At 40.5% G+C, this 110582-nt stretch overlaps 6 protein-coding genes and 3 long non-coding RNA genes across 21 annotated transcripts; 3 read left to right on the top strand and 6 right to left on the bottom strand.

The window, feature by feature from the left end:
• Positions 1-18653: 18653 nt before the first annotated feature.
• slc2a8 (solute carrier family 2 member 8) lies at positions 18654-37995 on the bottom strand. Its single transcript, XM_079687439.1, has 10 exons — positions 37633-37995; positions 35278-35440; positions 30888-31094; positions 28573-28672; positions 26080-26291; positions 25807-25956; positions 24722-24830; positions 23220-23393; positions 21235-21380; positions 18654-19842 (listed from the first exon to the last, which is right to left on the bottom strand). The coding sequence occupies exons 1-10, from the start codon at positions 37725-37727 to the stop codon at positions 19696-19698; spliced, it is 1503 nt and encodes a 500-aa protein (XP_079543565.1). The 5' UTR covers positions 37728-37995; the 3' UTR covers positions 18654-19695.
• Positions 37996-38558: 563 nt separating this feature from the next.
• LOC307042547 (tetratricopeptide repeat protein 16-like) lies at positions 38559-67950 on the top strand. Of its 5 annotated transcripts, none has more exons than XR_013809150.1 (16): positions 38559-38732; positions 39172-39356; positions 39514-39604; positions 40048-40185; positions 41159-41259; positions 42100-42229; positions 43205-43419; positions 43815-44104; positions 51476-51620; positions 51707-51872; positions 53502-53635; positions 55457-55598; positions 63088-63162; positions 63692-64106; positions 66340-66505; positions 67814-67950. XR_013809150.1 is itself a non-coding variant. In XM_079686500.1 (14 exons), the coding sequence occupies exons 1-14, from the start codon at positions 38700-38702 to the stop codon at positions 63722-63724; spliced, it is 1878 nt and encodes a 625-aa protein (XP_079542626.1). In that variant the 5' UTR covers positions 38559-38699; the 3' UTR covers positions 63725-65521. The 5 variants fall into 5 exon arrangements, 2 of the variants coding, with proteins under 2 accessions (XP_079542626.1, XP_079542625.1); XR_013809151.1 differs by having other exon boundaries at positions 63692-65193; XR_013809152.1 differs by lacking the exon at positions 67814-67950 and having other exon boundaries at positions 66340-66785.
• On the bottom strand, positions 38881-65516 carry LOC307042550. The gene is made up of 3 exons (XR_013809154.1): positions 65459-65516; positions 40081-40189; positions 38881-39005 (listed from the first exon to the last, which is right to left on the bottom strand). It is a non-coding gene; the product is annotated as an uncharacterized lncRNA (long non-coding RNA).
• On the top strand, positions 44118-49569 carry LOC307042546 (zinc finger protein 862-like). Of its 5 annotated transcripts, XM_079686495.1 has the most exons (5): positions 44118-44975; positions 46060-46159; positions 46517-47551; positions 47769-48024; positions 48139-49569. In XM_079686495.1, exons 3-5 carry the CDS (start codon positions 46869-46871, stop codon positions 49318-49320), a joined length of 2121 nt encoding a protein of 706 aa, XP_079542621.1. In that variant the 5' UTR covers positions 44118-44975; positions 46060-46159; positions 46517-46868; the 3' UTR covers positions 49321-49569. The 5 variants fall into 5 exon arrangements, with proteins under 5 accessions (XP_079542621.1, XP_079542623.1, XP_079542624.1 ...); XM_079686497.1 differs by lacking the exon at positions 46517-47551; XM_079686498.1 differs by having other exon boundaries at positions 46060-46901.
• Positions 65710-69976, top strand: LOC307044574 (uncharacterized protein; the record flags this gene model as incomplete). Its single annotated transcript, XM_079689884.1, has 6 exons — positions 65710-65733; positions 66340-66505; positions 67924-68103; positions 69235-69302; positions 69434-69477; positions 69885-69976. The coding sequence occupies 6 exons, from the start codon at positions 65710-65712 to the stop codon at positions 69931-69933; spliced, it is 531 nt and encodes a 176-aa protein (XP_079546010.1). The 3' UTR covers positions 69934-69976.
• Positions 69977-73975: 3999 nt separating this feature from the next.
• LOC307042549 lies at positions 73976-77611 on the bottom strand. Its single transcript, XR_013809153.1, has 2 exons — positions 76367-77611; positions 73976-74894 (listed from the first exon to the last, which is right to left on the bottom strand). It is a non-coding gene; the product is annotated as an uncharacterized lncRNA (long non-coding RNA).
• A 2612-nt stretch (positions 77612-80223) lies between these two features.
• LOC307044153 (uncharacterized protein) lies at positions 80224-87702 on the bottom strand. Of its 4 annotated transcripts, none has more exons than XR_013809543.1 (11): positions 85514-86830; positions 85174-85254; positions 84312-84943; positions 83761-83859; positions 83348-83580; positions 82365-83254; positions 82106-82223; positions 81938-82029; positions 81709-81821; positions 81423-81487; positions 80224-81253 (listed from the first exon to the last, which is right to left on the bottom strand). XR_013809543.1 is itself a non-coding variant. In XM_079689227.1 (11 exons), exons 7-10 carry the CDS (start codon positions 82185-82187, stop codon positions 81423-81425), a joined length of 357 nt encoding a protein of 118 aa, XP_079545353.1. In that variant the 5' UTR covers positions 82188-82223; positions 82365-83254; positions 83348-83580; positions 83761-83859; positions 84312-84943; positions 85174-85254; positions 85514-86811; the 3' UTR covers positions 80224-81253. The 4 variants fall into 4 exon arrangements, 2 of the variants coding, with proteins under 2 accessions (XP_079545353.1, XP_079545352.1); XM_079689227.1 differs by having other exon boundaries at positions 81709-81826; positions 85514-86811; XR_013809544.1 differs by lacking the exon at positions 85174-85254 and having other exon boundaries at positions 81709-81826; positions 85971-86828.
• Positions 87703-93819: 6117 nt separating this feature from the next.
• LOC307045445 lies at positions 93820-96374 on the bottom strand. 2 transcript variants are annotated; one of them, XR_013809919.1, is made up of 3 exons: positions 95607-96374; positions 94448-95478; positions 93820-94198 (listed from the first exon to the last, which is right to left on the bottom strand). It is a non-coding gene; the product is annotated as an uncharacterized lncRNA (long non-coding RNA). The 2 variants fall into 2 exon arrangements; XR_013809920.1 differs by having other exon boundaries at positions 94448-94642; positions 95607-96308.
• A 6077-nt stretch (positions 96375-102451) lies between these two features.
• On the bottom strand, positions 102452-108077 carry mymk (myomaker, myoblast fusion factor). The gene is made up of 6 exons (XM_079690685.1): positions 107725-108077; positions 106755-106869; positions 105436-105584; positions 104968-105084; positions 103849-103989; positions 102452-103660 (listed from the first exon to the last, which is right to left on the bottom strand). The coding sequence occupies exons 1-6, from the start codon at positions 107857-107859 to the stop codon at positions 103436-103438; spliced, it is 882 nt and encodes a 293-aa protein (XP_079546811.1). The 5' UTR covers positions 107860-108077; the 3' UTR covers positions 102452-103435.
• Between the last annotated feature and the right edge of the window lie 2505 nt (positions 108078-110582).

Raw genomic sequence — 110582 nt, 5'->3', positions numbered from 1 at the left:
GTCACGCCAACTTAAGATCGTTTCAACTGACTTGCACTGAAACTGCACTTTGAACACTTTAAATTAAATATATTAACATTTTAAACTGTATACCCCGGTTATCTAGGCCCTTTTTGTTTTGTTTAATGTATACCAAGTTTATCTAGGCCCTTTTTGTTTTTGTTTTATGTATACATGTCACACTGTGGGAAACAATATTTCGATATTTCTGGATGTATATATAATACATGTAGAATTTTTGACAATAAAGCTGAATTTGACTTTCGCGTGCTTGCATATTTTAACAAAGCTTTTCATTTTAGCCACACTGAATTTAACTAGAAGTCATGGCTGTGTCAATTACCAGTCTGATATCGTTTTACAAAGATGACAAGAAGAGTGTAGATAGAGGAGAGAACCACTACAAGTCAGGACACGTTACAGTGCAGCCTAGATGAAGGTGTGCTTACCGGTGTTGTCAGGGCTAGCATGAGGGACAAGGTTTATAGTGTCGGTGAGTAGTGATAGCAAGAGTACCGTTAACCTAGAGTTAATTTATTCCCATCAACAAATCAATTGTATGTGTCACATGAAATCTTTATTAGGCAAGGCAAGGCAAGTTTATTTATATAGCACTTTTCAACACAAGGCAATTCAAAGTGCTTTACAAAAAATGAAAGACATTAAGAAAATGGCATTTAAAATCATTCATTAAAAAGAAAAGCTAATAAAATAAACATTAAAAGAAAAAATACATGGATAAAAGTTACAGTGCAGTCTAAGATATGAATAGTTCAATTAAAAGCAGCGACAAAAAGAAAAGGATTCAGCCTGGATTGAAAAGTAGTAAGAGTTGCAGCGGACCTGCAGGTTTCTGGGAGTTTGTTCCAGATATTTGGAGCATAATAACTGAATGCTGATTTACCATGTTTAGTTCTGACTCTGGGGACAGAAAGCTGACCAGTCCCTGAAGACCTGAGAGATCTGGATGGTTCATAATTTAGCAGGAGGTCAGAAATGCATTTTGGTCCTAAACCATTCAGTGCTTTATAAACAGCAGCAGTATTTTGAAATCTATTATTTGACACACAGGAAGCCAGTGTAAAGACTTTAGAACTGGAGCGATGTGATCCACTTTCTTAGTGTTAGTGAGGACTCGAGCAGCGGTGTTCTGAATCAGTTGCAGCTTTCTAATAGATTTTTTAGTGAGACCTGTGAAGACACCATTGCAGTAGTCCAGTCAACTGAAGATAAAAGCATGGACATGTTTTTCCAAATCCTGCTGTGACATTAGTCTTTTAATCCTAGATATGTTCTTTAGGTGATAGTAAGCTGATTTAGTAACTGTTTTAATGTGACTGTTGAAACCAATAACTAATTTAACCCGCTGACAAGACAGCCCACCTCCGAAGATCGTGACCGGCTGAGGGACAGACTCGGGGGCAGGTTTTCAGGAATTTCTTGGCTTCTCTCCCCCGAGCCAGAAGAGGAACACTACAGCTTGGAAACACTTACTGTTCCTGAAATTATCAAATCTGTTGGGCATCAGGGACCTGAGGCAATTGTGGCAAGCATGGCATTGTCTGAAGAGCAACAGAGGGCAATTCAGGTGGCTACCACTGGTCAGCGAACCAACCCAAACTGGCATTTGTTCAGGAAAGGAAGGTTGACTGCCAGCAACTTTGGAGCTGTCCTGAGGTCAAAGCGTGTGACTGCTTCCCTTATTGCCAGGGTGCTAGGGCAACAACAGGCCCTTGATGGTGTTTTGTCTGTACAGTGGGGGACTATGAATGAATGTGAGGGCGTCAGGGCATTCACCAGTGCAACCCAGATGCAGGTCCATGAGTCAGATTTGTGGCTCTCCCTATCAGGAATGTTGGGGGCATCTCCGGATGGTCTGGTAGGGTCTTCCGCTGTGCTGGAGGTAAAGTGTCCCTACAGAGCCAGGGAAATGACAATTAGTGAAGCATTGCAAATCAAGGGCTTCTGTGTCAGTAAGGAAGGAGAAACATTCAGCCTGCGTGAGGAACATCCTTACTGGCACCAAGTGCAAGGTCAGCTCCACCTCACTGCAAGAAAGAAGAAGAAATAAAAAAATGGTGAATTGTTTTTAATTTACATTTACTCGCCTTTGCAATGTTGTGGTTGTTAGAGTGTTAGGTTTCCTGTCAGCTCGTCTGTTGGGAAGATATAAAATATTAGTTTCATGGAAGTCACACCGTCACATATACTGTAAGAGTATTAAGACATACAGTACATAGGCTAAAACAAAACATATAAAGATATAACCTTGCACTTCGATAAGTCTCGTGAACATTTTCACTATTTTGACATTTTTATAGATGAAAATTGAACTAAAGAAATAAATGGTAGATTAATCCATATTGAAAATAGGTGTCAGCTGCTACACTAATTATAATAGTTATATTTCTTAATTAATTAAGATAAGATATTACTGTATTGATCCCAATTTGGGAAATGTTTGTGTTGCAGCAGCATAACAAGAAAAACAGAATATAAGTTATTATATATACAAAAGTATGTGAGGGATGGAATATTAAATTGAATATAAAGGTAAAATGTACATGTGATTTTACGTCCAAGAGAAGCTATGGAGCAGAGAGTTCTCTGCCAGCCAGAGGTGATTTGTTATTAGTTCAATATGTCAAACTGATTTCCCTGACTACAATCTTTAGTTACATGGTGAAACGTTATGCTGCTTGTACTAATTAGACTTATCATATAAGCCACACAGGTTTTAATAGGATGTATTCATTATCTTTACTTATGTTGCGCTCTTTTCAGCAGCGCCATCTCTAAAACGGCGATACAGTCACTACCTTTACATTTCACCGTGACATGGACAAAAATGTAACGTCAGCTTACCTCATGACACGAATCCAGACTCTCCTTTGGAAAACATTGGCCGGGAAACGATAGAACAAGCACATTTCATGCGAAGACCTGTGGCTGCGACCCGGAGCAAAGCAACAAACCATTGCGTAGCTAACTAGTAGCGCTAGCTTTAGCTAACGTTAGCTAATGAAACGAACTGCCGAGTAAAATTGGAAAACACTGGTAATTAATTATTCTATAATTTGTAAAACTACTGTGTTAAAAACGACAATTTCAAAAATACAGATTCTCATGGTCAGATATAGATATACAGATACTAAAGATAGGCAGGTACTTGCTTTCAAGCAGAACACAGAGGAAAACCAACTTAGCGGGAGTGTTTACGTGTTCTGCGTAATGACGTACAACGGCCTCGACAATTTCTGGAGTCCTATTCAGCCATTCGGTAACAACCATCGTTTTTCAGACACGTAAACTCTTCAAAAATCCCCAGTGGGGTCACCGCTGATGTATTTAATGTCGTAGAACAAAACGTGACTTATCTCTTAAATTTGTGTCAACCACAGACCTTATTTCGAGCTATTTTCCAAAACCCTATGGAAAAAATGCATTGCTTTTTGAGGAAGGAACCGGAAGTGCTAAAAATGCTTACACACTTCCTGGTTTTACGACGCGTCACTGCGGTTCTCTATTGAGCGTGTGGAGAGTGGCCAGTTCAGTCATTCCAGCTATCTTGGAAATCTGATCTAAAATGAACTGATTGCTTCAATCAGTGGGAAAATGGTAGACACGATGGTGACTGTCGGTAAACAGTCCAAATATTATTCAATCATTTTGGATTGTACCCCTGACGTAAGCCACCAAGAGCAGATGTCAGTCATCATAAGGAATGTCATAATGGACGAAGCGCCCACAATCAAGGAACACTTTCTAGGATTTATTGTGGCTTACGAAACAACAGGTCTTGGTTTGTCATCTTTGATTTTGAACATGCTTAAGGAGATTAATATTCCATTTGATGATTGCAGAGGTCAATCATACGATAATGGTGCCAACATGGAGGGGGAGGAACAGAGGGGTTCAAGCAAGGCTGCTCCAGAAAGATCCATGTGCACTTTGTGCTCCATGTGGGTCACATTCATTGAACTTGGTGGTGGCCGACAGATGCCATCAGCTACTTTGGTAATGTACAGAAACTGTACACCCTTTTCTCAGCAGCCCCACAAAGATGGGCAATCCTAAAGGAACATCTGACTATTGCACTTAAGTCTTGGAGTGACACACGGTGGGAGAGCCGTGTCAACAGCATAGAGGCAGTGGGGTACCAGGCCCCTAACATAAGGGAGGCATTGTTGGATGTCAGGGACAAAGTGACAGATCCTTTGACCAAGGTTGAAGCACAGGGTTTGGCAGAAGAGGTTGGGTCATGAAGGATTATTTGAATTATTTGAAGGATTAAAGTAACGTGTTATGGCAGGAAAGTTCAATCTGGTATATTCATTTTAATGTCACCTTATATAGACTATGTGTTAAACTTGTGATTTCTGCATTGAGTGACTTCTGCCTAGCAGATACCAAGAAGAGGCCCCTAGGGTCTCTCTGTTAATTATCAATAGTCCTTGCAATTAACAGGGGAAGTCCCAGATACATTTTCAGATAATGTAGTTAAAGTCTTGTAGAATTAATGTTTATCGCCTACACATCCTGCAGGCCTGGAGACTTGGGTCACCCAGCAGTAACCAAGATAAACGTCCTTTTGAGCTTATCAATAAAATGTATTCATTCCTAGTAAGCTGACTTTGGGGTGAAGGGAAGTTCAGGGAAGCCATTAAGCCACAAGAACAATTAAACTTCTGTTAATCAACCAAAACTCATGACTTTCAGGGGACAGGACATTCGGACCTATAACAAGGGTCACTTCCTAGAGAATATGTGTGTGTGCTGGCTGCAAGATGTGAAATAAGATAAGGAAACTTGTTGTTTAGAGCAGGTTCGTACCAGACACCAAAAGGTGTCTGGTCTTCGTCAAACTGAATGAGACTTTTTGTTTCCGGGTTTCTTCTTCTGTGTCGCACTGATTGGGTGCGACAGGCCATGTGTTGGTCTCTGCCAATAAGATGACCTCTGGGGGAAAGCACGTACACACCTCCTCCTGTGTTTTAGTATGAAAGCCTGTGTTTTCCTTTGGTTCGCGCTCTTGTTTTTCACCGGCCGTTCCTGAGACCTGTCTCACACGGGGGGTAGAACCTGAGCCCGGAGTACTCTGCAGAGTGCTTCGTGATTTCTTTGTATTTGTATTTTGTATCGTTACTGTATATCATTAAAAGCAGGATTATTGTTTAACTTGTATTCTGGTGTTTCTTAATCCCTTCCTTTTTTACGAATTCACCCAGCTTAGCAAACGACACGCGGAGACGAGGTTGGTTTTCAACATCCTCCAAATCTCCAACAAATGGTGACCCCGACGTTTCTGAGTGGGGTGTTTTCGGGGAAGAGACCACCAGCGGCAAGCGGACGGAATAGTCCAGGGCTAAACATCTCGGCCTCTTCTGACAACTACAAACAGAGCTCTGTACAATAGGCTACCAGGTGAGCAGACACGATTTAATTCGAAACCTGTGATTTGACCATATTCCAAATTTTAGGGTTGTCAGACGAAGTTTACAGTGTTTTTTATAGTAACAATGCAAATGCGTGTTTTAGTTGTTAAAACCGGATATCGAGTTTCGGCAGGCCAGAAGGGTATTAAAGTCCCTGGCTTGGAAGTGGAGGTATAAGAGTCCCCACAGTTAAAATCGGATATCAAGTTCCGACAGGCCAGAAGGGTATTGAAGTCCCGGGCTTGGAAGTGGCGGTGTTGAGTCCCCACAGTTAACCTGTCTAGAGTAGTCAGTAGGTTGTATTAAGTCTCCATATAAGACTGACTCAAAATAACGAATCCACAGCTCGACGGGGCTGGAGATGAGTTATTTTTTATAAGTGATCCAAAGGAGAGTAACGCAAACTTCAGAAAGTCATTCTGAAGTGACCGGGCCTCACTATATCCTTTGGTGTGTTGTGAATATTTACTGGTAACAAGGACAGTAAGTCAGATCAATAGATATGAAGTCTGTGAATATTTACTGGTAACAGAAACAGCCTAAGTCAGATGAATAGATAAGAAGTCATAATGAAAGGAGAATTTCAACGGGAGGAGCGTGAGTTAAGAGCTTACGAGGACAGTGGGTTCAAGCAGAAAAATTGAATAAAAGGATAGCAGAAGTGTTAATTGTTGAAAGAAGCCCCCCTTTTCCAAAGGAGAGGCTGAGAGCTACAGCAGGGGAGAGAGAAGGGGGTGTCAGTATTTGTCTGTGAGAGTTCCCCCCACCCTTTTTCCTCTCGAGAGCAGCAGCAGCAGCCCGGAGTGTGTCTGCTTGCTTTTTTCTCTAGTGATCTGAAGTTGGAGTGAAATACATAGAAAATTAACAGATCAAGGTGTGATTTGAAGTGGAAGATATATTGAAATAAATAAGAAACAATGATTTGCTGCTATTTAAATATAGTCTTTGAGAACTGATTGATACCGTTGCATTGCGTTGTGAATTTCATGGTATTTGTCATTAACTAAGGATTGTACTTAATTATATTCCAAGGGGAAAATTATATTAAATACAGGAACAAAAGAGTAGAAAGTAAAGAGAAGATTTTTGTAAGTTCGTCAGAGGGAATCTGTTAATGTTTAAGCATGACAGAGGTCCTGCACGAGGTTTTGCTCCAGCCATCTCACACGGTTACACAAAGGGGTGATTTATGAGAAACTTGTGGTCAGGAAAAAATGAGATGTTTTGGAGAGTAGACAGAGAGAGAGAGAAAAGTAAGGTTGTTGCTAAAATATAGAGAGTAAAAGTTATATAAAGTTAACTACTATTCGGGAGAATGTCATATTGTTGAATGAGTAACCTAAAATAAGTGAAGATGGTGAAATAGTTTGATTAAGGATACAACCGGTAACAACTGATTAAATACACAGTGATGGTGTACATGAACATTGAGAGTAGATTAAGTTGTTTTGTTCTTCATGCTTTTCACCAGAAGTCATTTGAATTGTTATTATTTTTAAGTAGTGTTGTTTTGTGTTATATTTCTAGACTATAATGTACCCACATGCATGTGGTTTCTTTGTCCCAGTTCATTTTAAAGTCAGCCGCCTCATGGCTAAATCTATTTGACCCCATGAGGTCAAGAGTCATTCTGTTAGACCACCATCTTGTGAAAGACAAATCATTGTTCTTTTGTCACATTTTGAATTAGAAAAGAGTTCATTTTGCTAGATCAATTTATCTATAAATGTTGTAGTGGGAGTTTTGTGTTTGCTAACATTTTTAGGAACGACAACACTAGGAGATGAGTAAACTCAAGAATCCGTGGAGTGTAAATACATTAAGAAAAACACATTTTTATACTCTAACTTTTTGCACATCATAGACAAGGTATTTAGACAATATAAATAAATATTCACCAAAAGTAATAAGTAAAATGGAAAGTAGACATGGGCCTACACTTGAGTCAAAGTATATTACTGTGATCTGATCAGTGTGCTCTGCAGGTCTACTATTGTTCTAAGTAACAGTGGGATTTAAAATATTGGAGAAGGTATGGAGATGTTCTTTCGTAGTGTGTGAAATATGTAATGCTTGAAACAGGTATTTCAATTTATGGAAGAAAATGGTTTCCTGAAAGACTCAGGTTGGGTAGATATGTAACAATGGATGAAACAATTTATAGAGGGAGTTTTTGTAATATCATTAGTAGACATTAATGGTGTTGTTTAGATGGCATTTAGCAACTAAGACATATAGTATGATTAGAAAGAGACAGAGTGGAAAGGGTTGGATTGATTCAATCTCAGTGTGCTAGATTTCTTATGGATAATGCGTCCCGGGACCTGGACTCCCCCTCTGAGTTAGACAGGCTACGACCCCGTCCCTCCAAGCAGACAAAAGACCCAACCCAAAAGGAGGCTCCTCCTTCTCCATCAAACAGACAGAGAACCGGAGCTGAACCGTCTCCACCTGAGGCATCCAGAACCAAACCGCTTGCTGACATACAGAAATACTCTCATCAGTCCCTCAGACAGGGCATGAAGCTGAGCCACGAGATTTGGCACAGGAGCAGAGTGGGGGACATGAGAGCAGAATCCACCCTCCATGAAGCAGCAGAGAGACTGTAAAGGAGGAGATGAAATGCAAAGCAGTGCAAAGAACAGTGGCATGATGTGGGCTGCAGATGTGACTGGGCCAAAGGCTGCCTAAAACAGTTACAGCGGATGGATTCAAGAGCTGATGGACTGAAGAGAAGCCAGAATCAGAGGAGTTGGCATAGTCGATTTGAAGTGAGGAGGTTGGGGTCACGGCTTGAGACAACCAGGGGAGGAGAAAAGGAAAACGGGAATGAGTGAGTTTACCCATAAACACACTTATTCACAAAACGCGCATAGAAGACACCACATTTAAAGAACTTGAATTGACTTGATAAATAAGTAAAGATAAAAAGAGGTATTAACCATGAATTAATCGATTGGTAAATTCAAAATAGCAGTACAGAGGAAACTATTAATGTAAAATGAGAAAATCATCCTAAAAACAAACTGAGGGTTAAAGGGGGAGACATGAGGGAAATATGCACTACACTTTAAGCAGGGGGTGTTTTGGAGTAGCACAGTGTAGAACCATATTCTTCAATCTTTCCATCATATTAATGAATTATTCTTCAAGAGATTTTTATTCATGTGTGAATAAAGCAGTGATTTCATTTGTTACAATATTGATTTCACCATTGTGGCATAGTTATTACCATAGGAGGGCTTTAGGATGGAAACTGTTTTTAATCCTTGGTAAAGTAAAGGGTGATGGTTGCATGTTCGGACACCCAAGGTTCCACACACTGCTAAAGAGTTTAACATTGTTTTTAAGTAGACCAGAATTGAAGATAAATGAGTATAATGAGCTATGAAATGCAGAGCTACACAGATCCTAGTAATGTTTTGACTTAAGATAATAGTTATGTACACAAGTTTCTGAATTAGATTTCTTAGACATTTTAATACTACTTAGTTGTAAATAAATTGCAGTAGTAGTAGTACTATTATGAAGTGAGTTTGGTACCAAGTTGCAGGAAATGTGGGAAGCAGCCGTCCCGATGACAAGTTAGAGATATCTGACTTAAGGTGGTAATCGTGAATTGATAAATGATAGCGCTCCATATATGACTGATTTTTGTAGACAAAGGATACTGGCCTATGCTGAAATATCAAAGTCTCTGCAGAGCACGACACATGGCCAATGAAACTGAGACCAAATGACCTTTGACCCTGACTGACAGTGTGACTTGAGAACAACACTATCAATGACTGACTCTGGGGCTGACCAAACTTGACTTTACAACCTGACAGTGTGAGTGTGAATGAATTTCTGCATGTGATCAGTGTAACTGCATGATTCTAAAACAATAACTAACCAAGCATGTTTTTGGACTAATACATTATTTTGGAGCTCCATGGGAAACACAGGTTTCCTACAATTCCACGCATTTGGAAAAATGCACATGTGACCCGTTTCTAATTGCCACAGGAGTTGGCGGTTTGCAAATGTAAAACTCAAACTAAAATCTAAAGATTCTGTTTCTTTTAGGACTGCCAGCTGGAAATGAACACATATTTTCCCTGGAGTGTTTACTGTGAAAGATGATGGATATACTTTTGTGAATGATGTTTGGTATTTTCTTATAACCACTGGTTACCTGAAGGTTTTCTTCCCATACAGGATTTTATTACACATGTTTACATGTGTAAAAAGGGGGAGTGTGGGATATTTTCATTTAGGGACTGGAAGAAACCTGCCGCCCCAACTCAGATGTTCAATCTGACCATTGATTGACAGTTTTAGATTTAACCTGCTCCCTATCTGGGGATAAGATAATGTTTGATTAATGTTGACATGTTTCTAATATTGATTGAGTTATAACAGGTAACACAGATGCAGAATCAGTGGCCAAGGGGCTACTGAGAGAGGTAATTCCAGAATGAGAATGAGAAGGTGAACTGTGATAATGAAAACAATTTGGTAATATTTCAACAGGTATTAAAGTAACTGAGGTTTGAAATGTAGAAAGAACATATTACAGCTAAGTTAAAACATAGTAATGTAATGAGATAGAATTTAATTTAGACAACATCTTGTAACTAGCCTGGTAAAGAAGTAAAAGCCATAGACTGTTTAGATCATTATGGGGATGTACATTTAATTTAAAGTCATAATAGAAAGACATTTGATGACAGTATGTTGGATTTCTGTATTCATTTTTCAGCTTGATAATATCCAAGCAGTGACAGGTAGAAGCAGTCTCGCCTGGAAATTATTCACTTTGTCAGTATCATGATTTTAGTTGTTTTTAATCCATAACATTAGTGTGTTCCATTACCAGAGACATTAGCAGTTCATATTATATTTAGATTTTAAATGGGATCTCAAGGATTTCATTTAAAATAACACAGATGCTTGTCAGGAATTCAGAGCTATTGAGATATGTTATTTAGTTCAACTGAAGATGTTGGGATTTATTTTGTTGACACAGGCCAAGTATTAGAATTCTGAAGCGGCCTACCAGTGGTGGGTCAAACCCCTGAGGGCCCAGAAGCCCTGAGCGTAGACTTGAGGGGTGGGTATCAGATTTCTCCACACAGGTTGCTGACGCCAAAAGGGGGACCCGAGGAGCAGGAGGCCGACACAGCGGAGTTCGTCAGGCCTACGTGACTCAACCCCAGGCTCTCCGGCCTCTACAGAGTGACCCAGAGGACATCTCATGCCGTCCGCCGAGGAGCAAAGGGGGACATCTGGTACTACTGGAGCCAGTGTGCGGCGAGGAACACTCCGGCTAGGACCTTGGAGGACATCAGGATGGACCTGGCTATCGTCAACGCTGACATCCCTACAGCAGACGACTTGGAAGCAGGCATCAGCGGACTGGAGGAGAAGGACCTCGCGGACATCCCTACAGCAGACGACTTGGAAGCAGGCATCAGCGGACTGGAGGAGAAGGACCTCGCGGACATCCCTACAGCAGACGACTTGGAAGGAGGCGTCAGCGGGCTGGGGGACTTCTCGAGGCAGCAGAGGAGTCTACTTCTCTCTGATCAGATTAATCATTTCCACCTTTGAAGGAAAGGCCGCATCTCCCCCTCCCTATCAGCTGCCCTTGTTGGCGTATTCCGCTGAGGGGGGGCCCTGATGATTCAACAACACGCAAGGATGCTGCTTTCTGGCACTCAGGCTCTCACTCTGATAGTTTCTTCACTGTCATTGGAGGTTGTTTTCTGTTCTCAAAGATTTAATGAAGGGGGACAGACACAGTATCAAAGAAGGACAGTAGTTTGTTTCAAATGTCGTATGTGTGTTGGTCTCGTGAGGCGAGACCAAAAAGGGGGAATTGAAGGATTATTTGAATTATTTGAAGGATTAAAGTAACGTGTTATGGCAGGAAAGTTCAATCTGGTATATTCATTTTAATGTCACCTTATATAGACTATGTGTTAAACTTGTGATTTCTGCATTGAGTGACTTCTGCCTAGCAGATACCAAGAAGAGGCCCCTAGGGTCTCTCTGTTAATTATCAATAGTCCTTGCAATTAACAGGGGAAGTCCCAGATACATTTTCAGATAATGTAGTTAAAGTCTTGTAGAATTAATGTTTATCGCCTACACATCCTGCAGGCCTGGAGACTTGGGTCACCCAGCAGTAACCAAGATAAACGTCCTTTTGAGCTTATCAATAAAATGTATTCATTCCTAGTAAGCTGACTTTGGGGTGAAGGGAAGTTCAGGGAAGCCATTAAGCCACAAGAACAATTAAACTTCTGTTAATCAACCAAAACTCATGACTTTCAGGGGACAGGACATTCGGACCTATAACAAGGGTCACTTCCTAGAGAATATGTGTGTGTGCTGGCTGCAAGATGTGAAATAAGATAAGGAAACTTGTTGTTTAGAGCAGGTTCGTACCAGACACCAAAAGGTGTCTGGTCTTCGTCAAACTGAATGAGACTTTTTGTTTCCGGGTTTCTTCTTCTGTGTCGCACTGATTGGGTGCGACAGGCCATGTGTTGGTCTCTGCCAATAAGATGACCTCTGGGGGAAAGCACGTACACACCTCCTCCTGTGTTTTAGTATGAAAGCCTGTGTTTTCCTTTGGTTCGCGCTCTTGTTTTTCACCGGCCGTTCCTGAGACCTGTCTCACACGGGGGGTAGAACCTGAGCCCGGAGTACTCTGCAGAGTGCTTCGTGATTTCTTTGTATTTGTATTTTGTATCGTTACTGTATATCATTAAAAGCAGGATTATTGTTTAACTTGTATTCTGGTGTTTCTTAATCCCTTCCTTTTTTACGAATTCACCCAGCTTAGCAAACGACACGCGGAGACGAGGTTGGTTTTCAACATCCTCCAAATCTCCAACAGTCATACCGCTTCATCATTTGCACAGTGGTATGGTATGACATTCTTCACCATGTGAACCATGTTAGCAAGCTCCTGCAGTCGGCCACAAGGCAGCTTGATGTGGCAGTTGCCCTCCTGACAAAGGCAAAAATGTCTCTGACTAGTTATAGAGACACTGGCTTTGCTGCAGCTCAGGCCACTGCTAAAGACATGTGTGAGGAAATGAATGTGAGGCTGTGCTGAAAGAGAAGAGACTGAGAAGCACAACAAAACACTTTGCCTATATATGAAGCCCCAGACGAGCCTATTACAGATGCCATGAAGAGGCTAGAAGCGACATTCTTCAATGTAGTTGAAGCAACTATTGAATCCTTAAAGCAGGGGTCGGCAACCCCTGGCACGCGTGCCAGCATTGGCACTGTAACCAGTAGGCTATAATATATTAATTACTGCTGTAGACTACAACCACTACTTGTTTAGCTAGCATAGACTCAACAAAGCTAGCGTTAGCTGGCTAACTGACGTTATTTTGCCGCTAAACTGCACGATATAAAACGGTGGTCTTCAAAGCGGATTTAATCCTCAATCACAATAATAATATTCAAAGTAATACTGGGCAAGTAATAGGCAAAATTTACCGTTGATTGACGCGCCATGTCAGCGGACTGGTAGCGACACAACCGTTGGCCCCGCAGTCAAGCCTCGTCGTTCTGATAGCTCCGTCCCTTCGCTCCAACCCCCCTCCCTCCCCCCACATCTACAGCTGATCTACAGGTGAAAATTACTTTGCGACACATTTATCGCAAGAAGTGTAGCAAAAGTCAAGACCGCAGATTCGTCGATTTATACTGCCACAGAGCAGATTCGTCAAGTTGTAATGACTGATTTGAGAGGTTGTAATAACCAAGTTGCAGTTGTAATGGAAAATATATTTTTAAAATATGTATTTTTCTGCAAGTGAACATTTCATCACTAAGTTCATTTTTTTTCTACAAGCTACAAAACTTTTTTTTTTCTTCTGTGACTTCAAATTTGGTTCACAGTTACGTGGATATTTTATACAAGTGTAAATGTATGCTGAGATTTGTCTGCTACTTGAGCTCTGTGATCATTTATGGACTCTAATCTGAGGTGCTTTAATTTGCGGTTTCTGAGGCTGGTAACTCTGATGTATTGATCCTCTGCAGCAGAGATATCTCTTGCTCAACCTCTCCTGGGGGAGGGGGGTCCTCATGAGAGCCATATTCATCATAGTGTTCGATGGTTTTTGCAACTGCACTTGAGAATTCAAAGTACTTGAAATGTGCCGGATCGAATGACTTTCGTTTCTTAAAGTAATGATGGACGGTCGTTTCTCTTCACTGAGTTGAGTCGTTCTTGCCATAATATGGATTAGAGAGCCATATTCATCATAGTGTTCGATGGTTTTGCAACTGCACTTGAGAATTCAAAGTACTTAAAATGTGTCGGATCGAATGACCTTTGTTTCTTAAAGTAATGATGGACGGTCGTTTCTCTTCACTGAGTTGAGTCGTTCTTGCGATAATATGGATTACAACAGTAGTCAAATAGGGCTTTCCACTGTGCAACAACCCTACCTCTGCATAACACAACTGATGGTCTCAAACACATTCAAAAGGCAAGTAATTCCGCATATTGACTCTTGACAAGGCACAAGTGTTAATAGAAAACCATTCCAGGTGACGACCTCATGAAGCTGACTGAGAGAAGCCAGGAGTGTGCAAAGCTGTCATCAAGGCAAAAGGGGGCTACTCTGAAGAATCTAAAATAAAAATCATACTCTGGATTTTTCAACACTGTTTTGTTAAAGTTCACATGTCATGGCCATTTCCACTGATCATAATTCCATTGTTGAGGCATACTTAAATAGAAAAATACTGTGCAATTTTCCAAACTCACATTGGTTTCGCATACAGCATCTCTGTAAAGTATGTTTATTCAGCAGTATTCACTTTCTCCACTAAACGGCTCGCTGCTGCAGCTCGCCCCGCCCCCTCCCCCCCTCCGTGATTTCCTTGTTAAGCGATACACAGCCAAACACAGACAAACTCAACCTGAACACACACAGAGTCACAGCCGAAATAAAAACAGTAAGTGTGGCTTGATATTGAGTAAGAAAAAGGTTTATAGGTTGATAAACGCCGTGAGAATAGGTCTGCAGAGAGAATTTCGCGCAATCCCAACTGTCTGTTATCAGCCTGCAGCAGGGAGCAGAAATCAGTAGGGCTGCCTGCACTGAGTGTGTGTGTGGATTGGTCAATTTGGACCAATCAGCGGGGGCTTAAGGTAACGGCTCCGCGGACGTAACGTAACGGCTCCACGGATTGGCCCATTTAGTTCCGGGTACGTGCTTTCGTAAGCAAGTACCCGGAAGAATCAAATGGATGATGACGTCATGATGACGTTTCACCAACGAGGCGTTTTGTGGAGGTATTTTCTGTTTTAGAGTTTTACTCGCTACAGGGTGTACTTTGAGGGTTTTGACTCTGCACACCGTTTACATGCAGAAAAACCTTCATAACACACAAGGGGACGGGTAATAACCGGAAAAGCACGACATGTGACCTTTAACTAAATAATTCCATATGTGTTCTTTCGTAGTTGTGATGTCTTCAGTATTAATCTACAAAGTAGAAAACATTTAAATAAATAAAAAACTTTAAATTTGAAGGTGTGTCCAAGCTTTTGACAGGTAGTGTATGCATTTTATTTGTTGTTTTTCAAAGCAAAATACGTCCCTTTCGATAATGATTGTTACCAATACAGAATGATGAGAAAAGGCTCAAAGTTTTCAGGCAATCTTTAGGTATTTATTCAACTAAATCATGAACCATAAAAAAAAATCATCTTGACATGTTTGCAGAAACACATACTGTACACTTTACTGTTTCACCTTTGTCCCTTACACAAATCAATCGCTGGAACAAAGTCTCTCAATCAATCAATCAATCAATCAATCAATCAATCATCAAAGTTAATTTATATAGCCCAAAATCACAAATTTTTGAGAAATTTGTCTCGGCCCCCCTTCCAATTCTAAAGTGTCCTTGGGTTATCCTAGGCGCTATATGAATCAAAGTTATTATTATTACTGTTTTGAGGAGTGGGTTGAAGTTCAGATCTACTCAGTCTGACAGTTGTTGTTTTTTTATGCAATATAGTGATGCGGGACAAAACCCGGAGCAAACCCGGAGAAAACCCGTACGCAAGTTACAACTTACAGGAAAATAGTTGGAAGGTCATTTTCATCCTCATGTGACTGGTGGGCTTGTAAATTGTCTTCAAGACTCACATTGATCCTTTCCCCTCGGGGGAAGTGTCCCAATGTTCCCTCTGAAACCATTGCGTCCTCTGAAACAGTTCTGGTTTTTCTCAGGTACTTTTCATCTAACCATGAGTCCACCCTCTTTGGTGTTGTGTCTGTTGCCTTTTCAAGATTTTTTTCCGTGAGTCTGAGTTTTGCTTTTAGCGCCAAGACCTCGTGTGTTGTCTCGTTGATGATGTTGATTTTTTCTACACACAAGTCAATCTTTCTTTGATTAAAACAGTTAACTTCGTCCCTGGTGCGTTCCACTAGCTTGGCATCGGCTGTGTGAACCCTTGCCAAACCTTTAACCTGATTCATCAAGCCGTCAACCATATGACGATACCCTGTCCTCGTGTTTTCTTCCATTGGCACTCTGTCATCGCCATCTACGTGCTGTGCTTTGAGATGAGCAACACCGATAATAAGCTTCTTGGGGTCAGTGATATCAGCCACTGCTTGTATGTCTTCCTTACAGCGCATGATGTAGGTCTCCATGTCTTGGGCTTTTACGTGCCCTTTGATCATGAGTGGCTGACAGCCCCTGAGTTTAGATTGTAGATCTGCGACCCTTCCTTTCAGGACCTTGTTTTCATTCAAGTTCTGGCTCAGCCTTGCCTTTTTCTTCATGTGTTCAGTCTCGGAGATTCTGAACTTTTGGTCCAAACTCTTGGATTTCTCCTTCTCTTTTTCTAATTTAAGATTTGTAATAAGGTTGCGGTCCTTTTCTTTTGCCAAATCGTCTACCAATGCTTTTTCATCCTTCTTTAAATTGAGTATTTCCGTATTTTTTCTTTTAATAATCATCTTGTGATCCTCGCATTGTTTATGTGACTTAGCCAAATCATTAGTTAAATCCGGCAGCCCACGTAGTCTCAACACTTCGTTCCTCAGTCTTTCAACTAGGTCCTCTTGGCGTTTCTTGACCAAAAGATTTTCCACATTTGCATCTAATCTTTTATGAAAAATACCGGTCTTGATTTCAGCTGCCATTCTATCTTTTAAGTTCACCAGCTCTTTTTCCTTCTGAATTACTTTAGTTTTCTCCTTTAACACATCGGCTTTACATTCTTGCAGCTTCTCTTGCAATATTTTATCTTGTTTTTCATTCTTCTCTCCCAAAATACTGCTTATTTGCCTTTCATGCGCTGCCAGCAAACTCCTCTCATTTTCTTCAAACTCTGCTGAGCTTCTCCGTATGAGAGACTCATACTTTGCAATGAGTTCTTTTTTATGTTCCTCAAATTGGGTGTCTTTGGTGACAATTGATTGCTGCAGCTTTTTGATTGTTGTCTCTGCCTCTGCGTCTCCATCTTTTTTGTTCCAAGATTTTTTCTCGTCAAGAAGTTCCTCAATATAACCTAGTTTCTCTTTTAATACATCCTTCTCTTTTTCAATAGTTGCCTTTAGAATCTTGTTTTCAGACTGCAGAGACTCTATTTTGAGGCTTTGTGAGAACAGTTCTTCAGCAAACAGCTTCTGCTTATATTTTACTGCATCTTCTTTCGCCTGGAGCTGGAATTTGCTATCATACTCAATTGTCTCCATTTTGAGAAATGTGTCTAAATTAAACAATTGAGTTTCAGCAGCAAAGGGTTCACCTTGAAATATAAAGCTGCCTTTAGTTGTTTTGTGTGTGCAATCTCCAGTCGCTGTTGTTCCTGGAGTTGGAATTTGTTCAACTTTTAGCCCAATGTTTAAATTAAATGTAAAATGTTAAAGTTTGTTTACTTTTCTTACTTGCTGTTTTTTCAAAAGCTAGTCTCTCTGAACAAACTAAGTCTTACCAAGCCACCTGGGGAGTACTTCGAAATCAGATGTGTGGGCCTCTTGCAGGGAAGATGAAATGCTCATTACGTCATAAAACTTTAAGGCATAAATCGATGACGTCTTGCCCTTCCAATGAAGTCAGGGATGACGTAATGACGTTAGGTGTTATACTTCGGTGGCCGAACATTAACAACGTTCTAAGAAACACTGATACGTTGGTTAAAGGTTGTTTAATTATAACGATGCAAGAAGCTCAGGACCAGCGCCATATAGACTGATAGTTGTGAATTGGATTTCTGATTCTATCTATATGGCGCTGCTCAGGACATAAGGAAAACAAAAAAGGGGACACTAAACAGTGTTAAAACAAGTGTTACTAAACACGGCTGGGACCAGGAGCGCTTGTTGACGGCGAGTTTTGAAGTCGGTCATCGGTCGGTGTTGCTGGAAAGTTACGTTAAATGTACGTTTTGTTGACTTATTTTACCATTGTAAAGGAGAAAGCGTCAACTAAATGTAATGTAATAGTGATGCATGATTCATAGCTCGTTTTAGCCAGTCAACACAACTAATTACTCACAATTCTGAAATTAGAAAAGTCCATTGCAGTACTTAGGCTACACAAATATTACCATGTTTAGCTATAACAGTATGCAAGTGTACGCAGGCCTCTTTGTCCAGCTGTGGCTAATTTAATCAGAAATAATCAGAAATCCAAAACAATGCCTGACAAGAATGTAAAAGTAAAAAAAAAAGCGAAAATCAGAGGTTCAAAAGAGTGATTTATGAAGTGTCCTGCTCACGACAACAGATAGGCTATAGCTCAACTGTAGCCCATTCTTCTTCACATCCAACTATGAAGCTTTGTGTGAACCTTTTTTATACAAAGGTTTAAAAAGCTGTACCCTTTTCTCTCAACTGACTTTTATGTTTCAGCCTCTTCAACACAACACCTGAAATTAATGTTGAATATTCGGTTATAAATTAATTGCAATTTCACGGATAGATCTTCCTGCCATCATTTTTAAAAGGGTATTCTTTCTGCCTTCTGCATCCCAGGCTGTCTTTTAATAATAATAATCGAGTTGAAATTATTTAATAGCAATGGTATAAGAAAAACAATTAGTCAGACTCCAGTCACATAAATAATTCGCCTCCCAAAACATCAGTACGATAAAGATTCTGCAAAATTCTTTGTTTCATTGGACCTTTTATGCTAACTGTCAGGTCCATATATGTATTTTGTGCTGCGACATTTAATGTTCAAAAAGCTCTTTATTTATCTCATACTGCCTGTGCTGCAGCACCTCTTTTCACCCTCTGTCTGAAACCAGAGCCCAGTCTGCTCTGATTGGTTAGCTGGCCGGCTCTGTTGTGATTGGTCAACGCTTAAGAGATGAGTTTAGTGTAATCCCACCTCACTCATATACAAAATATTAGAAACAGACTTCATTAAAAATCAATACAGTTCAACCATAAACCACACCCTGTAAACATGATCTGAATTATTTCAATAAAACCAACACATTATCTAAAAACACCAAATGATGTAAAACAATTGACACAATGTAATACATTAAGACACTGCATCTGTTGAATTTTGTAAAAAAACACTTTTAGAAAGCAATATGTAAAACATTCTACAGTGGACGATCCGCGCAAACACGCTGCAGCGGTCCAAATCAGAGGAAGGAGAAAAGCGCTGCACTGAAAATCGATGTAAATATAAACACTCTAAAGTGCCAAAACACATCCAAAGGAAGAAACATCTTCGCCAACTTGACGTAACATACGCAGAGTTTCTTAAAATCGCTTCACAAACGAATCACTGCAAGAAGCTCAAAACAAAATGGAAACAGCTTTTTTTCTTTATTTGCAGTGTTTTGCATCTGCTTTTAGTAAACCCTTTGCATGTTTCCTCAAGTTGGTGAAGGTTTTCAAAATGCTGGGCATGTGCTGTCAAGTTGAAGATGGTTCTTATTTTGCATGTGTTTTGTCACATTTGTGGGGTTTTTTGCATTCTTTTTTAAAATTGCAACACGTTACTCCTAATGGAAGTGTTTTGGGCCGTTGTAACGCGTTCGCCCACATTGTGACATTCATTACATATTACAGTTGTTATAACAACTTTCCAATAAATCCTTGAAAAAAAATATTTTATGAATTTAACTTTAAATCATACTGACTGAAAATAATTAGTTTAAATTCCCGCGCAGAGTCCTGAGCATTAGCCAGCCCAGATATAGAAGGTCTGGGACTTTTCAGTTTATGTCATGTGTGTTTCTTCAGGAGGGCCTTCATGGACCTGACGTCCCTCTGAAGATGGCTTCGATCTGCTCCAGTGTCTTGCCCTTTGTCTCTGGGACAAAGGCGATGGTGAAGATGACGTTGGCGGTGCACATGGAGGCGAAGAGCCAGAAGGTTCCTGCGCTGCTCAGAAGACTCTGGAAAAGGTCACAGTTAGATGCAGATGTTGGAAAAGTTGAAAGAGGAAACTTGCATTGTTTCACAGTTGATACCAAAACAAGGGCTGCCCAATGATTCACAACTGTATCGAAATCGCAATATGGACTAGTGCAATATCCAAATCATAGCAAACATAATATTTTGGTAAATAAGTAAATAAGTGAAAATATATTTCTGGATGGAATATTTCATAAAGTATGAAAAGGCATTCTACAGACTTAATAAAAAAAATCCTTGTTTGGTACAGATCCTGTCTAAAGAAAAGATTATTTCATATTATTTTTCAACAATATTGTGAATAATGTTTCAAAAATGACTATTTCCTCAGATATTGCGAATCGCAACGGCAATATCAGTCCAAATAATTGCAATGATTTATATTTGTCTTTATCGTGAAGCTCTAACCAAAACACATACAAATTCCTTTTTTTATTAACATTATAAAATGTCAGTTAACTTTAAAACTCATTTTATTTTTTGCATTTTCCAGACTGACATCTTTTTTTATTTTGTAGGACCAATGTTCAAAACCAAACGAAGATAATTTTACGTTGATATGAAACTGAGAAGCAACAAATTCCTTACGTTGGTTAAAGTGAAACGAATAAATTACTTGAATAATCATGTCATAGATTAAGAGATTAAATGTTTATAATGTTTTTCTGTCAAGATGAAATAATCAGGATCATAGAGGTTTCGTTGACTATATCCAATAAGTTATGCGTCCTGTAAAAAATAGCACATTTTCCAGAAGTATATATTACCATAACAATGGGCCAATACCAGCGAAGAGATTATTTGGAACAATAATTATGATATGCACATAAGAGTGGGGCAGTGATGATGTATTTTTGGCATGGCTGCACATCACCACCGCTAAGCTAAAGGCAGACTTGGGTCGGCGTGATGACGTTTAGTAGTCCCATTTATTCACCCGTTAGCAACCTCCTTTTTATGATACACGGAGAAGCTTCGGACGTTCGCAAGTGGAGTATTTACTGACGTATTTTATGTCGTAGAACAAAACGTGGAAAATCTCTTCAGCTTGTGTTACCAACAGACCTTATTTCAGGTTTCGCACCACGAACACTTCCGTTTTGTCTTTTGTTATTTATTTAATTTCATTTGAACTTTTTTTTGTTTCAGCTGGGACTGTCATCTCATCATACTGTCCTGTCATTTATGTGTATCTATTGCCTGTATAGCATACACAAAATGACCTCCGGAAAACATACTCATTATCACTAAACAACTTGACAAATATACAATATACATATATATATATCTTTACCCATTCTATTTGGCTTCCCATTAAAAACATAAAATGTCCCAAAAATCTATTTTGAAATAGAGTGCTGTTGATCACTCACCATCATGTCTTGGAAGGTTTTGGTGATGATAAAAGCCATGCTCCAGTTGGTGAGGACGCACACTGCGCTGGCCACCCCCCTAATTTTGTACGGGAAGATCTCCGACATAATCAGCCACGGGATGGGACCCCAACCGAGAGCGAAACCTGAACACAACAGCGATTATTAATATCGTGCAACCTGTGGAGGCACACAGTCCATATGTTCTAAACTAAAATATTCCCAGTGGTGCAAGGAAACAATTAAAGATTCAACCAAGGGCTTAAAGGTCCCATGTCATGCTTTTCCGGTTATTACCCGTCCCCTTGTGTGTTATGAAGGTTTTTAACGATCTGCAGAGTCAAAAACCCTCAAAGTACACCCTGTAGCGAGTAAAACTCTAACACAGAAAATACCTCCCCAAAACGCCTTGTTGGAGATTTCTCATTTACTTCCTGGGTATCGCTAGTACGTGGGGATACCCAGTAGCCATGCCCAGAGCTATGGCCGCACCCTCTGCCAGCCTTTCACGAAACAAAGCTTCCCAAACCTTTCAGCGATTCATTCCGGATAAGTACAGCGTAGGGCACTGAAGAACAATGCTGTTCCTACTTTGTTTGGACCAGCGGGAGATTCGAGTACACAACCTGTAAGTATTCATTGTTGTTTGTGTATTTATGATGTTTAAAACAAATAAGGTATCTACCACGACTGTTTCAATGGGTAAACGTTTTTCGGGCTACTACATTGGGATCGCGGCGAAATGCTCTCCGCAGACCCATTCTCACAGCGTTATAAACCTTTTTCTTACTCAATATCAAGCCACACTTATTGTTTTTACTTCGCCTGTGAGTGTTTGTGTGAGCTCAGGATGAGTTTCGCTTGTTCTCGCTGTATCGCCGAGCCTGTCTGCTCCCGCAGCAGTGTGTGTGTGTGTGTGTGTGTGTGCGAGCAGCAACGAGCCTGTCAGCTTCTCGACCAATCAGAGCACGCTGGGCTCACAGGGAGGGGGGGGCAGGAGCTCCAACAAGCCGTTTAGGACAGAGAGTGAATACACATACTATACAGAGATGCTGTATGAGAAACCAATGTGATTTTGGAAAATTGCACAGTGTAAATCTATTTTAATATACCTCAACAATGGAATTATGATCAGTAGAAATGGCCATGACATGGGACCTTTAAAAACAAACTGGACATACTAGTCCATTTCAAATTGTATGCAACTTGTGATTATATGAAGTTAGATTTTGAATATCTGTGATAATTTGAAGGACAAAGCGTTCCTTTATTAAAATTATCCTTTTTTTCAAGCTCATTCAAAAGCTTCTTGGATTAGCTAGGAAAAGCATGGCCATAATTTAGATAAAGAAGGCTTTTCTGAGAAGAAATGTATAGTTCTCACAGGAACGCTATAAACATATGATGATCTAGTGGAATATGATGCATTGCTGTGGATTAAAAATTCTGCAAATGTTCAGGTGGACATTTTTATTTTGTGCCTCTACTGTGACATGTTTACATGCTTTAATGTTCATAAAGGGACAGGGATTTTAGCCCCGTTTGCATGCACAAAAACCTATATAACAGACTACAGGAAAGGGAAAAAAACCCAAAAGCACAATAGTATCCCTTTAATTGTATGTCTGATATGTGTAATATGTAATATAAAGCGCTTTGAGCACTCTAATAAGTGTAATGAATTATTATTATTATCATTATCATAATTTAAATACTTTAGTTTCAGTAAAGTCTAAATGCATGGCTTTAAATTGTAGAGGAGTATTTTAACAGAAGGGTATTAGTACTTTTACCAAAGTAAAGGATCTGATTACTTCTTACAACCCTGGAAATCACAATCATCAGCATATTGTAATGCAATATCTATCAATATCCAGACAATTTAATCAGGCACAACATGTCTAAACTTGCTCTTTGGCGCTTGTTCTGTGTGTCGGGGCCTTTAATGACAGGGTTAGAGTTGTGTCAGGGAGTCAGGGTCTCACCTGTGATGAAGACAGCCATGCTGGCCAGGGCCAGCCAGGCCAGGTCAGCATGGGGTTCCTCGCCCGCTGCGCTCTGGATGTCCAGCACCAAGAGTCCCAGTGTGGGGGGGTGATTTTTAGACACCAGGTAGAAGTAAACCCCGAACGCTGTGGTGCTGATCGCCATGGCAACACCTTGATTATGAATGGGAAACAAGCAAAGTCTGTTATGATAATTTGGTAAAAATAGCTGTGCAGGTAATATTTCAAACCCTACTCCTCTACTACGCTGGTAGCAGGAAGGGGCAAAATAAAAAAAGATTCCTTCCCTGATCATAAAGGGGAGGGGCTAAACAATCCACACCTGAGAGCTGGAGGAAGCTATTTTGACAAATAAGCCACACCTGTGAGCTGAAGAGGAAAGGAGATGACTGCTGAAAGTTGCACAAAGGAGATGACAGGGCTGTGAAAAAATGCTGAAAGAGGAAAGAAGTGGGAGTCTGATCCAGTTTATTAACCTTGCTGCATTTTTGGGGACTTTTTTGGTCAACCAGGCTGTACTTTTGAAAACACATTACCCCGGGAGCTGGTGGGATGAATACAATTAATCATCTTTTGACCTGCATGTGATGCTCTGGGATCTTCCCTGGCCTGCCTGGACCTCCAGGTAAATTTTTCTCTGCCACTTCCAGGTTTTCTCCTCCAATCCCCCCAAAACCTTACACTCTAACCTGCACCCAAACGCCACACTCTGAACTCTGTATTCATAAACACCCATATCCACCTTATATTGAACTGGACTATTTTCAGAGTGTTGAAGGACCCACACTCACTACAAATGTTTAAGCAATGAGCCCTCATTTTATTTAAATCATTGATGGATGTTTTGTTATTTGAACTTCTGATGATTTTGCATCTCTTGAGTTTCTTAGGATTGTGGTACATTGACTGTATTTTGATCTTTTTGCTTTGTGATTTAAGTTTTTGATCATTTATCCATTCACACCAAGCTGTGGATACACGGTTTGTATTTGATTATTACAGGATTAACCGTGTACATAGAATATATCTGAATGTCCACATCCTCAAAAACTGATATTCATTAATATAATTGCATGAACAACAGTGGTCCCAAAATGGAGCCTTGTAGCACTGATCATGGTTTGATTGCCTACACTTTATTACTTATACAAACACTTTGAGAAGGACCAGATAGATATGATCTTAGTGTGCTAAACAATGCTTTATGCAGGTCAAGAATCCATGTTGCTTATAATTATTCATATGGCATTATTACATCTTCATAAAACATTTGTTTAACCCCAGCATTTTGTAATCAGCCCTGCAATATTGTTTTACAGAATGCGGGGGAAAAATGCATGAATTATTGCCTCCTAGTTGTTATTTTCAAAATTACATAATGTTACTAAAACTAAAGGCAAATGTTATTTCCTCCAAGCAGGGAGGGTGTATTAGAGTGCTGTCACATATGTGTTTAAAGTATGAAGTTGGATTGAAAATACCTGAGATGATGAGAAGGATTTTTCTTCCAGCTCTGTCCATGATCAGCGCGGCCACTCCCGTAAAGACCACCTGAATCAGACCCACGATCACCGAGGCCAGGTCACTCTCCTGAGAAACAACAACACATTCACATTGACGCTTTAAAAAAACATATACATCATACATGGTAAGAATTACAATTTCATGTACCAACAAATCAAAGGGATTTATGATTGAAATGTAGTCAAATCATTACTTTTTGTTTGCGTTTAGATTTAGTTGTTGTATATTGTTTTTATTTATAATCAGAAACAATATTTTTCAGTATATCCTTAAGGGGGGCAATATTACACAAATGTTCACGTTTCATAATTATATTTTTTGACATGTCACTATGTCACAGAAGTAAAACAAAGGAGTCCAATGGAGGTGATTCAGGCAGGGGGGGGGGGGGGGGGGGGGGGGGGGGGGGGGGAGTGTGTGGGAGAGAAACCCCCTCTGAAACCCCCTCTAGCCTTTGAAGAATGCAGAAAAACCTATATACAGTAACACACTACAGGAAAAGGGAGAACCCCCAAAGCATAATCGGGCCTCTTTAGACATATCATCAGGTTCTGACCAGGGAATAACAGGCTCTCTCAATGTGGAACTATTCCTGGAAAAAAGTCCAACAATGATTTCAATTATTTTGCTTTGCGTAGCACATAGCTATCAATCATTACATTAAAACGTTTTCTCAAGGCGACAGGGGACAGAACAGGAGCACAAATACAGTTTTTATTTAATATAAAGTAATAAACATGCTAATTTTCACATTATTACTTCTCAGGTTGATATAACTGTTTGTATTTTTAATTGTAAAGTATCTTTTAGTTTACATTTTACTTTCATTTGTAATGTTTAGAATGATGATGATAGATTAGTTTGTCACTTTTTAATTAATACTTTATCTTCTTATGTTCATATAAATATTTTATCCTATCTTTTATTTACTTCTTTGCAAATCGACTAACTGTCACAAAACCACATTTCCACAGGAACAAACATTTTATTTATAATCTGTGATTTATCCGATGGAATAAATCACAGATAAAAGCCTTCTCACCTTAAAATGTGCCTGTTCAAATATGTTCTCTGCGTAGAACATGATGGCGTTGATTCCCGTCATCTGCTGAAATATCATCAACATGACCCCGATCATCACAGGCTTGTAGACTCCAGGGTCTTTCAGGTCGGACATTTGGAATCTAGAGCCCTGAGAGGAAACACATATGTTCTCACTGACCAAACGCTTTAAAAAACCATCAGTGAGACATTTCATTCATAAATGTTCTTCATGGATAGACCAAAAATCATTGTAAAAACTCTCCAGACTCACCTCCTCATTACAGGCATCCTCGATGCGGGCGCACTCCCATTCGATGGGGGCGTCCGGACCTCGCAGGAAACGCAGCGCCTCCTCGGCCTCCCGCCTCTTGCCCTGTGACAGAAGGAAGCGCGGCGTCTCTGGCATGAAGCACATGCAGACCATCAGCAGCGTAGGCGGGATGGAGCAGCAGATTGCCAGCCAGCGCCAGTCTAGGTAGAGCCCTGCAGGACGAGGTCACACAGCTCAGAAGATAGTGGTGCAGGAATGAGTTTTATAACCCAGAAATGAGTTAGCATTCTAACACTTCCAGTTAGCTAATCTGAACATTTTTCGAAGGTGTTTTTGAGTGAAGGCATGACATATGGTTTGTTGTCAACACAAGCTGAAGGTATTTTTAAATGATGTTCAAAGACATAAAATACATCAGTAAATACCCCACTTGTGAATGTCTGAACTCTGAAGCTTCTATGTCTCCTAAAAAGAGTGGTTGCTAGAAGCAGTGGCTAAATTAAACTACTAAAAGTAATCATGCAAACAATATTAGCCGCCTTAAGCTTAGCGGTGGAGATGCGAAGCCGTTGCGACGTGATGTTGTTTGTTTATAACGTAGATTTAACTTCTGGTGATTAATATGTACTATTAATCTGTGAGATTATTCTGGTGAACAAATAACACTACTAAACGTAATCACTCCGAACATTAGCCGCCTTTAGCTTAGATGTTCAACCGTGCGACATTGATGCAGTTCATGTATAGCCTAGCGTTAGCGTTGTACTTTTGATAATTGGCTTTAGGCTTAAAAAAGTGTTTTTGTCAAAGAGCTTATTTGTGAGATATTCCAAAATGTAATTGAAAAAACCTTTTAACTTTTATTGAGGGAGCCCTTGCGATGCAAATCTTTTAGTGTTTTTGTTTTTTTTCGCAGCCAATGTTGGCAATGGACAAGGTATTATCTCCACAAAAGGGACTTAATTTGCCTGAATTTCCTTCTTTCCTTCTTGTCTGTATTTTCAAATCGTTGGACCAAGTATCGAGTTTTTCCCCCCAGTTGTGTGCGTGTCAGACTGAAGGCTGCAGGACAAAGAGGAGCCTTGTCCAGTCACGGCCGTCTTCATCTGCTGCATCCAAAAATACATTTGCCAGCAGATCTGATTGTTCCACTGGCTTTTCAACAACCACAGTGTTCACCTTTGTGCTGAACAGCAGCTGGCATGTGACAAAATTAGATTCCAATTCGTGTTCCTAGTTTGAAAACTACCAAACCGTTACTACTGTGAAAATTGGATTCCTTTATATCACATTGAATAATACCAAATGTGTGACACATTAAAGGGCAAACGACATAATATATACATGTCCTCTCACAGGAGACAACCCATGTCATGGGACACACATCTTCTATTGGGTCAAAGTGAATGGCATGCGGCTAACAAGATTAGCGAGCGGCAGGTCAGTGAGGCTGTAGAAGAGGCAGCACGGGACTCCGATCATATTTGAGGACGTCAAATGATGCACCACAACCTTTGAACCAGACGTTTGAAACAGTATAGCAACCTCAGGACATTTTTAACCAAGCAGGTTTACTTGGTTTACAGGTTTAAGTATTTAGAGAAGATAATGAATACAGATAATAACCAGAACGACCGATTACACACTTTGAGATAAGATTTGTAGCTATGTATTTTGCAGCTACTGTCATACGCTGGAAGTTAATGATATACAGCTTGTAAAATGTGACCTCGGGCGACTTCTGTTTCTTAAACATTCAGCAAGTTTCAATATCCTGTAGTCAGACTTTATTAAATGAGATTGAAGGACTCCATAAAGCAGTGGCGAACCGTCAGGGCCTTCAAGGTATTCAGAGAATACCCTGGAACACTCAGATAAAACAAACAAAAAATCGATTTAATTATATAAATAAAATGTATATAAAATGAATAAATGAGAATCGTATCTGTGTTGTTGATCTGTAATATTACAGTGTTACGTTGATTTGTTTGTCCTTCTCAGACCATGCACTAAGCATTTCAGTGGTTTTGTGTTAGAGAAGAAAGCAACCAATCAGATCTTGTTCTGGGTCTCTGGGTAGAATATCCTTCAACCAAGGTATTCTATATCCTTGATAGAATGCCCTGGCCGTAGCACTGAATGAGAGCGTACGTTTGGACTGACAGTTTGATCAACCAATCATATATTGATGTGTAGCCAATGGGCGTATTCTTTCAGAGTTTCCCTCCAGGGTACTCTAGAAGGCCCGCTAGTTAACTGGTTCGAGACAGACGAATGCGACGAAGCAATTCATGCCGTGTTATTGTTTTTAACGTTGAAATGACAAGTGCAACAGGTGAAGATGAAGTTGTTTCGGAATTGTTGTGAGTACCCTTTTCAAGACGACAATTCAGTGAAAAGACTGACATTATAATGCCGCGGGGGGGGGGAACCGAACCGTGTGATAGACACGGTTTGCCACTGCCATAAAGACATAAAGCTGAGGAGACATACCTGCGAGATACACTCCCATGATGCCTATCACCACCATGAGCTGCACACAGGAGCCTAAGGTCCCGCGTACCCGCTCATGGGCCATCTCAGAGATATACAGCTGTATGAAGAGAGACAAAGAGAAAATGACACCAGAGAACGCTCAGTGATCCCAAAGACACACAATCAAACTATTTTCATTATCGAACTGAGTAAAAGAGAAACAAACAAGTTGCAGCTATAGCCAAAAATCATAGGTATATTACTATTAATATTCTTTTGTTGCGTTAATATTGATTCAGATGCTGTTTACTTACTTATTAATTAATTATTGGTCCAAAGTTACCAGCACATCAAAATGCTTGTTTTGTTATTTGATAGAACAATAATGTAAAATAGAAAACCTAGCAAAGGCTCTATATTTATAAAAGCAGAGAGTGTTTGGCAATGTTGCTTTATAAAATACTTGAGTGATTAATCAATATTTATCAAATACATGAACAGTTGACATTTCATTTTCTGTAAATACATTAATTGTCTTACCAAATGTTTAAGCTCTAAAGTAATTTGTCGGGGAAAATATGTATAAGAGACACATTAAAAAAGTTATCTGGAATGTAGTTATTGATGTTTTATAAATATGCAGCATACAGTAACAACGCAAACAGATGTGCTAATATTCCACAGACATACCTGTAATGCAATCACATTTTAATTTAAAAAAATGGCTATTTGCATACTTTTGTTATTTATTTAGTACCCTATGTTTATATACGCTGTTTAAGTTGTAAGTCTATGTCTATAAGTGGATTTTTACTGTTTATTTTCTATTTATAGACTTACATTTTTCTACTTTCTAAATCTAGGTGTAGTCATGGACTCTGACCTGAGTTTCAACAGTCACATTAAAACAGTTACTAAATCGGCCTACTATCACCTAAAGAACATATCTAGGATTAAAAGACTAATGTCACAGCAGGATTTGGAAAAACGTGTCCATGCTTTTATCTTCAGTAGACTGGACTACTGCAATGGTGTCTTCACAGGTCTCACTAAAAAATCTATTAGGAAGCTGCAGCTGATTCAGAACGCCGCTGCTCGAGTCCTCACTAACACTAAGAAAGTGGATCACATCACTCCTGTTCTGAAGTCTTTATACTTCCTTCCTGTGTGTCAAATAATAGATTTCAAAAATACTGCTGCTGGTTTATAAAGCTTTGAATGGTTTAGGCCCAAAATACATTTCTGACCTCCTGCTAAATTATGAACCATCCAGATCTCTCAGGTCTTCAGGGACTGGTCAGCTTTCTGTCCCCAGAGTCAGAACTAAACATGGTAAAGCAGCGTTTAGTTATTATGCTCCAAATATCTGGAACAAACTCCCAGAAACCTGCAGGTCCGCTGCAACTCTTACTACTTTTAAATCTAGGCTGAAGACTTTTCTTTTTGTTGCTGCTTTTAATTGAACTATTCACATCTTAAACTGCACTGTAACTTTTATCCATGTATTTTTTTTTCTTTTAATGTTTATTTTATTAACTTTTCTTTTTAATGACTGATTTTAAAAAGGCCATTTTCTTAATGTCTTTCATTTTTTGTAAAGCACTTTGAATTGCCTTGTGTTGAAAAGTGCTATATAAATAAACTTGCATTGTCTTGCCTTGCCTTACTGTTAATCTGCATATATTTACATAGACTTTTAAATTGGGGCTTTATATTGTTTTTACGTCACGTATGTGAGTTTTCAGTCTGTGGCTATGTTTTTTATTGTCCTGTGTTCTACATTTGTTTTTATGTCCTATCTGTTATTTCTTTATATATTTATATTTATTGATGTACAACACTTTGGTCAACTGTTTTTAAATGTGCTATAGAAATAAAGTTGGATTGGAGTCGAATTGGATATATTTATATATTTTGCTGCTGCAACAAAACAATTTTCCCAATTTGGAATCAATGACAGTTCCGCTGCTTATATATGAATGTTTTCACATCACAACGTCTGAAGTAAAAAGGCGATACCGGGGAGTGTTCATTTCATTGACTCATTCACCAATATAAAATGATAGAAAAGTATTTGGAGTATTTCGGTTGAAAATCATTCATACTGTTTCAGGCAGCTGCACTTTGTTGCTGACTAGCCATTAGCTTTCTTTCCCTCTGTAGGGCATGGAGAGAAACAACAGTGAAACTACTTTTCTGCTAGAACAATTATTCAATTTAATTGATTAACATTATTTGACTCCAGCTTCTCCAAACATGTGCTCTTTTTCTGTTCTCAATACAAATGATAATCAATTCCTTTAGGTGTTGGAAAGCGTGCCGGTGCTACTTACCGGGACCACAAGTGAGGTGACCCCGCTGGCGAGGCCGGTGAGCACTCTGCCGACGTACAGCATCCACACGTTCTGAGCTGCGATGATCATGGTGAAACCGAAGACGAACGGCAGTGAGCAGAACATCAGACTGAGCTTCCGGCCGAACTTCTCCACCATCCATCCGCCCAGCAGGCCGCCGGCCGCCGCCCCCACCGTCACTATGGACTGAGAAATAAACAACACTGAGCCTTGGGGAAATATAGTGTCATATTAACAGTTCACTAAGTATTCGCCCAATATGAAAACTCCAAGCACACATTAGAAGTAGATTGTTGTCAGAAATCTGCTCTTCTCTACTGCCTAGCTTTTCTGTCCAAACATTTCACTCATGATTATTCATGATACTTATTTCGATTTATAAAAGGTTTATATGCTGGCCAACGGGTGCAAACCATTTACAACGGCCAAGAACATTTACAATAGGAGAAACACGCTGCAGCTTCAGAAAGGATGCAAATATAAAAACATAAAATGTGCCAAAACACGTGTCACAATAATTATAGCGACAGCAGGAAACAAACAAAGTCGCTGAGAGGCTGAGGCCGGGCCTGTTAGATATTGTGTGACACGCTACAAAAAAGTACTAGCTGAGACCAAAAACTCTGTAGAAAAACAATGTGGTTTAATGAAAACTGGGATGATCAACTTATTTTCCTTGGACATGTACATTGTTATATTAATCAAAGAAATCATTAAAACGTGCGGTCAACAAAAAGTACGGCCCAGTGTCGTTTCATGGCTCCTACACACCAGCCTCTAATTATTAGGTTAGTATACATAATAATTACTAACATTATTACAATGGGAGACATGTGACAATTATAGCTTGGTAATCAAGTCCATACAGTTGCAGTTCATGCATGTGTAGTTTTCCTTCTTCTTTCTTTATACGAGTCACAAGTCAGTTAGGCAAAAAGGTACCACCACCTAGGCTCAGTCAAAAAGAATCCTTAGTGTTCTTTAAGTCTGTCAGTCGAAAAGAGTCAATATTGTGGTAAAGATGTCACTGATGTCGGATGTTCTTCCGTCTCTTCGTGCCATTTCTGCATCTTCTCCACGATATTCTTGCTTCGATCGCCCCACTCCTTCTTTAACGAGGAGCGCAGCATGTCCTCGTCGTCTTTGATTTCGAGTCCTTCAGCCTTGTAGAGCACGTTGGTCCACTTCATCTTGTTCTCCACAGTCTCCACCTTGTTGAACACGGTGGCTGTTACATTTCTTTTGCTTGCAGCGGGCGCCTTTCTGAGCAGCCGTTGAAGGAGAGGGCTGTTGTTGGGATTTGGGATGAGGCTTTTTCTCATCTTTAATACTTTTCTTTTTACACTTCTTCGACTCTTGCTCTTGCTGAGAAAACACTTTCTTCGCAAACTTCATAAACTTGAGATCCTCTCTTGACATTCCAGCTTGTTCCTCCAATCTGCATTCAGGGAAGTCTGTGCTGAACTGCTGTTGCCAAGGGTCATCTAAATTCACAACTGAGATTCTGTTCACAGATACTTCTGGTTTGTCAAAGTCCATTGCATTCCCACTCACTCCTTTAAGTGGTCCATTCACTGTCCAGCCTAGGATTGCCCTGCTCGCATTGGGTCCATCCTCCACACTGCATATGACTTCCAATGGTTCCAAGACCTTAGGAACATCGGTTCCTATCAACAGTCCAATCCCTGCATTTATTTCAGGCAAATTAACGTTTTTTAGATGAGGCCATCTCTGTAGGCCCGCTTGTCTAGGAATGTTCCCACTGCTGGCAGGCATGCACTCTTGGGTGTAGCTTTGTGGCAGTTCACAGAAATTGTCATTTTTTAAGCCAGCTACTCATAGTCCGAACACAATATGGCTATTTACGACCCTCTCTTGGCCCATGGTTCGTAAAAGAATCTGCGTCTTCTTTCCAGTTAGGCAGAGCTTGTGCATCACATCCTCTGTACAAAACACTGTTGTACTTCCTGGGTCCAAGAAAGCATAGGTGGTGACAATCTTGCTGCCTTTCGTTGACTTGACTTGCACTGGAACTATGGGAAGTTTACAGTTGTCATCACCAGACCCGGTAAGGCCACTTGAAACCAGTGTGCTGTCCACTGATAACTGATGTATTCTTGGCTTGAGCAGGATTGTGTCTTGCTTCATTGGAAGGGATGTGAAGTATGGTTGGATGTTTGAAGCCACATTTTGAACAGGAAATTAGTTTATTGCAATTTCTGCTAATGGGCCCCCCACACAAACAGCCGAAACAGACACCTTTTTCCATCAGGAAGCCCATCTTCTCATTGTGTGTTCCTTTTTCAAGCTGATGGCACGAGTCCAAGGTGTGACCTCCTCCGCAGCACAGACATGTCCTCAATTTTGTCGGAATGTGTTCCTTCCATTCAGTATCTGTCTGGGTTTCATTTTCTACAAGAGCTACAGTGGTGGCAAAGCCAGTTCCTACAAAATGTGAGTGAGGCTGTGATCTGTTTAAACCAGTATTTTGTGTTATGAAGGGAGCATCTTGAATGTTTCCAAATACTGGGTCGGTTAAGATTTTAACTTGTCTCTCAATGAAATGTGTGATGTCAAAGAATGTTGCTCTGCGGCTGTTCCTCTCCTGCAGCTCACAGGCTAAAGTTCTCCACTTGTCTCTGAAATAGTAAGGTAACTTTCTTATTATGATCATCATATTCAGAGCCATGTCAAGCTCATGCAAATACGGCACCTCTTCCATTGCGTTTGCACATACTCTAAGGAAGAAACTGTAGTCTTGCAGAGCCTTAACATCCTCGGTTCTTATAGGACCCTCAGTGTACTGCTCCAAAAAATAGAGTCGGTCACTGTAGCCGTTTGTGTTTTTTTCAACACCATTCTCAAAAGCCTTCATAAATGTATGATATTTTAACGGGTCGCCATAAAAAACTGGAATCTCTCTCTTTGGCAAGGATGAAAGACATTGCTGTTTTATTAATAGTGCGGTTATTTCACTTTGTTTTCTCATAATGCCCAGTATGTTGTTTTGATCTTCACTTGAGTTCAAAGTATCTCCATGATTCATTTGTGTTTCCAAATTGGATTTTTTAAGGGATACTAGCTCTGAGGAAAGGAACCAAGGTGACATTTTCTCATTAGGCCGTGTTGTTGGCTCCAATAAGTCATTGCTAGTCTCTCTTTGGTTTAGCAACATTTGTGGAGCATTTATATTGTCCTTGGCAGTGTAGAGGGCTTGTGGTTTAAGGTTTCTTTGTTCAATATAAGAGTTCATTCCATCCGAATGCTTTGTTTTTGATCCAGCACAGCAGCAGTTATTGTGGCAAAATCCTCTTGTGGCTCCTTTAACCACTGTGTAATGTCCTTCTGAAAGCTTTCACTGTATTCCAAGATACTGGCAAACCATTCCTTTTGTTTCTTTAGTTCACCCTCTGGGAGCAAAGGAATCAACATTTCATGTGAAATAATGGCTTTTTCACCCAGTTGAATTAAATTATCTAAATGAGTTTGAGGCATTTCCCCTTTCTCTCGTGTGCTTTTATTTCTGGTATGAGTGTTTTTATTTTATTCACACTGGTTTTACGTTCCCGTTGAAGTTTTTCTGTGTTATTTACCAATGCCTTCACAGTGAATTTGCGTTCTCTTTTCTCATAGTCAATTTCAACATTTTCCACGTCAACATTTATTTGACTAATTTTCTCCGTTTGATTATTGGAACTTCTTCAGTGCATTCGTTTGATTGTAACACACTCACAGATCGGAAGAAAATTCCTTGAAAAGCATCACATTTCCACGTCAACAGAGCAGCGCAACTTCCATGCAACTTCCATGCAACAGAGTGGAGATATACAGATACACGGCGGTGAATATGTGCACATTCAGTGGTAAGGCTTACCTGGCCGTGATCTGCGTTGAATGCGGCTTCCAAAACTGCAGTCTTTATTAACAGCCAGTGCTTACCTCCGTCAATGTTTCCAATGATTTCTTATCTCCATTCTCCTCCAATAGATCCTTAATCCATGCGCTGTTTGATGATGATCGCCTTACGCCTTGTGTGCTTGTTGTGTTGTTTTTTGTTGACAAAATATAGCGACAGCAGGAAACAAACAAAGTCGCTGAGAGGCTGAGGCCGGGCCTGTTAGACAGGCTACAAAAAAGCACTAGCTGAGATCAAAAACTGTTGAAAAATAATGTGGTTTAATAAAAACTGGGATGATCAATTTACTTAGTTTTTTTTGTATTTCTTTATACTTTTACCATGTTTTGAACCCATGTGAATCCAATGAGATGTGTGTGGGCAACATGTGGTGACATAAAACTGCTGATATGTTAAAAACACATCTTCTAAAAGCAGTTCTGCTTTGAGCCAAGTAATATGGTAACATCCTACCCCAAACCAGGAGGCCTGGTTAGCGTCCAGCCGCAGCCGAGGGTCACTGATACTGGTAAGTTCTGGGATGGCAGGGGAGCTGTACCCCAACACGAACCCGAAGCTCATGGGACCAAGAACAGACACAAACGTTGCCAAGTACAGATTCCTGTTGTTCACTTTACTGTGGAGAGAAAGACGGAAAGAAGTTGAAGGACAAAGGTCAGTGTGTTCATTTTTTTTCAAAAAATAATGTGATTTTGATTCTGTCTGTTTTCAATTGTTTTTAATGTTAAACAAGAATAATAATTGTATTGTGTTAGTACATAAGACAATGATAGAAAAGTATTTGGAGTATGTAAATTGAAAATCATTTATACTGTTTAAGGCAGCTTCACTTTCTTGCTGACTAGCCATTAGCTTTCTTCCCCTCTGTAGGGCATGGAAAGAAACAACAGTTACACAACTGTTCTGCTAAAACCATTATTCAATAATTGATTAAAGAGCATCTTGCAGGTTTTTATTTTTTTCTACATTTATGCTTAAACTTGCTTGAAAATTACAATTAAAAAAGTGAATGCAGGATTTGATATGTTTTACGAGACATAAGTGCAGGAATTCAGAGGGAAAGGAGCAATTTTGAGCTCTGCTCTTAAAAACGGCTTTTTTTTAAGGTCATACGTCAAACGCGTCATATTACATCACACAGGGGACACATCTCCGCTCTCTGACCGCGGGTATAGTAAGGTTGCGTTGAGTAGAGCGGTTGTGTTTTAAGGAGCTGGTATTTTTCGGTAGTTTTACATTGTATTTCACCATTTGTAATCATGGTGCAGTATTGTGTTTGTGCAGGTTGCACAAATACCAGCCTGTCAGGACATCGAGTCCCCAGTAAAAAGGACCGGAGCTAGCGTTCGTTCCTGGGTGCGTTGTGCATCCGCCTCCCTGCAGCACATACTCTCCACAGCTTTATTAGGAAACCGTATTACTTCTCTCTCCCCCCCCCATTCGCTTCTCTCTCTCTCCCCTCCGGTACACGGCACCGTAAGACATAGTGTGGAGTTCTATTAGGTAACGCTGTGGTGGCTGTACTGGTCCAGCCGTCTCCTTTGTGTTTTTTTTTTTCCCCCTGTCTCTGTTGTTTGTGTGGGCGTGGTGGCTGTCACTCCTGGCTCCCGGCTCAACCTCCACTCACCTGCTGCAATCAGCTGTGCACCCTCCCCGACTACACACCTGTCTGACCCCAGCTTCTCTGAAGATTTGTGCTTTTTTATGTTCTCAACAACATTTTTAACCAATTCCTTTAAGTGCAGGATTGATTATGGACAAACAAAAAAAAAAAACTTGTTTTCTGACATGTTGCAGGCTAAAAGGATTTGGGTGGCAGTAGCACAGTCCACAGGCAGTGCATTCTGGCATCTCTTCACATTAATACGTGTGTTTGTTAATCAAGAAAATTATTACAGAATGAAAAATACATTGCTCACCTCTTTCTGACTACCAGAGCCCCAACACCAGAAATATGTTTTTGACTAAGAACCATCACAGATCATAATCTCCCCAGTTAAGCAAGTACAAAAGACTCAGGAGCCCAATAAAAACATACAGGACATAATGTGTAGACCTTTCAAACTGCTTAATCCAGCAAATCACCTAGATCTGATGATTACGGACTTGTTTCAAAAAGCCCTCTGCTTCATTGACTACCGCCCAGTCGTACCACAATCTTAAAGTGAACCAGAACTCACCACGCAAACAACATCTCAAAGAGAACAAGAGGCTCTTCTTCCTCCAAAAGGCTAAGGAGGTTAAACATAGACTCCAGGATACTTCTACGGGCGCATCATTGAGAGTATCCTAACCAGCTGGATATAACTTGCACTATTATTTAAAGCCGTTTTTGCTTTTACTTGTCAGATTTTCTGTTTTACATACAGTATATTAAATGAGTATTGTTGCCCTAAGGCCCAAGAGTGTAACTGCCAACGACTGCTTTGCTGTAATTGTGGAGCACATGATAGGAATGAGAACTTGACAAATTACATCACTGGTCCATGGTGAAGCCTCTTCAATAATAACGTCCAAATGGTAGTGGAACAACTAATAGGCACATTATTGTCAAGAGACTAGTCAACATTTTATATTTGTAGGTATTAAATAAAAAATAAATGGATCCTTTGAATTATGAAGTGCATTCAATTGTTTGTAATACACCAGCATGAATTGCCATACAGTTAAAAGGGTGTGAACTATGCCCCTTGAAGTTAACATACAGATACATGTAAGACTTCTGTAATGGTACTTTAAAAATCCATATTTGTGTTGATAAAACAGACTACACTCAGCTCGGTACTGTGTTTGGTTGTATTAACTGACCTCAGATAAGCATCTTGCTCAGACATGAGTCCAGTAAGGTCCTCATCTCCATCCTCCGCATCCAGCAGCCTTCTACTCTCGTTCTGGATGTCCATACTGACGGCAGTAATGTTACTATTGGGGTCTTCTTGTTCACGTTTTTCATGGATCACAGGTTAGGCGAAAACTATTTCCAGAGTATCGTCTACTTGTGTGTACAAATTGTTGTGCAGCCACACAAGCGAAGAGACATCTAATACAATATCTCAGGTCATCGTGAAGTATGCATAGGATATTTCAGTAAAGTTTGTCGCCAAAATGATCAGCAATGTTTTTTGCTTCCTCCACCGGTGGTAGCCAACTTGCTTTGTCAACAGTTCAGTCAGCTGATCATCATTTGTGCCGGCTGTTTCCCGCTTTCAAAATAAAAGTCTCTGTGTATAACCATACAGTCTATTATGTGTACTATGTGTAGAACCAAAAGAGCGTCTTGTAACAGTGTGTGTAAAAAAGTGTGAGGAACTATAGAGCCTCGAAAAACCACACTGTCTAACTAAAGGTGAAACTTTCAAAGCCATTTTGGATTCATTATTTTCAATGAGGCAGCTAAAGCTAGTAACAGGTTAACGTTTAGTTGCTAAGTAAAGCCATAACGTTATACGCTAATATTGTCTTCTCTACGTAAAGTTATATCGTTGCTACATCTGTGTTAACAAGTATAAACATGAAGTATACATCTTTTTGACGCTACACTAATAATAATACAGTCATTGGCCATAATACGTGCATTAGCTGTCTTGAAACTTTACCGGAAGTGTCCGGAAAAGGGAAGCTCGCTCTCTTCTTGGTACCCTTTGTTTAGAAAATAAAAGCCTTTCCCAGACCGCGGAGTGGTATGGAGGTTTCCATAGTGACAACCAGATTCAACATATCCGCAGCAACTCTTTATCGACAGGTGGAAATAAACAGAGCAAAAGAAACGGAACTAATGTAAAACAGCCTATATCAGCTATTTGAAACACTCAATAAACAGAGCAAAAGAAACGGAACTAATGTAAACAGCCTATATCAGCTATTTGAAACACACAATGGACACTTTAGCGGAGATAAAGGACAAGACGGTAAACAAATGTTTGTTGAAAAGCAATTAGCCAGAAGGTACAACTAGCGTAATCTTCGTGTTTGGTCAAATAGTTTGATCAAAGACTTTATTGACTTTAGCAAAGTATTTGTGTTTTATTGAAAATGTTGAACACAAATAACGATCAAGTGGGAGTTTACGACATTTAATAGTACCAGAATTAAGCAAGTTTTAACTCTATTAGTACACATTTTTACACGTTTGCTGACAATAGGGAATGGGAATGTTACGTCATCAACGGCAAGTCGTCCATCTTTGGAGGAAGAAACATAAATATTACTCAGTCAGTAGTGGTCAGAACTGTTTATACAAGAAATATTTATATTTACTTTTTGATTCAGTTAGTCTATTCTTCATTGTTTTGTAGGTTGTCATCCCTACAAATTATTATTATCATTTTTTGTATTTATTGTCCCCAGCATGCAGAGGAGCCAGGTTTATTTCCCACTGCTTTGTCAGCTGAGAAGGTGGAAGAAGCCAAGAGAAAAAGCTCCTTGAAGAAGGGTTTTGGCTCCAGTGCAATCTTTCTAGAACCAGGAGAGAAACGGCCTCAAAGACTAGACCTACAGGCGAGCCTCATCATCCAGAGCAAGGCCGCAGAGCAGTGAGAAATACTCATTAAATACATATTTTTCAGAAGTAAATACAATAATTTTACTTTAGCATCACTGACAGCTATGTGTTTCAATGTATCCTGAAACATAACATCCAGCGTGTGCCTTTTCAGGGTTCAATTATGCTTATAAGGTTTTTCTTTGCAGTTACATAAATGGAAAAGAGGCAATGGGAAAGTCCCAGTTTGAGAAGGCTGTGAACTGCTTTTCTAAAGCCATCACACTGCAGCCAGAACAGGTGATGAACATAGGACACAAAGCTCTATGTTAAAATGTACTGTATGTTGTGACACTTTGTAAAGATTAAGTTACCATTTTTAGGTAGTTTTAGCCCTGTTTATAATAATAGTAGCCTACTACTAGTAATATTTATTAAAGGGGCCCTATTATGCACATTTTCAGGTTTCATATTTGTATTGTGTGCCTCTACTCTGTGACATGTTGAAATGCTTTAATGTAACAAAAAAGCGCTTTATTTTTCTCATACTGCCTGTGCAGCAGCACATATTTTCACCCTCTGTGTTCTGATTGGTTACCTAAATACTTTTCAGATGTCCTACCCCTTAGCCTATCATGTACAATGTGTTGGAGCCCTAGCAAATAGAAGCGTGATTTAGTTTCATGTTTCAGATAAACCGTTAGATTTTTTCCCACCTAATAACCTTGTGTTGTGTGTTTTAGACTCGGCTACATGAGAGCCAGGCGGAGGCTTACCTGCAGCTGTGTGACTTCCAGTCAGCAGCAGCCTGTTATAAACAGGCCTCTCTGCTGGAGCCCGGTGCATTCAGGGACCGCCTGGCCTTCATTTTCTATCTCCAGGTAACTACAACACAATTAATGTACAATCTGTTTATGGACACAACGTAGACTAAAATACGGTGCAAAGAAAAAATGCCTTTTCAATTATTACCCATTAATGTAACATTAGAACAGGTCATTATATTGACTATTATATATCAGGAGCAGACAATTGAACAAAAGAAGAGAGTGTTTCACAGAAGAGTTTATGCAAAAATAAATGAAACCAACAGACATAAAAACATATTTATGTGATGCTAAAACAATAACAATGATATCCAATGGTGACATTGAATAACCTGTTGCCTACAAGCTGTCAGATGTGATGATTATGTGCTTTTAACATGATAAATTACATTATTTGGTCGAAATACATGTATTATATTTACCAGTTCATTTTATTGAACAATACTGAGCGGAGTAGTTAACAAAAGAAAATACATTTTCTCAGATGAGTTTGTGCTGAATTAAAAAGGAAATCACAAATCATGCAAAGCTTGAAATAGGTGAGTTTGGACTCAGAAATTGTTATTTTTTATATAGTCAAGTAAAACAAATTAAGTTACATGTTTTAATGTTCAAAAAGCTCTTTATTATTCTCATACAGCCTGTGCTGCAGCACTTCTCTTCACCGTCTATCCGAAACCAGAGCCCAGTTTGTTCTGATTGGTTAGCTGGCCGGCTCTGTTGTGATTGGTCAACTGTTCAGAGATGTCCCTCCCCTTAGCAAATCATGTACAATGTGTTGGAGCGCTAGCCTATAGAAACGCGTGTTACATAGTAATGTCACTATGTTCAGGTATTAAACAAGTGAGTCCAATGGAGGCATTTCAGGCAGGGGGGAGTGTGTGGGAGAGAAACTTTGGGATTTTAGCCTTTGCAGAACATTTACATCCACACAAACCTATATAACACACTTCAGGAAAGGGAAAACCCCAAAAAGCGTAATAGGTCCTCTTTAAATGGTGGTCTTCCTGTTTCTCTTTGTCCTCAGGGCCAGTGCTTGTTTGACCGAGGCCTTTTCCTGGAGGCTCTGGAGGCTTTTAGCAAAGCTGCTGAGCTGAAACCCGGCTGCAGGGCCTACCAGGTCAGAAGGTCAGCAACCTGCGTACTAAGACCTGGAATAAAGTTGTGCATGTGTGCTTAGGTTTTTCAAAATGTTTGTATCATGTTTTTATTTGGGATATTACATGAGGTATATTTAGAAGAGCATAGTGAAGTATATAATATGTAAAAAACAGGGTTGGGAGGGTTAATTCAAAAATGTATTCTGTTACAATTACAAAGCATGTGTAATACAATTGAACCTAATCACCATAAAAAAGTAATGTAACTTGATTACTTTTCATTTGCTTTTGGATAACCCCAATATCCAATGCACTGCAAATGACTACAAGATAAAATAATGATTAATAAGACAGCTTTTATTTAAGTGTGTTATGTAAGTATGGAATTGTGAAGCCAAGCCTTTAGCTGCTTTTACGCACATTCAGCTAATTTTAATATTTGAGTAAGTAATGAGAGCGCATGTGCTTCCATCTTCATTTTATTATGTATTGTATTCTTCTTAGTAATCCCCATTTTTAAAATGTATTCATAATTTGATTACCTATTGATTTATGTAACTGTGGAATACAGTTAAGTTTTTTGTTTCCTAATCACGTAACCCAGTAACATGTCATCCGTTACTCCTCAAGCCTGGTCAGAATATATTTTTGTATACACATATAAATCTAAATTACAGCAGCTGGGGCTTAAGATTTTCATTTCCAAAACTGCGCTATAGCTTTTGTGCATATCACAATATAGCCTTTGAACCTTAAATTGAATATCTGACATTACTATGAGAAAAGAGTGACCAAACATCTCAATAATGAATAGTAAGCAAGACTTCAGATGTTAAATGTACATGTTTTTTCTGTTCTTAAATCTCAGCCTGGCCTGCCTGTCAGCTGTAGGTCAGCACAGCGACTGTCTGAAGCTGGTGAGCGGCTGGATGTTGTCAGAGGGTCCCACCACGGACCTCTACATCCTCAGAGCCCGACTGCACAAACGACTCAAGCAGGTTCGTAAATAACAGTAGGTACGTTTCACTTCTCAGGCAGATGGGCAGCAGGATTAAGAAAAAAATACAAATTGACTGGTAGTCAAAACTGATTCTGAGGTAATCACCTAAAACATTTATTATTGCTGATGTTGCTCAGCTGCTCAATCCAGGAAAGTGCTAACCGATATTATTGCAGATCCACCATAAGCTAGCTAGCTTACGTAGCTAACCTAGTCATTTCAAATATACTGACAAAATACTTACAATTGTGAAACAGACTGATTCTGCCAACAGTTTAATTTAGCTGTATTGATATTCCCATGTTTAATTTATTCAACCTTTAGTTAATAAATGCCACTTGTAGGAGCCAATTAGCGCTTAGGATAAAAAAGGAAGAATGTTTGCTTACTCGTTTTCAACCCACACATACACACAACGATAAGGTAAAGCTTGGCTACTGACGTTATTGTGTTAAAGTGTCATTCTTTATGGTGATGGAAACTGATACAAGTTTAACTGGTAACAAAACTGGATAATGAATGGAAAAAGTGTTCAACTGGACACAATCTGACATTTATTCACCTGACGAGCTAAAGCGTGCATCATTTACATACCTTAAGCGGCACATCAGTGGCTTAAAGCATTGGTTTAGCCTCTACACACACTTGTTTTTACATAACCCCTGCTTACATCCCTTTTTAAAATGTTCTAGTGCCAAACCACTTAATCTGCCTTTTATATGGGGCAGCAGAACTGCAACAGAAGAAAAGTCCAAAGCCTTTCTAAAGAAGTTAGAGCGGTAAATAAAGAAATCTTACTGATATCATAATAGCAAATTAGTGTTTATAAATATTCAGGTAGAGGGAATTACTTTGTAAAGAGTAATGGGGTTAAAGAAACGTATATTGGGTACATTTAGTATAGCATCTTAGATATACAGCTACTACTTTAAACACAAAATCAAATTTCTCTGGGATTTCCTTTTCTGTCCAGACAACACAATGTTATAGAGATGTGAAGTCAGTGCTAGCGTTGGATCCTCAGAGTCCAGCGGCTGGCGCCATGCTGCTGCAGCTGCAGGAGGCCAGTGAACAGGCCAGACGAGAAGCAGTAGACAGATCTTTGTCTGGCCATCTGCCTGAAGCCTGCTGCATGATCAATATCGCTTTGGAGAACTGCCCAGAGGATGCACACCTCTACCTTTTCAGGTGAGTCTGAACAACATGAGACAGTGACAAGCTTCAATAAAGAAATAAGAGTGGGGAAATCTGTACACACGCTGCTGTGTCATCACACACGCAACTCTGAACTCAATGCATCACCGAAGAACATAGCTATAGCCAATATATACCCCCACTCATTACCACCAAAGATAATTTTGTAACTACCTCAATAATTAATAGCTAAATAACCATATGATTTAAATACATATTGTTACATTTATTAATCAACATTTGTTGAGGTTACATTCAATTAAATCAGTTATTTTATTCTAACTTTTAAAACATGTAATCCCTTAGACTTTTATATTTAATACTGTTTTAGTTGATTAAATTCATTTCAATTAAATGTACTTAAATGTGTGTGTTTATTTTTCCATCAGAGGGATTGTGTACCGCCGCCTGAAGGATTTCACAGCATCCCTCGAGGATCTGGTCCAGGCTGTGGAGCTGTGCAAGGAGGAGGAGGAGGTCGGGGGTGAGGCAGAGGCTGCAGAGAGAAAGGATGAACGTGGCTCTGTGGAGGAGGAGGTGCAGTTTCAGCTGGTTCTGACCTACAATGACTTTGCTGTTGAGTGCTTCAGCAGAGGCCTCTTCGCCGAGGCCACGCTGCTTCTCAACAAGGCCATTGAGGAGGAGAAGGGCCAGGCGGGCCTCTACCTGAACCGAGGAGGTGAGGCTCTGGGCACTTGTTCTTTGAGTGTGTGTTTGTGTGTGTGTGTATATCTGTCCCTATTTCTTATGTTGGAACTTCTGTGAGGGTCAGGGTAAACTGTGAGGTTTAAAAGCCACAAATAATTCAAATAATTGGTGAACCATTGTAATTTCAGTGAATCCGATCACTTCTAATAATTAACACAATTGTCCCTTTCAAGCTAAACTTGAACATTTTGGCCATAAAAACTAGTGTGACACTTCTTCAGTTAAGAAAAGAAAATGGTGACAAACCATATAAAGTGTACAGGAAATGTTTCAGAGGTATAGCATAAAGAGCTTCTTTTAATCATAATAAATACAAAATGTCACAAAACTACTCCAAGCATTTAGATATAAAACACACATGCATTCACTTAAAATAATTTGACCCTCTGATTGTGACTCATAGGGTAAATATGCGTTTATCAGTCGCCAGTTTTTACAAATAGGCCGGTTTTCCTGACAAAATGCTTTATGTATGTACTATAATGTATATTTCAGATATATGCAGGGCAGGAATTTCACGAGGGCCCACTTTGGCCTTGTGCCCTTAAAAATGATATCTGCCATAAGGCCACAGAGGCCTTGATGCCCTCTCTGACTAAGTTTTGTGGTTTAGCAGTCTGCCTCTTTTCTGACACGGCTTCAACACCAGCATATTTTGAAGGAGGAAAAAAAAATCAGCGGTGCGCTTGATTTGAGCCTGGAATGCACCGCTCGAACGGTCTATGATGACAGTTGACATCAGTCTAGGACCTATCTCCGCCCACCCCCTCACGCGTCCGTGTGCGTAGGACGGTCTAGGACCTAGCTAGCTGATTCTCCGCTCAAGAAAAGGCTGAGATGAGGTAAGGTTTTTTGATGATCCTGTTTGCCGTTAAGTTTTTCATTTGTCCAGCTTTAAGTGTAATTTTATGGATAACATTACTATTTCTTGCTCGTATGGTAATGCATAATTATAATATTTTGAAGTGTTTTTGTTACTACTTGGATAAGTTAGGTTGCAGTTTTGTTCTTTTTTTATTATTATCTAGTGCTAGGCAGTTAGCGCTGTGTTGTTAGCTGTCAAAGACCTCTGTGCAGACTTATTTGACCACCGGCGATCGCAGACGGAAGTTCAAAGTTTGCTGCTCGTTTATATCGCCCAATTTTCAAAACGCGATGAAAATACCCATTCACATGTCTTGTGGCATGCCTGAACTGTCCACAAAAAAATTACGTTACCCCCACTGACCAGAACTAGATTAGTTAGCTTAGCATAGCAACTGCCATTCAATTACATTGTAATTGACGTCCTTTCAAAACATATTGTGTTAAAGTTATTATGTAAGCTTAAATAAAGTAATGAACTCATTATTTACCTTTCGGGCGTCTGGAAAATGGCCTTGGTTTTGTGGAAATGTCCAGGGAAATCGTTTATATGCTTAATCCATTTACAAGGAAAACAGTCAGTATTTTTTCATGTAATTCCACCATGATGTCGGCCAACTCTTTCTGGTCAGCCGAAACAAATGTATGCATAATGCCATACATCGACAAACTTGTGAAGAAGTCCCCTATCAAACCAAAAGGTCTTCATTTGTTGTCAACCAACTGTTTCTCAAAGACGGCGCTATATTTCATGTGTGCACCGAACCGAGTTTCCATTGCAGAAAAGCGTGACTTCCGTATCTGACCTCGTACTCAAAAGGTGGAATAAAAGTCAATACACTTTGATACGGGGTCAGTCAAACAGACCCGAGATTCCTGGTGTTATGCCACCTATTGTTTGTAAGGGGTATTGCATGCCTTTCCGTCTCCAAATTAAGCCATCATCCCATTTGCGCAAAGAGGTTAACGTGAACGACTGCCAATCAATAAGAGATTTTGTCTCATTGTTTTTTGTGTTGTTACTTGCAGCAACATTAGTTTGTTTTCTTTTATCATCCCCAGATAAAACTATGCCGAGCAAACAGCGAAGGGAGAAGTGTATTAAAAGAAACTTTGAAGATGCAGCTAAAAACTGCAAAACAATGGACTCATTTTTCAGGAGGTAAGTGGTAAATAATGATTCAAGAGGGAACAAGATATTGTAGTTTGTTAGTATAAGTAACAGCAGCACACCTAAAATTAAGGTGACAGATTATGACACTCTGCCCCCGATTAAAACTGTCCCCAATTTGAACGGGAGAGAAATAAGCTAAGTATATAAGTTAGGGTAACCAGTTAAAATAACGTACAGAGGTTGTATCGCATATTGAACACTCATTATTAGTGTTTATTAGTTAATTAGTTCTATAAGATAAGTCGCATTACCCTTTCAATTATACATCACATTACGTTTATTAATTTATGTTAAAAGTATGTGATCAAATGGACATATTAAATTAAAATACTAATTGTTTTTTAGTTGCAGTAAGGCAGATCAGTCAGTGGACAGAGAGCCAGAAAAAAAACAATAGAGAGTTGGACATGAAGAAGAGCAGACAAGAGTGGAGAGACAAAGTCCAGTGAACATTGATGAGAGAGGAGGAGATGATGAAGGCCTTGATAATGATAGGGAAACAGAAGTAACAGGAGGAGATTCTGAAGTACCAAGACAACGAGATGGTAGAGGAGGAGAAAGAAATGAGACAGATTTAGAGAAGGCTGGAGGAGACAATGGGCTAGAAACCAGGGAAGAGAGAGGACAAGAAAAGGCAGGAGAAGATGAGACCGATTACAGGAACAAGGGAGAGGAAAGGAGAGAAAAAGGAGAAGACATGGAGGGACCGGGACAAGGCCATGACCAAGAGGTAGATGGAAACAGCAAGAAGAGAAAAACTACTGCCACCACTGTAGAGTCTTGGGGGTATGACTGGCTGCACTTTGAGAAGGACAAGGAAGGCTATGTTACTAAGTTGTGGTGCTGCATCTGCAGGGAGCACTATAAAAACTGCACTGCACAACACACATATATCCATAACACAGACACATACATAACTGGCAGCACAAATGTTAAAAAATGTACAGCCAAAACACATTTTGAGTCAAAAGCTCACATCACAGCATGGCAGCAATCAAATCAGGCTCCAACTACTTCGAAAACAGTTACACAGCTCCAGAAGCTCTACAACAAAACCGAAACAAAGATGTGCAAGTTATTTGACATTGCATACACTGTAGCATATACTGAGCAGCCGTTTAGTCTGTACAAGACTCTTGTGTCAGTGGAGCGCAAGCATGGGGTGGAGCTCTGGTTCACCTACCATAATTCAAAGTCCTGCCGCATATTCATTGAGCACATTGCTGGCAGCATCAGAGACCAACTTCAAGCTCTGAAAAAATGTGAGCCTTTCTACTGCTCCTTACTGTTTGATGGCAGCACAGACAAAGGAACATCAGTTAAGGAAGTCATAAGCATAAACCTTATTGAACACGGCTCCCCGACAATCAAATTACTTGGGTAAGAATAAGAGAGACAAATAGTCTACTATATAGATGTAAAAATATGTTTGTTTGTTTTTTTGCTTTACAATTAATTTGAAAAGGGCAGGACAATTGAGAGAAAGAATGTAATGATTTTACATATAGGTTCAGGTGATTGTAATTACATTTTCACTTATTTAATAGTAAGAAGACCTAATTCTTAATTTCTTTTTTGTGTTCCATATTTTTTAAAGTATTGCAGAGCCAACAGCATGTAATGCAGATGGAATATTTGAGGCCATTATGGAAAAGTGTGCAGACAACAACATTGATCTGAGTGGCTGCTTGACAGCAACAGCAGCTGATGGTGCAGCAGTCAATTTTGGGAAGACAAATGGTGTCCTCACCAAACTACAGGGACATGTGCCGTGGATGCTTAAAGTACATTGCATTGCCCACAGACTAGAGCTATGTCTGAAGGATGCCTTCAAGGACACATACTTTGAACAGGTAGGAGGAGTAATTCTTCTATAAAATATGAAAATAGAATTTGTAATACAATGTCTGATTAATGCCTTAATAATGCCTATTTAATTCTGTATTTTCTGTTTTTCTTTGAACAAGATTGATGACCTGCTCATGAAGATTTACTCTCTCTACCGTCGTTCTCCCAAAAAATGGAGGGAGTTGAAGGCCATTGGAGAGGAACTGGAGGAGCACGTCATTAAACCAGCTCGCTCCGTGGGGACCAGGTGGATAGATCACAGGAGGAGGGCTATTTCCTGTCTTGCGACAAAAAACTACAGAAGCATTGTTACCCACCTCCAGGAAAGACAGGATGAGGCATCACCAGACAAAGAAAAGATCAGGGCAGTGTTAAGGCAGTTGATCTCACCAAAGTTTATTCTTCACATGGCACTGTATCAGGATCTTCTATCTGACCTGGCTGAACTCTCACTGAATTTCCAAGGCGATCAACTGCCCTTGTCGTGTGTGCGTAGCAGGATCCTGGCTGCACAGGCTGCGCTACGCAAACAAACAGAGAAGCCAGGCCCCTATCTCCGTCCAGTGCTTGAGTCCTTCACAACCACCAGTGAGGAATTTGCATACAATGATATTAACATCAGAAAGTCCAATGTTTCTGCCAAAGCCTTCCTTCTGTCAAGGAAAAACATAGTTGACAACATCATTGCGGCCATTGGTGAGAGATTCTCTACTTTCTCCACCGACCCTGTACTCCTGGCTGCCGAAATATTCGATCCCATCAATTTCCCAACAGAACCAAATTTCTTAGAGGAGTTTGGGGAGGAGGAAATCCATCATTTGTGTAAACACTTCGAGCCCCTCCTGACCAAAAATGGCTGCAATGTGCCTGAGGTAGACAAAGAATGGTTCAGAGCCAAACACGACATTGTGCGTCACCATAGTAGGGAAACTTTCCTCCCATTATGGTCCAGATTCTTGTTTGAGAAGGGAAGAATGTACCCCAATCTGCTGCACTTAATACAAATAGTCCTAGTTTTTCCTGTCTCTACCTCTCAAGTTGAACGGCAGTTCTCAGTAATGAAGAGAATGCAGGGCGATTGGCGTTTAAGCCTGCACACTTCAACAATTGAAGATCTACTCCTCATCAAATCCCAGGGTTGTGCTCCTGCTGAATATCAAAGTGATGAAGCTGTGGCAAGATGGTGGGCAGCTGGCATCAACAAAAGGAGACCCAATATTCATCCCTCTGGTCAAAGGAACCCCAAAAGTCCAAATCTCCCTGACTCGTCATCATCTCCATCTTCAAGTGACTCAGAATAAGGAGGCACCTTGACGTAGGCCCACTACCACAGTCTCACAGTGAGCCAAACATGTCTGTGCTATAAGAATCCTTTGTAGTTTTAATAAAGAATTTGTTTAATTGCAATTTGGTGTCCATTGAATGCTTAATAAATATATATAAAAGTATTGTAAATGCATATACAATCGTAGTCACTTCATATCGTATGTTAAATCATTGTTTTAATTTATGGCCTTGGTGCCCTGGCTTTTGGCCTTTGTGCCCTTAAAAAATTGACAACTCAAAAGGCCAAGTGGCCTTGCCCCTAAAATGACGAAATTCCAGGCCTGGATATATGTAAAGGTGCCCTATTCTGCTCATTTTCAGGTTTATATTGTATTTTGTGCCTCTACTGTGACATGTTTCCATGCTTGAATGTTCAAAAAAGCATGTAAACATGTCACATTTCTCTCATACTGCCTGTTCTGCAGCACCTCTTTTCACCCTCTGTCTGAAACCAGAGCCCAGTCTGCTCTGATTGGATAGCAGGCTGACTCTGTAGTGATTGGCCAACTAATACAAAGAAAACACACTACAGGAATGGGAAAATGCACAATAGGACCTCTTGAATCTTTACCTGCTTGCTGAATGGACCTTCAGCAGTGTTAATTAGGGATGTAACGATACCAAAAACTCACGGTACGATAATATCGCGATAACATGTCCATGGTACGGTATTTATCGCGATATTGAATAATAAAGGGAAGAAAAAAAAATCATACGGTTTTTTTTTTCAATAAAACATTTTTTTACTCGGAAAATGTTTCTTTATTACATAATAAATCTGATTTTTACAGCCTTTTTGTAGGATAGCAGTATTTTAAAGTGTCAAAAACAAAGTGACAGTAACAGACTGGAACAAGAAAACCAGTGTTTTTGTACCTACTGGTAGGCTACTACCAAACAAAGTAAGCATTTTCTTTATGCCACTGCATCTCACAAATAAACAAGGACATTTAATAATCAGACCCTGCAATAAAATAAATCAAGTTTCACTTTAGTTTTTCAAGTAACTCAACTCAAACTCACTAGTCACTCACTCAGCATCATCAGACAGGTTTTTAGGAATATGAGAATGTCCACATTTCCAGGTATTTATAAGCTGGGGTGTTTGGGCATTTACAATATCCCCTGCTCTGGAAACAACTCTCTCGCTTGGTACTGATGTTGCTGGGACACCAGTGGTCGCGTTAACCGAATATTTTATTTAACAATGACGGAAAAATCTGAAAGCAGTCTGTCATTTTGACAGATTAGAACAAACTCGGAACAGCGCCAACGTTTCCCCGCAGCGAGGCTCTGGTGTTATGCCGTGTTATGCATGCCCTCCAAAAGGAAATGATATAGTTCCCAAACCGTACTTTGCCGTACAGATCAATACATGTCTGGGAGGTTTTGCTTCACGCTGTGCGCGTCCCGCGAGGTGCATGCACACACGGCATAACACCGCCCCCCCGTTGACAGTTCACGAGCATGCTCTATCGTGAAATGTTCAGACCCGACGGGTAATAAGGGATTATGACGGATATTTTACGATCCTGTCTGTCAAAATGACGGACAGCGAAAAAGTCTAACGCCAGGCTTATTGACATGGCGAGATATACATATATGGTTGGTACTTGTCAATGTCTCTAGGTGTGTAAATGTAGCCCTGTAAATACGATGTCCTTTTGTGTTATCTGTTGTTTTATTTTCATGTTGTAACCTACTTGCTGCCATGTTGGACAGGTCTCTCTTGAAAAAGAGATCGATGATCTCAATGGGACCACCTGGTTAAATAAAGGTTTAAAAAAAAAAAAGTGTTTTAAAAAATTTTTTTTTTTTAAAAAAATTATTATTTTTTAAAAATCGCGGTAGATTTTGTCAGTCTCACGACGGTATTGGGAAGTTTATTTACCGCGATATTCGGTATATCGTTACATCCCTAGTGTTAATGTAATATATTCTTCATACTCTAGTGCAGATTAGATAGAGATCATCAGAAGCAGCTGTTCTGAAAACAAGAATCAATTGATTCAAATCAGACGGTTTTTGGCACACCTGACCTATTCAATTGCAGAATAGTGTTAACCTAATATTTATATCGCTTGTAAGTTCCCTTTCATTTTTGAATATGAATGTGCATGTGTGTGTCAGATTGTTTCTTTAAGCAGGGTGACTGGTGTTTTGCTCTGGCTGACTACCAGCAGGCTGAGGATATGATGGGGCCCAATGACCCTGCTGTCCGGCTGCGCCTTGCTGTCCTCCACAACACCCTGGGCTCTTTCTGCTTCCAGAACGGGTCAGGAGAACAAATATTTACCACACATGATGAAAATTAATCAAATCTCGTTTCGATGTTTTATTTGTGAGTGTCTGCATTTTCAGGTGTTACCAAGAGGCAGTTGAGATGTTTTCTCTGGCCATCCAGGACAACCCCACTGCAGGTCATTACTATGAAAGCAGATCCAAAGCTTCCCGCAAGCTTATTAACTTGAAGGGAGCCAGAGAGGACTTTGTCTGCATGCTGATCCTGGATCCCAGCAACGAGGAGGTCAGAACTTCCTCCAGCAGATTCCCTCACATAAGTTATATTTTTCTTCGCTGGTCTACTAAAGCAGTCCAAAACCCGGGGTATGGGGACCCCTATGGGTACTTGAGGGTTTTTTCCCACACAAAAAACATTTTAAATCAATTTTTATCAGCCTGGTTTCCTGCCCCTGAACTATCAAAACGTATCAAAGACAAGCAAGCTCAAGTGTCTCATTAAAAGCTCTAGTCTTAAAAAAAGATGTTGAAACTGCTAGAAGTGAGTCTTAATAAAACATTTTTTATTGACAAAAAGTGTAACTACCAAGTTTAAATGCATTTGTATTAAGGGTTAGTTATACAAGCAATTTTCATCTAAAGAGCAGTTGGGTTGAATCTGATTACAACAGGATTAACGCAAGAAAAATGGCGAATCTGGGCTCTGGTTTCAGACAGAGGGTGAAAGAGGTGCTGCAGCACAAGCATGAGAAAAATAAACCTAACAAATTTACTTTTTTGAACATTAAAGCATTGAAACATGTCACAGTAGAGGCACTAAATACAAATATGAACCTGTAAATGAGCATAAAAAGTCCCCTTTACATATGTTTGAAATACACATTATAGTTCATACATCAAACCTTTTTTTGTCAGGAAAACCGGCCTATTTACAAAAAATGTTTATATTTATTTATCCACTGAGTCACAATCAGAGGGTCAGTGGTTTGATACCCCGCCCCTGCAGTCAACAATCAAAGTGTCCTAGGGCAACAGAAAAACCCCATTTGTTCCTGTAGGCATCCGTAGGGTGTTGAACTGTAGGTGAGTCGCTTTGGATAAAACTGTCAGCTAAATAACATGTAAGAGTGATGATAATAGCATAAAAATACATTCATATTTAAACAGCTTAGTATTGTATCCACCATAAAATAAATATAGTCATATTTACCACTTTAGTATGGTGGCCCACAACACTTCGATTTGGAGAAACACGCTGCAGTTTCAAAAATGATGCAAATGAATCTTTTTTTTTTACCAAATTGTCAAAACATGTGCAGCATTTAGAAAACACACAATGGAAAAAGTAATTGGACTATTGCAGAAAATGAGATCTGTGGATGGACATAAAAATCAATGATACTTAAACGTTTCATTCAGCAGGATATCCTCCACATATTAACACCACTTTTAGGGTTTTTGAAGCTTAAATACAATCACCAGATGTAGAAAAGCTAACCGAAGGCTATGAAGTTAAAACATCACAGTCACCTGACTCACATCACGTCACCACTGTTAAGCTAAAGGCGGCTAATGTTCAGCGTGATGGCGCCAAGTCGTTTAATTTACTCACTTTTTAGCAACTGCTCTTTATAAGAAACATAGACGCTTCAGACATTTATAAGTAGGGTATTTGCTGTTATGCTCTAAAACAAAACGTGAAGATCAATTTGTATCTAAAACCATATCTACAGTATCTATATCTACCAGACACACACAAAAAAACTGTTGACTTTGAACAAGGGAACTGGATGTGGTAAAATGCCTACTCTTTTCCGGGTTAAAGGATTAATCCCTGCAGCACTCCATTAATATGTATTCATAAAACGTGGGACTAAAAGCAGTAAATTGTGTGTCTGTCTGTGGGTTTTTGCAGGTGCCTCCTATGCTTATGAACCTGTTCCCTGGCTACAGTGAGTCGGATGTTTTGTCCAGTCCAGCAGGACAAAGGATCAGGGGTCAGCTGATGGACACCACCCAGGCCTGCAGCTCACCCTCTGATCAACAACAGTGAGAACCACAAACATTCACAAGATGTCTGGTTAGGACACACCTTGTGTACTGCAGCTTGACATGTAACAAATAACTTATATATCTTTCCTACATCCAAGATTCCTAGAGCAACCCATTTTCTCCCGGTGCCATATGATCAGCTGAACCCTTACTAATTCACTTCGCAGGATAATCTCCACATATTAACACCCCTTTTTTATTCTTAAAGCATAAATCCCAGAAGTAAAAAGCTAATGCTAAGCTAAAAACAAACTACATCAATGTCAAACGGCTGTTTTTATGACACATAGAAACTTCGGACAATCACAAGTGGGGTATTAACGTAAATCTGTATTTTATATCGTAGAATAAAATGTGTAAATCCCTCATGCTTGTGTTAATCACAGATCCTTTTTCACACATCTTGTAACAACCAGAAATGTAAACTCCGGGGCCCTTTCTCATTTCTCTAACTCCCCTCCTCGACTCCTATCCTCGAGACTTAGTCCCGCCCACAGGAGATGCGATTGCGAGCGGAGGAACCGAGGAGGGGAAGCAGCAGGCGGTTAGAGAAATGAGAACTCCTCTCCTCTGAGCAGTCATTTTAAAGAGACGTCCATTAACGATGACAGGAGGCACAGCAGATGGACAGATGTGTGACGACTTATATATTTACTTTTAATTAATTCACAGTGCGGTTTAATGAGACAATAACAGGCTACAGATGCGGACACACACACACACACACACACACACACACACACACACACACACACACACACACACACACACACACACACACACACACACACACACACACACACACACACACACACACACACACACACACACACACACACACACACACACACACACACACACACACACACACACATATATATATGTATATATTTATATAAATATATACAATTTCAGAATCAAACAGAGCACTCTCATAATAACGTAACACTATCAGAGACTGGATATGTCCCCCCCCCCTCCCCTCTCTGGTCGCTACAATGAGGAAAATAAATTACGGGCCAAAAGTTTTATTTACAAGTATTAAAAGTAAGCAGAGGACACCAAACCAACCTGTCTGTCCGCTGCATACGCACACACTGTACCACACACACCTACACCACACACACGCACACACACACACACACACCTACAGCTCCTAAAACAGGCTACAGCCTTGTGTATTTTATTATGTGAAGCGCTAAATGGTTTTAATGGGTTTTTTTTTCTCTCTATATGGCGCTGGAGCCGGTCATCTCCCAACCACCTTGAAAACCAGGACTGGATTTCCCAAACCGACTGGATTGACTAAAATGACTGACATTCTCCCATTGACTGTTTTATTTATTTTGAAGAAAACCAGAAGTGGAACATTTTGTATTTAAAAGTGAACTGTGGGAAGAACGATTGTTTAATTCTTTGTGGGGTATTCGAAATACACTTGCTGTTTGTGATTAGAATTGTGAGTTGTGTCTTTAAGTATTTTTCTAATGTCATTCAATGTTGGGTGTTTGCAGTGAGATGTATACACCTTTGTGCAGTACAGACTTACTAAAACCGACTGAGACTATCCACATCTTATATGTCAGGAGAGAGACCTGACTGGCCCCCTAAAAAAGTAAATAAAGACACATAAAAAAGTAAGTCAAACTGTCACAATCTAATCACAAACACGTCCAAAATATCATTGACTTGGAGACGAGGAAACAAAGTCCTAAAATGCTATCCCATTGCAGGGTTTTAGGACTCAATCATGCACCACTCTATTGGGCATTTTACCATCAGTATATCTGACAAGTGTTTCTTGCTTTGTTCTCTTAGGCTGAGTGAGCAGCTCCTAAAGATGACTCTGACCAATGAGAACACAGCGAGTTCGTCAAAAGACCCGCCTGAAGCAGGAAAGGAGCTGAAGCTGAGTGTTAACCAGCAGGAGACACAGATGACCGTGAAGAACCTCCTGCAGGTAATGAAGTTAAAAGCATAATTAATCGCAGTGTATTTAGATAAAAATCAAGACGACTTTAGAAAAACTGACCAAGAGACTTCATAACCTGTATAAATGATGAATGGACCACTCTTTCAAAGGAAAATCCCCTGAACACAAGATACAGATATTTCAAAATCAACTGTGTTAAAAACTAAGTAACCACTCCAACTATATACTTTACCCAGAAAGATTGATGCTTAAAACAGTACAAAGATTCAGCGAACAGGGCTGCCTTTTGCTGAACTACAGCATTTCTTCTGTGTCTGCTGTGGCAGGTTCAAGAAGTGGTTCAGTCATGTCTCCACGACCGTCCAGCTCTGCAGCACAGTCTGCACACAGACACAGGATGTCGTAAGAAAACAAGCGATTTGGGGTGTTCTGAGTCCACTTCTCAGAAGTAAAACTTCTCTGGTTGGTGATAATACGAATAAATGTTTTTTTATCAATCGTTTGAGTGCTATATTTCTTTGGAGCAAATCTTAACTCAAAACTCAAACCTATGGTTTCCAAACTTAAATAGTCAATTGAACTCATTATACACATTAAATACACAAACATATATATCCAGTGGAGGAAATAAGTATTTGATCCCCTGCAGATTTTGTAAGTTTACCCACTTACAAAGAAATTACCGGTCTGTAATTTTAGGTTTATATAAAAAGTGAGAGAATATCAAAAAGAAAATCCAGAAATTAACATTATATAAAAGATACAAATGTATTTGCATTTAACTGTGTGAAATAACTATTTGATCCCCTTGCAAAACGTTTCTTATACTTGGTGGAGAAACCCTTGGTGGACAGCACAGAGGTCAGACGCTTCTTGTAGTTGGTCTCTAGGTTTTGAGCACATCTCAGGAGGGATTGTGGTCCACTCCTCTCTGAAGATCCTCTCCAAATCCTGAAGGTGTTGATGCTGATGCTTGGCCTCTCGTAGCTTCAGCTCCCTCCAGATTTGATTTGGGATTAAGGTCCGGAGAATGGCTAGGCCCCTCCCTCACCTAAATGTGCTTCTTCTTTAGCAGCTCCTGTGTTGCCTTGGCCGTATGTTCAGGTTCATTGTCCTGCTGGAAGACCCATCCATGACCCTTTTCAGTGTCCTGGCTGAGGGAAGGATGCTATCGGCCAAGATTTTCACAACTACATGGGCCCCGTCCATCCTCTCCTCGATGGAGGGAAGTCGTCATGTCCCCTTAGCAGAGAAACACCCCAAAGCATAATGTTTCCAGCTCCATGCTTGACGGTGGGGATGGTGTTCTGGGGTTATAGTCAGCATCTCTCTTCCTCCAAAAACAGCGAGTCGAGTTGTTGCCAAATATTGTGATTTTGGTCTCATCAGACCACATCATCTTCTCCCAAGCCTTCTCTGACTCATTCAGATCTTCATTGTCAAATTTCAGACGGTTCGTACATGTTCCTTCTTGAGCAGGGCCAGGGGGCCTTGCGGTCTGTGCAGTATTTTATGCATTATGGTGTAGTGTGTTACCCATAGTTTTCTTGGTGACTGTGGTCCCAGCTGCCCTGAGATCATTAATAAGTTCCTCCTGTGTAGTTCTTGGTTGATACCTCACCTTTCTCATGATCATCAATACTCCAAGGGGTGAGGCAAGTGTTTTGTGTTTCTTCCATTTAGAAACACACACATTATAATTCAGAATAATCGCACCAACAGTTGTCTCCTTCTCACCTAGCTGCTTTCTGATGGCCTTGTAGTCAGTCCCAGCCTTGTGCAGGTCTACAATCTTGTCCCTGAGGACCTTAGACAGCTCTTTAGTGTTACCCATGGTGGAGAGGTTGGAATCTGATTGATTGATTCTGTGGACAGGTGTCTTTTATACAGGTAAAGATGATATTAGGAGTACTTTCTTAAAGGAAGATGACTTATGTAACCGGTCTGTGGGAGACAGAATTATTGTTTGCAAGGGAATTGTAAGAGCCATTTAGGAACATTATTTTATGGTCATGAATTATGGTTTTATGAGCCAATTGAATATTCTTTAATTGAACTTAAATCAGCTGAATAACTATGAATTATTATTATACAGTTTTTGTAACGTGATATCTTGCTTATGGACAGCTCTAGTTTATGTTTTGTTATTACTTATAGAAAGCGATCGTAGGGGCATGCTCAGGTATAAAGGACGCTGCCAGCATGACACAGCAGGATGTCTAGAGAGGAAGTTGGAAAAGGTTTTTGACCGCACACATCCGTATGATCGAGGGATCTTGTTTGTTTATTTGTTTAAATAACGTGCAAATGTTGCACGTCGGCAGTGGGCCACCAGCTGATCTATTGAACCTCTCAATAAAGCACCTGAATGGAAAGAGCAAGGTATCTGATTTCTTGAATATGAATCAAGACTCGAACTCGCCTCCTAGACTAAGTGGCCTTTGAAAATTAATTTTCTTTTGGACAATTGGCCATTACAGGGATCAAATACTTATTTCCCACAGTTAAATGCAAATACATTTTTATCTTTTATATAATGTCAATTTCTGGTTTTTCTTTTTGATATTCTTACTCTCACTGTTTATATAAACCTACCATTACAAGTATAGACTGTTAATTTATTTGTAAGTGGGCAAACTTACAAAATCTGCAGGGGATCAAATACTTATTTCCTCCACTGTATATATATATATATATATATATATATATATATTATATGTGTAATGAGTTTAATGACTTCAATTATATATATATACATATAAAATAGACTACTTTACGACACTGAAACCGTTGAGTCTAAATAAACACTGGCAACACTTTTCTGAAATGCTGAGGTATTATCCTTTAATTGACATGTTATTACACACTGCAGTCCGATAGAGGGCGGCAGAGGCACAATTTTAGCATAGTGGCATTTCTTGTGGCTGATTCAAGTACTGTGTTTGACTGGTAACATCTTGACTCTTGACACACCATCTAAATGTTTTGGTACTGGTTCTTTAACTGTATCTAAAAGTGATCTCACTTAGATTAATTATTAGGAACAAAAAGTAATTATTAATATTCATTAATATTTGTATATATTTATTGTTGTGTTTTTTTGTGTGTATGTATATATTGCATATATATGTATATATACATATATATATATATATATATTAATATATTTTTTCTTTGGGACATTGAGAAATATTTATTTCTTAACTTTGATAAGAAAGTTGACTTTATCTGTCAAGACCAGAATAAGAAGAAGATGAAGCTTTCTGAATTCCCCTAGGGAAACCATACTCAATGAGTGATAATGCTTTGTTCTCTTTGCATATCAGACCACTGTCACAGGTTCGCCTGCGCACTGTTGAGACGCTCCAGTCTGCTAAACCACAGAACCACCCTGAATAACATGAACCAAGTCAAATTCCAAAACGTACTCTGTTTCACTAATTCTCTTTTCTTGCATTCCTCTTTTTTGAGCGTTTTTTCTCTCTTAATATTTGTTTCTTCTTTCTTCTATCATTGAATTTGTGTTTTGTGACTATTGTGTATTTGTTAAGTTGTATGTAATTTATAGGCCTAACTAGAGACGGGCATTGCAAATTAGCTTAGGTTATAAATGTTGTGGTGTGTGGCATTGGTTTATGCTACATACTTGTCCCTAAACAAATAAACATTCAATACCTTTTCCCACGAGGACTGCCTAGTAAAAGAGCAATTAGTTGGCTGTGCATTATGGGAAAGTGAGTCCTGCTTTGTTGGAATCCACTTGCATATCTGAATCCTGTGTGTTGCTAGCTAAAGGCTCTGTGCTGCGTTTAAACCGCGGTTCCTGCTAATGACTGTGTCCCCACTGATGGTGTTGTCAAAGATGCTGAACTCCCACCCTCTGGTTCCCCTTTAGGTTACAACGCCAGCTTTGTTGACACTTTTTTCCAGGGTTTGCACTGTTTTTTTGCTGTTAGCACTGCTAGCTCTTAGCCACCTAGGGATGTTGTTAAAGCTCAGAAAATGCTAAGCAGAGAGAGGGTAGGGTCATATAAGGTAGGGCTAGGGTAGGTACATGTAACTGCATAGTTTTTGCAGGCAGCCATTTTGGAGAATTTAAGCATTACAAGATCTCTAACAATAGATTGACTGGTTGTTGGATGCAACTTTTGCTAAGGAGACTGCCCTGATAATAAATGGTCAAATATAACCCGGTGTAAACTGCTAGACATAAACCAAGACAAGCTTTTCTTCTTTATTCATCCAAAAATGTACAAAATGCTGCTCCAAAAACAAGTAAATAATGAAAACAAGGTGTTTTCGCTTGTTGTAAGTAAAACAAAAAAATCTGCCAATAGAACAAGTGAACATTGGTTTGATAACATTTCTTGAAATACGATGGTACATTTAGATGAATCAGATCTTGTAATTAACTGGGAAAACTTATTTGAACTATATTTTACCAGAATCAGGAAATGTGTTACAAAATAAGCCAGAAAATGCTCAAAGTTTTCTGTTTTCTAATGTTATTTGGCGATTTTTAAATAACGTTTCATCTGAGATACAACTGAAAATAAGAGTTTTCAAGAGTCTTTGACTTAACAAGATACTTAAGATGCATTGTCTAAAAACAAGACCCATATCTCACTGCATTCTTACTTCTTCATTTATTCTATCAAGTGTAAAGACTTATTCTGTCTAGATATAAGACAAATACACGTTTTTTTGCAGTGTATGAGTGTTATCATTTCTTTACAGTGGCCATAAGGCTGTGTGTGCTTGTGTCATTGGTAGTCAGAATCGGCAGTGAAGATGTGTTGTGGCTGCATCTCTGTGGTGTTCCCTAAGAGTCAGCTGACCCCACTGCATAAACAACAGCTGTGGCAACAGCTGACACACAGAAGGCTCATCTCAATAGAGTGGTGAAGTCACGCCCATCTACTTCCGGTCCATGGGACCTTATTTCGGAAAAATTATGTATTGAAGTCAATGCAGAGAGAAAATGTATCTTTCGATCCCGTTTTAATTGTGCCATGAATTACACATGATGTTTGTCAATCTTAAAAAATCATTTCCAAGTCAAAAAAAGTCACAGTTTGTCGTAAAACTGTTGAAATATAAGATTATGAAAAATATGCAACTAGAAAGACTAGAAATCCCAGAGTCGCGTAAGTGATGTCATAACTGATGTCACAATTGTTTTCCTCCACTAAATAAGAAATAGCTAAGATAAGATAACTTTAACAATATTGCCTGTGTGCTTAGTACCAGGTTGTTATCATACCAGCAATGGGCCTTGTTCGTTCTTTCGCTTCCCGTCTGATGAAAGGACCATGAGTGGCTGGATCAAGTTAGCTACCTAGCTAGTAGCAAGCACGTTAGTTAGCATTACAGCCTTAGCCTTGTCATTTTTATTAGTCTTAACATGAAGTAACATTAAGTAACCCAAAATGTTAAACAGTAAGAGTAGTAGTCATATTTTGTGAACCCTTTGAAGAGTAATGTCAAATCGGTGTAATCATTCTATAATCAACCCAGTCTCATGGCATTTCATGTTCACCAACACAAATTTTAATCTATTGATTCGTCTTCACCAACACGATTTCCCCCTTTTTTTCGTGTTGCAAAGCACGATTTTAAAAGCAATGTATTTCTATTGGTAGCTCACGGCATTACGTGTTATAGGAAGACCAGAAGCTGTGTGGTTCATAAAAACATGTTCTTACTCAATATCAAGCCACGATTTTTGCTTTTATTTAAAATCGTATCATTTCGGACTTTTGTTGCTGTCTGTGAGGAAAATAAATGGGGCTCAGAGCCTCAGGATACTGAAATCTGTATTTTAAAAATCTTTTTTTCCTTCTAATTTGCTATTCTTTTCAAAATAACACACTGTTATTTAGTCAACAATAACACACAATTATCCTTTTTTTTATTTATTTGTTTAATTCTATAATCTCTGGCTTTTTTGCCGTCCTTCAGGAACTGAATTTCAAAATAAAAATAACCGGAAACAGACGTAGGCCTATAAGGGCCTACGTCTCGAGCATCATCGAGTTTAGGATGGCCGCAGATACTACACTACCCATAATCCCCAACTACCGTTTAGGACTACAATCCCCGTGATTAAACTTCAAGTCGGGATTGGATGTTGGAGTGGCAGTGCGCCAAGGTTACGGAATCGAAACTGCTGCCCTGTCTCAGGTCGACTATTTTCATTTCCTCGCTCCTCGGTCCTCGGTCTCACCGGAAGTTGATTTGTCTGCGCCATCTTGAGTACCGTCCCATGGCTCTTATTTCTGCCGGAGGACCGAGGATTGAGGAGCGAGGAGCGATAATGGAGGAGCGATAATCGAGGAACCACCAGTTCATCCTCCGATGAAATCCTCAGATACTCGCCCCGCCCCCTTACTGTGTATCGCTCACTGATTGGACGATGCAGTGCATGCACTGATCTCATGCTTCTTGTTCTTGACATGAGAGCAGTACCCCAGCGGAGTGAAGAAAATAAATGAAACTCACGAGAGTCACTCGTCAGTTTAAACTGTGTTTTGTTTCAATTCATGTATCATTTAGTTACAAATATGTGATATATCTGAACAACAAAGTGGTCAAAAATCATTGTATTCATTTATTGGAAACATTTTCATGATCGCTTTTTTCGTTTTATATTTTAATTTACTGTCATTTCCATTCAGTCAGTCATTAAGTGCTATTCAAATGTTAATGTGCTACATATCCACACAAACAAACAAAGTGTGCAATCCAATGAGTGTTAATCTAACTGGGTTTTGATAGATAATATATATATTTTTCTTCTCTCAATTATTTTATTTCTATTGTGCACTCTAATCAATATTAATCAAACTATTGTTCATTTGTACATTTTAAGAATGGCGGTTATCTTTTTTGAGAATGAGTTCTTATTTGATTTTATTTATTGGGGTCTACAACAGATGATACAAAAGTTTGTGTCAGTAAATGTGTGGCAGGGGTGTTTGTGAAAACAACGGGGACAGAGCTGCTGTCAGACGAACAACTGTGCGGCGTCATCACAAACGGACGTCGCTTCACGTGACACTCCGGAGGAAAGGATGTCCCATTGCTCTTAAAACTAATTTCCCTGCTGAACCGATTAAACATCTCTCTGACACAGTTTAAACGCATTTCAAGTGGAAGAATTGTTCGTGTCTCCTCTTCGTGTCTCGGGAAGCCGGAAGCTGTATTATTTTCAAAAAATAAAAAAATAAAAAAAGTTTTTTTAACCATAACTGTTACTTTTCACAACATTGAGTCAAACTTATCCTTGTTTTATTTATGTTAAATTGTTGTTGTCGGTTAATTTTCCATTTTATTTATTTTGGTTTAAGATATTATTTTTTATTTATTATTATCATGTTAGATGTTTAAACTTTTCTGCATTTTATAAGGCAATATATACTTTTTTGTTTTTGTCCGTAGGCTACTTAGGTTATTAAAGAGTTATCGTGTCAAAATATAGGAAATGTATTAATATTTTATTGTATAATCGGTACAGGAAATTACATCATTCAGAGCACCACCTATTGGCCAAAGACGTTGCCACCGGCATTGCGATCCATCCTCTGACAAAGTAAGTTGGGTCACTAAAGTCTGATACATGTTTTGCTTAGATTTAATAATTGGGGCTTTTTTTTAAGCCTTTACTCGCATGGTTCATCATACATACAAAGTATGTATGATGTATACTGTATATACAGTATACTGTTCTAAGTCTGAGAAATGCTTTCGCCATAATCAGCAAAGCAACATTAATGTGAAATTATTCAAGCTTAAACTATTTTAGCTACATTTATATCAGCTCATAAGTGATGTGTGAAAAATATTTGTCTTAATTACGGCTACATACGTCGGTGTTAAAGTGTGAGTTATACGTTATCTTAATCGCTTTTGTTTCACACATGACAGTACTAACGCTGGCCAACATTGGGGGGGACGGGGAGGGGCATAGTCCATGTGCACGTCCATGTGCTTGTTACGCGTATGAAACAGGAAACACATAAATGAACTCCAGTCTGTCTAAAGTAGTTAAACCTTCACAATGACCATTTAAAAAAAGCTAGTTTCACTACATAATTAACTTTTTCTGTTCTCTCCTGCAGCTCCCGTACCCACACCACAAACCCATACACTGATCTACACCATCATAAAACCAACGGCACTTTTAAGAGCCAAACTCAACTATCTAGCTCTCTTATATCTATAATCTATTTCTTTATTCACCCTTCTATCTATGCTGTGTACTTCTCTACTTTCCTGTGTTTGTCAGTCCGTCTGTCTGTTTGTTTGTAATCCCGTGTTAATCATGCCAGGTGGGTCTACAAAAAAGACATGTCCCTTCTGTCAGAACATTTTATTTTGTGCACAGAAGATCTGTGCACATTGCCTTAAGGAGCAGCCAAAAAGCCGCGCCTTGAGAAGAAGCTCAAGAGGTTTGATGAGAAGCGAGGGGGTTGGGTGTCAGGGCGGAAGAAGAACCACAACGTTGCTTCCATCAAGGATGAAGCCCTTGTCTTGGTATGTACACTTTTTACTGTATGTTAAGGCCCGGACACACCAAGCTGACACCAAAGAACTGACACAGTCGGACCCCGACTGTTTGCCAATATATTGGGCCAGGATAAAGTTGAATGTTGTTTTTATCTACATTTATTTCTTATCTTATTAACCAATATACACTTTCATATCAACTTCAAATACAGATATTATTGCAAAGGTATTATTTTATATTCTCTTTTCTTTCAATTTTAAAACTACTCTTATCTTAACTTTCACAGCCAAGGGACACTATTTTAATTTAACTTTCACATTTAAATAAACAGAGCACTTCCTTCACTTCCATGTTGTGTTCCATTCTTGCTTATGTACACACTTTTAGACCTTAAAGGTAGGGTATGTAAGTTTGAGAAACCGGCTTGAGATCACCAGAATTTGAAAATACACAACTGGAGAAAATCTGCCACTTCCTTACAGAGCCCCTCCTCCAACACACACGAACGCGCACATGACCAATGAGGGCACAAGATAAGTTTTGTGCACATATGGAAGGCTGACAGGCAGGTAGGCCATCCAGTTACTTTAGCCGGGCCGGCTCAGATGATTGGTCGTGCTTTTTACAGTACTATGGCTTCCACAGATGACTTTTTTTTAATGGATTTTTTGTCAAAGCATTTAAGATATTCATTGCTATCGGGATGTTAAGAGCATTCCATGGAATATAACAAAAAGTGTATCTCGAGCCGGTTTCTCAAACTTACCTACCCTACCTTTAATAAGACTACATAATTGTATGTTACTACTAGGCTTGGGCGGTATCATTTTTTTCATACCGTCATACCTTGCTGACATCATACCGTGGTATACGGTATATGACGGTATGACTTGGGTCGACTTGAGTGAGGTGGCGTTCGGCGGCAAATAGATGTTTCGAACGGTATATTATATGTTCGGTATAAAATGCAGCCCGAGCCGGTAGACGCTCGCAAAGTGCCGCGACATGCGCGCAAGTGCAAAACAAGGGCTGCATACATGACACATTGTGCAAATGGCACATTTTGAGATCGGATACAGGACTCGTTTGTAGATGTCCGACGTTGTTTCCATTGTGAGCTAAGTTAACAATATATCATCATACATAAACATTTTCCGGGAGTAAATACTTGACTTATTGAATAAAGTTTACTATATTCACTAACTAGTTTGGCAATATTATTCCGTGCATGTGTTAAAAACCTTATTTCCATTTGATTCATTGGATTACTCGCGTGAATGTTTAGCAAGTAAATGCTTTCGTTTTTAAAACCGTCCGACCTCCACTACAAAACCATCAACCAGTTGCATAGGATTAAAAAATGTCAACACTCACTCACCCCGTCTTAAACATTCCCAAAGAAGTGCCTCTGTCTCTCGTTGTGCTGGATGAAGTCACTGGCGACGAGTAAAGCCCAAATAGTCCCAAAAAGGCGCAGAGGCATTTTTCTTTTTTACTAGTTGTCCGAGTTCGGGGCCGGCAAATGCTGCCGCCATCTTGCTCAGCTCAGGTCTGTGCTGAGCTCTGAGAGCGGGAAATACGGACTGCCCTCCCCTGCCCTCTGCTGGCGAAGGCTGCGCATTACAACCAATGTCGTCCCTATCAAAACTCTGTGTAAGTGTAATAGAATGAAACGCATCTGTGATTTGGCGCACAGTCTGTGACGTCACGGTATTGAAAATCATACCGACGGTATTTCGAAATACCCTGGTATACCGTAATACCGTCATACCGCCCAAGCCTAGTTACTACTCTATATTACTCTTACTACTGCAGCCACAACATACGGGAACGTTTTACATCTCAGCACGCAATTTCAATTTCAACAGTGTCAAGCTATGCTTGGATTGTGTTACATTTTTAATTATGCAATACTCATTGTAAATTAATTATTTACATTGTTAATTGTTGAGTGGTCACACATTTGTATCTTATTGTACTTTAACTTTAAGATTATCAGGGTTTGAACTGGGACTCAGGATACTGATTTATTTGTAGTTTGTGTTTGTCTATAAAATATTTTCTGCTTCTACTGTTTAACCCTTCCTGGTAAATACATGATTCTGCAAAAGCTTAACTCAGCATCTAGGTTTATGAATGGCATACAACTAGATGCTGTCATCAGTAATGTTATAGTTGTAGTTATATAGTTGTTGTTGTTGTTGTTGATGTTTTCTTTCCATTTCTTTAAACAGTAAATATATTATTTTGTCATTACAGCTTGAGAAACTCCATGCCATTGGCTTCAAACCAGTGCTGCTTCTTGGCAAGGAGACCAGGAAGAAGGACGTCAAATGTGAAATCCTAACCCCTCGCTGCACACTGACCGCCTATGCCCAGGATTACCTTGACAAGATAGGCACTTTTTATGAGTACCTTTGTGAAGGTGAGATGCTTGCACTATATCTTCACAGTTCACAGTATTGTGTACACAAAATGTTTGTATCAATGGAGAGCTTAACATTTCCTTATAACCAACACAGTTATATGGAATGAGTTTGGATCAACTCATTTAATAAAGTCAGTTAAGTTAACAACAACTTACAGCGACTGTTTTCAATCCATCCAAATCTTGAGACAACAACTTGATCCAGTATTTATCCTTTGATACAGCCAGAAAGCAGTCATTCGAGCCATTTATTTGGGTTTGGCAAACCATATTTTTGTGAGACAACTAACACACATCCTTTCTACCTGTTAACTGTCACTATTTTTAGCTGCAAACTATTACAAAAGTTGAAAGTAATTTCAAAATATTTAGGGATATGGACAACGTTTGACTGTTTATTATTTTAGCAAATTACATACAATAAATACATTTTTAAACACTGAGTATGTAGCCTAATGAGACATGGCTTACTCTGCAGAGGGGACTTGTGGACATTTAACTGTTATTTATCAGGAAATAGTTAGGCAAGTTTAATTGAATTTGAAAAACTATTTTGGGGTGTTGTGCTACCACTTGCGCATTCATTGTATACAAATTGAAAGTTGTAAAGTTGTTAATGTCAAGGTAGTTAGGTTTGTTGACTGAAATGTATGTTTAGGCTTGAGCCATCCCTTAAGGGATTTCCTTTTAGCAATCCGTTCCTAAACGGTTTCCTTTATCAACGCCCAAAAGGGAGAAATGTTTTGAGGTTAATGGTAAGAGCACAATACATGAAGACGATCCCAGTTGACCACATATTCAGTTTGGCAGTTCTGTATTAAGGTCATGTTTCTCGGGTTGTAAACAAAAGCAGTTATCCAGTGCATCCAGAGGTCCCTTTACATTACATTTATGTTTTTATCCAAAGCGACTTGCTACTTATTTGATTGCACTTATGCAAAACACGTTTGCGTCAGTCTCATAAATTCTGAACAAAATGTGTGGATGTAAATAATGTAAGGGAACATACATGCACACGTTTATATGTTGTCTACCAACAAATTGACATGTCACATCACATGTAGAATGTAGACACAAATCGGAAGAATAATATCGCAAAAACAAAACCATAAATGGTTGACTGGATAAATACCACTATTTCTCTGCTATTAACTTTGACTGCACACAGTCCTATGACATGACGAGTATATTTTTGACCCTGTCTGGAAACATACCTTAAGCACGTTGTATTTCTTATTTCTAGATATATGAGTTAGCCTCTTTGTCTTAAGCAAGTCAAGACCAACATTTGTTTAACTTGCACAGGTTGGACACAGGACTCCACTGGCCAGAGGGTTAAGGAAGATCCTGATGAAGAGACAGTCACGCTGAACCTCACATCCTGTGACCCATCTGAACCAGAAAACAACTGGCAGGAGGCAGGGACCACAGAGAGCCAGGTGCCAGAGTGCCAGAGACAAGCCCCGTGCAGGTGGAGGTGCTAAAGACCCCCCCCCCCCCCCCCCCCGTGAAGCAGAGCACCACCACAGAGGTGGGGCAGGAGGAGCAGCCCCAGCGGGATGATGTGAGACAGGCTAACACCACGGAGGGGCCAGGTAATAAAATAGATAGATAGAATCGGAGGGATGAAACCCTCTTTAATGGTCACACATGGAGAGCACACAGCACACACAGTGACATTTGTTCTCTGAGATTTGCAGCTTTTATATTTATAAAAGTCAAGAGTGTTTTCCGATATTTTCCTAAAAAATTATTGTAGGTAACTTGTTGACAAGTCATGCTTCTACAATATCTCAAAACACCTAATTGCATTTTTGGGAATAATGATTGTTCCAATAGGTAAATAATAATAATAACAACAATAGCTTAATCTAAATCACAATTTCACATAAAACTTCATAAATATGAAAGGAAAATGGGATACTTGGTTATGTGTATATCCTTAGGTACTCGGATATAAATGAATATTAAACGTTTAGAAAAAATACAGTCTTTCATTCCTGAACAGACATGTCTTACTATATGGTTATACCTTTTTCACATAAAAATGCAAAGCAACAGCAGGCTTACTTTACATTTGATAAATCACAAAATAAAACTCCTATGTGATTTGGTTTACACACAGAAAGGGTCTCACATTGTAGCGTTGGGCTGTAGGTCGATTACATCAAAATGATTTGGCTCATGTCCATATATTGTACGAGAGGTTGATATCATTAATATTGTGGTCTACCTAAAGCAATCCCTGACCATAGGGGTAAACTTCGAAGCAACTCATGCAACAACGTCATGCAGCATATTTAAACTTTATACTCAAGAACTGCATTTAGATACGACACTGTCCCATAATGAACATACGGGGAATAAAATTTGGTTTTTGAATCAAAGTTAAATTCATTTAACGTTACAGCACAACATATTAATATTTATCAAACTATTCCTTACACATAAAGTATGGAGTCAATTATATAGGCAAGACAACAAAACACCTAGACTTCATAGATCAACCTCAATTCAATCGCAATAACAAAAATATATCTGTACCTAACACCTATTGCATCATGTGATGCTGCATTTGTGGGATGTATTTTGAAACTTGAGTTTAAGCTTAACTTGGTATACTGTATGTATATAGTAATATTTACAACTTAAGTGTTCATAGTTGTATTTATTTTTATTTCTAATATGACTAATACTGTATGTGGAACCTGCTTTCATGTTCACAGATTGCTCCTACCACACTCACCTAGAAACTTTCCCCATCAGGAGTGTAATAAGAGAAAGAATGAGAAAGGTTTGACAGGAATACAAGTAATGCATAGGGTGTGCTTTATGATTTACAAACTTCCACCACAATTGTTTGCTAAATAGCTAATATGCGTTTGGTCTTTCCGAAATTAGAGATTTGTTTTCTTCTCTTGATAGGGAGAAGCAGAAATGTTGGTGGAGTGGGAGCCCTGTCCTGTATGGTATATATCTTCCAGTTACTTGGCTTCATGTCATCTGATGTAGTCCCATGTTGGAGAACAAACACATGATATTTAACAAATGCAAAACATCCAGATCTATCACCAGTCCTCTTATATATTTCACTGCTGTTATTCTGAAGCAGCTGAAGTAGTGTAGGAACAAATGATTGTTTAACTTCATTGTTGTTAATGTATGTGTTTTTGTTTGTTTTTATTGTTTGTTTTAAAATTTGTTTTCATTTCTATGTTCACTTTTTCTAAATGGTGGTGGTCGTTAATAAATGGAAAATGAAACATTTACTTTTATAAATTGAGTTATAAGATGATGTGGGCTTCACACATGGTTTCTGCTTTTCGGAAAGACGAAACCAGTAACTGTAACCAACATTATTCCATTCTGTTTTCAGTGGCAAGGAGTGGGCTTATTCCTGGCAGCCGAAGAATTCTCCGGGATAATGCATAAAAATAAATTCTGTTATTTGAACTCCCGTTTTGTTTTTGCACGTTTGTTCTTTATATGCTCCATTTGACTGATATTTAATATGTTTCTATTAGAAATAAGATGAAAACCTCCACCAAAATGCATTTGACTTTTTAGGAAATTACAGTTGAAATATTACATGATTTCATTGTCAGTGATAGGAACACCATAACCTATTTTAAGCATATTCATGTGTGAAATCTGGTACTTTGCCATCCACTGCCTTATCTAATTTATTTAACTTCCGAAGTATAACGCTTTGGAGGTAGGCTTGCATATAAAGCGTCTTTGGGTTTCAGAAAAGCGCTATAAAAATAAAATGTATTATTATTATATCATTTAATTATACGCCTAATTAAAATGATCCTGATTTGGATCACTGGTTTTGCTACTACATTTGAAAGCTTTTGGGGACATATTTAAATATTTAAATGCTTGAGATATTAAAATGATAGTGATTACTTTGAATTTTCTTTTTCACTTATTGAAAACCACAACTCGAGTATCGGGATGGTCTTTATTTGGAAAGTTATCCACATCTCATCACCACGTTGTCACGGCGACCCTTTGTCACGTCACAGATACGGTACCCGAACTCAGATCGCCACCCGGAAGTACTAGCCAAACGATACTGCCGTTGCTAAGGAGGCAAAAGTGCAAATTTGTATTTTATATTTTTTTAAACACAGGGTTTGGTTTCGGATCGCGCCCGATTGACGGATTTCTGAAAGGGAATGGAGCCTATACGGCCGTCAACGCAAGACAAGTCCAACGAGTCCACGCACATACGCCGGAAGAACTACAAATAAGTCATCTCTGTGTACTTCGTAACGATTGTTGGGCGCGTATCTAATTGGAATTGTAGTTTGTAGCACTGCTCTCATATCATTTCAATGGGTTAACTTTCTATTCTTCTGTGTTTTTGTATGTTTTGAGCTGAGGTGCCAACTCAACACACAATGTTGATGAAATTAATGAAATTTGGTGATGATTAATGGTTTTTGTGTTAATGTAATAGCAGTTAAAACAGGACCGGTCAAATTTGACAGCGAACACCAAAGTAAGGGGGGGAAACGAATACAATAGGAGGGTTTTAATGTAACCATTGCTTATGACATTGATGATATTTTAAATCAAAAAACATATTCTCTAAAATGTGGAAGCTCTGGATGCCATACAAATGAATAGTTGATCTTTTTTAGGGCCACAACTTTGGCACTAGAGCACCTAGTGTTATCAAACGCATTTCAATGGTGAAACTATCCAAAAATATTGCATATGACAACATTTTCCACTACGATGAAAGGCTTGTAAGCCAACAAACCTTATTCTGGTTCCATCATGGGTAACCCCACCCATCCTCTCCACCTGCAGCTGGACCAGCTGGACAGACAGATAACCCCACCCCCTCCACCTGGACAGACAGGAGCTCAGGCCCAGTTCCAGAACAAAATGACTCAGGGTGCATCTGAGATTAGAGAGGGTGCAGTGGTAAAGTGCTATATTTATAAGTGGGGAGTGGAAACCAACACCCTCTAAGGGGGTCCTCACCTCCTCTAGGGGGGTCCGGGGGCATGCTCTCCCGGGAGCATTTTTTAAAATATTGAATTTAAAAGCATCAATCTGGTGCACTTTGGGAGCAAAATGAAGAGATCTATGGATACATGTCTCAACACCCATATGAAACAGTACTGTAAGCAGATGTACTTTTTCTTTATGGATATTTTACAAATCACTCCCCTTTCAAAACCGAAATGTCATTGTCTACATGCATAGCAGAAGATGGCATCTTTTTTACAGGAATATTCCAGCCAATCTCTGTTTTGAAACCATGAGCTGCAAAATGAGCGCCTTACCCCACTGTACAGGCGAGTTGGGTACTTTCTTAAATATACCTGGGCAGGCTCGGTTTTGCCGAGGTCCTCTGGCACTTGCGGGTCGCCGAGGGGTGGCGATGTTAGGGGCAACGAAGACGGCTGCTCCGCCTCCGTGGGCGAGGCAGGCAAAGCTGGTGAGTCGGGCGTTAGTGTCCATGACAGTGGACGCGGGTAACGCAATGTCCCCATGATCTGAACTGTTATTACCTGCAGTAGATGCAGTGTTGCTGCTGGCGATAAGGGCTGGTTGTTTTAACCATTTTCTGATGTCCATCACTGACTGCTGTGCTGTGTAAGCACCTTGCAGATGATAAACTCGCAGCGGCACAGGTCACGCGCACCTGACATAATAACGTTACTTACTGTATCGTTTAAATTGACCAAATAAATGCAGCAAACAATGTTATTTAACCACAATTTATTTTATTTCAACTATATTCTTCTTCTTATTATTATTATTGTTATTATATATGTAATATATTTCACTTTTAATTTTTTCACTTTTAATTTTTCAAATGAGGGTGCATAACGACTCAACTGAGGGTGCAATGCACCCCCGTAGAACCGGGCCTGCAGGAGCTGCTTCTCCAATAGACTGCTGCAGCTCCGCTGTCACAGGAACCGATACAGGAAAACATTCCTGCCCACTGCAATAACTCTGTACACAACACGTTCTCACTCCCAACCGGTCACATGTTGACGGATGGTCAACTCCGTGCAGTATCAATACTAATTCGGCTGACTTTTATATTTGATCCAATCGGTATATTGGTATATTTACACCATAAGGGTGCAAAGCTGATAGAAAGGGACACCTGGTGGTTAAAGCACGTTATTGAAATTTATTATTTTTATTATTAGATATTAATAGGAGACACAGACAGACAAACTAATAAGGCTTTATTTAAACATTAAAGAATACTTTAGGTTAAGGTCTTATTTTGAATAAGAAAAAAGCTTTGGGGTTATAAATATTAAGCCTGAAAAAGTACTAATATATTGCTTTCCTGCAATGTTAACTACTGTATGTTTAAGCAATTATTTTTAACTGATGTTATACATATGTATTACACTCTTATAAGATGTATGTAGATAGTATAAGAAATGTGCAGAATATGACAGTTTAATGGTGGAGGTATACACACATATTGATAGATGTCTTGTAATGCACTGTTGAGGAACCTGCGACCCAAGTTGTTCATCTCCGACCTTGTCAGGTATTGAACATTCAATAAATAAAGAACACAGAATTATTAAATATAAAACACAGAATTTGTGTGATTATACTAAATGATTTACAAATAAACACCACTGCATATTTACAACTATTACACATGCTGATGTAACACAAATGTTTCCAACTTGGGATCAATAAAGTATATCTTATCTTAAGATGATCGATGGCTACTGCCATATTTGCAAAATGTGCCTCTGAACCTTGACAAGTGCATGTTTCAGGCTTATCAATTTACAACAGGAGGGGTCACAGACATAAGACGAGCTGTTAAATAAAGCTCTTCTGACCTTAGCTGGCATGTGGGTATATATTAATGCTGCCCATTATGGGCACAAGCAATTTTCCCCCATTTATTAATTATATGTTTTAAATGTGAGTGTTTCCTATCCCCTAAACCCAGTGGTCAAGTTGTAAAAAAAAGCCAGGGGGGATGGTGGATCTGCATGCCCCCCCCACCCGGAGATTAAAAACAAAAACTAACCTGCAATTCAGGGTAGTTGAGTAGACTGGATATATGTTTGGTGCTGACTGCCTTAAGGGCCCTTAATTTGATCTGATGACAGCGCATTTGGTGGGAGACCAACGTTGTACCCTTTTGATTAGTGTTTAAGCACAAAGATAATTATTATATTCTATTACTGTAAAACAACTTGCATGCTATGGATATATTACGTGTCAGATACTCCTGTCATTGATCTTGACCAAGGCACCTCAGAATTAGAGTTGGTCCCATGGCTACCACTGCTCCTACATAGTTAGGGTAAATGCAGAGGACACACTTTCCCACTGGGTGCAAGTGCAACTTCAACTTCAACTTCACACTCACAATACCTATAAATCTACTGGGAATTCATCCATTAAATGTTGAAACAAAACCTCACAAAACATTGAACATGAATCCTCTCTAGTCAAGTCCATTTTAATTCAAGTGCAAGAACATGGATTAAACAAATATACTATTTACAAAATCTGAAAATAATACATATAATATGATATACAAATACAAATAAACAGTTTTATTCAATGGCTACCAACCCAATTCTCCCCTATACTGTAGTATCTCATAGGATCTTCCAAAGAGTTTCATAATCATGTTTTTTAATGACAACTTTCCGGGCTCTTGCTCTCAGATCATTAGCCAAGCTATGACTTTGAAGCCAAGACTTGACATAAACTTCTGGTTTGAACATTTGTAGTGGATGGCCAACACACTTGATGAAAAGCAAGGCTGACATACTTTTTACCTCTAGCGTGCTTCTAGTTGTGGTTAAAATGTTCATCTGACTGAACCCACGCTCACACTCAGCTGTGGAGATGACCAGTGTGTTCACTGCTTGAAGGAGGGGTTTTAGCTCTTCTGGTGCTTGTGGTGTCATTTCATCAACAGTTTTGAGTTTCACCATATCAACATATTCCCTCATTCCTCTCTGAATTTGTCTGCCATCATCAAGCTTGAAAAAGGAGCAGAGTTCCTGTATTTCCTTTTCGGCATAACGAACACCACACACATCTGGCCAGTTTGATGGCTGCAGCACTTTGACATTGTCAAGAAAGCTCTGGTACTCTTCTTTGCTTCTCTGTTTTCCAGGCAGTGATCCCATTCTTGTCTCAATTTTAGCAGCCAAAGCATGAAAAAAATGTTGGTGGTTTATTTCTCTGCTGTGTCTTAAATTATTTGTTAGTGGCACCCCTTTGAATAGCTTCAAACCGATTGCAGTCTGAGCCACTTCTGCCGCTGGTCCAGGCTGCTCTGCCATGGACTTCAACACACGGACCTGCCGACTGAGTATTGCTACAGCCTTGGGGAGCGTCATGTTTCTGTCTTGAAGAGAGAGAGAGAATTCAGACAACTCTTCTAAAGCATCATACATGATTCCAAGATTGTGCACAAAGGTGACATTAGAAAGGCGATCTATTAAACCACTGAACATGCATTTCTCTGTTGAACTTCTTTTAGGATCAACTGAGGCATTGGAAAAGTGCTTGTGGATTGCAGGGTACTGCTGCCATACAGCTTTAATGGTCCTGTAACTGGATGCCACCCATCTAGTGCTGAGAATTCTCCCTATGTTCAGACACTGTAAAGCAAGTTCCTCACAACATTCAGTGAGCTCACGGCGGTTTTTGGCCGATGCATGATAGAGACTGTACACTTTGTCAAAGAAAAACTGGAAGTCATTCATCCCTACAGTTTCTTCAACAGCATCTCCAACACTCAGCTCAAGACGGTGGTTCATGCAGTGCCACACCATTACGTTTGGAAACTTTTCTACGATTTTGGTTGCAACACCTGCTTTACTTCCAAGCATTACAGAAGCTCCATCTGATGCAAAGCAAACAAAGCGTTCACTCAGAATAGCTTCAGAGAAGCCATGATGTGACAGATTTTTCATTAGAGCTTGATAGATTTCACCTGCATTGGTAGCAGAAAGCTCAACTAGATCCAAGAAGAATGTTAGGGGCTCTTCACTCATCCCTAAGCTCGCTCTAATATAAATGATCAATACTGATTTTTTACTGTCAGTTGTAGATTCATCTATCATAACAGAAAGTTTTGTTCCACTTTGAAGGACCTTTCCAACTACTCTCTTTCGCATTTCATTTGCTATGTGTTGGCTGATTGTTGCACAGGAATAGTCTGAATGTAAAGTTCTTCCCATGTCTAGTCCATTCAAGACTTGCAGATCAATATCGGACGGTAGATCTGTGAAAGGCCTTCCAGATTTCACAATCTTGTAAACTGTACGAAATACCCTATCAGTAGTTAAGAAGTGATCCCTTTGCATTTCAGAAGTCAATGTTTCCAATGTCTTTTCTTTTGCTTTTTCCATGCTTTTCTCAGCTGCTTGGTGATAGTCTGACATTTTATGCTTGTGTATTTTCTTACGAAGAGACTGCAGCTGTGCTGCTCGGTTTGTACCATAGGCTGTAACCTTAACGTTGGACCACTCCTCAGCAATATGCAACTGGCTGCTCCCACCTGTACTTGGCCCAACCACTTTCATTTTCTGGCAGGTTAGGCAGCCAAGTTTTTTGCTTTGACATATTAGCCATGGATAATACTTTTTTTTCTCCCTGAACTTGGTAGATGTCCAGCATTCAGGGATATCTTGCTCCTTATCTCCCTGGTTATTTTGGTCAGAATCATCGACACTATCTCGCTCTGCTTCTGCCTCCTCCTCTCTTCTTTTTTCTACCACAAAAACATAACATCTGTTAAAACCCCCCCTTGGTAGGATTAGCTACATTTCCCCCTCTTCGAAAAAGAAAAGTGTCTATTTAGAAATATCAAACCTGTTCCTTCTCCAGCTCTAGTCTCCTCTGCTCTAGTCTCCTCTGCTCTAGTCTCCTCTGCTCTAGTCTCCTCTGCTCTAGTCTCCTCTGCTCTCCTTCCTGCTTCCTCGCCATGATTATCCTCTATATGAAGAAAACAAAGGCATTATGGTTTTGTTAGAATGAGCAGACAGTGAAGTAGGCCTACTGTCAAGTTGTGGTTTTTTTTCATATAAAATAAGAGTGATGACATTCAACCACCAGAAGCCGCTATCACACGATTCGGAGGCATGCATCACATTGAAAGCTTTTTAAGTAATACATTTTGGTCGCTCACAGTGACTAAAGGTGCAATTTTCACACTTAATTTATATTATATGATGTCACTAAAATGAATGGAAAGCTTATCAAACAAAGTGCTTAAATCACTAGTGGATACATGATCATCGAATTGATACACAAAATCAGCCTAAAGATCCTCCAGGAACCTTCATTCAAATGGGTTCTTTCGGAACCAGTTTTCATACTGAAGAATCCCAAACTTGGACTATCTACCATCCTTAACTGAACTTCACCGGCTGTTTCAGGAACCGTCAACGACACCTGTTCTTCTCTGTGTTCTTCTGCCCCTGTCGTCTCTGCTTGTACACTAGCTTGCTCTGCTTCATCCTAAATTACATTTAATTTTTTTCCCCGACTGAACATGTCTAGGCTAGTTAAGTGTGTTGCTTATGCGGTCGCCTAAGCAGTAAAGAGCTGTGGGAAACCCTGCGAGATATTCCATGTGAAAAAGAAATCAAATCTGACATTAACTTTGTGAATATAAGAAAGGTCTAACCTGACGTTGGTTACTATAGCAGCTAGTACTAGCTGCCTGGCGTTAGGCTAGTTAACAAGAAAAAAAACGTAAGCTCCCAAACTATAACTCTGTTGTTATCGCCTCTGTCCAGAGATTAAACATTTGGTGACATATCAAAAGTATTCTTGACTTACCTTCAGTGGTACATTTTGTCCTCTTAAAGCCGAAGTAGTCCCTCAGGTCAAGCTGTCCTTGTCGCTTACTGGCCATGATGCTTGCACAGGCTGCGCTGCTATCGTTGACTCTGACTGACTTGACATCAATTTCGTGATCGTGATATGTGCACGAGCCCCTCGTCAACAGTATTTTAGCGGCTAAAATAATGTGGACGAGGGGCACGTGACGTGCACATATAAAATGTAGAATGTTGAAAATTAAACATTGGCAATATTTCCACATTAATTGATCAAATAACAGAGGATGGGAAGGGGGGATGGCCGTTTCATAAGGGGGATGGTTTTGACCATTTTAATACCTAAGGGGGATGCCATCCCCCCCCATCCCCCCTCAACTCGACTACTGCCTAAACCTCCAGGGATGTACAATTTAATGGCAACTTCTTATTATGGGAAATATGAAAACGTCTTTTAAAACTACAATTCTCTGCAGAGACGTGCCATAGAACATTTTGCGAAACACACTATAGTGTGTAGTTACTACACAGTTAATATATGTGTAGTTCTGGGGACGGGGTGGACCTGTTCAAATCCAGTTTTGGACAGTCTGCCGTGGTTCCATCCCATTTCAAAGTGCTGTTCGACGCTCGGCGTAACCCTCGGCGCACACTCAAACATCCAATCAGAGCTTGAGGACTATCACAGGGTTTGTCCATGGATGGGTTTGTCAAGCGAAGCGGAGAGAATACTTCCGGGACCCGGAAGTAGGTATTATTATGGAATTATGGAAATTATTTTAGGTTGGGCTATTGTAATGGTGAATAAACCACACGGGGAACATTTTGAGAAATTACCCCTTAAATTAAATTGGTTACACTATTTCATCGTTGCTGTTGTATGATTGGTCTTTAGCTACGGTATTTAGCGTCTACAGCACCTCCGCTTTTAGGGTTGACGTAGACCCAAACGTCGCCCGGAGGTCCCCCGGTGTTGTTGCGGGAGCTGCTGCACTAGCTAACGCTCCACTAGCCAACGCTACATTAGCAAAACAAACGCTTATTTCTTCTGCAAATGGTGCAGCGGGCTTCAACCACGTTCCCCTCCACTGGTTTCAACCAAGCACTAAATTAGATGTTTTCCAACCAAATACGGTTGAACTGACACTTCCCCATATTAATTTGTAAGTAGATTCGAAGATACATTAGTTTCTGACTGCCGCAAGCTGAAGCTTGGTTGCTAGGTTAGTAGCTGGGTGTTCTCCAATAAGGAGCCGGAGGAAACAAAGTTAGTGATTACTAGTTCCATGTTGATTTAATTCAATACAAATTGTTGGGGGGAACTGGAAGGCTATTACCGTACTGGTTACTTTGCAGCCCGGACATTTCCCACAAAACACATTTAGACGCTATCGCAACACAGAAGTACCTTTCAAATCCGATCATTTTTAAGACCTTCTAAATCATATTTAAGACCTTTCTTATTGTTTTGGTCATATTTAAGACCTTTTTAAGGCCTTACATTCAGATTATCAAATGTAAGACTTTTTAAGACCCCGCGGGAACCCTGAGGAAACATTATATGCAGACACAGACGTGGTTCAGAAACACAGAAATATTAGAGAAACAGACCATTAAGGCAAAACATCTAGTTTGATGGATGCTGTCAAAACTCAACTACAATACTATATGTGTGTGTGTGTGTGTGTTTAGCACGGGCACATAGTATCTGTCCCCGGCTGTTTGAAGAGCAAGCATGGGAAACAAAAGACAGTGTTTACCTCTTTGCCTAGTCACACACACAGTTACAATCACACTCCCTGTAATTGACATAATTAATAGATAGTTTAGCTTCTCACCATCATTTGCTGTGGCCCATTGATGTTAACGATCGTAACTGAAAGGATGCCTGCCAAACGTAAACATTCAGCCACGTGACTCGCAAACTCTCGCGAGAGTTTTACACAAGACGGATCCTTTCTAGCCATCACCTTGCACCGGGCGCTGACATTGGCGCCTATGTGCCGGCCGCTTCTGTTCCGGGTGTACAATTCTCTAAAGCAAATGAGCTGCTCCGACCCTCGGTCCTGACGGACTCCAACTTATGTTTATTAATCAAACAAATAAATACACACAAGGATACTTGTGTTATTGTTTAGTAAATAACTGTGTGGTTTAGAAAAGAATACAAAATTAGAAGGAAAAAACGATGAAACAATAGCCTACGGATTTCAGTATTCTGAGCCCCTACTCTCCCCATAACTGGCAACAAAACACATTATTCAATTAAAATAAAGTAAAAACAATAAGTGTGGCTTGATATTGAGTAAGAAAAAGGTTGATAAACGCTGTGAGAATGGATCCGCGGAGAGCATTTCGCCGCGATCCCAACGTGTCTATTACCAACGTTCCTCTATGCAAGTCGGTGACAGGGAGGGGCCCTGACAGTCCGTCAACATGTGACGGGTTGGGAGTGAGAACGTGTTACTGTACAACAAATCACCTCTGGCTGCAAGATAACTCTCTGCTCCATAGTTTCTCTTCACTGTACATTTGACATATTCAGTGTAATATTTAATATTCCATCTGTCACATACTTATGTAAATATAATACCTTGCATATCTTGTTATTGCTCATTTGTAAATTCAACATGTATATTTTCTTCTTCATTTCTTGTGTTTTTATTTGTATTGTATAATGCCATGTGTTTTAATGCTGCTGCAACGCAAATATTTCCCAAATTGGGATCAATAAAGTTCTATCTTATCTTAAACCAACAACCAGTGTTCCGGATGAGGATCATCTCTTTACAAAAATATCCTGCTAACCCATATTGTTACTTCTAAATGAATTTCCAAACGCATTATAATGCAGTGTGATGTAAACAACAAAAAGTACCACAGAAGTATGCTTAATTTATATTTATTCATCAATCAACCACATCAATAATATTGTTTTTAAAACAATAAAATGGTCCTCTCTGGCAATGGTTTACTTATGTGTTTCACCACAATACAAGTAAAAGGCCACCATAAGGGTGTATGTCTGACTCTAGAGCATTGGGGTTAGTCTTACATGAAAAGCATGGACAACAGAACATAAAATCAAGTTATGCAAACGGTTATAACATACAGTACTAAGAAATCATACAACACAACCATTGTTTTATGGTTTAACTATGTATATTAAACTTGTACATTCTATGTGTAAATCAAATATAACAATTTATAACAATGTATTATTTGGTTTTGAGAACAACAATGAAGAGATTCACCAAATAAACTATTTGTTGTTTATCTATGTCCCTAATTATACATCCTAAAAGACTGTGCATTGTACATGTTGATTGAAGTACTTCAATCAATCAGGTTAATAGCTGGAGACCAAAAAGGAAATATAACTGACAAAGCAATTGAAGCAAGTAACGCAAAAGAAACAAAAATGAACAATTTGAGGAAAGCTGTTATTGGCCTGCGGTGTAACAGGTACAGTCATATAAAGTTAATGACAGGTAAATCCTATAAGAGATCGAAAATAATAATGCATAGGCATCCCGTTCTGGGAAAAAAGGGAAAGACCTCCTGCTCTTGGACAACGATGTGCTCACCAAGTTGTATGGTAACCAGCAAGATATTCTTGGACATTTAGGAATTTCCATTCTAGTGTTTCAAAAAGGATCAAAAGTGAATGGTTCATTGCTCAGGATGCATTCCAGGGACGCTGAGCATTTTCTTCAATACAATTTAAGTTGTGTACAAGTGAAATGTTTGGCCTGATGCTGCGGCATAGGGAAACGTCATATGGTCAACATATTCAAGGGTGATCTTCCATTGAGGAGTATGAATACAATCTCTAAATATAAAGTCATTAAAGTATTTACATTTCTGATAGCACATCAAGTCTTGGCGGATATTCGTGCTTGAGAGCAGCAGCAATCTAGGGAAATACAGAGAAACAAAAAAGAGGGGCAGATCAGAAACCAAATTTGAGGTTTTTTAAATACACAATGTATGTTTAGCATTAATGAATACAAAAGTAACAGCAACATGTCTAGGTTGAGGCTAAATCAACAAAGATACTGTACATTAATTTATAAGAAAATTACCTAAATTATGTTTCCTTCTTCATCCTCACTGGTGTCTGGACTGCTTAGGCCACTTTGACTTTCCTCTTCATGTTGAAGGAAAGAAGCATCAGGACATGGACACATAGTTGGCTTGCTATTGCTCTAAGATTATGTCCCTGTCTACTGAAATCCAGTGAGGGTCCCATTACGTGGCATGAAAAATCAGCCTTATTGCCTTAAAATTGGCTGCTCTTTAGGATCAAATCTGTAAATTCAAACAGTCATGGACAATGATATGTAGCTGGTGTTATCTCGTCATGCTTACCAGATGCCCATTCCTTCACGTCGGAAATCCATGTCGACACCATGTCATCTGAGACACAATGTAGCTCCGTCTTGAGTTCCTCAACACTTGCAGTCTCTTCCAGGAGCCTCTTACTTGTCTGATAAACAGTAGACGATGGACATTTATCAAGATTAAAACTTGCTATGATTAACAACAAGCCATGTGCAAATGACAAAGGACACAGCAACACCTTTAATAGGAGGCTCACCTTCACATATCTTGTGGAAAGTGCCTGATGAAGGGAGTCACCTTTTTTCCTGTTCCATCCCATTGCATGCACTGTGAGCATGTCCAGTCGTGCTTTTGAAAGCAATAATGAGGTTATGATGTGTCATCTAAAAAAGTATTCAATAATAAGGCAAAACCTTTCACTCACCTGCTTTGGACATGTATTTTGTTGTCAGGGCACAACGGGACAGGTAGCTGTTGACCTGCTCCACCTCTTCCCCGGCGGTCATCCCTGCTCCCTCCTGGTTCTTCCCACTCCATATAATCTGATGGTAAAAGGTTGCTGGAATTGTTGTGCAAAGAGGCTACATACTACTATACTAAACAGTATAGCTTAGATATTTACTACTTCAGTATTATAAATATAAAAAATATAAATGTACGTGATACAAAAATATTTCACATACCTCGCATTTGGTAGCATGGGCTCAAGCATGCATTACACTGAGGAATGGCTTCATGGTGGTCAGCTCCTGGAGAGCAGGAAGGACACTTGCAGCTCTCTCCATGTACGGCCAGTACTTGCATGCCACATCCATGGCGAAGAACTTGGCTTTGGCTGGCATGAGTTCCTTTTGAAGATAGGAGAATATCTCCCCCCTGTACATATTTAAGGCCTTCAAAAGAAACCCATGGCGACATACAGCCACCTCCATCCCTTCTTCATCCAGCTTAGAAGCCCTCCTTGATGTCTCCCTCACTGCTTTCCACTGGGAGTCCCCACATGTGCCCCTTCCCTGGGTCTAAGACACGCATTACATCATGACAAATCAGTTAAAAGCAATGGAATCATGATCTACACCATTTGTTCTAATTATCTGATTTTGGAGTAGATGGTAAGGAGAAGTAGCTGAATTTGAAGAAAGTCAGGGTCGGATATACATGGCTATTTTTGTGATATACCTATAAGGTAAAATGACGAATAAAAACTTGAATTTTTCAGTGATCTCTGTATTTTGTCGACAAATGCAGCCACCACGCTGTCTTCTGCTACAAAGAGCCCATTAAAAAAGGCGCTGCCATCAGAACTGAGGAAAAGAAGATTAGCAAATATATCCATGAAATATAAACAGTAATCAAAAAAGTTACCGTAAATAACAACATTGTAAAAACAGCACCTTCCACTTCGCCGAAAGCGATACAGCTTCCTGTTTCCATCGGCAGAATCAGCCAACATCTCCGGCGTGCAGGCAGGGCAGATGAAAGGAGCACCACAGCAGAGCTGGTCTTCCTCATACGAGGCATAGGAGAACTCCAGAAAGCTGCGCTGCAGTGCATCTCCGTCGACAGGTCCAGACTGGAAGATAATTAAATATATTGCTGTGATTTTGTCTATTTACGGAAATGTTATAATGTATACAGTAATATGGTAAAGAATATTTACACTTACTCTTCCTCCACACTTTGTGCGATGCTCCAGCAGCTTTGCAAAGGCCTGTCTGGAGAATCCCGGAGAGATGACCTTGAGCTCTTCAAAGGAGCTCAGGAGGTCCAAGGTGTAAAGTGTGGAAATACTGACCGAAGCTGGCCAGTATCCACTCTTAAGGAGGACTTTCAAGTCGGGGGTCCACTGCTGCTGGCAAGTTTGACAAACATATAGTGGCAGATGCAAGTCATAACGCCCTTGGAACAAGTAAATAAACATAATTAAGACACATTTTACAACAGTTCCATCTACAAATAGTCAAAGATTAACAGATATTACATGAAGGTTTTACTCCAAGTGGAAGCACAATGCCTCAGCCCACAACAGTAAACATATAACAACAATCCAAATATATATACATATACATATTTGTTTACCATTGATGGTAATTAAAATCACTGGTTTGCCTGGTACCACAGTGAAGTTTTTGCCTTTACAGGAGCAGTTGGGTGACTTCACAGTTGGCAATATGCAAGCTGTCAAAAAAAAAAAAAAAAGCACTAATTACCATTATATGCTGGCCGAAGAGACATGTGAACATCAAAATGCAAGTTTGAGAGAGCATATATGTCATGGGTGTCATATCCACCTTCCACTCTAACAACACACGTTGTTGGACTAATTGGTTTAAAAAAAACATTCATTAAATTGTCCCTGTTGTGGAGTGGCTGTTTCTTGTGATGAAGTACATCACAGTCTCCACAGAACCACTCCTTGGGGAGACACTCTCTACACCTTGGGAGGAAATACAAAATTATTCTAATATCCTAGAGTTACTTTCATTTTCATCTGGGTTTTCTCTAGGTATCCAGTTTTCTAACATCCCAAAAGTCAGGCATGTTAGCTGAAATAGCAGGGCACTGAGCATTAATACTGAAAAATTACAATTAGGTAAAGTAATTTAAATAAAAGGTAAATGTTATCTCACCTAATTGATACGATGGCCTCGTAAGAACTCAGATGCTCAATTCCGTTGCTTGGTAATCTTCTTTATTGTTAAGAAATCCAAAGCTATCAATAATGACTCCTAGGCTCTACTAGGATTCTCCATATAATCACTAGGTTCAACTAGGTAATGTAACATGAATCTCTGGTAAACAGGCATAGAGATAACGACATCACAAGACGAACCGACACCAGACAAAGGGAGAGAAGGACTAAATATACACATTAGGCAATGGGGCACAGGTGGACACAATCAGGGGTGGGAACAACAATCACTCTAGCAGGTGCCACACGGACAGGATGTGCCGACACCTGGAGAGAGAGAGTAGAGTAATTAACATCAAAAGACAGATATACAAAACACTAAAACACAACAGCTAACAGGATACTATCGCTAAAACCTTATACTAATAACAGCCGACTCGTGGCAGAGGCCACACAGGGGATGACCAACAGCCTCTTTTTCTAGAAGGCATTGCAGGTGGTGTGGTCTCGCTTCTTTCCAGCGCTCTGAGGCTTTCTGCTGCTGAAAAGATCAGGATGAGGCAGAGCTTTTTTGAGGCTCAGGAGGAGGACATGAGGAAAGAATGTCAGAGAGTCTCTCCATATTCTTTTCTGTGAACAGAATGGGAAACTTTAACTGTAAATGATTATATTTAAGATGAACACTAAAAATCAAGGATCATTTCTTTGCTCAATATGGAACTGGCCAATATCTTTACTGAATTACATTCCTCGTTCGAGTCCTGAACTGTCAGCTGTGTATAAGGTTATTTTCTCTCACTAACACAATTTATTTAAAAATTGATTTTAGTTTTAAACTTAAAGCCATTTTTGTGATTTACCAAATTTGTGTTGTGCTGAAGGTTCAGTACGCAGAACCTCCACACTGGAAGACTGGAAGCCCTCAGTCGGGGGGGATGTGACTGTAAAACATCACGCAGAGGGTTAACAACAGATAACTGATGATTTGTATTATCTACCTATTGTTTAAAAGCTTGTGAAATTAAATAAAGCATAGTTCTTATGACACCACAGTGGGAATGTCTCCGACTGTAGTGTCACTATGCGTTTATAGTTTGGAATTATTGTAGACCCTCAACAAGCAATTACTGTGTTTTAATTCGATTTTCCAACCATTTACTTAGTAAATTCATAAAAATGTAAAATAATTGGGATTTCAACCTGTAGCTGAGCCTTGGCGTCGCCCTCCACACCTCCCTCTCGGCTTGCCACGTCCTACACAGCCCCTTTTAGGGGATTGTAAAGTGTCTCCTACAAAGCGTGCCCATTTCCTCTCCTCAGCTGCTTTCTGTGACCAAGTAACAACTCATGTAAGGTTGATGTTGCTGATAAACTTATACCATATGACAGTGGACAAATAAAAGTAAATTCATTCACATGAAGAACATTTTTGCTTCAAGTTTTTCCTACCATATACAACTAATGAAGTAAAACAAGTTGAACAAGCTTTATTTAGTAAGCCTCTGGTCCCCATGTTGTAATGATGAACCGTTTTGCAAAGGCCCTATACATTGATCCAAAATCCAGTTACTCTTGGCCTGTTCAGCATTTTTTGGATAAAAGATAGTGCCAAATTCAAGTAGGAAATGAATGAGGTCATATGGGTTAAAACACCAACCTTAGCTTCAGCTAGCATGTGTTCATGCTTCAGCTCAAGAGCCATGCGTTTCCCTTCTTTGGATGTGGGATTATTGGGGTCTGGGTTGTGTTTTCTTGCCATTGCAACACAGCCAGCCAGCCAGCCAGCCAGCCAGCCAGCCAGCCAGCCAGCCAGCCAGCCAGCCAGCCAGCCAGACAGACAGACAGCCAGCCAGCCAGCCAGACAGCCAGCCAGACAGACACAACAGATATGCAACAGCTGCTGTATGAGACAAACAGAGATAGAGAGACAGATTGTAAGATTGAGATGGATAGATGAAGAAATAGATAATGAATGATAGAAAAAGATAGAGACAATAACTATAAGAAAGCTAGGTAGATAGACAGAGAGATAGGTTGAGTTTGGCTCTTAAAAGTGACGTTGGTTTTATGATGGTGTAGATCAGTGTATGGGTTTGTGGTGTGGGTACAGGAGCTGCAGGAGAGAACAGAAAAAGTGAATTATGTAGTGAAACTAGCTTTTTTAAATGCACATTGTGACGGTTTAACTACTTTAGACAGACTGAGTTCATTTATGTGTTTCCTATTTCATACGCGTAACAAGCACATGGACGTGCACATGGACTATGCCCCTCCCCGTCCCCCCCAATGTCGGCCAGCGTTAGTACTATCATGTGTAAAACAAAAGCGATTAAGATAACTTATAACTCACACTTTAACACCGACGTATTTAGCCGTAATTAAGACAAATATTTTTCACACACCACTTATGAGCTGATATAAATGTAGCTAAACTAGTTCTCATTCATAACACTCCGTTCGATGTCTCACTATGGGATGCGCCTCATCCGCGGAGCAAACAAAAGCATCAATCTCATTACGCCAATCCTGATTGGCAGGTGATCTTGACGTCAGCGTCAGGGAATCCACCCCCTATAAGTAGCTTGCGCTACGTCGCATGTGTCATTCAAACACCTCTTCTCGCTTCAGAGCACATCTCTATTTCGGTAGCCGGGCTAGCTTAACAGTCCACAGACTGAACCCAAGCTAACTTCGGTTGACGGGCGCTCGCCGGCTACTTTTATGCTTCTGCAAGAAGACTGTTAGTATTAACATACCAGTTAATACTACAATCGACCTCGCCGTTTTTCTTTTCTCCGGAAATTAAAAAGGTAAGGTTTTGACTTTCAAGCTAGCAGCTAGTTTGCCTCCCTCGCTACGTTTTTTCCTTTCTTCTCACACCAAAGAAGAATAGGACTAAAAGAATATTACCACACCAGGTAATATTCTTCGAGAAAAAATCCTACGCCGTCGTCTTTTCTTCGGACTAACGACAGGTTGGAGAAGATTTTTTTCTCGGTGAAGTACCTGCTACGAGCGCGTCCTTCCCACGTCGCCATAATGGCGAACAAGATGGACACGTCTCTCCCTCACACCAGAGGAGTCAGGGAATCGGAGGCTCGGCTCTGCGGCTGCGGGTTGAAGATTTCGGACGCAGACTCACACCAGGTCTGCTCGTCCTGCCTCGGGCTGCAACATGCCCAGGAGGCTATCAACAACCCCGGCTCATGCGGGCATTGTGCCCGTTTCACCATGAAGAGCCTCCGCCGACGGCTAGCTCGCCAAGCTAGCTTGTCGGGTCAGGACCCCCTCATGTCCCCTGATTTGCCGGACGGAAATCAAGACACGGGGGCGTCCGCCACAGAGATGGAGCCCCGCACTGTGTCGGTCTGGAGCTCATCAGCAGTGGCAGCTGCAGAACCGGAGTCCCGCGCCGTGTCAGGCTGGGACTCGGTGCCCCATGCTACACCAAGCTGGGGCTCCCGGCTGGACCTCACCATGGTCTCGCCCGCGGAAGATGTCCTGGAGTTGGACTACACGGAGGACGAAGAGGATGCTTCTGGATTCCTCCTGTCCGACTCGGATGAGTAGGAAGACAACGTCTTCATGTCATCGGCTCAGGCTGCAAAGCCAGGAGCGATGGCCGCTCTCCCGGGCGATAGCTCACCAGCTTCGCCCTGTCTAAGTTTGGACCTGCAGGCCGTGTGTCAGTGTGTCGCGTCCAGACTAGACTTCCCATGGCCCGAAATGGACAAGGAGACCTCCAGGTCCCGTTACGAGGGGAAAGATTTGCCCCAAGCAACAAGGACAAAGAGGCAACTCCTTCCGGTCTTCCCGGAGATGTTGGAGGAGGTGTCGGTCTCGTGGAGAGACCGGCCCTTCAGCAACAAGGCCCCAATCCAGGGTGCCTCTTGCCTAGACTGTGACGGTATGGAGAGGCTCGGCCTGCTCCGCATACCGCCTATGGAACCGCTGTTGGCAGCCCACCTCCTACCGAGGATGGCTACTACACCAAGCAGGAACCCCACGCTGCTGGCGAAGGCGGACCGATTCCAGTCGACCATGACTGAACGGTCCTACAGAGCCGCAGCGTTGTAGGGCTTTGAACGTTTCCTCGCTGCTAACCGCATACCAAGCAGAGCTCTGCGAGGATCTGTCAAGCAATCCTGGACCGGCAGTACTGGACGAGATAGCCGCGATCACGGACATCTGTCTCGGCGTTCAACGCTGCGCCATCCAGGCCACGGGCAAGGCAATGGGAATCATGGTGGTGCAGGAAAGAGCTAGATGGCTCAACCTCACCAACCTCCCAGACCGGGAAAAGGAGGATGTGCTGGACATGCCCATCGTTCCCGAGGGGATTTTTGGCTCTGCTCTCGTCTCCATGCAGAAGAGATGCGAGTCCAAGAAGAAGGAGGACGAGGCCCTCCACCTCTGTCTCCCTCGAAGGGTCCAGCCGCTGCCTCCGCAGCGGCAGTCCTTCTCCCAAGCTACCTCAACTGCTCGGTTCAAAGTACCGAAGCAGCAGAGGTCACAGCCTGCGCAGGAGACGAGGGCGAGTTGGCCCAGAAAATCTCCGGTTCCGGCTGCAGCCCAGGCACAGCCAACCCAGAATTTCGGCCAGCAGTCGAGGAAGAAGAAGCGGGCGGCCTGACAGCCTCCTTTTCTCCCCTCCGTGACAGAGCTAGAAGTCCACGGTTCCCCAGCTCCAGATGTGTTCCCGCTGCCTCGAGAGATGCCTCAACGCCATCCTCAAGTCTGCAAAAACACATGTCACGATATTGTTCTGTTTTCTCTTATAAACCATTTTCTGCTGACGCGCATGCGCAGTGCCGGCTGGGGTTGTGAAGGCACCATCGACATGCACATGCACAGTGTCGGTGGGGATTGTCGAAATGGGGTACCACCGTGTTCAGACACTTGAGGGCCCCATAATACAACAAATAGAGACTCAGAGGGTAAGAGACGTGACATCTCCGCTGGCTCTAAGGAGCAAACAGTGGGAGATGCTCACAATGTCTGCTTGGGTTTTCAAGACAGTAACACGGGGCTACAGACTCCAATTCGCTGTCACCCCCCCTCGCGTCTCGGGCATTCTGTATTCACAAGCCCAAGGAGAGTCAGCCCATATTCTAGAGAGAGATTCTCTCACTTCTAGAAAAGAAGCCTATATCTATAATACCCGCCGAGCAGAGTCAGAGCGGCTTTTATTCCAAGTATTTCCTCGTTCCCAAACGGGGAGGGAACAGAATTCGGCCAATACTAGATTTGAGGGCTCTGAACAAATATCTAAAAAGATACAACTTCAGAATGCTCACTCCCACATCTCTGCTGCGTCTCGTGCGACAAAAGGACTGGTTTACATCAGTCGACCTGAAAGATGCGTATTTCCACATCCCAGTATATTACCCACACAGGAAATATCTGAGGTTCGCATTTCAGGGGATCTGTTACGAATACAGAGTACTTCCCTTCGGTCTGTCTCTCAGTCCAAGAGTGTTTGTACGATGTACAGAAGCCGCGATAGTCCCGTTAAGACAACAGGGTATTCGCCTGGCAACCTACCTAGACGACTGGCCGCTTCTCGCACAGTCGGAACAGGAGGCTATTACGCAGACAAATGTGCTCGTAAAGCACCTGCTCAACCTGGGTTTCATAATAAACACAGAGAAGAGCAAGTTGTGCCCAGCACAGACTGTACTCTTCCTGGGTTTACACCTGAACTCGGTGTCCTTTACAGCCCGCCTGTCAGCGGAAAGAGTCTCGCTCATTTCCAGCTGCGAAAACATGTTCTTTTTAGATCATGCCTGCGGTTACTGGGGCTCATGGCGTCAGCCATCCTGGTCATACGACTGGGACGCTTACATATGAGGGAGTTTCAGCGCTGGGTAGCCGCTCTATAACTAAACCCTGCGCTTCATGGCGCGCGGAGAGTGATGGTTACTGTGAAATGCGTAATGGCACTGCGCCACTGGCTGCACCCGACTTTTCTAGTACGGGGCGTGCCTATGGGTGCTGTCCTTTCACGGAAGGTGGTCACCACGGATGCATGTCTGACAGGCTGGGGAGGTATTTACGAAGGTCGTCCGGTGAGGGGTCTCTGGAGCAGAGACCTCCAGCGGGCGCACACAAATTACCTGGAGCTTTTAGCGGTGTTCCTCACCCTAAAACGCTTTCTGTCTTTTCTCAGAGGACACCATGTCCTCGTGAGGACGGACAATACGACCACAATATCGTATATAAACCGACAAGGGGGTTTGCGCTCTCTCCAGTTACACATGCTGGCACGCAAACTGATCTTGTGGAGCTGAGGCCGTCTCCTCTCTCTGAGAGCGACGCATGTACCGGGTGTAATAAACCTCGGGGCAGATCTGATGTCCAGAGGTGTACCACTATATGCAGACTGGACTCTACATCCAATGGTTGTGAGTCAGCTGTGGGTGCGTTACGGCCGAGCCGCGGTAGATCTGTTCGCATCAAAAGAAAATGCTCACTGTCAGCTTTTCTTTTCAATGCGCTAAACGCACCGTTAGGCGTGGACGTTTTCGCGCACATTTGGCCTCCGGTCCTCCTGTACGCGTTTCCACCCCTGGCGCTGATACCCCCAACTCTGGCCAGAGTGAGGGAACAGCGCCACACAATGATCCTGATAGCTCCGCACTGGCCTCCAATGTACTGGCTGGCGGAGATCTATCAGCTGCTGTGCGGTCAGCCGTGGCAGCTCCCCCCACGCAGAGACATACTGTCTCAGGCGGGGGGGACGATCTTTCACCCACAACCGGAGCGCATGGCCCTATGGGCCTGGCCCGTGAGTGGTACAATCTGAATACAGTGGGTCTCCCGCAGAAGGTGATAAACACTATTCAGAGTGCGAGAGCTTCCTCCACTAGGTCTCTTTATGACTGTAAGTGGAGGGTGTTTGAGGAATGGTGCCTTCAAAAAGGGCACACCTCTTTTCAATGCCCTGTGGGAGTGATTTTATCATTTCTACAGGACCTAATTGAAAAACACAGAGCTTTCTCCACGATCAAAGTCTACCTGGCTGCTATTGCTGCATGCCATGTGGGCTTTGAGGGTAAGACGGCCAGCCAACATCCTTTGGTCTGCCTTTTTATGAAGGGAGCTCGCAGGCTCCTTCCTGTTTCAAGGTCACTGGTGCCCTTATGGGATTTGACAGTGGTTTTAGATTGGCTCACTCGAACCCCATTTGAACCCCTGGAAGAAGCTGACATGAAGCACCTGTCACCCAAGACAGTGCTGTTACTGGCCCTGGCATCCGCCAAGCGAGTCAGTGACATTCATGCGCTATCTGTACATCCTTCATGCACTCAGTTCGCCCCAGGGCCAACGAGAGTGTTGCTGAAGCCCAACCCTGCCTTTATACCTAAGGTGGTTGGTTCATGTACCCCAATTGACATTGAGGCCTTTCTTCCGCTGCTGTGTCCCTCCGGGGAACAGCAGCCGAATTTGCTATGTCCAGTCCGTGCTTTACGCACTTATATGGACAGATCAAAAGTGTTTTGACATAATGACTCTTTGTGTCCTGGGCTAACCCTCAGAAGGGCAAGCCTGTTACTAAGCAACGGCTCTCTCACTGGATTGTGGAGGCAATTGCTTTGGCTTACACGAGTCAGGGTCTGCAGGCACCTTCGGGTTTGCGTGCTCATTCGACTCGTGGTCTGGCTACATCCTGGGCTTTGTTCAAGGGTGTCTCCATCCAAGACATTTGTGCAGCAACGAGCTGGTCCTCGCCGCTCACTTTTGTCCGCTTTTACAGGCTAGACGTCTCTGCTCCCAGTGTGGCCCGAGCAGTGCTGGGCACCCTGTTGAGTCAGAGCTCTACCTGTTAAATTCTGGTTGGTTTGGTGATTTTCGAGATAAGCTCGTCTGGCAATACGGGAGCTACAATATCCCATAGTGAAACATCGAACGGAATGTTATGAATGAGAACTATAGGTTACTTACGTAACCCCAGTTCCCAGAGTAACATGAAGTGAGATGTCTCAACAGACGGCCCTCCTTGCTATGGTGAAGTGAGAAGAGGTGCTTATTTTGAATGACGCATGCGACATAGCGCAAGCTACTTATAGGGGGTGGATTCCCTGATGCTGACGTCAAGATCACCTGCCAATCAGGATTGGCGTAATGAGATTGATGCTTCTGTTTGCTCCGCGGATGAAGCGCATCCCATAGTGAGACATCTCACTTCTTGTTACTCTGAGAACTGGGGTTACGTAAGTAACCTATAGTTTAAGCTTATGTTGAACGTGAGCTAGCTATCTAGCCGCCCGCAAGAATAATTTCACATTAATGTTGCTTTGCTGATTATGGCGAAAGCATTTCTCAGACTTAGAACAGTTCATTGTGTATGATGAACCATGCGAGTAAAGGCAAAAAAAAAAAGCCCCAATTATTAAATCTAAGCAAAACATGTATCAGACTTTAGTGACCCAACTTACTTTGTCAGAGGATAGGTCGCAATGCCGGTGGCAGCGGTCTTTGGCCAATTGGCTCTGTGCACAAGATGGCGTCTATCAACTTTCGGCGGCTGGGTGTGCGGCTGAGTGCTTCCGGTTTGAGTACAGAGTTTTGACAGCTTGACAGTTTGTTATGTCACACCGAGAGCAAGAATGAGCGGATTTCGGGGTAAAAAAAAAGGTAAACTCGTCTTGATGTGGCGTCATCAGCTCGCGCATCACAGAATGTAAACAACAGTGTATAGAGTGAACGTGTGGAGCTCACACGATAGAGAAAACACCAAGATGAAAAAATCTAATCCATCTCATTTACCGACGAACATTTCTACTAAAGACCGGGCAAAAAGTGGGGAGAAACTATTCTGCACCCCGTGCAATTGTGTGTTGGAGCATAAGAGAAAATCGCCGGTGACGACCCACTTTGATTCATTCAAACATTTGAAAATGCTTTCTGCTGCTGCGGACAAGAAAGCCAAACAACTCACGTTCACCGAGGCATCAACCTCCAAAACCCTTTCGGGGGCTACAAGAAACGAAGTGAGATTGAAGCTGGTCAGATAACGAACGAGTATATGAAAACAGAATGAGGCGGAGAAGTGTGTGTGTGTGTGTGTGGGGGGGGGGGGGGGGGTGTGAGATTAAAATAGCCCAATTGCTTTTACAATAAATAAACATTGAATTTGTTTAATTGAATAGTAAAGGGGTTTAACATTAGTGGCAGGTTGTGTGTGAGAGAAAGTAAATAAGACAGCCCAATATTTAAAAAAATTGTTATTCTTTTTTCCCGCATATTTAGCATATTTCGCAACTTTCCGCATATTTCGCAACTTCCCGCAATTTCACCGCATAAAATCACATAAAAACCCTGCATGTTTAATCGCATAATCAAGGATTTTAGCCTGCATAATCAAGGAATTTAGCCCGCATAATCAAGGATTTTTACCCGCGTTTTTCTGGAGGGTCTAATTTCATTACAAAAAGCAGTTATACCATACTATGTTTAGGTACTAATGAATTATATCCTCAAAACAAACGCACACATAAATAACAAAGGAAAATACATAATTTAATAAATCCACAATATGATAACATTTTACAGATTCATTTAATAAACATAGGTTGATGTTATATCGGGGGGAAAAATACATATTTAAACATTTCAATTAGCCTCTGCATATTTAAGTAATGCTAGTTTATATAACAGATGAACAGATGTACAATATCCAGAAAGTAGATGCAAAAAATATATATAATGTGTGCATTTCCAACATATCCTCTGAAAGAGTGTTAGTCGTTGAGTTGAGTAGTGAGCCATTCGTTTTTTTTTTTTCGTGGTGCGATGTCTGCTGAGAAGTCCTTGTATGCCTCGCTGACTTTGAGGACATCTGGGTCTGGCAGCTCCCCCCGCAAGGCCTTGCAACGTGTACTCCTTTGAACATGTTTATATGGTAATTAGGACTTTAAGAACAATTTTACACTCAGACAACAACCACAAAGTTGTAGCAGGGTACATACAATTACTTAGGACAATATATATTACCTTACACCGTCAGCAACTGTAAAATGCTTTGGCTTAGTGGAAATGAACACCATGTCACTTACTCTGCCTGGTTTCACACCCTATTAATTACACAAAATAATTGTCAAATTAATTGAAAAGGTCGTTGATGCAACATACCATGGTTCTTGGCTTGTGCCATCGCTGCTCTGTTTCAGTGCAGCTGAGGACAAGGGGTACAGCAGCCAGGTTGAGTGTGGAGTAGTGTGCGGTCTGGAACAGCAGTGCAACATTGTGGTTGCAGAGTGCTGTTCCAGCTACACAGGAACACTTTGCCACTGCAATCTCCACAGGTGAGCAGTTCTCAAAGACAATCTACACAGTAAAACAAAAATGTCAGTCATTTTACATTTAGGACACTGCTTCAATACAACACAGACAAATGAGAAAGCTGAGAGCAGGCTGATCAGGCAAGTAGTAGGTGTGGGAAAAGGCTAAACCATGTCAGGTTATCAGTCACATCACATACACAGAAGTTCTGCTGTTTGGAATACTGTAATTTAAGGACATTCAAACAGATAAGCTCTCTCAGCTGTCTCAATTTATTATCTTATTATATTATAACTACATAAAATAGTGTTAGTAGAACGTTGAACAGCTTAAAATAGATGTAGGGTACAAAACCAGCACTTACCTAACACTGGCCAACACAAATAATTGGACCCTACATGGATTATACTAACCATTCATTAAAGAACAGCAGCCGTCACAACCAGTTTCTGGGGTTTCCATGAAAGCAGAGACAGTTTTCAACCTCTCATTAAGAATCTTTGATGAAAGCTAAGTTTGGGTTTAGCTAATGTATTTATAATTTACACGACAGGGTTACAAAACGAAAATAAATCTGTAGCCCCTTCATGTTACACACACTTAGCTAGCTACCAGTTGATGTGAGCTAATTTATTGTCACTATTATCACAAATCTGTTGCAAAACGTCAGCTAGCTGGGCTTTTTTTAATCCTAAATCACAGGTTACCTACTCTAGCCACATCAAAACCCCAGAACATGAACCTGATTGAGGCTTTGAACCGATGAACACTTTTTATTTTCCTCCCTACTCTGAGATTGTGAGGCTTTTCGTGCTTTCTCATGGACCTGTAACAGCTAGCCCTGACGCTCACTCTCCCTGAAGGTAGATCTTTGTTTGAAACTGGGGAATTGGACATCATTCATGTTATCCAAAACACGTAATAGTACATCATTAAAATGCTTTACACTGTATCAAGACTGTCAAGTTGTCAAAGTTAGCCAGTAACTACAGCTTTTTTTGTCACTTACCTTCATAATTGTCGATGTAACTGGATATGTACATCTTGAACCCCTTTTCTCTTTTGCTCCTCGGGGCTGAGCCTGCCGCTTGTACCAGCCGATGTACATCACTGATGTTAACCTTAACCTTAAGGTCTTGGAGACATCGAGTGTAAAATAGTGCCATCACGTTAACGTTAGCCTTCTCACTGTGCTCTACCGCTATCTGTATGCTATCTGTATGCTATCTGTATTAGGGTGACCAGACGTCCCCGTTTTCCGGGGACAGTCCCCGTTTGTATTGCCCTGTCCCCGGTTGAAACTGTCCCCGGAAATGTCCCCGTTTTTAAATATATGTTAAAAACACATAGCAACGTGAAATAAAACGTTTCATGTCAGGAAACACTGGGTAAACAGACTGTGGTCAAGCCAGGCCCCAATTTGGAAAACACAGTCAAGCCAGCCCGCACGTTGTATTGCGGTGCGCGAATATCGTATGCATTACGGTAGAGGCCTGTAAAAACTGCCTTCAAAATAAAAGCGTTTACTCGGTCAATATCAAATATACCTAAAAAACACACCAAACATATTCATATATACTGGATCTTAAATTAAGAAATATTTACTATATAATGTGATCAATAATAATTTAAAACAAACTACATATAACTACCACATTATAACTGAGTGAATGTAAAATGTAAGGATACAGTTATGAGGACATATCTGACATTTCCACTGGGTGACTAATTCCAAATGATGTTGACACCATCTCACAACACTCCTAAAATAACATTACTTTCTGAGGCACAATTTTAAATGTATGCTGTTTAAAATCTCAAATTAGATCTATTGTCCATCTATATTTGGATTATTATTTAATGGGAACCGTCCATAATCAAAGAGTCATTCGAAGTCAATCAAATACTTCTTTCACTTCAGGGTGATAGCAGGACACCCCATTTAGTCACTCAGAGAGAATCTGGACAATCTGATGTACAGTTTCAAAATAAAAGACCTTTGAAGTCTCATATATGAGCTATCGTCCTTCTGTTTGTATCCAACAGTTCAAATGTTCGAATTACATTGAACCAGAATTGTCCCCCTTTTTTCTTTAACAGCGAAGAAAATTGGATATGTTAATGAGATTTTGACCGCAAAACTCAAAATGTCCCCGGTTTTCATTTTGAAAATCTGGTCACCTTAATCTGTATGCTATATATCTATTTATCTATCTCTCTATCTAATCTATCTAATCTATCTAATCTATCTATCTATCTAATCTATCTATCTATCGCTATCTACCCGCTCAACCAATCCACACCGTAGACCGGAAGTTTACAACCGCACACCCAGCCGCCGGAAGTTGATAGACGCCATCTTGTGCAACTAGCCTATAGATGGTGCTCTGAATTATGTAATTTCCTGTACCAATTATACAATAAAATATTAATACATTTCCTATATTTTGACACGATAACTCTTTAATAACCTAAGTAGCCTATGGACAAAAACAAAAAAGTGCAGAAAAGTTTAAACATCTAGCATGATAATAATAAATAAAAAATAATGATATCTTAAACCAAAATAAATAAAACGGAAAATTAACAGACAAAAACAATTTAACATAAATAAAACAAGGATTAAAACAAGGATAAGTTTGACTCAATGTTGTGTAAAGTACCAGTTATGGTTAAAAAAAATGTTTTTTTATTTGTATTTTTTGAAAATAATACAGCTTCCGGCTTCCCGAGACACGAAGAGGAGATACGAACAATTCTTCCACTTGAAATCCGTTTAAACTGTGTCAGAGAGATGTTTAATCGGTTCATTTTAATTGGTTAATAATTGGTGTTTAATACTGGCAACTTCTAATTGTTGGGGGGGGGGCGTTCGATCCAGTTTCGATTCCGTAACCTTGGCGCACTGCCACTCCAACATCTAATCCCGACTTGAAGTTTAATCACGGGGACTGTAGTCCTAAACGATAGCTGGGGATTATGGGTAGTGTAGTGTCCTCGGCCATCCTAAACTCGATGATGCTCGAAATGTCCCTTATAGGCCTACGTCTGTTTCTGGTAATTTTTATTTTGAAATTCAGTCCCTGAAGGACGGCAAAAAAGCCAGAGATTATAGAATTAAACAAATAAATAAAAACAAGGATAATTGTGTGTTATTGTTGAGTAAATAACAAATTAGAAGGAAAAAAAGATTTTAAAAATACAGATTTCAGTATCCTGAGGCTCTGAGCCCCATTTATTTTCCTCAAAGACAGCAACAAAAGTCCGAAATGATACGATTTTAAATAAAAGCAAAAATCGTGTCTTGATATTGAGTAAGAACATGTTTTTATGAACCACACAGCTTCCGGTCTTCCTATAATACGTAATGCCGTGAGACTAACAATATAAATACATTGCTTTTAAAATCGTGCTTTGCAACACGAAAAAAAGGGGAAAATCGTGTTGGTGAACACGAATCAATAGATTAAAATTCGTGTTGGTGAACACGAAATGCCATGAGACTGGGTTGTCTATAATACACCATTTAAGCCCAGGGGAGAAATGCTAACGCTACATTAGCATCGGCGATCTTTTCTACTTCATGCTATCTGCACAAATGGTTGATATTAAACATTGAAAAGATCAGGCAGTTCAGGCAGTTCAGAGAGAATCAAAGGAAGGCAGGCAGACAGCTTTGCATGACATTCTTCTGGACGTGTTTCATTGTGGTGATAGTGAGGGTATGGCTGCGGTCGGATAATCCAAAGTTACATTTTTTTTTTTAAAGTTAGCCTAACATCCATCCTTACTATGGCATTTGCCACTTGATTGACGTACAGGTAAGCCAGTCTGAGTTGTATTGTGCCATACAGGTTCATGCAGTTATTAGTCATCTCCTCATCTGAAGCGCAAATGCCACAGTTTATCCGCCGTTTACTCCACTAGCACTCCCCCCCCCCCCTCGCGCTCGCGACACAGATTGGGCAGGGGCGGCCCTGTAGGTAGATCTTTTGGGCTTGGTCATTTTAAAAGTAGCTCCCAAGCTGAAAAAGTGTGGGCACCCTTGATCTTGAGAATTGGAACGGCACTTATCATGGCTGCCACTGAGGGACTTCCGGGTCATTTCACTCGGTTAGGAAGGTTCCTAAACTAAATGGACTATTCGACTTCAGCCAATCCCTTGTTTGGCAAGACAGTAGTTACGGCCATCTTGATGACGTGTGTTGTTGTGCAAGACCAGAGATGTAGTTCATTGAGCATTTCACACAAACAAATGTGTTACTTCACAGTTTTACGAACATTTTTCTTTTTTTGACTTGCAAAATTATCTTTTAAATTGACAAACATCATATGTGTAATTCGTGGCACAATTCAAACGGGATTGAAAGATAATCTTTCTCTCTCCATTCACTTCAATACATAATTTTTCCAAAATAACGTCCCATGGAGGCCCACCGGAAGGGGAGGGACTCCTCCTTTCCCTCACTCGCGTCCCTTCCTTGCGTCTTAGCTCCGCCTCCGTAAGATGCGAGCGAGAGACACGAGGAGGAGACGCAAGGACAAAGGAGTCCTCAGGTATTAATTGGGATGTCCTCGTTCACTCAAGCGTCACCATAAACAACGCCCTTTACTTCTGGTGCATACAGTTTTATCACCTGTCACTGGACTTCCCTCCACACAAATCCCTTCAAACCTGGGATGTAGTTTCTCATTGAAATGATTTTGTCCATCTCTTCCATTCATCTCTTTTATTATAGTTTTCTATGTATTATTTTCGGTCCTGTATTTGTTTTTCCAGCTATAACATTTCATTTAAGCTATAATTATAATCATAACAATAATAATAATTGATGGATTCATTTCATTATGGTATTTGAGCTTGTTGTTTCAGATCAACTTTTGTATTGGATGTTGTTATTCAATTTGTCCTACAGAAGAGAGACACACATCTCTAAAATATGTATTAGTATTTGTATATATCCTAAATGTTTGACGTTCTGTGGGTCTACCACACATGCATCAAAAACCACAAGTAAGAACTGTAGGCTAAGTTATTATTTTATAATCAAAACATTATTATTGAATTTGTAAGTATATTTCACACATTTTAATGTTTTTATAGAGTATGATGTCCTCATTCGTTTAAGATATTTAATATATTTTACTCTTAATGAAGCACTTTAAACATTTAATGACTCTGATCCTCCTTTAACGGTAAGATCAGCTGCAGTGAGCAGAGGCTTTGAAGGTGGGGGCGGGGCTTTTATACGCGAGTAGTGAAAACACTTCCGCATAGTCTGCTCTCGTGTACCCTCCCTTTCGTCTCCTCTGGAAGCCTCCTCCCTCACCCCTCCTCGACTCCTCCGTGTGCATTTCAGCGATTGGGACGTCCTTCAACATGGTGTGTCTTGATCAATTTCCGGGTCAAGTCCCGGAGGAGGGGAAGAGAGGAGTCGAGGAGGGGCATTGAGTTGAACCTAGAGAAATGGGACCTGTTGCAAATTTGCTGCTTTCTAACCAAAATAATTCACACCGCATCAGGGTCGACTCTAGAACAAATCGATAAATCGGCAGTGTGTGCCCCCCATGGTAAATGATTGCCGGGGGGGCAATCATTTACCACGGGGGGGCACACACTGCCGATTTGCCGACAACAAACAACCAACACACAAACACCAACGCAACTTCAATTTCAAAAAACATGCTGTAAAGTCTATTGTCTTTCACACACATTGCAGGGTGTAGTGCTATCTTATAGCGCACCTATGACTTGTGCAGACATGCACGGTTGTGGCACGACCACCAAAACAGAAACATATGGACATAGGCCACCATATAAAAAGTGTGCTAATGTATTTAGTATCCTATCCATGTGAACATGTTTTAGGTGGGGATGGACCTAACCTCCTAGGAGGGTCTGGGGGCATGCTCCCCCGGGAAGATTTTTAAATATTGAAGTATCTAAACACTGAGAGAGTCCTTTACCTCACTGAGCTGACGTTATAAGATCCTCTCAGTCTGACAGGAGAGGACTCTCCTCCACCTAGGTGTAGAAACAGCTCTTTATATCCGTTAGCATAGTTAAAAAAAATAACGGCACAGTGGCAAGGCTTGCCCGCCGTGTGTTGGGGGGGCACAGTGACTAATTTGGGGGGGCATGGCCCGCGAATGACCCCCCATGACACCGACCCTGCACCGCATACGGTAGCTAAAAGCACAAACATACCGATCATAGTAGTGTTTGTTGCAGTCACTTCATGCACGCCACGCACTTTGGTGTGTATAGTGTCCACAGTGTGCCTATTGAGCCATGTTGATTAATGTGGTGCAAGCCCCTCTCTCTGCTCTCAAAATGAATGGGTGCTGTAAAAACTACACTGCGCATGCTCAGATAATTTTTCTATTCAATGTGTGCGGCAAAAAAATAATCACCAGTGGGGAAAAGTGCTGGCAACCCCACCAAACGTCCTCTCATAATTCAGAGAGCTGATTGGCTGTAAAGTAGGTGTGCTGCGAAAAGTGTAGCTGTGAAGAGGAGAAGAGAGAGAGCAGTTTATAGCGAATAAAATCAGTACAACGGAAAAAAAATGAATGAAGTTGACCATCTACTTCAGCTTCGGTAAGTTCATTTTATGTCATATCTTTTGTTGATCTTCTGTGTTTAGCCTATAGGCTATTGCTCTGCTGGATCGATTTATGTTGTGATGAGTGTCTGAGTTTTCCTTATTCCCCCCCCCCCCCCCCCCTCTCTCTCTATCGGAACCATGGATAGCCACAGCTATTTGTTTACGTGTTTAAAAAAGCACCAGAAGCTTATATATACACATCTAAGTTGTTCGTGCACCACCACTTTTGTTCATATAAAAACGCCACTGGTTCAGATATATTTCTTTATTACATCCCAATTTCCCTCTGAAATTCCACGCCGCCGGGGAATGTGGGTGCAGACGACCACGAACGAGACGACCATGCTAAAACTCATGTCAATCAACGCTTAATGTGTTGACAGTGTCCATGCCCCATACAACCTGCAGCAGACAAGCCTGGGTTCAGACCCACAGACATTTGTATGTGTGCGTGTGTTTGTGATTATGTTCTTATGAGGACCGTAGGTCGTAAGAATCAGTTGATCCTAGTAACCCTAAGCATTTCCTTAAAAACGCTTTTAGGTCAATGTTTCAATTTACGGTCAGGATAAGGATTCAAATGGTTGAAGATTTTAGTGAGTGTACAGTGAAAGTCAGGGATTACAGACAGAAGAAAGTCTTCACAAGTATAGTAATACAGTCCTAAATGTGTGTGGGCTTCAGCCCCTCAGCAGAGTGGTGCGGGATAGACATTGGTCATAAAGGAGCTGAAAAGTGTTTAACACTTGTGCAATAAAAGGCTCAGGTTACTGTTCTTTCAGGGCGGAGGCATCCAGCCGGGTGGTGCAGATGGCCCAGCCAGCCAAGTTTCGGAGCCCAGACAAAAACACCTTTCTCTGGGCACAGAAGCTGACAGCTTGGCCACGGCTCAAAAAATGTCCCTGGTGGATGGGAGTTTCATCCGAGTTTTGGGCGGGGACTGTTTTTTCTTAGAGACGCAGAACACGTTTGTAGCCTTTGGGTAGTGTTTGCGGCAGGTGACGTGTGTGGACACACAACTCCATGTCATCCTGAAGTGAAAGTGGAACGCGATATGCAAGTATGGAATTGGATAAGTGTTGCTAGACTGGATTGAGCCTTGAAGTATGTGCCAGTCAGGGTTTTCTGGCCTTCTGCAAAGTACATATCGCTGCGTTATAATGATGGCTCGGATGGTTGAGGTTGTCAAAATGCCTTCCTGTCCCTAAAGACGTTTTAAAAACAGGGTCATAACATTTCACTTTATTTTATATATATATTACAAAATGATCAAAAACACTATATTGAAGATACAATCTTCTGCAATAAATAACAATATATTGAAAAAAGTATTACAAAGTACAAACAGTGCACAATGGGGACATAGGTCATGACCAAAGCTGAGCGGTCAGTGAACCCGAGTGAGCAGACAGAGTAGTTCACCTGCTGATCCAGAAACACATCAAGAGGCTTCAGTCGGGTTACAGACTGACATCTGGGCCGCTGCTTCCCCTCCCTACAACGTCTGATGCTCCACATGACACATTTGGCACCTCAAGGACGTATAAAAACGCTCAAATGTGCTTTACAGTCTTGTAATTCTCATAAACAAATTCAGCCGCGTGCTTCCTTTCCATCAGAAACACGGGAAAGGGAAAGAGAAAGAGGAGGGGGAGACGGACAGACACAGGCGAGCAGACGAAAGGTCTCCCCTGAGGAACATTTCTAAAGACAATTTATATATTTTGGAGAGATAAACCATCTGCCTGTTTCTTCTTTTCATAAATCTTCCAGTCAGTTTTACTGGCTTGTCTGAGCCACCGTCTCCCTGTTCTTGCTGTGTGTGTTCTTTCATAGCGCGCTGCCTGTCTTCAGCTCTGGACAAGTGCTTCAGAGAGCTCGGTTCTTATCTGGAGTTTGAGGGCACCAGAGGCCTTTTTGTTCCTGCCTATGAAGTTTATATAACTACCTCAGGTTACTTATGCTTTACTATCTGCTAGCTACAGTGGCTGGTTGATGCCTAAAGTCACTTGTGACCTTAAATATTCTACCAGCAATATAGAAAGGAACGTCCACATGATGGTTGGTTTCCTGCTCAAGAAGATTAACTTACCAGCCACATACAAGTTTATCAGAATTTGTCTGAAAGGTATTTGGTGTTTTTCCTGTTTCCCGCTCATAGCCAACCATTATCTATCGCCTGCTCTTCAGGTTTAAGTCCTCCTATGTTAGACAGCTATGTGTTTTGGTTTCACTTCCAGCCGTTCATCTCTTTGAGCTTGCTGATGCTGGTCCCTTTGACAGGTGTTGAGGGTGGCGGGTTGTAAAGAGGCAAGATGGGGGTACTACAGCGTCCTGTCCACAGCTTCTCAGTGGGGACTGTCCACACGGTCCGAGAAGACTTCTTCTTCGTCTTGTCCTTCGTCTTGTCCTTCGTCTTGTCCTTCTTCTCTTTAGTGGTTCCAGGGGTTACAGACTGGAGAGGGAACAAGTAGGAAGCAGGATTAGGGTAACATAAATGATATCTGAACTTGACTGACATAAATGATGCTCTGTTGTTAGAGGGTCAGTTGATATTACCTTTTACTTTCTATGTAGTTCAAACAACCTACTGTGTTAGTCCTATCAATCCTCTAGTATTTATAATAAATAAATATAACATACGCAGCAGCAAAGAGCAAAGCAGCTGAGTTTGGCAGCATTTCGTCCTGTTCCTGCGAAGCGGTTCTTCTTTGGCAGCAGCAGTATGAAGGACACAGCCAAAGACAGATGGTAGAAGCTGTGGACATAGGCGTAGTCCCACTCCTGCAGTGAAGTGAATAAAGCCCATATTATTCAGGGTCATTTATTTTATTAATACGTACATTTTTTCTGTCTGACGGCCTCTTAAATGTAACACAAAAACACAACATATTTTAACAAAAGATACAACTGCATATAGGCAACTTCTGACATTTCAAGTAGACATTTAAAAAAATGTGATGGTTAACTGCCTAGCCAATGTTCTAACAGCCCATTATTCTGAAAGCCCAACAGTCCCGAAAAAAGTTCCCTTTGGTCCAAGAGACTGTTACCCGAAATGCACCATTATTACACTTTCCGTGAAACAAACGGAAACACAAAGCTAATTATTATGCAGAATGGGGTAAAGGCATATCTTGATCTACGCTGTCTTTGATTGGATTTCCCTGAAATGTTTACCATCATCATAACCAATTAGACTACATATGTCTAAGCCGAAAAGCTCTATCAATTGAATGGTGCAGTACTAAATCCTAAAACCCGGAAAAGCGTTTCCCATTTTGCCCCTTCAGATCCCTCGTCTCAAAGTTTTTTGAATGTGCTTGTGATTAGAAGCCTGAAATAAGGTCTGTGGTTAACATAACCTGAAGATATTGGCACGTTTCTATGACATAGAATACGCCAGTAAATACTCCACTTATTAATGAAAAACTAGCCAATCAGAGGCAGGGAAGTGTGGGTTATGCCATAGTAGAAACAAAACATTGTTTATGTCAAATATTTTATAAAATAATGAACCATGCACCTGATCAATGGGCCTTTGGAACAATGGGTGTTAATTTTCTGGTTTACAGACTGTTGGATAAATGGGCTTTTGTTCCAATAGGACATGTTTCAGATCATTGGTGTTTTGGAATTATGGTCCATCGGAAACAAAGGGCTGTCCCTAAATCCTGTTAACAATGTAAATAGGTGTCAATTCATCGTATAATTGTACTTTTTTTTAATGGGTTAGGATTGTTATTTAATGACAAAAGTCACCTCAAAGTAGAAACGCAGCATCAGAGCAAGAGCACCAAAGCAGCATCCAGGGCCGACCTGCTGTGTATACACAGACTTTTCCGGATACACAGCCCTCAACTGCTTCATTTTCTGTAGCTGAAACACCAGGAGTTCAGAATAATATTAGCTACAGATTAGAATGACAAGGAATTCTAGTTGACAGTAAGAGCAAAGAAAAGCTGCAAAGGAAGAAGAAGATAAGTAGAGAAGGGTGGAAAAAACGGAAAGTAAAAGGACAAGATGGAATTGGGAAAGTACAAAGAAAATAATTTAAGAGAAGAAGTCAAGAAAGATAGGACACAAGAAAAAGTTGTTCTAGGTCAATGAAGATGGTGGATATGTAAGAAAGGAAGGAAATGGAGAAAGGGGAAGAAAATGGTGGATAGGACAGAGAATTGATTGGATCATAATGTATGAAAAATGCCCTGTTAATCTAAAGCTACTCACCCATTTCACAGTGATGATAAAGACAGCAGATCCAATGGGTCCAGAGTAGATCCCATATCCCCAGCGATCCTGATAGATCCTCACAGCGGTTGTCAAGACTCCAAACATAGTAACGCTGGAGCGCTGGGGTTCATCAAAGTCACCCAGAGCTGGGAGAAGGAGACACATACTGCATGTTAGAGACATGTGAAAGGGTGGCCCGCTGTCGAGTGAACTCTGGAGCAATTTCATTTTCGTATGAACACCAGCCTTTAACATACCTATACATACAGACATACATTTTTTTTTAAAGTATAGACTATAGCTAACTTAGGGATTTAGAAAAAAAGTAAGCTTGTTAGCTAGCTAAACGTTTTAATAAATAGTATGGCAAAAAAGTTACTTCCACACATCTCTGAATAACCAAATGGAAATGTCCAACAGTACTCAGAGTCCAGAGTGCGCTTCGGCGATTAGAGTATTTACGATATTAATTTACTTCACGAATACCAATGTGACTACAACTAGCTTATTTTCAAATGAGACATACTGTAATTAGCCTAGCTAGTGGACTGATGTCCCTCCGCCTCATTTTGGTATTCTCCATGAGGAATTTACACAAATATATATTTAGTACAGCCAAATGCTGGATGGTGACCTGCCAGGCAGTAATGCACTTGCAAATTAATCCGTATCAACGCACCAAAATTCAGAACAGGTCTAGCATAAATAGGCCCAAGCACATTCATGAGCTGGTCCATCTAATGAGCATTTCATTCTTTAAAACTGTAAAAGCCATTTTTAAATGTGATAAAAAATACCATTATTCTTAGTCTAGAATGAAAAAGTCAGCTGTCCAATTTGGCTTTTCACAGCATAGGATTTAAAGGGCTTGTTACAAAAACCACAGGGGCGTATTTGTGTGTGTATGTGTGTGTGTGTGTGTATGTGTCTGAGTGTGTCTGTTTGTGTGAGTGAAAATATGAGAGTGAAAGCAAGTGAGTATGAGCACATGTGAGCTGAACTCAAAGACATAACATGTGTTATCAACAACTGCTGCGGGCAGAGCTGCTTGTTTTTAACCTTGTGCCTGGGAAGTGTAGCTGACGAGAATTGACTTTTGTTTTCAGTTTTTTGAGGGGTGTAACATGTTCTTATTGCTTGCTTGGAATTTACACAACAAACAGTTCTTCTTTAAGAAAGAAACTAAAAGTTGTGGAATGGAAGACTTCTGGTCTTTTGAAAAGTATCTTTCTCAAGGTCATGTCATAATTTTCAACATCGTTTTTCAGGAAAATCCATGTAGAAAAGATAATAAAATACTGTTAACAAAGACTTACCTATCAGTGTGACCCACATGGAAAGAGCGGTGCTGTAAACACTGAAATACTCCAGAACATCGTATCTCATGAAACACAGGATGGAGAGGCCTGGTCCATCACATGCATGGTAGATCTACAGAGAGACATACAAGTTAAACAGAAAGCCACAGTGGTGGAGGGTATGGAAGCCCATAAGTGACTTTATTAAAATGATATTATAAACTTGAAAATTACAATGATATACCACAATAGCATTAAACATGTGTATTTTTATTATAACATTAAAAAAATGCACCATTTAAAAGGGTACATTAATTTTTCCTTATATTTTTCTTTGCGTAAATAGAAAATGAGGGAACATTGTTAATATTGCATTTTACTTTGGAAACTTGAATGCATATTTCAATGTTATTGACTACACAGGGGCAACAACTTTGTTAATTAAATGTCAAACAGCTTTTTCATTTCTATTTTTATATGGTCATAGAACACCCATACAATTATTTGAAATTTAAAAATAATTATACAAGGAGGTTAATGGTTAGTTAAATAAGTTACAAATCAATGAACAACCTTAGTCTGTATACAACTCGGTACCAATGGCAATTCAATTTAATTTATTGTGTCCTAAATCTAGAAAATCTTCTCTCTACTTTCCTTTCTATAAGCAATTAGCAATGCCAACATATTTTTATTTACTAAACTAAATAGCTAATAGTTTATTTATATAGCGATTAAATTAATATCTGAGTTTCATTAAATATGAGGTCATTTCTACATTTTGTCACTTAAAGTTGTTGCAAGCAAAGCCTTAATAGATTAAATGAGTGACTAGGTAGAATATGGATTGCCATATTGTATACTTGATCTATTTTACAGAAAATGAACTCTAAAAAACATGGATATAAAATAAAGTATAAACACCACAATTAAAGAAACGCAATCCACACAAATTCAGTCTGTCATGAAAACAGAACCATAAGCCTACCGCAGTGAAGAACATCGTGAAGAAGTAGACCATGGCCTCCATGTGGAAGCCCCTCTTGGCGGCCACGCTGGCTGTAGGCAGAAACACCAGGCTGCTGACTGTCGGAAGAAGCATCTTGGCAATAAATGAACCCATTGTGAAGGGACAGCAAACACAACTCAAAAATAATTATCTTCTGGGCTGCAGATGTTCCTTTGTTTTTGAAATACTTTTTTATAAAGAATTACTGAAAGTATAAAAAGAAATGTGATGGAAAGAAGGTCCTTTAGTCCTTATTGTCTGTGACCGGTGAGTCTAAAAGTGAGTGGATGAGCTAGAGAATGCAGCACACACACACTCCTACGCAGAATGGACACACCCAGCTGCCCAGTTTGGCCCTTTAAAGTTTAAATGTCCCCTAGGCTGGCAGGTCAACAGGGGCCTGTGTGTGCAGTGTCATGGTTGGGCAGCTGTTGGCATACCAGTGCAACATGGGAGGGGTTGTAGGCAGAGCAAGGGCTAGCATGCCATATTGTAGCATATCTGCGTTGTAGGAGCTTCCAGCCAGGGTTGAACTAGTGGTTGTTTTACCTGTATGGTGCTATAGAGTAGTAGAGGAATTATGCATTTGACTGTTTTACGTTTTTTTCAGACAAAGCTCTCAATATACCGGTCCATCTTCGTTCCTACCCTCACCAATAGTCAGGAAGGATGAGTCATGAAGATTTGCGGATACAAGCGGCCAAAATGGGTTTTCTCCAGAGGGTGGCTGGCATCTCCCTCAGTGATATGGTGAGAAGTTCAGTCACACAGGAGGGACTTGGAGTAGAACCGCTGCTCCTTTGCTTAGGACTTGATCCATTTCAGGGTGTTGAGGAACCTGGTAAGGCTGCCACCTGGGCGCCTCCCTGTGGAGGTGTTCCAGGCACATCTAGGTCTTGTTCCTAATTTAAGTCATAGGGACAGGTGTGTTTGGGCATAATGATGTAAAACAACAGACCCAAAGGCTGTAATTTCCCAGTCCCAATGACATAGAGCTGGTATAAGACATGTCGAAAAGAAAAAGTCCCACGGTCATCCAACAGGACCCTACCGACCTGATCAGACATGCAATACTTCGGCCAGCTTATCTCTACTGGTTTTAAGTTACAGAAATGCAGACTGTATAAAATATGTATGGAAAGCGCATTTTGAGTCAAAGCAGTTTGAGCTGGGTGTTTAAAAATTAACAAAAAGTCCTTGGCAATCAAAGGTTATACATTTATGGTGGTGATATCATATATATATGGCAGATTTCTTTTTGTCTCATCTTGGCAAAGCCATATTTGATACTGTACTGCACTGTTGTCCCCAAGAGTGGATTTCTGAAATGATCTAATGATGGTGGTGAGGCAGCAGTTGCTCTCGTCTGCGCTCTGCTCAGCTGTTCCACCTGCTTGAGGGCTTGAGGAAGGGACACAAAGGGTGCAGTATTACTGAGGGGCTTCACCCCACGCCTCAGATTCTCCGAGTGTTTCAGTAACCCGAGCTGCCAGGGCCGAAACCCTGCAGTGGCCTAACCATGCCCTCTGCGGGTGATCTGTGCCGTGGACACAATGGTTTCAATATTTCGTATTGTGCACATACATGTAGCACAATATAAAAGTGACAATCTCCTGGGTAAACTGACTGTGCCTCGATGTCAGGTCACTCTCAATGACTTTTGGTGAACACTATTGGTTCTCATAAAGGTTTGCAACTTCCTGTGAGAAGAATGAGCATGTGTCCCCCCCACCTGTGGAAGTGAAATAAATCTGATACAGTGAGGTGAAGTGGAAAGTGTCTTCCTTGGCAGAATAAGTCAGATGACCCCACCCCAATCCCCTACTAACCCTTTCAAGAGTCAGGAGGCCAAAGAGGTCATGTCTAGGGTGCACTTTGGAATGCACCATGTGAAAGTGGGTCCCACCATGCACAGTTATGGACAGCAGGGTGGACAGTAGTTGAACATGCAGCTTTGTTTTTATTGCTGGGTGTCTGTGTTCATGGACATGCACACTCTTGGACACTTCTTATACAGCCAGCCAATGGCTAGTATCCCAGCACTTATATTCCAGCAACTGGCAATCCAGAAGCCTAACATCTTCATTAACCCTTGTGTGGTGTTCATATTTTTGTTATTCAGCCAGTGTTCGTGGGTCTGGTGGACCCGCTGGCTTTTTGGGTTTCAATTCAACACAATCAAACTATTTATGTTAAAATACTCAACAGATGTTTACTTCATCCCAATTACAAGCAATATAAACAGCATTATATGGTTAATATTTGCCCTTTTACATTTGTTAGATCACATTAATGAATTAAAGAGATAATGCAGGAATGTGAGAGCAGACAGGTGTCAGTGCTTGAATTTATCAACAATGTTGCAACCTTGTCTGTAACGCACGCACACACACACTAACAAACACACACAATTTCCACACTTTTGTTAGCCCCGGGTCCAGTGGACCCGAACATCCTGTATGTAATATACATGTGTAGGGGGGGTGTACAGTGGGTGGTCATTGAAAATGTGTTCTGATATATGTTCTTCACTGAAAATTAGCTAAGGCCATTGAGTGTGAGATTGAAAAAATAATTGATGATATAATTTTTCTTTAGATAAATAATGAAAACGGGTCCCACAGACCCGAACACCATACAAGGGTTAAGTGGGACTTTTGGACAGAGGCGTGAAATGACTGCAGCATTGACTGAAGGTTCAAAACTGTCCAAGTCTGTTCACATTTTTCTTTTCCACTTACACGTCTTTAAACACTGCCAGAGCCCATACAGTGTTACCATGAGTGCTTACTACATTTCAGCTTTCTTCCTTTTCCTTTAACTATAAATACTTGCCT

Source organism: Notothenia rossii (assembly GCF_949606895.1).
Source record: "Notothenia rossii genome assembly, chromosome: 6".
Taxonomy (NCBI): Eukaryota; Metazoa; Chordata; class Actinopteri; order Perciformes; family Nototheniidae; genus Notothenia; species Notothenia rossii.
This window is presented reverse-complemented; position numbering and strand designations above follow the sequence as displayed.

Bases quoted from the DNA above. Each gene is read 5' to 3' on its own strand.
- LOC307042546 (XM_079686495.1), top strand. From the start codon at position 46,869: ATGGAGGGACCGGGACAAGGCCATGACCAAGAGGTAGATGGAAACAGC. The intron at 47,552-47,768 runs GTAAGAATAAGA...TATTTTTTAAAG, and splicing joins CCGACAATCAAATTACTTGG to TATTGCAGAGCCAACAGCAT. The intron at 48,025-48,138 runs GTAGGAGGAGTA...TCTTTGAACAAG, and splicing joins AGGACACATACTTTGAACAG to ATTGATGACCTGCTCATGAA.
- slc2a8 (XM_079687439.1), bottom strand. From the start codon at position 37,727: ATGGACATCCAGAACGAGAGTAGAAGGCTGCTGGATGCGGAGGATGGA. The intron at 35,441-37,632 runs GTCAGTTAATAC...TTCTCTCCACAG, and splicing joins GAGCAAGATGCTTATCTGAG to TAAAGTGAACAACAGGAATC. The intron at 31,095-35,277 runs GTAGGATGTTAC...TTTATTTCTCAG, and splicing joins ACCAGGCCTCCTGGTTTGGG to TCCATAGTGACGGTGGGGGC.
- LOC307042547 (XM_079686499.1), top strand. From the start codon at position 38,700: ATGGACACTTTAGCGGAGATAAAGGACAAGACG. The intron at 43,420-43,814 runs GTGAGTCTGAAC...TTTTTCCATCAG, and splicing joins GCACACCTCTACCTTTTCAG to AGGGATTGTGTACCGCCGCC. The intron at 55,599-55,897 runs GTAATGAAGTTA...CTGCTGTGGCAG, and splicing joins CCGTGAAGAACCTCCTGCAG to GTTCAAGAAGTGGTTCAGTC.
- LOC307044153 (XM_079689226.1), bottom strand. From the start codon at position 86,072: ATGGCAAGAAAACACAACCCAGACCCCAATAATCCCACATCCAAAGAA. The intron at 85,641-85,970 runs GTTGGTGTTTTA...ACTTGGTCACAG, and splicing joins ACATGCTAGCTGAAGCTAAG to AAAGCAGCTGAGGAGAGGAA. The intron at 84,849-85,173 runs GTAAATCACAAA...TTTCAGCAGCAG, and splicing joins TTCAGCACAACACAAATTTG to AAAGCCTCAGAGCGCTGGAA.
- mymk (XM_079690685.1), bottom strand. From the start codon at position 107,859: ATGGGTTCATTTATTGCCAAGATGCTTCTTCCGACAGTCAGCAGCCTG. The intron at 106,870-107,724 runs GTAGGCTTATGG...GTCTCTCTGTAG, and splicing joins TCACGATGTTCTTCACTGCG to ATCTACCATGCATGTGATGG. The intron at 103,661-103,848 runs GTATGTTATATT...TTCCCTCTCCAG, and splicing joins GCTTTGCTCTTTGCTGCTGC to TCTGTAACCCCTGGAACCAC.